General features: G+C 39.4%; 6 protein-coding genes and 1 long non-coding RNA gene across 14 annotated transcripts; 3 read left to right on the top strand and 4 right to left on the bottom strand.

Annotated features, from left to right (window-relative positions):
• The first annotated feature begins 3,890 nt into the window (after window positions 1–3,890).
• Window positions 3,891–11,415, top strand: LOC101158171 (translation machinery-associated protein 16). Its single transcript, XM_023957750.2, has 7 exons — window positions 3,891–4,032; window positions 4,125–4,228; window positions 5,670–5,707; window positions 5,794–5,878; window positions 6,143–6,291; window positions 7,570–7,612; window positions 10,997–11,415. The coding sequence occupies exons 1-7, from the start codon at window positions 4,030–4,032 to the stop codon at window positions 11,190–11,192; spliced, it is 618 nt and encodes a 205-aa protein (XP_023813518.2). The 5' UTR covers window positions 3,891–4,029; the 3' UTR covers window positions 11,193–11,415.
• LOC101155329 (uncharacterized) lies at window positions 11,313–28,495 on the bottom strand. 3 transcript variants are annotated; one of them, XM_011476768.4, is made up of 8 exons: window positions 27,869–28,495; window positions 21,286–21,336; window positions 19,639–19,709; window positions 17,889–18,698; window positions 16,786–16,966; window positions 16,560–16,704; window positions 13,196–13,240; window positions 11,313–13,118 (listed from the first exon to the last, which is right to left on the bottom strand). In XM_011476768.4, exons 1-8 carry the CDS (start codon window positions 27,953–27,955, stop codon window positions 12,796–12,798), a joined length of 1,713 nt encoding a protein of 570 aa, XP_011475070.3. In that variant the 5' UTR covers window positions 27,956–28,495; the 3' UTR covers window positions 11,313–12,795. The 3 variants fall into 3 exon arrangements, with proteins under 3 accessions (XP_011475070.3, XP_020559604.3, XP_004066053.3); XM_020703945.3 differs by lacking the exon at window positions 27,869–28,495 and adding an exon at window positions 25,181–25,315; XM_004066005.5 differs by lacking the exon at window positions 13,196–13,240 and having other exon boundaries at window positions 27,869–28,493.
• Window positions 28,496–42,865: 14,370 nt separating this feature from the next.
• LOC101158581 (transmembrane protein 192) lies at window positions 42,866–54,076 on the bottom strand. Of its 2 annotated transcripts, none has more exons than XM_004065940.5 (6): window positions 53,902–54,076; window positions 53,413–53,568; window positions 52,720–52,981; window positions 52,493–52,615; window positions 44,385–44,490; window positions 42,866–43,493 (listed from the first exon to the last, which is right to left on the bottom strand). In XM_004065940.5, exons 1-6 carry the CDS (start codon window positions 53,929–53,931, stop codon window positions 43,379–43,381), a joined length of 792 nt encoding a protein of 263 aa, XP_004065988.1. In that variant the 5' UTR covers window positions 53,932–54,076; the 3' UTR covers window positions 42,866–43,378. The 2 variants fall into 2 exon arrangements, with proteins under 2 accessions (XP_004065988.1, XP_011475092.1); XM_011476790.4 differs by having other exon boundaries at window positions 53,413–53,565.
• A 69-nt stretch (window positions 54,077–54,145) lies between these two features.
• LOC144990235 (uncharacterized) lies at window positions 54,146–54,918 on the top strand. The gene is made up of 2 exons (XR_013654234.1): window positions 54,146–54,466; window positions 54,566–54,918. It is a non-coding gene; the product is annotated as an uncharacterized LOC144990235 (long non-coding RNA).
• A 1,634-nt stretch (window positions 54,919–56,552) lies between these two features.
• Window positions 56,553–86,176, bottom strand: LOC101155575 (uncharacterized). Of its 3 annotated transcripts, XM_023957776.2 has the most exons (31): window positions 85,701–86,176; window positions 77,226–77,296; window positions 77,052–77,121; window positions 76,873–76,979; window positions 76,745–76,775; window positions 76,536–76,646; window positions 76,262–76,389; window positions 76,036–76,106; window positions 73,931–74,132; window positions 73,554–73,760; window positions 72,799–73,107; window positions 72,416–72,661; window positions 70,191–70,448; window positions 69,164–69,523; window positions 68,772–69,065; window positions 66,912–67,241; window positions 66,708–66,743; window positions 66,166–66,295; window positions 65,928–66,082; window positions 64,780–65,824; window positions 64,262–64,603; window positions 63,603–63,675; window positions 63,484–63,509; window positions 63,166–63,279; window positions 62,892–62,984; window positions 62,604–62,805; window positions 62,400–62,499; window positions 61,498–61,572; window positions 61,307–61,415; window positions 59,487–59,589; window positions 56,553–57,790 (listed from the first exon to the last, which is right to left on the bottom strand). In XM_023957776.2, exons 1-31 carry the CDS (start codon window positions 85,809–85,811, stop codon window positions 57,765–57,767), a joined length of 5,535 nt encoding a protein of 1,844 aa, XP_023813544.2. In that variant the 5' UTR covers window positions 85,812–86,176; the 3' UTR covers window positions 56,553–57,764. The 3 variants fall into 3 exon arrangements, with proteins under 3 accessions (XP_023813544.2, XP_023813557.2, XP_078799453.1); XM_023957789.2 differs by lacking the exon at window positions 63,166–63,279; XM_078943327.1 differs by lacking the exon at window positions 70,191–70,448.
• Window positions 86,177–86,884: 708 nt separating this feature from the next.
• Window positions 86,885–90,438, bottom strand: LOC144990259 (ubiquitin carboxyl-terminal hydrolase isozyme L1-like). Of its 3 annotated transcripts, none has more exons than XM_078943328.1 (9): window positions 90,311–90,438; window positions 90,202–90,213; window positions 89,678–89,806; window positions 89,270–89,411; window positions 88,635–88,720; window positions 88,333–88,380; window positions 87,984–88,053; window positions 87,825–87,883; window positions 86,885–87,586 (listed from the first exon to the last, which is right to left on the bottom strand). In XM_078943328.1, exons 1-9 carry the CDS (start codon window positions 90,341–90,343, stop codon window positions 87,503–87,505), a joined length of 663 nt encoding a protein of 220 aa, XP_078799454.1. In that variant the 5' UTR covers window positions 90,344–90,438; the 3' UTR covers window positions 86,885–87,502. The 3 variants fall into 3 exon arrangements, with proteins under 3 accessions (XP_078799454.1, XP_078799456.1, XP_078799455.1); XM_078943330.1 differs by having other exon boundaries at window positions 90,143–90,213; window positions 90,311–90,411; XM_078943329.1 differs by lacking the exon at window positions 90,202–90,213.
• A 4,102-nt stretch (window positions 90,439–94,540) lies between these two features.
• Window positions 94,541–102,157, top strand: anxa5b (annexin A5b; the record flags this gene model as incomplete). Its single annotated transcript, NM_001104875.1, is given in 13 exon segments — window positions 94,541–94,565; window positions 94,735–94,779; window positions 97,648–97,732; window positions 97,982–98,076; window positions 98,842–98,955; window positions 99,081–99,171; window positions 99,364–99,443; window positions 99,529–99,579; window positions 100,517–100,610; window positions 100,698–100,793; window positions 100,895–100,953; window positions 101,536–101,658; window positions 101,754–102,157. Coding segments are annotated over 12 exon segments (954 nt in total). The 3' UTR covers window positions 101,817–102,157.
• Between the last annotated feature and the right edge of the window lie 16,400 nt (window positions 102,158–118,557).

Genomic DNA, 118,557 nt, shown 5'->3' with positions numbered 1-118,557 from the left:
AAAGTGTTTTTTCTTTAGTTTTTTTTTCTTATTTTATTTTCAGTTTTGTGAGTCAGTAGGCCATGTTTTCCTTCTGAAGGCTGGTGCTAATAATCAGAGTACCGGTAATTGGAGCCAAATCGGTTCACAGGGTCACCACCGGGTGACTTGTTATTCAAGTGAGTCAGACCCCATTCACAACAGAAACTTTGTCCATTTCCATTTTCAGTGCTAATGCAAAATTTAGCTGAGACTGATGGGAGGACCTCTGCTTCTCAGGACATTTTATAATAAGAAAAGTTTTGAAATACAGTAACTTACAAATGAAGACATTTAAGTAAAATAAAAAAAGAAGCAAACTGAAATGAATGTGCCACTGTGGTAACACTAACAAATGTTAAAAGAAAAAAATGTCTTAGTTTTATCTACTGATCACCACAAATTTTGTAGCACGGCATCTGATCTGAACAGATATAGCACATAAAACAACCATTAACCACAGAACTGCAGTGTTGCTTGCAGTAATAAACCCTCTGAGCATCAAAGAAGAGACTGTTTGTACATTACCATTGAACCAGCAGTAAAGGTATACCATGTATCTGCACTAAACATATTCCAAATCACAGACAGATTGAGTTGGGCAGAAAAACACAATGTACGTGCTAAAATACATCTCTAATTCATAGCTCTTTCTGCTATTTATTTGTCACAAAACAGACTTTTGTCTAAAGGATTGTTGTTTAAGTAGTCCAGCATTCATAAAAACAGATCAATAACAACCAAGCAACTTCAGTGTACTTGTTTTTTTGAACATCAGATGAAGATATAAAGGCCATGTCACTCAGCAACTATGTACCTTTTGCACATTTTCCACAGATAAAATTTGGGTCTTTTTGTAATACAGGCATGACATATGTAACTCATAAAGAGTTTCTTGCGTAAAAGGCCCGTACACACCGGGACGAATATTCGCCAGGCGTTATTCGCCAGCGTTTTTCGCCACGTTTTTTGTGTTCACACCCAGGCGATTTTCGCTGACGATTAGCCGAGCGAACATGCAATTTCATTCCCTGACATTAGATGGCGCTTAATGTAAACAGAAATACTCCTGTACACAAGGTGGCGCTGCGCAACTTTACGATTCTTAAAGTCGCTTTTCACTCAGAAGAAGAGAGCAAGTATTTACGCGCTTGTCAGAATAATACAAAGAAAACATGAATATTTCAAGCATCAGTAGCTCCAACTGGTACTTGGTAAGGGGATATTTAAGAATGTCCGTCATTATTTCTTCGCGGCAGTGTACTGTAGACGCTACTTGGCGTCTATCTTCTTCGCTGGTATGTGTGCTCAGCAAGGCAGTTTTGTGTTTGAGCGCCCCCAAGTTGTGTTTTACTGTAACTTCAGAAGCTCCAGACACGTGTGCAAAAGCGCAATTCTCATTGGTCGAATAGATTTCGACGCGACGCGTCGAAAAAAAAAAAAAAACGAACCCGAGGCGTTTTTTTTTTTTTGACGCTTTGGCGCGTGGCGTTTTTTCGCGTCGGTGTGCACACTCACATTGGTGCCCTTTGTTTAGTCACGAGGCGTTAAACGTCGGCGAAAATCGCCGGCGAAATTCGTCCCGGTGTGAACAGGCCTTTTGTCATTTTTTTAATGTGTGCAGATGTCCGTCGAGGGTTTTTACGTACGTTCGGTTTTGAGATGTTCAAAATTTTTGGTCGGCTGAATATTGTGCAGCTTGCGCATATCTTACGTTGTTTTGCGGCAATTATTACGTAAATCGTACCCAATTAAATCTTTGCTAGATGCATGTGCAAATTTGAGGCTTCTACGATCATTCCACGTTTATGTCTAACAGACATTTCATGCATTTCCCACCCATGTATAACTTTTATATTTGTACGGCAATAGACACACCTATTTGTATTTGTATCACATTGAATTTACGTAATAGACACACAAATCAGTGCGTTCTTTGCATTGTTTATTTATACCGCTACCGTGGTTTTGACGTGGTCATTCGTGATACATCTGCGAAGATTTCACGTAAAGACCACAACTTTTCTCCCTTTTTCCATGTATATTCACGTATGACCAATTTTCATCTGTGCAATATGCGCAAAAAGTACATAGTGGCTGCGTGACATTGCTATTAAGCGATATAAGTATCTTTGTTTTTTGTTAAAACTATATAAAAGTTAAATTGTGCATTTATTTAAGCTACCGGTAAGTGTTTTTTTTTTTTAACAACGGCAAAACATCTATTTCAAACATTTGATGTTATTTAGAAAAATCAACAATAGCTTTGAGAATCTGAAGTCCTGGTTAAAGGAATAGACCAGAGACAAATGAATATAAATATGTTGAACAATCTGAAGTGTTTTGCTTGGAAGCAACAGTCTCTCTGAGGAGCTTCTGTTCAAAATGCAAAAGAGAAATCTGATGTCTAAAACCGCTAGCCCTGCTTCAAAAAGCTGTATTTGTCTCAGTGGGTCATGTGAACTCAGCTTGTTAAGGCTGTAACTCAATTTGGGAGACACAAAACGTGTTTTGTTTTAACCATTTTTTTTGATCTCTCGCTTGAAAAATTTTATGCTGTTTTTTTGTTGCATGGAAGAGGATTTTTTCCTCTCCATCATTTTACTTTCAGGTAATGAAAAGGGGTAATGGGACTGGGCTGACTTTAATTGAAGGAGACATCTATGAGCTGAGTTCATGTAAAGGTATGTCGTATGTTTTAAACTTTCCTTTAACATCCTCTTTATGCAAGAGTTATACTTGCACAACAAAATATTAATGAATATAAGAGGAATGTGTTGGCAAGAAAGATTGCATCTACAAATAGTCATGTCTGCAAGACAAGAATGCAGGACACCATAAACATGGAACACTATGTTATACATTTTAGATATTCAAGCAAAATAATAATATAAAAAAAATTATGTTTTGACCAAACAAGTTGTGTTATCTGTGTGGTCCATCCTACTACTACCTCTACTATCTTTACCTTTATTTATCCTTAAAATGCTTTTTGTTCTTATTATTGTCAGTGGAATTGTCAAGTGTTTTGCTTTGAAAACAGAATGGTGCCAAGGCTGAGAAGGGTTTTTTATCTGATCAGTTTCCAAAAAAGATAAATAAAAATAAGCTATGAGATCACTGACTCAGATTTACAACAAATATATTAAACATTTTGTAGGGGGAAAAAAAGGAGTAAAAGAGTACAGAAGCATCCTCCAGTTTAAGTTGGGTGCTAACATTTTAAAAGATAAAGTTTAAATAATTAATTTCTCTTCTTGCAAGTGTCACTTAAAGCTCATATTGTACAGCCAGCAGCTGACTCCCCTTAGCAAAAAGTTGGTATGGTTGGTATACTTCCTACACCACATGTACATTTGGGTTGTCACAATTCTCAGTTTAAAACCAAATTGTGTGTTACCCCATTAAACCGCATTGGGGGAAAATTAATCGTTACATCCTTATTGCATACATTGGGATATTTTTACATCGTCAAACATTTGTGTTGTGCAAAAGATTTATTTGTTGTTAGTTTTATTATACTACTCTGGGCTTAATATTAGCCAACTAAAAGGTTTTTCTTAATTTTTAATGGCATATTTTAAAAAATACATTTATGATTTTTTTTTTGTCTATTTGTTTTGCATTACGCAAATCAAATATCAAAACAAAAGTGTGACCCAAAACTTGAGATCTCTTTTATAGTGGACTTGCTGTTCTTATACTCAAGTATACTTCAAGTGTACTACTTTTTGCTAAGGGTAACTGAATATTAGCACAGCTCTTTTTAATGGATTAAGCTACCAATATATGTGAAAGTACTCTCCGTCTAAGACACTAACTAAAAACAAAGTTTCAAATTCAAGAATTGTTTAATTAGTCTAAAAGCCCTCTTTGTAGCTCCCGGAACTTTGTTACCTGTCCCTTCGATGCACACGAACAGTGGACAGTGAAGGACAACTTCCGCTTCCGGTCCAGCTGTCAAAACAGAACCACGCGTTTTTGTTTTGTTTTTTAAATAGAACTTTAAAGATGGTGAGTCTGCTGCAAGTTATGTCTTTAAACAAAACCAAAATGTTATTTTAAGCACCCTACAGAGTAATGTTATGCTTTGCACGTGTTTTTAGCCGAAAATCCAGAAGAATAAAGCAGCGGAGAAGGTTGTTCATCCGTATAGCAGGAAAGCGGGATATCTAGCCCGAGAGGAGAGCAAGCTGAAGAAGAAAGAACGGTGAGCAGATACAGAAAAACAACAAACAACTTAAAAACCAAGCACTCAAAAGTAGGTACGACGGCACGACGATTATCTTAGAGAGCGATCAGACTAAAATTGTTGTTGAGGCTGGGGGGGGGGGGGGGGGGGGGGCGAAAAGTCAGGAAATATCATTTGTCTTTTTACACGTGACCTGCAAGTGTTCAGTCCGTCATGTTAATCTGTTGAAAAAAAAATTGAAAAAAATGTGATTACATCATTTGTATTTATTCGTTTAATCCATGTATATATACACTAATACCCTTGAAGTTAAAAATTAACACAATAAAAGTCAAAATTAACCTTACATTAAAATAGTGCAGGCAGGGCATGAGTTGTTGGTCATATAAATAGACATCTAACTGTAGCCCCCCTTCTAACTTGTCCTGTCTAACAGCTTAGCAAACATAAGAGATAAAGGCTTCTTGTGTTTGACAGATTTTACTGTTACAATAGGAGGTTATTCTTCTGACACATGAGGTATATATTTGTATAAACCCCTTTTGTTTTTTGAGGCTTACCTTTATGTTAATTAAGTTTGTATGCATTGCTTGTTGGACAGGACAGAAAAAAAGGAGGAAAGAAAGTGGGATATTAGAGATGGAGGATAAAGTTACAAAAGGAATTAAATGTTGTTACACCCTTTTTGTGTCTAGGGGTACCAGGAGGAGCATAACATAAAGGCAAAGTGTTTTGCCCTGACTTAAAATTATTAAAACACCAAACAATCATCTCCATACAAATTACAATTTAATAAATACCAAAACCAACAATAACTTAAAGGTGAAGCAAAAAGGCTTCAGGTTGAACCAAGGCCAAAACAACAAACAAAACCCCACCTAACTGAAATCTGAAATCTTACCCGTGAATGAAAGAAAAAGGAATTCAATGACAAAACTCTAACCTCCCTAGACCAACATGAACTGGAGAAAACATATGTGAAAGAAAATGGCAGTTCACCCCTACAGCTTCACTTAAACATAACTAAAAACAAAAGACTTACACAGAGTGGGCCTGAACAAAAAACCACAAAGAAAGTGCAACACAAACTACAGAAAAGTTGGTGAGGAGCACACAGCTGCAGTGGAGACAGGTTGGAGCAAAGCCACCTTCTCACTGACTGGAAGTCCACATGATGCTTTTAAGGCTGCTACCATCAGTTTGGGAGCCACACCCTTTCAATACCACAGCTGAAAATAATCAGACAGAGAGACACACAAAGATCCACAAACACAACAAAGTCCCACTTTGATAGAAATAAAATACACAGAACACCGAACAAAAAGAAAGAGCAACGCTAAATACGGCCACAGCGTAGGTGTTCCATTTTAAAAATTCTTAACGCACTTTGTGGTTTTATTCTGTTAAAAAGTTTTACTAAAGTGTATTTTTCTCTATGATGGTTTCTGCTGTGCTTCAGGTTAAAGAATGAAAAAGCTACACGTCTGAACAACATTGGTAAGCAAGTCCATGCATCAAATCAATTCATATGCATCAAGCCCAATGTAGATCTAATTGCTTGTTTCTGGGTGTTATAATGACAGGTGAGAAGCTGCTGTGGTTTCAGAGTCAGTTGGATTCAACAAAATCAAACTACACACGGAAAGATGCTTGTGAGATAATAGAAAGGTATGAAACAGATTTCCTGTTTCGTTCTGTTTGAATTTCATGCAGCATATCTTTGCATCGAAGGGAACAACAACGAAAAATGGGTTTAACACTTGTGTTTGTGGATGTTTGGCAAATTGCTTCATTTTTAATGCAGACATTTTTTTAGTATTTGTTACTATAGATTAGAAGCTTAATGGTTTTATATTGCGCCTTCTTATTAAAATATAGTCTTGATATGTTCTCTCTAAATCGCATGTGGGTCATGAGTTTGTGTCTGTTCAGATACCTGCACAGGTTCGATGCAGAACTTGAACAGATCGACTTAATGAATGGGATTAAGGGTCGACAAGGTCGTCTCCATGGTGCCAGAGAGGCTGCCATCAAACAGACTGTGGAGCGTGAGCGGGCGCAGTATGAGGGCATCGGGTTTGGTAAGTCGAAGGGGAGGATACCTTTGTTTTTAACTTACAGTATCATCAGATGAAAAAATAAAAACATCCTGAACATGTGCTGAAATATAATACCGTATTTTCCGGACTATAAGTCGCACCGGAGTATAAGTCGCACCAGCCCAAAAATGCATTATGAAGTAGAAAAAAACACAGATAAGTCGCACTGGACTATAAGTCGCATTTTAACTTTCACAACCTTATATGACACAATCATAGCAGACTGTTTATCTAATAATTTCACAGTAATTTTTTCTCAAACGTATTTATTTATTCTTTTCATGAAGCATCATTGGCTAACTAATAATCTGTTTTCATCCTATATTTGTAGAAACAGTTTTCACTTTTATTGCATTTCTGAATCTATGAAATCATTGGAAAATAGAATATTATGTTGTTAGCCTTCAAGATCTTACTGTAAAAAAAGTTTGCTGATTCTCTGAGTCACTTAACATACTCTTAACACTTAACATACCTCATACAACAAATTGACCCAGGAACATCATCTTTGTTCCTCACAAATGAACATAACAGGAGGGTTAACAATGTATTTATTTCAATTTATTTCTAATCTAAGTCGCTGCGGAGTATAAGTCGCACCCCTTGCCAAACTATGAAAAAAAGTGCGACTTATAGTCCGGAAAATACGGTAAAATGAATCGGATTTGAGATAAGCTACACACTTTTCTGTTGCCAATTTGGCAGCGATGGCTGAAATTGTTCTGTTAAAGTAGCTAAACTCCAACATTATCAACCAATTCCAAAATAAACCAGCTCAAATCATTGTTAAATAAAATCTAAAATTGTGAAATAAAAGTTTAACTGTTGTATTAACTTATTCACTCCTTTTCCCTGTTAGGCTACCACCCCCATTTTTTAAATAAGATTTCATTCTAATTAAGAGTCTGTACTTGATATTTGCTTTAATTTTAAGAAACAAAGATGCTTGCTCGTCTACTTAAAAAAAATCTCTTTGACTCGTGTTAATGTGTTGTTAAAACTTAGGGGTGAGAAACATTTTTAACTCTTGTAATTTTTTAATTTTCCAGATTTGTTTTTTGCATTTTCTGAGCTTGCGCCAACATTAACTCTTTAGAAAACTTGCTATAGTTTTCTATTTGTGAATTATCATTTCAGTTTTAAATGTTGACTAGTTTAAAACGTCTTTTTCCCTAGTCCCAGATTAACGAGCAGCAATAACTCTTCTTTTCTCACACCTGTAATCAACAATAATCACATTTAACATTGTTGTACTTGCAGAGATCCCAGACATCATGAATGGGAAGCATCTTAAAACATTTAGGTGAGTTTTTAAAATATGTATATTGATTTTCTTTTGCCTATATGTTGACTGAATTTAACTGAGCAGTTAGCAAAAATGGTATCTTTTTATTTCACTATTTTAATGTAAAAGATTTCACACAAAAATGAGATAATAAAAAGGATTATAAATTTGGATTTATTAAGGTAAAAATCCAACAATGTGAATTCCTAGATTTCTTTTTTTAAACATTCTGTCTCTCACAGTTGAAGTGTACCTGTAAATGAACATTACAGACCCCTCATCATTTAAGTGGGACAACTTGCAGAGTGGTGACTGAGAAATACTTGTTTCCCCCCACTATATGTACAACAAAAATAAATCTTCTGGTTTTATTCACTCATCTCTGGAGGGTACAGGTCGTTGCAAACATTTTTTATGCTGCCTTCATTCTCAGGTTAGTTGCCTACATAAAGGCCAGCTGATGTCCTCCAGCTCTTCTGTTAGTGCAGCAGACTCATATTGTGTAAAACACACAGCAGAATCAGAACAGGGATCCTTAAACACCAGGACAGTCAGAAAATGTCAGTATCCTGGAAGGGTTTTATGATCTGTAATTTGAGGTTTTTGGAGGAAGAAGAGGAGAAACCTGAAGCGTGTCCATTTGCCCTTCGTCCCCGCTTTTTAGTCAGTCTTATTCATTTTTATTTCAGTTTATTTCTTAAGCCCTGATTCACATAAATACTGTCCAGCTGCATAAGTTGCTGGCTTATCTTTGTTCATCTGTGAATCTCCTTCACTGAACTCATTGTCTTTACTTTAATGCCGTGCGGCTCCAGTATCTCAAGCGCTCCTTTTCTTGTGAGCTCAGCCTCCTCACAGTTGTTTAGATCCGGGTTGACCTCTGAATGGTGGGCGTGGAGGTGTGAAGCGGCACATTCGCTTCATCCAGCGGAGGAGGATGAACTGTTCACTTCAAAGAGCTGGAGGCAGAAATCAGTTATTTTTGCATTTCTGTGCTCTTAGAGAACGTTTCTAAATGAAGAGTGGAAAACTCCAGACTCTAAAAGTTGACAGAATTTGAAGACAGGAAAAAAATAGAGGAAGACGATGATATCTGATTGACCTGCATGTGTGTTGTCTTATTGAGTAGATTTGTAATGAGTCAGCATACAACTTGGGAATACACCTGTCTGTCCCTTTAGAGTTACAAATCTCAAGAAAGTAAATGGAATACAAGTGCTGTTATTTTTAAGTAAACCAGCACTTTCTTTACAAGTGTTGTAGAAGAAATCTTTTTAAATCAATCATATTTGAAGACATCTCTTTTAAAAAAACAAAACATTTTTATATGTGTTTTTAAGTATTTGGAAGTATTTGTGTTGAGATTGGCTGCTGTTTTCCATGATGGAAAATCACTTTTTACCTATTAAAAATATTGCTGTACAGCCTCAAACAGGTTTAACTGTTGCTTATAGGCGTCTTATTTTAGAATAAGACATTTCCTGTCACAAAAAGCCCCCGTGTTCAAAGTTATTTTTAACCCTTGTGCTATCCTATGGGGTCAAGATGACCATTGACGTGTTCTCCCTACCATGACAAAGGTGGATAGAGGTGGAGAGGATTTCATGTAATCCATGGACACCAGTGAAGATCATAAATCATTGAAGAAAAAAGGTTCAGCGCACTGTCTAGTGGGTCTAGATGACCCAACTCCCAATGTTAAAGTGCCTAGGATAGCACAAGGGTTAAAACATGTTTGCTTACCACAACAAGAAAAATTATGACAGAGGTAAAGATGAATGTTTGATAGACTAGATTCAGCGAGAGAAACTTCAGATCTACCAATTTAACCTTGTGGTTTTCTGTGGAAGAAATTAACCCAATATAACCAATCTATATAATCTTTCATACACACATTTCTGAGATTTGCATCTCATTAGTGGGATCTAAACTGTCCAACTTCCATCATCTTTTTATCTAATGTAAAAGGATTCCCAGTGGTCTTTTAACCATGATTACCTCAAACAAGGCCCTTCGTCCCCCCAAGTGCAGACGAGGTATGGTTGATATCCCACCATGCCTTTATTTACACTCTCTCACGCTAGCTTACACCCCCTCACAACCCCAACCGTATATTACCGGCGCTACAAAAATGGCGAGCAACATTGGAGCTATCCAGCTGTAGAGTTTTGAGCCAGATGCCAGCTCAGACGAGGAAAATGAAGACGTTAATGGATCTATTTGTCTGAAAGTGGATGCATCAGAACGAAACTGAGCAGGGAGACTTTGGCCCATCCATTTCAGTTGTTGTGTCACAAAAGAAAGCCTTTTCAAACTGGATTTTATAGTCTGCTCCTGGGTCATTTTGATTTGAATAAGTACTCAGAAATCTTAAATTCTTTTATAAATGTCCTCCTCGTGAAAAGAATTCTACAAGAACATGTTAAAATCCCCCAAAACACTATTTTCATTGGAGTGGGTCTTTAAAACCTATTGTATGCAACTTCAAAAATGTTTTCTGCCCTGAAGTTCAACAACATTCCACTAGGGGCAGTAGTGGAATTTCAAAATGGCTGCTTCCATGAAATCTCAAAAACCTTGTTGGTTGGAAAAGTTTAGCTAATTTTTCTATACTTCATGGTCAGAATAGCTCCTTTATTGTTATTCATTTCTAAAATGACTACTCGCTGAATTAAATAAATGCAAATTTTGTTGACAGTAAATTCTTTCTAACAATGTCAATACCATGTCAATAATATGTGGATCAAATTAAATAAGGTGCTTTTTTGTCCTGAACATTTATGTCAGAGTTTGCACATCTTAAACTAACATTGTTGCGAGCAAAAATTTACCAAATGACCCCACCCTTACATGTTATTCCTTGTTATTCCTAACATGACAAAGGTGGATAGAGGTGGAAAGATTTCATATAATTCATGGACACCAGTGAAGATCACAAATCAGTGAAGAAAAAAGGTTCAGAGCACTGTCTAGTGGGTCTAGATGACCCAACTCCCAATCTTAAAGAAGTACCATAAAAATCTTCTATTTTGTAAATTTTTCCCCTTTAAAATCCATTCATAAAGTAGAATCATGTATTTATTAGTGATGCTTTGAACATTGATATAAATAAACAGGTTGCTCTTTGGTTGGTCTAAAGGAACATTCTTAGAATCGTTAGACCTCTTAAAATAAGGGGATTACATTTGCTTAAATGAGATTTCTGGACACTGTGCTTAAGAAATGTCTTACTGCAAGAAAGGATGTCATGTTGTGTAAAAATCTGCTTGTGGTTACATAAAGTTCTCCCTCATTTGAAACTTTTGCAACTCTAAAGTCTGCGTTTCTGATGTGTTTTGTTTTGTATGTTCTGCAGCTTAAAATGAGATATTTTTGTTGATTTCTGTTTTTCTTTCATGGCAGAGAATGGACCGGGGATCTGAGAAAACTTCCAAACATTAAACTGCGAAAGGTGTCGAATAAAGGGCTGGGCACAAAGAATGATGGAAAGGAGGATGTAGAAGAGGAACATAAAGAAGATAAGGATGATTGCAGTGAGGAGGAGGAGGAGGAGGAGGAGTATGAAGATGAGTCAGCGCAAATGTCCGACTCCCACTGAGACTGCAATGAGGCTTTTGTGGAACTGCCACCAAACTGGCCTTAAAATAAAGGACTCCTGTGAAGCACCTGACCATGCTGAGCTGTGTTCGACTGAACGACGTCACCACAGCAGCCTCACTCGGGGTTCTACATTCAGTCTTTATTGCACAGACAAAAATGGGCGTTACACCCAGAGAATCATGTGAAACGTCAAAGTGAATAAATAAAGCTGTAGAAAAGTGGATGAACTGTGGTCTATTTCAGTGCAGTGTGACCAAACAGCTTTAATCCAAGTTACAAACTGATGGCAACAATAACATTTCTAGTGACACAAATGCATGAAGAACTGATCTCCAGTGAACGAGAACACACAGCTCCAATCAAAACAGCTACTTGAGGTTCGATTTTAACATTTAACACATTCCTATGGCAATAATATATATGTATATATATATATTTGAAACATTAGATTTTTATACTTCAGACGGAATTACAATTTATTTTTGAATACCTGTTTCTGTACTTGTGAACTCTGACTCTTTGGTGTCTGGTGTCCTGATTGTCCAGAGCTAATGTTAAGGCCCCAGTATGCTTCAAAGTGCAATTCAGATTTCAGCAGAGGCTCTGGAACGAGGGTCACAACAAACTCTGATCCTCTTTTTTTTTTCTGCATCAACAGAAAGCTTTAGTGGGACTGATGACTCATCCAAATGCATTTTACGTGTTTCAGCTGTTATTCTTCTTTGAACATTCAGTATCTGCTGGTTATAAGATAAAATAATAGTGGTCAAAAAGAAAAGAGGGTTTGGATTAACCCTTGTGCTATCTTAGATGACCCCACCCTTATATTGACGTGTTCTCCCTACTAAGACAGGTGGATGAAGGTGGAAAGATTTCATGTAATCCATGGACACCAGTAAGGATCACAAATCATTGAAAAAAAAAAGGTTCAGCGCACTGTCTAGTGGGTCTAGATGACCCAACTCCCAACGTTATAGTGCCTAGGATAGCACAAGGGTTATAACTGGGATTTGTCAGTCTGAACATGGCTTGTGTGAAGTGAAAAAAATCGGCAGAAAGGAAACCCTTCAGAAATGCTCTGGAGTGAATTTAAAGTGCAGTAAATTGTGCAGCATCCACAGGGCGTTGACCTTTGTGCAGCAGCAGAGGAGCATTAACTCCCACTTCATTCCGGATTTCTGTCTTCCACTCCTGCTGATGTATAGTTTATTTTATCTCACATTAGCTGGTCTTGAGTGTACTATTTGAAGCATAGTGAGGCCTTTCATTGTTAGCATTCACATGCTTTTGAGTTTTTCAAGCTAAGTCAGTGCAGGTTTACAAAGTGCATACAAATAAGATGGCATCAGTAATACCATTTCACAAGTGTCCGCATTAATTTCTGCATCTTTGCTTCTGACCTTTTTCTCTTTCTCGGATAGGCTTATATTTTGCTGCAGACGATCTGCTCAGTTTCCCAGTTTCACTGCAGGACTGGGTCAGTTCTGCTTCAACCAGCCGTCCCATGAGCTGGGGAGAAACTGCTGCAAGAGTCCACATCACACACAACAGCTGGTCTCGCAGGCTGAGCAGGGTGTGATTGACCTTTCAGGAGAATCAAGTCAAACAGGGTTTTGCGCTGGCGCCACTGCAGCCTCTACAGACACGTCCGAGTCCACTTGGGCCTCAGGTGTCGGGATGGGAGCCGGGGTGACCGGCACCTCCACGGTTTCGTGCTTGCCGTTCGTGAGGGCGCTGCACTGCGTCTGAGACTTGTGCAGGTTTTTCTCGGGGCAGTTCTGCACGGTAATGATGCGGTTGAAGGCCTTTAGGCGGCGCCACAGCTGCAGGTAGACCTTACACTGGATGTACATGAAGATGAGGCCGCCGGTAAAGCCAATGGCCACTACAATGAGTTTGGTCCAGAAGGGCCACTCTAGCACACCTGAGGACACACAGTTACTGTCAGGTAACCTGCACAATGCGTGAGGCGGCCGCGATGGTGGTGTGTGACGAGCTTACCCTGCTGCTCATAGGACTTCAGTAGAGAAACTCTCCAAAACTCATCTGCAATCAAGAGTCAGCGCAGTTTCTCTTTATTTTTATTACAGTAAGAAGCCTAAAGTAAGTCAATCTGTTTTGATGCATTTCATTTTTGTACCTGAAGGTTATCACAACACACCACAATGAGCACATCTAGAGTGGAACACAAGCACAAGGGGTCTGTTTTTACTACACTTAAGAGCAAACTGATGTTTCAGAGATGCTCCAGTCTATGGCAGGAATGTTAGAATCCAGGCCTCGATGGGCGGTGTCCAACATGTTTTCCAACCAACCTGCCCTTGAATCTCTTTATAGGCCCAACAGACCTGATCCAAGTAATCAGCAGCAGATAAGGCGGGATTTCTGGAAAACCAGCAGGAGGCCGGCCCTCGAGGCATGGAGTTTGACACTCCTGGTACTGTGGTGTTAGTCAGACTCCACTGCATGGCTGCTTAAGGGGTTTGGGAACCCGTCAATTTCTACATGTCTTTAGATAATTGTCAAACAAAACACAAAAACTGTAAGAACAGTATTTTTATAGCTTTGCTATGTTCTGCATGGTTTCTCATTGTGCTAGACTGTCATGGTGTGCCATTGAGATTCCACTTATTTTCTGGCTTTACTTTTGCGTCTTTGCACTTTGTCAGATTTTTGCATCCATTTACTGTTACCTGGCTTCCTTCACTTCGGTTTTCTCATCTAAAAGTAGAATCTTTGAATGTGTTTGCTGGCTCACCTGTTCTGGTTGATTTTCACTGTAAGAAGTTGGTGTCTTTCCAGCTCATTTCTGATTTTTAAAAGAGCTGTGTTTTTGGAATCCTACACTTAACCTTCTAATACTCCTGAATTAAAATCAGCTATCGGCCTGCTGCATTATTGGAAGTGAATGAAGAAATCACCCTGTACTCATATATGACATTTCTTTAGGCTTTGCTATGAAGGGATTAGGTTTTATCTTTTGTTTTTTCTTCTTCCTTTTTTTTTGGGGGGGGAGGGGTATTGTAGTATTTTGCGAGAAAAAAGTTACAACTGTTAAATTCTGAGAATATAGTTGTACATTTACAACTTTAAATCTCGTAATATTACGGTACTTTTTTTCTTTTAGTGGCCCTAAAACTCCATCGCATTAAAGTGATTTGGATTATCTTACAATTCTTCGACTCAGAATCAATCAGTTTGCCTAATATTATTTAAGATGCGTAATAAGAATGTAATCATTGTCTTACACTAGGAAAAAAGCATAGTTAGTTTTCAAACATGTTTTAAATTCTAATAGAAAGTTGTAAACTGTATGTAAGGCCTGTTGTTACTGGTTTTCAAGGAGTTGTGAAAATGTCCTTGTAGTAAAGACTTTACAGGCTGTAAAGTTTGATCTTGTGTTTGCCATTTACTAGATGCGTTATTACTTTAAATTTCTTTTTTTTTCATTTGTTTTTTATCTTGAAAGATCACAATTGTTCATAAATTTCAGCATTTTTAAAACCACAAAGAAGAACTCATCAAATTAGGCATACATTTTTTTTAAATGCTTTTAAAATGTAAAATGTCACATTAATTAAATCAAATAATGCGCTGACACTGTTTATACAGTAAGTAAAATAAAATATGTATAACTTAATTTCAGTGGATTTTATAGATTTAAATGATCTTAGCCTGTCAGTACCTGTACCTGACAATGGATTTGTATGTTACATTTTTAAATCAGCAGTTATTTACACTTTACATGTTAACCTTTAAATTCTGTCTAAATACACGCACCTAATTAAACATAGCTAAAGTCATGTTGATAATGAAATATTTTGTATATGACTGATCATTTTCTACACTAAGCTGAGAGTGTGATAAAGGATGTCTAAGGAGCAGAAGGAAACTTTACTGGTGTTGTGTTTGTTACCTTTTCACAATGTTTATATTTATCTTTACTGCTTTTAGGTTTATTTTGCATTTTTATCCTCTTACATCGTTTATCAATAACTGCTGTTTTATATATTTACATTTTGATTTCACCCATCAAAAAGGTCATACATTCCCTCCCAGCCATCTATTTTCTTAACCTGCTGTATCCATTTTGGAGTCCCGGGGTTGCTGGGGCCTATCCTAGCTGCTGTTGGGGAGGATGGGGTACACCCCAGACAGGTTGCTTGTCTGTCGTAGGCCACACAACCACACCCAGGGACATTGAGAGAAACCAATTAACCTATTAAGCATGTTTTTGGACTGTGGGAGGAAGCCAGAGTGGCTGGAGAAAACCCATCCATGCACAGGGAAAACATGCAAACTCCACACAGAGGGGTCCCAGCTGGGCATTGAACCAGTAACTTCTCACTGTGAGGCAAGAGTGCTAACAACTTTGCCCATTATGTACATTGTATTATTTTTCCCTTTTATGCTGAGATGTATTTGTTGTTGTTTCTCTTTCGGCTTTTCCCATCTGGGGTCGCCACAGCGAACGAGTCGCATGGGAAACTTGGCAATGTTTTACGCTGGATGCCCTTCCTGACGCAACCCTCTCAAAGCAACCGGGCTTGGGACCGGCATAGAAGTAGAGAAGGGAACAGGGAGCAGCCTGGAGTTGAACCTGGGTTTCATGGATGGAAGGCACCGCAAACCAGCACGAGCTAAACTGGCTCCCCTGAGATGTATTTGTGATTCTTTAAAAAATTGCCTTTTGGCTTTCACTCTTTGCAGAGATGATTTTTAATGCACAATGCAAACTAATAAATAGATACAAATAAAGATTATTTCCTATACCTGTGAGCTGAATTGAATGAATGTGGAAAAGGATGTCTAATGAGCAGAAGGAAACTCTACACACCACCACCACCGCACTTGACCACCAAGGGACAACAACAGTTCCAGTCAAACGTTCATTTTGCTATTTCACACCAAATTTCTTTGTCAAACCTTTGACTGGTGCTGCATACTGACCAAAACTAGATTTTAAGGAAACATGTAACAGCATTTGAACAACAAGCTCCAAGTCCCACAGCCAGAGTCATGCAGGTGTGAAGATTGACAGGTGGGAAACCACTGCAGCTACTCTGTGCAGTTTGAACCGCTATGAGCTGCTTATTCAATGTAATTAACCGATTAACAATGGTGTTTCTGATCCCAGTGGAAATAACGGAATACACCAATGAGAAATGTCAATAGTTGTCACTGGTTCATAGACTCTGATTGCATTTAGTGAGTAAACGTCAGTGTTCTAGGGTGACTGTGGAGGAAACCACATCACCACCGAGCAGTCCTTTTGCTGCATAGCCAGTGCAAAGAATTTTATGAAGTTGTGTCAGTCTGCATGCCTCTGCTCTGTGAGTGGGTAGAGGTTTGGTCGAGGGCTCACCGTTCTTCCCAAGTTTGATCTCCTCCGTGGTTCTTTTTACCAGAATGTAGACAGACCACAACATGCACAGTATTGCTATCAGGTGAAACAAGACTGAACAAAAGATTTTTCTCCTCTCGCTCTTCGACATGTGCAGCTTCTCCCACTGAAACAGAGGTGAGACGAGACGGTTGAAGTGCAGCAGGAACTAGTCCTCTAAAAAACCGCAGCTGGTGTGTGCGCGCACCTTGTTTAAAGGCTTGAGCTTGGTCTCCATGATGAAGTCAAACTTGCAGAGTTCACAGCAGCGGGTGTCTGAAGACTTGATCCACTGGTTGAGACAGGCCTGATGGACAAAGCTCAGGCTCCCCGTGCAGCGGCAAGGCATTATCAGCGGGAACTCGTCATCCCCCTCACAGTGGCAAATCCTGAACACAAACAAAATTAACAAAATCTGCCAATGGGGTAAGGAAATGGTCTGACCAAAAGCTGCCATTTTTAAGAAAAAAAAGATGAAACTAAGATTATTTTGTTATTGAAAAACTTTTTTGGTAAGATTATTTTTCTTACGAGGCAGAAGAGTTAATTTTTTAATTTTTTAAAAAGGGTCTTTGTACAGTTTTTATTCAGTTTTTGCAGTGTAGCAGCTCCGTGTTTTATTTGGTTGGTTCAGGGGTCACATGTGACTCCTTTATTTCTCCACCGTGGCTCTTGAAAAAATGCGAACAATTTACATAAATAATGAGTTTGTGGTTTTGATCAATATGTTTTTAGGATGTTATTTATGTTTAGATTTTTCAAATGTCACATAACTGATCAAAATGATGCACATAAAGCCCATATTTTGGTCCTCAGCTGCACAGCAGTGTCTGATTGCTGTTTAGAGGCAAAGTTCTAAAAATATGGATTTGCATTAACAAGCATAGATTTAAAAATTTTACACCAATTTTGTCATGTTTATTCGATAGTAAAAGGAGAAAAGGGTGAAGACGGACAAAAGTCATCACAATAGAAAATGTCATGTTTGAATTTCTTGCTTGCTTGCAGTTTTAATTCTGCAAACTGTGAAGCTTTATTTTCTTTTTGCAAAGAACTTGTCCTGCTGTCAAAAGTAAAAGTTAAAATTGTTGTATGTAGAAGAATGCATCACTTTTACGGTACATATTTAACAATTTTTGTGAATATTTAAAAGCTACATTTTTAAAGGATGGCATCCGGGTCTCAAAAACATAAAGTGGGACTTGGTGGCTCTCACTGGGTTTTGGTTGTTAAAAGACTGTCCCAAATGATTCTTTTAGCTTTAAAGGCTGCAGACTCCTGGGCTGATTGGAGGTTTTATTGCACACTGACCTGCAGACCTCCAGCTCAGAGTCTTCTGAGCAGGGTCGAGGCAGGCCCCCATTCACCCCACAGTGTTTCTGAGGGGTGGGCACAGACATGTCCCCGTCTCCTGACCCTCGTTCCTGGTATTTTTTGGTGATGAGTTCCTCTCCGCCCTCTCCCAAAGAGGAGCTGCCTCTCGGGCTCCGTGACTTGCAACTTTTCTCGTTTTCTTTGCTCCTGGACCTCTCTCTCTGTGACACATGACCGTCTCTCTTTGTTGACCCTACGATGCTGTGGCGCTTCTTAAGGCCGCCACTCTCCACCAGAGGCTGATTCTCCTTTCCTTCATTGGAGTCTACCGACTGCAGCTCCATCGTCTCTGCTTTGTCTCCCTGCTGCCCGTTGGCTGCTTCCCTCTCGCGGCTGCTCACACTGCGGCGGCGCGCTCTCCTGGCTTTCTCCTGACTCCAGCTGCGGGTTTCACGCCGTGTCTCATCCTCGGAGGAGGAGTGAGACTCCTGAGCACCTGAGCAGCGGAGGCGGGGAGGGAGCTCCCTGCGGTTCCTGAAGGAACGCTCCCTTTTCTCGCTCAGCTCACTGCGGTCAGAGCTGAGGCTGCGGTCGCTCTGCTCCTGTTTGCAGTTGGCCTCCACACAATCTAGGGTGGTGCAGCTGCTTCTCTTGCGGCGGTGGCGCCTCTTGGTTTGTTTTTTCTGACCCTGAGCTGCCGAGCTCAAAGCTGTGCTGGTGACTGTCATGGCAGAAGTGTTTTTTCTGGTCTTGTTGAGTTTGTTGCACTCAGGAGCATCCTCCTGTAAGTTGGTCAGCTGGCCAGAGCTGGATGTACACACAAACACATGCAGATGACAATGAGTGACAAAAAGTGAGGAGATGGAAAAGCAAATGTTTCTCATGCAGTTACTCTGGCATTTTTGTGCATCAACTGCCTAAAAAGACAGCACAAGGACAAAACGTTGACCATAAAAAATGAAGGAAATGAAAAGATGTGAAAAAAAGTATGGAATGAGCTGAATGTAATAAATGATGGTTTGACCACAGACATTTTAGCATCATCTGAACATCTCCATGATGCAGTCATGAAGATTTAGGGTTATAGGTCACATATTGGGGTAAAAGACAGTTTTTTTTTTACTTTATATAACCATCTGTATCACATTTGATGCACGCATTTCTCAGAGCCCTGTCATTATGGCATGATCTAAACGTCCCTTAAAAAAACACTGTTTATAACTTGGTCCATGTTTTCTGCCCTGTAGTTCATCATCATTCCACTAGGGGCAGTAGAAGGGCTTTTCCTGCTCATTTAAAAATGGCTGCTTCCATGAAATCTCAAAAACACTTTTGTTTTGCTAATTTTTAAAACTTAATAGTGAGATTACCTCATCTGTTTTTTCATCGACTTCTTGCTGTACTAAGAGTTTAAAATTTGTTGATAATACATTCTTTATATACATTCTTTATATGTCAAAAAGTGTGGATAACCAGAGGTTCATGAACTGCAAAGGTCTATTTCTGTGTGTTTTCTGTCTGCTCTGTGGGTAGATCATATAATTTTTACTGTATGTTTTATGATGCCCCAAGAAGGTCATACCAATTCACCCTGCACCTCACCAGAAACCAGCTTTAAGTTGTAGTTTACAACGGCTGAGAAAAGCTGGCCTGCATGGTTTCATTTCCCTTTTTGATTTTTGCAGGTGTTCTATAAATACAAAAGTGTCTCCTACAGCGGCACGAAATGAACAAAGAGCTTTTTTACCTGCATATGTCCTGAGCAGATGTTGTTGAGGTTCTCGAAACGGAAGTGACTCCCGCCGTAGAGTTGCTCCCCTGAAACAACCAACATCTGCAGTTTAGCTCCAGCCTTGCTCTGTGACAACATTTGTGTCCCGAGTTATCACCCTGGTCCAGCAACTTGCAGACTAACAAAGCATGAAACCCATTAAGAGATCAGAACTCTAACTGACAGTTGTCTTGAAGACTGATGAAGCCATTTGGATGAGGGGGTGAAACATTTCAACAAAGAAGATTTGAAGTCCTGATGCCACATGTTCTTTTCTGTCTTCCAAGGAAAAATAGTTTCACCAAGAAAGTTTGTCAGTTGCAAAAAAGTTTTAGTTTGAGAAAACCTGTTTAGTGACTTGAATTTTTTTGTAAATTAAAAATTCTTGGTAAGACCATTTTTCTTATCCCGCTGGGGGATTATTTTGCTTATTTAAAGAAAATCTTCCAATGGGGTTAGAATTTATGCCTTCTTTCTAAGGGGGTTGTTTTTCACATTGCATGGATATGAGGGTGTTTGGTGTGAGTGAGGAGGAGGAGGCAGAGGTTAGTGTTAGATGGAGGCAGATCATTTGCTGTTCCCTAAAGTGAAGAACTGAAATGCAAAGAAGAGCTAGATTTAATGTGAGAAACATTTTATCCATTACAGTCCTTAGGTTGTGATCACAGACAGCTTTGCTATTTTTATCTTTTTTTTCTTTGCGCTGGGCATTTTGGGAGTTCTGTGTTCAACAATCTCCTTTAACACAGACAAATCTTTGCATTTATCTCACTCCTGCTGCTGTCCATGTTGTAATCTACAGCAACAAACGTCTGTATGTTTCCAACAATTACAAAAATCCAAAAGAACATCTTTCGAACCGTTTCTCAATTATAGAAAAGAAACGTTTGTGTTTAATATTTTTGTAACACCGTACATTCAAAAGTCGGATTAAACGAGTAATAATTTTATCTGTTGGTTACTTTTGACAAAGTTACTCTCGAATGATCTGATGTGTTCACGTTTTTTGCCAATAAGGGGCAAAATAACTGTAAGAAATTGACCATGGAGAGGCTGCTAACACCTGCTCCTGTTCATATTTGACAGCTTAAGTCAAACATGTTTGGTCTTTATCCCTGACCTAATTACAAAAAATGTTATAAGGTAGATCCTCCTACATTTTAATTTATTTTCTCTAGCCCTTAGGACACTTTACAAGTAAAAAATAGTATTGAATTATTTTTTTTAATCTATTTTTGTGAAGATTTAAATGATTGAAACATTCAGAAATACACTTTTTTGTTTTTAATAAAGAAAAATATATTTTACCTCGAGTGTCTCTGCTTAAGTTTTGATTTTTATGGTAACATTGTGCAAAAAAATTTGTCTTTAATTAATTTGTGAAAATATGGTTTGGAAAAGCATTAGTATAAACCAAAAAAACAACAACCCGTGATCCACTGAATCTATAGTCCTGGCAAAAAAGTGTGAATATACATTTACATATTTTTAATTTCCATGTTGTTTATTCATGCTTCACTACCATATAACCTCATTTTATATCCAGTGTATGGTTTTTCTGAGTTGTTTCACATGAAAAGGTAATGGGGCCACAGATTCTAAGCTTTGACACATGACCGTCACCTTGGAGATGTTGCTGTGTCGACTCCCTGAGCGCCCAGGCACCTTCTTCCCCTACAAGAAGACAAAAAGGCACAAAAGCGTTAATGAATAGAAAACAGAGAATGATGCTTTTCCAGAAGCTACCTTCACGGGGCTTTTAACAAGAAACAGCTACCTTGGTGAAAACATTGACATAAATGAATCAAAGTGAGCAAATTACATAAACTAACAAGCTTTAATGGGTCTCTTGTGTGGTTTAGTCGTGCTGTATTTACTGTTCAAAATGCAGCATCAAAGGTCACATGTTCCTTCTATTTCACTGTGACCTGAGCTGGGGCCAGCAATCCAATTACCTGGTTATCCTGCCACACGGACACAATGCTTCTCTGCAATGTGTTGCTATTTAAAGTCAACCTAAGTTACTTTGTCAAGAACTTCCCAGACTGCTGATCACCTCCACTGCTGGACTTTGAACTTGACTCTGTGGGTGCAAAAATTTCACCCGGTGATGATTGAATGTAGACCAAACGTTTTATTGTTTTTTAAATCACATTTTGTGACAGTTATTCTGATAAAACTATAGCAAGCAAATGCAAAAAAATTTTTTTTTTTTTAAACAAAGAAACTCTTCTTCCAGAAAATGAACTTCTTAGTAGGATCGCAACAATTAAAAGAAGTATTACATTTTTAACACCAAAAAAGTTTTTTTCATTTTTGTAATTAAAGTTGAATAAAATATTGGAATTCTTTTATTAAATAATATGATGAACTCAAAAAACGGGAAGAAGACTTCTTTTTGACATGATTTTTTTCTGACCCCTAAACTCATAAGCATTTTATCTCATGTAATAGTTCAGATGATACTAAGGCAAAGCTGGGAAATCTTCTTTGTAACAACAGAAGGATTTTGGTCTTCCACATCACCAATTCACTCCCACGTCATCAGCTAGACAACAGATTATTTACTGTCTGGACTGCGTGTTCGTTAGGTCCTTCGTGTCGCCATAGTTCGCATTTACTCAGTAACGCCACATTAATTTGGCACACTTGATGTCACAATTATGTCATTGCATGCTTTCTTGCTTTACATGTGTTAATATTCCTGTAAAAGTGGTTCAAACTAAGCATAAATAACTGACTATTAAATTTTATATTACTGATACAAGTTAAATTACTAAAGATAAACAACAAAATCAATTCTAGTTTTTTTGCAAATATTGTCTTTCCGTCTTTTTATTTTCTTCATCAAAAATGTCTCTTCTTTACTGTTAAGAAGAGAAGTTTTTGGTGCTTCCATTAAGAGGCTGTGACTTAAAATTGTCCTTTTCTAGGAAGCATTGAGGCCAAAGCAGATCAGCTGGCCTATGGTTAACCCATAGAGTGTTCCATCTTCCAGCTACTTGATTTTTACTTTGGCAGGTTTGTTTCACACACCAAATTGTTTTTACAGCAACTGAAGGACAACAAGTTTATGTAATTTTCTAATGTGGGTAGTGTTTTAAAGCTACTTTCACACCGCCCTCAAGCAGCTACTTCGAATAAAAAGCCTATGTGAATACACGTAAATGCGCAATTTTGGGCTTCAAAACTCTTGCATTCATGCGTGACTGCGTAAGTCTTTACAATCATTTTTGGGCGGCCCTGATTGCGACCAATCAGGGACTTGAATTTGGTAGTGACGTATGGAGGTCGTCCCTTTTACTTCCCAAAAGTGCCAACTGTTTGAAAATTGATCAGTTGCACCGCTTTGACACCAACTGTGGGTGGTGGACATGCGCTGGAAAACAGCAGCAAAAGAAAAATAAGCCCCTCCTTGCTTGTTTAGTGTGAACACCATGGGCTAAACACACTTTCAAGAACCTGGATTTAGTACATTCTTGAACGCATGTCACATACCTTGAGTGTTCTCTTCTACACAGAAGTACCACCTAAAAGTACATGTTTTCCTTTTTGGGATGGACAGCTTCAGAGGTCAGACAAGGTGAGCTTTTTTAGTCGAACAGAAAATCATACACTGATTAAATGTTTACTCATGCTTTGTTTCCCCTTTACGGACTGAAGGGTGGGAAACAATCAGGTAATGGCATGCTTTGGAATCGTAGGCACAATTTTCTGGTTCTTATAGTAAATTAATGAATTTACTCCTACCAACTTAGAGAGCAAAAAGCTTCTTTGGGGCAAATTATTATATATTAGTTCATGACACTTCTAAACTATGACAGTAAAAATTTTGAAAATGCAAATGATTTGGAGACACAAGTGATAAATGCACAATTGAAAACTAGCTCTGTGTTGAAAGTTAAAAAAAGAAAAACAGATTTTAACTTTCATGTCATCAAGGTTTGATGAATTGCATGTAATACTACATTGCCCTGGCTAGTATACGAACCCTCTTGCAACCCTGGAGAGGACACTCCAGCCTCGCTGGCATTACTAGCGCGGCCGACATGAACCAAGACGAGAGCTAGGATACGTCACCCATGCTCAACATGACCGATGGAGGCCAAAAAAACACTCAGAAAGATTTGACTCTTCTTTACTTTTTTAGGTTTTTAAACACCAACTTCTTAAGAAACATCATCCCATCTACACAAACTCATCCTGGGCATAACAAAAAAGGTTAAATTACAAGAAGAAAATACAAAAGCTTTGTTTATGATTTATAATTTACCCCAACTTGAAATGATAAAGCATTTTTTGTTACTTCTATCCATGATATAGTTGCTGGAACACACCATGCAACCCATTAAAAATAAACAAGAACAAACTGACAAGTAGGAGACAGCATCACATAAGCTGATCAAGGGATTTTCTAATTGCCAAGTTTAAATCAGTGGTTGTGCTCGGAGTCAAAGCAAATGCACGTCCGCGTGCTTAAGCGGTTGGACACATGTACTGAGTTTTAAGGCACACGTTTATTCCGATACGCTGGTTTCTACGGTCTGACAGGAGAGATCCATCACTTTAGAGTCTTGACTCTGGCTGTAAATCAAATATTCCTTCTGAAACATCATGCAGAGTCACAGTTTCAGCTGTGATATAGTGTTGCTCCTACATAGAAGCTGTCAACAGATTTACTCAAATATATGTCTTTCATCAAAATCAAAACACTTACTTTCCAGTTGTCCCAAAAAGATTAAATAAAGCCAGAAGACTCATTGTGAATTTCTGCTGGAACCTGAAGCCATAAAGAACATTGCTCAAGACTCATTGCATCAGTAAAAGCATGCAGATGCTGGAGACACAGTTCAAACACAGACAGAGTAAAGTGTTGCCAGGTTTGATATTGTTGATATTACACTTATCAGAGTTGGGTCACGTGATATTTACTGCATCTGCTTGCTGACCTTGTGCTCCACCAGACTTAATGCAACTGCTAATGTAACAAAGATCTGTCCGATTTTATCCTGATCTGTGTAGTTATCATGCCTAGTCTTGTGCTCTGTTTGTTTTTGCAGTTTTTATCTGCAGAAATCTTGATTCTTTATGCAGACAGTGTCCCACACAGTTTTTGAGAAATGAAGACAGGAAGGAACATCTCAGAACAGTTATGTGATTCATGCCACTGAGCTTGGAAGAATGTGTGAGTGATAAAACAAAGAGTACAAAAATACTGTTTGCAACACCAGGCTCAAACTCAAAATACATTTAAGCTATGATGCTTTTTACTTTTACAAGAAGTACATCATCTTAAGTTTATATAAAGTCACATGTTGAGTCCTTTTGTCTTTTTTTAAGTCTTTCTTTTTTTAAATTCAACATGATTGAAATAAAAATGTAAAATCAGGTTTAAATAATCCAGCTCTGCAAGCTTCCCAGTCCCAGATTTTACAGACTGGATCCGATCTAACACCACAGACCTATGCAAGAACATAGATTACAAATAAAACATCTGCAAACGAGAAGACCTACTTACTGCCTCCTGCTTAGGCCTTCAGTCACTTCGGAGGAACAAAGTAATGTTTCACAGCGAAGACATTACTGGGACAAACCTGAGCCTCCGCTCCTCAGCTGATACTGAGACACATCGCGGATTGCAGCGGCTCTGTGCGAGCACATGTGCATGTTTTCTGCAGAGGGGATTTAGTGATGCTGCGTGGACTGAGGAATGTATTTTGGTTCCGTTCTTTGGCACACAACCAAAAACGCACAACTGTGAAACTGCAGCTGCATGCTATCCTTTAGCTCCAAGTAAGCTGACCTTCATTCCACCACATTGTGTTCATATTTTCCGCTCATAAGGATGCAAGACATTTATTTAACTTTGTTCTGAGAATCATCAAAAGATATAAGTATATAATTTATCAAAGCTGCTTGTAACTCTTGTGCTATCCTAGGCTCTTTAACATTGGGAGTTGGGTCATCTAGACCCACTAGACAGTGCTCTGAACCTTTTTTCTTCAATGATTTGTGATCTTCACTGGTGTCCATGGATTACATGAAATTTTTCCACCTTTATCCACCTTTGTCATGGTAGGGAGAACACGTCAATGTAAGGGTGGGGTCATCTAAGATAGCATAAGGGTTAATGGTTATGTCTTCATGACAACACAGCCAAACAAACTGAAATTCATGTATTTTTATTATAAACATCTTCACTAAAATGTTGCAAAGGACATTTTAAAACACATGTAACAGAGAAATCTGTCATTCCAAAAATGTAAATAATCTTTTCCCATTAATCATGTAAATTGAAGTTTTTAAAGACAGTGAAAGACGTTTAGATGTCAAAAGTGATTTGAGCACAAATTAAAAAACAATAAAACTGAAGCACTAAAACCCGTTGTTCAGATAAAAAAACAGCCCCTGATTCAATTTCTGGCTGTAAATTAACAAAGTTTCAACAACCAAAACTGAATTATGACCGAGAGGCAATTGGAGAGACCGTTTGCAGAATGTGTAGCTCATTTAAAGTACTTTTTCTATTTTCTTCACCAATAACACTAACTTAACCTAGTTAATTATTCCCAGTGACACTCTTGCTTTGAAGGACTTCATGTTGAATCATTGATTTCAGCTTTAATTTTTCCATCTCAGACTTGACAAAAATATGTAATATGCAAAATAATTAATCTAAATGAGATATCAGGTTACACACATCTAAGTTGAGTAAGTCAAAAACTTATTCACATCAATATGTTTGGTTATGCCTGTGACTTTTAAACACAATTCCCCTGGATGGATAAGATAACTCCTAGACCAGCGTCAACCCTTGTGCTATCCGAGGCACTTTAACATTGGGAGTGGGGTCATCTAGACCCACTAGACAGTGCGCTGAACCTTTTTTCTTCAATGATTTGTGATCTTCTCTGGTGTCCATGGATTACATGAAATCCTCTTCACCAAGGGTTAAAGGAATAACTTAGGCTATAGATAAATAATTAGAGGCAAATGGTTGTTTTGGGCACGAAAGTGGATATTTGCAAGAGACAAAAAGAAATAAAACTGTTACACTGGTGGAATGATGATCCATGCAAACAAACAAAAAAAATTATAATTTTGTATTTGCACATAAATACATACAGTCTGTCACATTAATGCTTTTAAGGGCAAAAAGATTTGAGCAAAAAAACTTTTTTGTACAACACAATGGCAATACAGCTGACAAGAATAATATCAAGATCTGACCATATCCATTGTGGTGTACTCAGCCAGCTTTAGAGCTCATTTCTAATAGAATGACCTCATTAGACAGTTACAAGTGGAGCCAAAATTAGACATTTTTTATTTCTGAATATTTAATTAGAGAGTGAAAAAAACAGACCATCAGGAAAATGTACCAAAGTTTTGTTTGCATTAAAATACTGAACACCGGTGAGGAGACAAATAAGTAGAGAAAGTCGGGAGAAGGACGCAAATATTTATACCCTGTTTGTATAAGAGGCCTTGTTTATAACTACATTTATGCCATTAGTTTGATATAACAGAAATATACACACTTGAACGACAGTGGGACAAGGGATTGAGCAGGTAAAGTTGTTAAGTACAAAAACAACAAGAAGAAGAACAACAATAATAAATAATTAATAAAATTAAATAAATTATTTCCTTACATTAATATATTTTTCTTTTGAGATGCTTTTAAACAGCAACAAAAATTCTACTGTGATTTTATAACCAAAATCTTTAGCAAAATCAGCTTTGTAGTCTTACTAAACCAAAAGAAGGGTCAATATTTTTAAGGATTTCATTATTCACTAATTGGAATTTACTAATTGGAAGAGTCAAGATCACGCAGCACGAGACAACGTATCGAGATTCTCATTTGATGATTTTTTTTTCTATTGCAAAAACGTCTTCGAAGAAAGGAAAAAAGATGTTTCTATGATATAAATGTGGAGTAAAGTGGATTAATGGTTAGAGTTTGTAACCAGGAAAGCATGGTTACAAAAATCTAGCCTGTCCTCAAGTCAAAGAGCAGGGTCAAAAAATAAATACGAATACTTTTCAAACTATTTAAAAAAAGAGCAATTTCCTTAAAAAAGAAAATTCTAAATTTGACTTTCTTTTTATTAAAAAAACAACAGAAACACAACAACACTGGGGTACTTAGTGAATAAAACTGCTGACGTTTGAAAGCAGAATGAGGAGGTCAGAAACTCACCTCATTCTTGTCTTTGGATCGAGGAATGCTCTTGCCGTTGGTGGCGGTTTCTCTTGCTGGAACCACAGTTATCTGTTGTACTGGCATGCTGCTGTTTCCAAGCAACCTTCTTGTGCTACTCCCGCAGCATTCTCAGTGTTCCGTACCCTCCTGTCCTCCAATCTGTGCCCCTGCGTGGGATCCGCCGTCCCATCCACAGACAAATGAACCACTGCTGCCAGATTCCACTTGTTTATTGGCTCAATCCGGATCACCAACAGCAAGGGAATGGGATCAGGTCACCGTAGAAACAGGATGACAGCTCACAAGATGGTTGGGTGTGAGGTTGTCATGGAGACAAGGCGGAAGCTACTCAATAGTGCGCGCTGCTTCCTTCTCTTCCTCCTCCCTCCTCCACACAGACAAGAAGAGGAGTTGAGGTGTGTGAGCAGTAAACAAGGAAGCAAAGGGGAAAAAAAGCAATGATAAGTGCCATGCGTGCCTCACAGGGGGCGGGGCAATAATCTGGTTGTATTTGCTGTACAACAAACATAAGGTTCCCAAGGATTAGGGCTTAGACTAACCCCAATCTCCTCCTCTGACCAATGGTGTAGATAATAGGCTTACACAACTTGTGCACATGTAAGGCACTCATCCAATCACGCATTCTCCGTTTAAACAGTCTGTCTCATATTATAACAGTGGACTGAGATCAATAAAAGTTACTCTTTTCCTGTGTTATGTTGAAGTGATGAAAATGCATCAATACAGCTAGACTGGACATAAAATGAGATTTGTAAATAATGTGTAAACAGTTCCACGAGCATGTGTGGGCGGTGAGGTGGTAATCCTATTTTAAAGTTTCTCGGGTCAGGAGGATTATGTTTGATAAAAGTGGAAAATGTAGGAGTTAAAGTTGTTACTAAAGGTAAATCTGGAGATGTTCTTTTTTTTGCATTTAGATTTGATCATTCAATAACAAATATTGTTTATTGACAAAAAATGTTTTACCGTTCAACAGGGGAGAATTTTTGCCCATCATTTCCAAATACATTTGTTGTGAGTGAGCTGGAAAGGTTTTTAACAGTGACCTTTTAAAGACAAGTTTATTTCACTTATTCCATGGAAGATTTTTGTAGGATGCTACTGAGCCCTGGACATGACATTAAAAGAAACCAACAACAACAAACTGTTCCCTCATATCAACAACTTGACCATACATTTTTTTGTGTGCACTAAAAGTAGAATTTTTTAGCACAATTTGGTTTTGCTGCCACAAATTAGAATTATTTAGCATATGGTGCACACAAATGAACATTTTGTGCAAACAAATGAGCATTTTGTGCACACAAACTAGCATTTTGTGGCCACAAATGAATTTTTGTCTGCAAAACTTTGCTTTTTGTGAGCGCACATGACATTCCAAAAACAAACAAGTAGGTAAATTTTTCCTTCAAATTAATAATTTGTGGCCCCAAGTTAATATATTGTGTGCCCCAGTTAGTATTTTTGTGGCTGCAATTGAGTATTTCATGGTCACAAATAGGTATTTTATTAGCAGTTTTTTGGGCACAAATTTTCATTTTGAGGGCACAAATGAACATTTTGTGCCCACAAAATACAATTAAATTGGTACACGTGAGCACAAATTAGTTATTTGAGGGCAAAATTTATTATTATTTCTTTTTTAATATGTTCAGTGCTCTATACAAATTAGTGTTTTGTGATAACAAATTAGTAGGAATTGAAAATACTGTAATACTAATATGTGCCCACAAGATGTTAGTGAAATGCTTATTTGTGGCCATGAAATAGGACCTGCTAATTTGTACGCACAAAATAATAATTCAAGGGCACAAATAATTAATTTCAAAGCATAATTTATAAATATTTATGTTTAAATGTCATGTGTGTATTTGCAGAATTACCTCCAGAGCACCCTGCAGCAAACTGGCGACCTGTTTAGGGCATACCCCACCTTTGCCCAACAGTAGCTGGGTTGGAACCAGCAGCCCCAGCGATTCAGCAGATGCTGAAGAAGAAAGATGGAGCATCTGTCTTGTTGAGAGCAGCAGTAGCTTTGATTTTGAGAGAAATACATTTAATGTCCTGTCCACATTGTTTTCCCACAAACCTTTGTGGCTTTGCTGTAGTTCAATGTTTTTTTTAAATGACCACACAAGGGAGACGCACTAATTAACTTTTCATTTTAAAAAATCACACGACAGATCTTTATGAAAAAAATACAAACAAACAAAAATTTAGTTTGATCTTTTTTTACGATTTCAGTTTAGAACAAACTAAAGACAAACTTATTTAAAAACTCTGAGAATATTCTTATACAACATGCCAAAGAGGTCAGAAATCTTACATCGTAAGCATCCGCTTACATCCACACAGCCCATCAATAATTAGGTTAAATGTGATCTCACTTGAACTTGAGAGGGGATGTATAAGTTAGCACATCTTCTTTTCTTCTCTGCAAGTGTGAGACACAGAAAGACAAGAGTCACTGAACATGTTTTTGTGATGAAGCGTTAAAATTTGTACCTAACTGCTTTCACACAACACCCGGTGAGTCTTAAACTGTAATTTTCCTTTTTAAATTTCCAGCTGGCTATTGAGCTGACGTCTTGGCTTTGTTCATTTTTGCAGCTGCTGCTTTGGGTTACAAGTAGATGGCCTCTCTTTCAACTGAGCTTGAGGTGTTAACTATCATGTTTTCCCTTTTGGTTTTTGCCCTCTTCACACTGGTTGGGATGATCAATGAGGACTATATGCACCCTAACAGTATGTTTTCAAATTACACATGAGAGCGGAGGCTTCTTTTTGCTTTTTCATAATTTTTCCCATCGCATTTGTTTTTTTTTTGCCAATGCCAGACGCTTACACAACTTTCAAAAATATGTCAGTTGGCTTTTAAACTCATTAGGACAGGGGTTCTCAAAGTGCGGCCCGGGGGCCAATGGCGGCCCGCGGGAACATGTTTTGTGGCCCTCATTAAAAAAGAGCCAGATCAAGTTCTTCTGAGGAAAAATGTTGTTTTGGCGAGAAGAAAATGCGCTTTTTCTTGCCAAGTGAACAAATGCTTACTTTGTCGTCCCTTAAGGGCTGAATGTGCCTGATTTGCAAGCAAGTAAATGCAATGCTCAAAGTATTCACTATAAATCGTCACTATGTTACAAATCATAAAAACTATGACAAATTTACCGGCGCAACAATAAGCTTCAACAACAACAACGAGGCTATGCTGCACAGCAGATGTTTACAAAAATGGCTAAATCCAGTGAAGCTGTGACAGAAGCTAGCTACGCTGTGGCTTTGGAAATGGCCCGGCGTAGCTAGCCCTTAAGTCACAGGGAGTTTGTAAAAAAAATGGATGCTGAAAGTAGCTGACATTATTGGTCCAGAGCAAAAGAAAACGTTTGAAGAAATAAGTCTGTCAAATGATACAATTACAAGACGAGTAGAAGATCTGGACAGCAACCACCGACTGCAACTGGGAAAACGTCTGGAGGGCCTGGTTAACTGTACAAATGACACTTGGTCATTATTGTTATTAAAAACAACTTTTCTCTTATTTCCATTTTTTTTTTACCATAATTGGCCCCCAGTCTAATGTCGAGTTCCTAATTTGGCCCTCCGCTACAAAAACTTTGAGAACCCCTGTATTAGGAGATCTGTGAAACTGAATGACGTAGTTTGTAATTCATTTGCTAATGTTTTATAATAATTTTTAAAGCACATGACATAACAAAACTGGAAAACTTTAGAACTTTATGAGTTTGATGTTACCGCCTAATTTCAAAAGTTTTCTGAAAACATAAAAAGAAAAAAATGCAGAGTCCCAACTAAGTTACAAGAAATTAATTTTCTTCCACTTCCACCTAACTGTTATTTGAAAACATGAGGGAAGTTCTTCTGAAAAAGGGTTTTATTTTTGTTTTTTTAGAAAGGCAGTAAAAACTTAAACATATCCTTATGCCTCATGCTTTTCTTTGATCATAAAATAACAGATAATAAAAAAGGCATATTTGTGGTAGTCATGCAAACAAAACATATTCCTAAATCTGCAAACTTTGTCTTCTTTTAATCATGTAAAATACAGTTATTTTAAAGGAAGGCCAATGACAGTGTGTTTATTTTATACCCTGCAGAAACCAGCATGATACCCCACAGAGAGGAGCTGCTGGTGTGATGGAACTGATGACGCATCTAAGAAGGCAAAAGAGAAGTTTTTTCTCCAAGTAAACTCTAATGACACGTAGGTGTCAAAAAGGTGTTGCTGTTTTTTTGAGCCAAGTTGCAGCCCTTTCATTTTTGTTTTGTAATGTTAGACCCTCTGAGAAGGAGGGTCTAAGGGCAGAAATGCCCAGTTTAGTTTAGTTTAGTTTAGTTTAGTTTAGTTTAGTTTAGTTTAGTTTAGTTTAGTTTAGTTTAGTTTAGTTTAGTTTAGTTTAGTTTAGTTTAGTGTAGTTTAGTTTAGTTTAGCAATCAGCTTTTGTATTTTCAAAGAGATTTTATGTTTTGTACAACTAGCGAAGCCCGTTGAGACAACTGTGTTGTAATATTGGGCTACATTAACTGAGCTTTTATTAGTATAGTCTTCCTTCATGAACTTTGAACCTGTGTTTGCACTGTAGTTGAGGATATACTTGTAATTTGCTTCCTGGATGAAACAATGTGATATACTAGATAGAGTCTCTCACTTGCTGTCCTTCTTTTTTCTTTTTCTCTTTTTTATTTTTTTCCCAGTATTTTGAACTTTTATTTTGAAGTTCGCATTTGGGACCAATCAAAGTAAGTCTAAGACGACACACGTCTTTTGATTTTTTTGTCTGCCCAGTTTGTAGAGTAGAAAAAAATGTGTAATAGGTATCATTATATTGATGTCTGTTGTCATTTGCAAATTTGATGATTATATTATGATGTAAAAATTAATGGAGACCAGAGAAAGAATCAAGAAAAAAGAATTTGTTCTTCAACTTGTTTTGGTTGAAAGAATAACACACACACCCTGGAACAGACTAGCAACCTGTCCAGGGTGAACCCCAACAGTGGTCAGGACAGGCCCCGGTGACCCTGTGACCCCGAAAGGGATAAAGCAGGTAAAGAAAATGGATGGAAAGACAAACACATCACAAAGTAGTCCTATTACTAAACTGTACATGTTGCTGTAATGAAGAAGTTTCCCATGTGGTACTTTTCGTTAACCTCAATGTAACTGTGAATTGTTAACTTAGACATTAATAGATGTCCATTACTGAGCCATTTTATTTATTTACTTTTCATCTTAATTTAAACCAGAGTTAATATTCATAGTTTTGTATTTGCAGAAACAAATCAGTGTTGTAAATTAGCTTGTGGTCAAATTTTGAAAGTTTTTTTTTTTTAGATGATTTTGATAAAATGTTAAAAGCCACGTATTGAAACTAAATAATATCTGTTTTAATAATTCTCATAATGATATTAATTCACATTTCTGAACTACGTTCTTCTCGTGTTATTTAGGTATATAGCTGAATGTATTCACAAATAAAAGACTATTATTCTCTCTATGTGTCGGTGATGATTACAGTTATTGTTCAATTAGAGAACAATGCACCCTAGTGGACACACCTAGGTATTTTTTCCCCACTTGTTCCTTCTTTAAATTGAGTAGAAATGATGCAAACAAATAAATGACATTATTTAATATGTGATAGTTGGTCAGTTTGTGTTTTATTAAGTCCTTTCTGTGTTCTTTGTGTTAAGTTTTGTGTAGATGGAACTACCATTCACAAGCTTTGAGTTGACCTTTATCATCATCGCCTTCCTGGTTTTTTCCCTTTTTGGCCTGGCTTCAGTTTGCATCGAGCCAAGATATGGTCGTCCAGGTAAACAAATGTCTTCTGCTGTAAGAAATAAAACAACAAACATGGTCTTTAGTGATGATGCTTACTCTTAGTTCCACTCTTAGTTTTTTGGACAGTTTAAAAAGAAATCTCCAAACAAGTCAGACAGAGGGAATCCGTTAAAAGCCCCAAACACTGTTTCTTATCTGTCTTGAATGGATGCATCAGTATTTCTTCATAGAGGTCAATTTTAGTCCATTTTGGGAAAAAAACACTCTTTCAACAATAAGCATATTGTATATTTTGTATAGCTGGCTGCATAAAAAGAGAACACACACAAAAAAAATTGTAAAATCCAATATGGCATCACACAACACATTGAAACAGCAGCTCAATAAAAAAAGGTTTCTAAAGTAAATATATCTAGCTTTAGGTGACAATAATCCACATATGATCTAATATATTCTTTAATTAGTTTTCTGTCTTGTGACCAGAGAGCACTACAACTACCTGTACACTGTATATGTCCAAGAATACAATTCCCCATTTGTTATAAACCCAAACTTGACCTTATTTCTTATTTTCTGCTCCTATAGGGACTGAGGCATATGACCAACCATAACCCAGAGGATGTCTTCTGCTCAAGTCAAGCCGATCCTGCCAAAGGATATGCAGAAAAATTGAGCATCACTTTCTGCTTCCTCAGAGACTGTCAAACCAATTCCCAGCTCTATTCCCTGCTTCTCATATGTTCTTGCAAGTTTCCAAAGACGTTCACACTTTAAAATGAAGTTTTAAAGTCTTATCTGAAAAGATCAAAACTTCTTTTGATATTTGCAACGAAAAAACTTGAGCTTTAGATGAACTAATAACGTATTCTGTAATCAGACAATGTCTATGCATTGAAGCTGAATCAGTCAACACAGAGATGTCAGGAGGTTGGTGCTGTTTCTTTGTATTTTAGATAAACTCATATTTCAAGATAGAAGATAAATGCATTTTTATTAGCTTATTAATGTTTAAAATCCCATTTTGCCTGAGGGTATTTAAGTTCTTTTTGAGATGATAATAATTGTCCACTTCAAATGATTTTTTTTAACCACACAATTGTTATTTTAAAATGTAATCACTGACTTGAATCACATCTTTAATTGATGAACTACAACCACACATACTTTTTAGCCCCATGTTTGACCAATCAGGGACTTGGATTTTGTAGTGACGTAAGGATGGCATTTATTTGAATTGACCAAAGTGCCAATCATTAAAAAAATTATCATGGAGGAGAAATTAATAATTGCAGTTTGTTCTGAATTATATGACACCAAGTCCTTCATAGATTGGAATAGAGCTGTGAAAGAAGAAGCCTGGAGAAAGATTTGCGAGATTTGTACCTCTTTGAGATTTTACAACAAGCCTCTTCCAACTGCAGGGGGCAGACATGCAGTAGTAAACAGTAGAAAAAGAAAAAGGCCCTTTCTGCATGTCCAGTGTGAACACTATGGGCCAAGAATCCGCGTTGAGGGCATTCTTGAACATTTGTCACATGACTAGTGTGTATGTAGCTTCACACAGATGTTAAGGCTGTGTCACACAGCCACAATGTACATTTTGCGCATTTTCCACCTATGAAATTTCGGTCTTTCAATTCATAAGTGATTCTTGCGTTCATTTTCGATGTGCGCAGATGTCCGTCGAAGGTTTCAGCCAACGGCTCTTTACATTTTTAGGTCGTTTGAGAATTACAGAGAACACGTCCAGTGGACTCTAGCTCTGGTCCTCATGAGCATCCGTCCTGCTTGATTCCAGCTATCCCTCCTCTGATTGATGAGGGTTTTCTGGACCAACTGCAACTAGAACCGCTAAAAAAAACAACTACGACAATTTCCAAAGACCGTGATAAAAGACAATAGATGTATAGAATGGACAGGACTCCAGACTATCAAAGTGGCTGTCATTAGTCTGTTTGAAATGCTACTTTTGTTTCTATTGACTCCTAAAGCGGTTTATTTCTCAAGAGCCTGAGAGGTCCAAACGATACTCACAGAAGTAATCAAACTCCACCCTGTGTGGCAGACTACTGACTTGTGGCTCGTGAGGCTCCTGACTGGTGGCATCCCGGGGGTTAGAGGCCGCTCCCTATTGAGTTTGACCCTCGACCTTTAAGCTTTCCATCACTCCTCTGTAGTCAGCCCTCAAACTGTTGTCAAAGCAAGAAGGAAAACCCCAGAAATACAGACTTTTTAGGCTAAGTCTGTCATAGGAATTGCGCTTTTTTTTTTTACACCTCACTCTTCCTGGGACTCAGATTGTGTGATGCGGGGTCATTTGTTGTGTATTGGCAGGGCGTTTCTCTTCATGTGTATAAAAGTACATTAGGTTTTGCATTTGCCAGTTAGAGATAAAGAGTCTTAAGAGTAATTAAGCTTTGGCTGGCTGCAGCGCTCATTAACACTGATGACCTTCAACAGGTCAGCTATCAGTGTAACGATGGACAATGAACTGACCCATCAGATCACAATCAGCACTGCAAACACACACAGGCGTCCACCCAAAACCCTTCAGACATCACGGCACTTTTATCTCTCAATGCCTACTCTGCTGCGTTTACTTCATGGAACTCTGGGCAGAATTAGATAATAAACTAAACATATGTTTCAATTCCTAAAAATGCACAAATTTACAATACTTTCATGACCTTCTGAATGTAAAAAAAGGTCTGGATAGAAACCCATTTGAAAGATTTGTTGGAACAGTCAATAACTGGAACTGAAATTTACTTTCCAAAAACAACAAACGCATTAGTGTCTTTCTCAAAACACTAAAAGTAGACCAGTTTATTTAAATTTTTTATGTACATATTTGTTTTGTCAGTAAAAAACAAACAAACAAGATATTAAAGTTATGGTGACTCTTCGGGGAATTTTAGACATACCAAAGGCCGACACAGTTCTCTCAATAAAATATGATGCTTCTACATCCTTCTTCTAAAGATCACTTCATTTAAATTTGAGTAGGAAAAAATTGCAAAACCACAAAACATGAAGACAAAATGGTTATTCAGAGGTGTGCAATCCCACTAGCCCTCTTTTACAACACATTAGCTGTGGTCACATGTGCGAAATATCTTTGATCAGATCAAAGATTGGATTAGAATTGAACCTTGTACTACATGGGCCCAGAAATACCTTATCCGATTATAACAAACGTTTACATACGCTACACCTTCGGTCGGAATAAATCATTTGGACACACGCAGAACTCTCTAAAATACCGGAAACGACCGTAGAAGAAGAAATGTTGAGTTCCGTTGTATACAAAAAAACCTGCAGCATAGAGCGAGATGATCTTCTAAAGGTTCTTTTATTATTGTTATGATTATTATAAAGTGCCTGTTCGCTCAAAATCTTTTTTAATCCATGCTTTTTGGCTGAACGGAGCTGGAAGTAGGGTTAGGGTTGGGCTAATATGTGCCAACAACAACATCTAGCCATGGATGCACCTAAAATCTATGCGGGCAATGCCGCAATGTGCACCTTGACTGAGTGTAAATATGTGGGAATAACATCAGCCCCTTATTTCTGTCTGGACAGGACTGGAAACATAAATTCACATGATTGTTTACATGGTTTCTCAGGACTGGGCATCGTTTCTCCCTTCAAAAGCCACCGCCGTTAGCTCACATAACAGTCTTAAAGCCGCTCGTCTGCTTGGCTGCTCGCTTAAGCTGAGCGGCCGGATAAACTGCGGTCCGAAGCCTCCTCTGGTGCGAACACTGTAACAAAGCAGCCTCCCCTGCCCGCAAAGACGAAGCTACGAGTCCTGCTGCTCTGGAGCGGCACAACGTCTCTGCATTATGCAAAGCCAGCGCAGTAGTGACCCACGATCAGAATAAACTGTTCATATGAACACGATCGGATCAACAATCGGCCTTATTTCGATCCGACAGAAATTTTGATCCGATTGAGTCTGATTGGGGCAGAGTATTCAGAACGGCGTGTTTACATGACGCATTTTTATTCTGATCAGGTGTTCATTCCGATTACTTTTGGCCATGTAACCGCATTTGTTTAAACTTCAGCTATTTGATATGTATTCTTACTGCCCATCAAAAAAGTGACTATTTTATTCCAGTAAACTTCTCCGTGTTTTGAAAATAATTTTTTTTTTAAAAGAGACTTAACTTTCCATAGTAAAAATTGAAAGTTAAGTTTTGAACTAGAAGCAAATTTGCCCTCAGAAGATCTTCCAGTCAAAGTCTTTTCCTACGCATGACTTACATTAATGCAATTAGCAAAAACAGAAAACAAAATATAGAATCCAACATTTCTGGGTCTTACTTTCATTTCAATATACTTTAAAATACTCTCATACTTTGAATATATAATAGAATCTTAATGTTATTTTATTTTTCAAAATCTTGTAGAAAATGCTCAATATTATTGAATTTTCACAAAATATGTTAATTCTCTGAACATTTTTTTAAACTATTTTAAAAGTCAAATAGGGGAGCCGGTTTAGCTTGTGCTGGTTTGTGGCGCCTTACGTCCGTGAAACCAGGGTTCAAATCCAGGCTGCTCCCTGTTCCCTTCTCTACCTCTGTGCCGGTCCCAAGCCCGGTTGCTTTGAGAGGGTTGCGGCAGGAAGGGCATCCGGCGTAAAACATTGCCAAGTTTACCATGCGACTGATGGGAAAAGCCGAAAGAGGAACAATTTTAAAAGTCAAATATGGAAAACTTGTCAAAGTCCCATGCAGAAAGCTTAGAAATTTTTAGTAAATTTAATAAAAATATTTGAAATCCAAATATCATATAAGCCCTGCAACAGACTGTTGACCAGGGTGTACCCCACCTTTCCCCAACAGTAGCTGGGATAGGCCCCAGCAACTTCATGACCTCAAAAGGGATTATGCATGTTTAAAAAAATGGTTAGATAAAATATCATATTAATTGAATAGCATTATACCCCATTTTGCCATGAAAAAACTGTATTCTAAAAGTTGTAAAAATCTTGAAAGTTTGAAATGTTTGAGCCCTTATGTATTGTTTAATCAGGCTGAAATGTTACTAAGAAATCAAATAAATGAAATCTGGTTTCGAACATTTAAGATGATTTTACTTTTTTTTGTCATTTCAAGAGACCATAAATATATTTCAAAGTTTTTAATTTAAATTTTAATTGACAGAGAGAAGTTTGTCAAGGGCTTCCCCATGTGGGTCAGAGTGTGTATGTGCCTCTCACATAGGGGAGTGTTTGAGCAGCCTGGGTAATCCTCGTAAAGACGTATAATCTCCCAGGGAGAGCAAATATTACAACCTGCTCTATTGAGTCACACAGAAAACCTGTGGAGAGAGTTTGGTATAATTCTGTTGTCTGCTTTCCGAAGAGCACGGCAAAAAAAAAAAAAAACTGAGGTCCACCAGCAGCAGTCAGCAAGCAGAGGACTACCAGGTGGTTCTGAATGACAATTAAACCAGAATTAACATATTCAAATGGAGAAAAAAAAAGTTTTTAAAAAGACAATGGCAGCTGAAATGCAAAAAAACTGGTCACCAAAGGAGAAAAATAAAAGAATGTTTGCCATAGGATGAGTGCAACAGTGCACACACTGAATCCGTCTGGAATCTTGGTTATTTTAAGCAACATTTTTGCAAACATCATAAAGCAATAAAAGCATATTTACAAAAGACACCCGGATGCAGATGTATAAACACTGCGATAGCAGTGGCAATGAAAGAAAAAAAATGCATCTGGAGAAATGCAGGTCCATGTGACTGTTCAAAGTGACTACCAGTCCTGCCGTCCATTAGTGTCCTGCTGCTTCTCTAATCCTCATTCAAATGTAATAGCTGGCATTTCATCTGTATATGTTAATTCATTAGCTGGTTGCTGAATGGAGTCTCAGTCCACAGAGACAGTCGTGGGCAGACACACTAATGAGTCTCCACTGCAGAAGACTGCAGAGATAATGCTTGCAAGTCTGCTGGAAAAAGGATAAAAACAAACCAGGTATTAGTTCAGCCAACAGCATTAATGACATGCAAAGAAACTCTTTGTTTATTACTAAATAAAAAAATACATTTCGTCATCAATATTAGAATATGAGTTACTCTGGGTGCATCATGAGAACTTTTTCTCACCATAATCTGCTTTTAGGATGAAGCAAGGAACACTTGTCTTGTTTATGAGATGTTTACAGAAGTGTCAGAAAAGCTGGCATCCTACTCCACCGAATCTCAGAAGCACAAGCAAAACTTTCAATTTTGCTGCAACAATCACTTCCAAAATAACCTGAGATTCTGCTCACAGCACACCTGGGAGAAGGCAAACAGGCACAGCGCTTCAGGCCTCTTTACAAGTCAACCCGCAAGATCACTTCAAAGCACTTTTAAAACTACAATTTCACCAAAGCAGATGTCCGGAAGGTCAAACAGACGGCTCTGCCAGATATGACACATTTCTGGATTTGATTTAGTCAAAGCTCCTGTCCTATAAAGAGCCCCCCACCCCCACCCCAGATGTTTGCCAGAGTGGGGGCTGGGGGTCTACCGAATGGACCTGGTGTCTTTTTTTAAAATTCAATTTCTAAAATCTGTGTTCTGAAGAAAATGATGATTTAACTCTGTCATGACTTCAATGCAAGTATAAAATAAAGCTAAATGTGGGTTTTTGACGCATTCGGATCCACTGAAAGGGGGATGTCCCTCAACATGTGGGGTCAATGTGCAGGGAGAGGGAGAGAGAATGAGGGGGGGGGGCATGGGGGGCAACCCTCCCCATCCCTCCCTCCAAACAGGCAACATATAGGAGACACCCCGGTTAGATTGCTCTCAGAGGTGGAAAAAGTCTCAGTGCGCAGGACTCACCAGCCCTCAGGACACGCACTCTCCTCCAGGAACAGTTTTTGGTATTTTCACCTGTTTCTAAGAGACTTTCTAAGAGGTGATTCAGGAGATCCAGAGCACGCCGAGCATCGTTTACTCCGTCCAGCAGCACCTTTCTGTAGATATCCTTAAACCTTTGGAGCCAGCTGGTAACCCCACCATGAGGGTTTGGAACCTGCTATACCTGCTGCTGCTGCTCGCAGCTGCGCTCGCGCCGGTCTTCTCTGCCAGGCCAGGTAAGATTCTGAACAAACCTCAAGTCTGCCCTAATTTAATTATTTATTTACCTGTAGTGCCAAGAAATAGTGTCATTTTCACCTCAGTCTCAGACTGAGTCTTCGCTCATGCCCATACATGCGGGCACACTACTGCGCCATGCCCTTGTAACAATTTGTAACCATAGCAACAAGAGAACACTTTTTTTCTCCCAAGTGGAAAAAAATAACTGTGTATTTTAAATCTACACCAGCTTTTCTAGTTTTGCGCTTTTTATCCAAATTATTAAGAAGTAATGGCACATTTGCGCATGCGCATTTACGTGCAAATCCAAGTTCTGCAGTCATTCGGAGAAGCAGCAGATGTAATTTCTAGGGGGAAGGGGGGCAGTGTTGTGCTCAGGTTCATGTGATGATGGAGTGAAAAGAAGACGAAGGTGGATGTAGGGGAAAAGGATGGGGGGGGGGGGGGGGGCAGCTCGACCCCCACTGCCCCCGGTTGGAAGCCACTCCGGTGGGCTTTTGTTAACCACGGTGTTAAGGAGCAATGCAAATCGCCGCGGTTATTAACATGATGTGGAATCGCTGAGCCAGGCGTAAGGAAAACTGCAGCTAGTTGGTCTCCAGGCTCGGAGCGGAGGGGCAGGTTCTGGTGGAGGAACTCGGGTGGGCTGAGACTGAGGAGGTGGTGCTGCGGGGGATGGGGGTCATAAAGTCATCTAGTTTATCTCTTCCTGGGCTTTGCTGGCTGGCAGACTGTGAACCGCTGAAGCTGAAGTGGATTTTTATTAGGGATCTTAAAAAATAATCACGTGTTAGGTCTGCGTCCCTCCCTGTGCGGCCAGCTGTTACTTTCCAGGTGTTTGACCTGAAACAAGCAGCAGGTGTGTCATCAAAGCACAGAAAAAAGTACAACTTATTTCATTCGAATGTTTGTAGATCTGATGAAACATTTTAATGCTCGCTTGTGTATGAACAAAATTATAATGTACTATTCCTATTTCAGACTTTTTGAACCTGAGGAGGAAATACCACAGACACCACTGCCTCCACAGACGCTGCATGCCCCTGCACTCCAGAGTCCCTTTTCCCTAAGGTGAGACACTGTTCAGCAGAGGTTAAGCACAAGGTTACATCGCAGTAGAAAGGGTGGATGTGATTAGCAGCAGAGGTGTTCATTTGAAACAGGGCAAAGGAAAAAAGGTCAGACACAAATCTCATTAACAATGACAGTTTTAGTACCTTTGGTTTGGAGGAAAAAGTGTGTGAAGGAGACTTCAGGTGTTTCTTAGGTTATTAGAAACTTTTAAGTACAATAAAGGTTTTATTTATTACAGACAAGTACAACAATGGGCGTCTCCTCCGGAGGAAAACTTTGACGTGAACAGCGGCGTACGTGGATGGAACCAAGTATACAAGACCTAAATGGATGTAGAAGTGGGGACATGGTATCTGCACGCGTCCTGTGGACAAGACACACAGGGGAGGGGCGTTCAAAGCCAACCTCAGAAAAGGATTATGGGTAAATGAATTGAATCTGCCGTGATGTTGCAGCAGCTGCTTGGCAGGTACAGGCCGACAGAAATGCAGCCCAAAGACTGTAAATCCCATGATCCTTCAGGAAAGTCCAATGTACCCCAGACCCAAAGAGTTGTAAATGTCTTCTTATAAAGTGTTTTCTAATGTATGTATGCACTTCAAATGTTTATTAAATTACATTTTAAGCTTTCCTAACACATGTGCATAGTTTTTGTTCCCCTTGGCCAGATCGAGAATGTAAAAAGACGGCAGCTTTGAAGGGTCAAAGGTGACACTAAAGGTGTTTTTAGGTAATTTTCAGTAGAGAAGCACAAACCAATGGCCTGCAGCAGCTTTTGCTACCTCCAGGCCCTCAGCAGAAGCCTCATGGGAAAAAAAAAGTCATAAATGCCTGAACTACAATGGGGGATGAAACAAAAGGTTTAGAAAGAAACGTCAGTGATTTCTAGACCCGGAGTTATGGTTTTTAATTAACGTTTAACAAACGTGAACTTCATCTAAATTCCTATCAATTATGAAAACAAAACTAAGTAAATTAAAACATGGGAATATTGACAGATTTTATTGGGATTAAAGTACACATAATAATTCACAGATTTACTGTAAAAAAAACAACAGAAATAGACAGATAAAATCAGCAGGATAGAACATTTTCTTAAATCCAGACGTGATGAATTCTCTTTCCTTTGTGCAACTGATCTCTCCGCTCCGTTTCTCCTTTAGAAACAAAAACCGGGTCGCTGCGGGTCAAGGGAATGATAAAAAGAAAAACCTTCACCTCTGATCTGTGACCCGTGACTCCTCACCTCGGTCCCATTTCTCCCTCTTCCCTCCACTTGTTTTTTTTTTTTTTATCTGTGAATCTCCGGTGAGGACGCCTCACAGAGCATGCGGGCTCAGTCTGAGTGTACAGGTGCTTTTGTTTGCTTTCGTATTTATCCAGCTCTTTTGAACTCACAGTTTGTCTCTGGGTGCAGTATAATCTCAAGGCTCACTCAGAGGGTTTGTGGCTGCTGTGGGGTGGACAGCACAAACAAAAAACAGGGGGCCAGAGTGCAGTTAGTGCTGGGCAGTGAGGTTGAGCAGCCTCTTGCTCAGCAAACTGTTGTGGTGTTTCAGGTACTCTATCAGGTCGGCCTGCTTCTCAACCACCTCCTCCAGAGTGGATGCTCCTCTGTGAGAAAATGATGAAAGCAGATGAAATGAAATTCATTTGTCTTGTTAGTTACTACTTAATTACACAAACAAGTTTGTTAACCAATGCTCATATTTTCCTCTACTTGCAATTGTGCAGCAATTTTACATCACCAAACTCTAAGACAGCCACCAGATTCAAGGAGATTGAGGGTTGAGATGATTTTTAACCCTCAGCATAAAGTCCAACTCCAATCATCAAAAGCATTCCCAGTGGTCTCTTTATTTACGATTATGCCGTTTCAAAAATCGTCATTTTCAAGGACATAGTTTCTGCAGAGTGCCAGGAGTTCAAAGTGGTGGTCGGGAGCATTGCCGTGGACTTTGACCCACTTCCCATCATCCATCTGTTAATGTGCTTCCCCGCTACAACCCCAACCTAAAATTAGCGGTGCAACGAAACACCCAAGAGTTTTGAGTCAGATGGCACCTCAGACGAGGAAAATGAAGACGAATGTGGATCTATTTGTCTGCAGGGGGATACAGCAGCTTGTGGGCCACCCAGGATTTTCTCACAAATTTGTACATTCTTTTTCAAATAACATTCTTGCACTTTTCCCCTGATTCACATCGATTTGAATAAAGAAATACTCAGAAATGCAATTTTGAGCTCAATTTTCTTGCTAAATGAACACATTAAAAACTCCAAAAGCACAATTTCATTGGAGTGTCTTTAAAGTCATTGAATTGAACTGTTTTCTTTATTTCCTGTTTGAAATGCTCTCTTTTGCAAATGTGAATCACTTTGTGATTATGACTGATATAGGTGCTTAAGAAATACTTGTTTACTGACTTTCTTACTTTAAAGACAAATAAAACATCAACATTATAAAACATTCACGTCTTAAACCACAAAGCTGAATGTGAGTACCTGAAGCCGGTCTCAATGGGTTGGCCCGTCACACTGTATGAGTGTGAAAGCTCCTCCTGGTTTACATCTGGCGCAGCACGCTCACCGTTGAACTGCATTACTTTGACTGCAAACACAGATCAAAAACACGCTGTGTAAGTCGTTTGTGACAGTAGAGACATTAGAAATCGGAAGAACGTTCTGATTTTGTAAGTAAGTAACCAAAGCTTTAGATTGTAATGAGTATTTCTCTTTCCCTTAAACACACAGTGACTGTTATATCCTGCACTTAGTACTTATGAGGTGCCACATCCTGCACTCCAGCCGCTAATTCTGACACCCCAAACATAAAGGTTGGCTGTGGGTGGGGCTGCCGGCAAAGTGTTGGTGTGGATGAATGAAGTATTAATAAGAGGAGCAGTATAAGAGCTGGCAGTGGCTGAACTTCTGTGGATGCTGCAGATGAAGAGGAGTTGTTGGCCGAGTCTCGATAAGGTTTGGGCGTCATTAGCCAAAGGGAATTGTCAGGGAGGCTCTAAAGAGCGCTGTCTTTACCTTCTTTATCCAAAGAAATGCAGCACATTCCTGCATAATGAGACCCTAAAGGCCCGTTCACACCGGGACGAATTTCGTCGGCGAAAATCGCCGACGTTTAACGCCTCGTGACTAAACAAAGGGCCCCAATGAGAGTGTGCACACCGACGCGAAAAAACGCCACGCGACAAAGCGTCAGAAAAAAAAAACGCCTCGGGTTCGTTTTTTTTTTTCGACGCGTCGCGTCGAAATCTACTCGACCAATGAGAATGGTGCTTTTGCTCACGTGTCTGGAGCTTCTGAAGTTACAGTAAAACACAACTTGGGGGCGCTCAAACACAAAACTGCCTTGCTGAGCACACATACCAGCGAAGAAGATAGACGCCAAGTAGCGTCTACACAGCCGCGAAGCAATAATGACGGACATTCTAAAATATCCCCGAACCAAGCACCAGTTGGAGCTACTGGTGCTTGAAATATTCATGTTTTCTTTGTTTGATTCTGACAAGCGTGTAAGTACTTGCTCTCTTCTTCTGAGTGAAAAGCGACTTTAAGAAGCGTAAAGTTGCGCAGCGCCACCTTGTGTACAGGAGTATTTCTGTTTTACATTAAGCGCCATCTAATGTCAGGGAATGAAATTGCATGTTCACTCCACTCATCGTCAGCGAAAATCGCCTGGGTGTGAACACAAAAAACGTGGCGAAAAACGCTGGCGAATAACGCCTGGCGAATATTCGTCCCGGTGTGTACGGGCCTTCAGTCTGTGTGTTTGTGAGGTTGCCTGTAAACCAGGAAACAGGCAAGGATAAAAAAAATATTTTTACATGTATTTATTTAAAACAATAACCTAATGTTTAAATGTTATTCATCTTTTTCATTAGGACTCTGAAAAGACTAGATTTTCTTTAAAGTTTATGGAATATCTTAAAGATACTTGACTGTTTTTCTTTTTAGTTCAAAGGTAACTTACAAGAAGGATTTTAATTGTTGGTTTGATTTAGGGTTAGTCTGTGGGAGGAGAAAGCAACCACTAAAAAACCTCAAAACCTTTTGTTGTGTGTAGTTTAAAATTCTGAAAGAAACTACTATATTTTTTTTACATTTTTGCTTTAGTAAAAAAAATGATACATTCAAATTTACATCTTATATTATTTTACTGTTTTTTCAAAGTATTTATAAAAAATTGCTATATAAATTACCTGCACATTGACAAAGACCATTAAAAATTGCATTAGAATTTATATGATTATTTATTACATTTTTCGAAAGCTACTTTTGATTTATTTAAATTTGATTTGGAGTTGTAGATATAGACAAGGCCTTTTTACACACTGTTGGAAAAGCATCACTTGTTTATTGAATCGTGTGTGAATATTATCAGCAACTCTGCTGTTGCTTTAAGACGTTCCTGAACACCACTGACTCAGCTGATCCTCCAAAGATGGTTTGATGCAAGAACGTCTGGATGACACGAGTTGGTGAAAAAATGTACTATTTAGGAATCAAGGAAACAGAGTAAACGTTGTGTGGATGCACCGGGAGGAAGAGATGAAGGGCTGGACAGATGGAGGAAGCAGTGTAAAGCTTGCGACACATTTCACACCTTCCTGTCAGACACTCCTAGCTGGACAGTCCTGCTTAAAGCCATCTTATCCACATCTGAAAAACCTCAATCATCCGCCAAGAAATGCAGATTTCCAAGTGATGAAGCAAAGCAGCCAAGGTGACAATGGCTACTATAGCTGAATGGGACAATTCAAATGTGCTATCTGATAGCTCAATCAACGGTGTTGGGAAGAGGGTGCGGGGATGCACTGCGCCAACAGTCCCGCCCACAACTCAGAAGTGAATTCCTCTGCCACTTTGCAGAAACTGTCCTAGAAAACGACACAGACTTTTTGATTTTGGCTCAAAACGGCATAATCATAAATAAAAGACCACTGGAAACGTTTTTACATTAGATGAAAAGATGATCGGAGTGGGTCATTAAAGAAGTAGTAACAGGCCTGTGAGGAGGAACAATGTTAGAACTCTTCCATTTGTTTTTGTAGAAACTGAATATTCATGTTTTCACATCATTATACAAATAAATTCTTTAAAAAAATTGTGATTTTTCTGAATTCAAATTTCCCCCCATTCTGTCTGTCATAAAGGGTACCAACAGTGAACATTACAGACCTTTCTGGCAGACAACTTGCAGAACTGGTCACCGTCCAAAACCTTTTTTGCTAAAACACGTTTTTTTTTTGTTTTTTAGACCAAAGGTCAGTTGTACTTTAGCGTGTCATCACTATGGTTGCACTAGCACGTCATCTTCGGGCTCCGCGATCGGTTTGGGGAAAAGATGGCCGTGCAAACGTATGTGTATGGGGATGGTGCTAGGGTTGTGTGTGACGACCACATGCCCTGCAGTGCTTACACTAAGTTCTGACCAAGCAATGTGTAAGAAAGAGATGTATTATATGTGGAGCCTTTGAAGGCCTCGACAGGCCTTTGATGTGTATGGAGCTCTATAGAAGGGGGGCATTCATGTTCAAATGAGAGGCAGAAACATACAGAAAAACCTCAAACACACAGGCACATGCACACACACAGTTACAATCAGTATGCACTTCAAAGAGGGCTTTAATGAGGCCTTCCTGTGTGGACTTCATAGCTGCAGGCACTGCATCTCCTTCTATGCTTCCTGTAAATAAATTAAAAAAAGCATCTTCTTTATGGCCTCTCTGACGTCACCTTTACTCGGCTTCTGCCAGCATTGGGCTGGGTGTAAGTAGGCCTGGTGTGCAGAGGCGATGCTCGGTCTGCATCATGCCTGACTGCACTGATCTGAGCAGGAATGCAGCGGAGGAACAGATGTACCCCACCACACACCGGATCACCGGCACTGTAAACACAGAGACAATGCATGCGGAGGGGGCCGAAGGCTTCCCCTTGGCTAAGTTAAATCTTTGTGTTTCTTATCTTCTCTGCCTGGATTTCTGATATCTTTCCCTGCAATCTGTGCCCTTCAGCTGACAAACAACCCTTTAAAATGGATTTCCTCTGAATACAGATTCTTCCATTTCAATATCCTCTGTTCCAACATCTTTTCCCCTTTACGCACTTGGATTGATTCAAATGATAGCAAGATGCATCAGATTAACAAAAGCTTTAACAAGTTATTTTATATAAAAGTAAACATTGTTTAATGCTCACTGTAGAAAACGACATGCTTGACCTTTTAGAGATTCTGTGTTGAATGACAGTTCTTAGACAGTAGTACCGATATTCCAAACATGCTTGTAATTTGTCAATAAAACTCTTTATGTGAGGTAAAACCTTGTATTAATGATTTCTAAAAGTTTTTGTAAGTATTAATACATTTATATCAAAGTAAGTCCTTCAACTTTTGGCCAATGTCAACACTTTTGTAATGCTAAACTCGAACCACAAAACAAAAGTGGATTTATCATTCTTTATTTGATCACAATGAATCAAATCCTTCTCCCATTTCACATCACTGCCTCAAAGCACAACAAAACACCTTTATCTTGTTTTTTCATTGCTATCAAGTACAGTCTGAACGGCTGTAAGGATTTCTGTAAAGACAAGGCTTTACTTTCAAGATATATATATACATAAAACATGAAATGCATGTTTTTTAACAGACTAAATTCTTGAATAAATGAAAAGCTTTCCTGGATTTGTCCACATAATATACCTTACAGTCTCATAACTTCAGCTGATATTGACTCCATTACTCTGATCAGGTTGATAAAGTAGCTGATCATAGGTACTATGACATAGCTGAAGGTAAAGCTGTACTGACAGCTTTTTTTAATAGCATATGACAACAAACATGTTGCTCATTTATTATGAATGGCATGTGTTGCTTTGTAATTTTTGGTTGTCATGTCTTCCATCAGACTTCCAGCGCATGCATGAACCACTTAAGCCCTATCAGGATCCTCAAAGTTCATTTTGCCTTAGCTTTTTCAGACAGACTCAAGCTAAAATGACTAGAAACCAAGCATAGATTTTTTCTGAATTTTGTGAGAAGCAGCTAAAACAAAGAACTCTTCCCATCTGGATCTGCAAACGGTTTTTCTCCCGTTTGTCAGTGAACTCCCTTTTCTGACGTACTGCAGACTCAGACAAAACCTTCAGAAACAGAGACTGAATACAGTTACTGTGAAAGCTTCAGTGTTTTCTAATGGTCCACCTGATCAGCAGAAATGGTTCATTATGAGTTTTTTTTTTTTTTAATATAGCTGAAAAAAAATCAACCTGATTGTCAGTCTATTCTGTCAAACATTTCACAGACACGCGTGTTGCAGTCAGCCATGAAGGATAATTTCCATGCCACTCCACCAGTCTTTCATCTCTTAATGTCTTTTTCTGTGCAAATGTGACGCAAATGGGTATTTTTTGTATTTCATTATGATTTAACTAAATTGTGATGTTCACAGCTTCTTGCACTAATTGTGTTGAGGTGGGACATAATCTTACCTTGTTCACATTTATCATTGAAGTGCTTAACATTTTTATTAATTTTATACCAATGCTTGAGAGGTAAAATACCAACTAAAGAACCTTTTAGGGGAAACAAGTTTAAAGAAAACCGTAGACTTGTTAATAGATGCAGAAGTCTCTCTACAGTTTTCCTCATGGAAGGACTTCCGATGTAAAATGGCCTCCACTTGAACATTTCATTGAACATTACGAGACGTTTTAATGACTTAACATTCAATACTTATTGTCAGTTTCTACAGGAAATATGAACTTTAGGAAAATACTGGATGGGGTTGTTTTCGAACACACATTTGCATCCAGCAAAGTTTGCTCGGTGCTTGTGTCAGGAGAAAAACATCAGCAGATCAGCCAGGAGCAGGAGGATGGACAAGAAGCTGAATGGCCGATTGTTATGCTGTCGAGTTTGAAAAGGGCAGGGCGGGTTTTGTGATGCAAATGCACTTGGATGGAGAGTGGGGGAAGAGTGTGTGTGTAATGTAATCTACAGGGTGTGTCTCTGAGCTACAGCTGGAACCGCAGTCAACATACAACAGCATCAACTTGTTAGCTTGGTGTTTAGGGTCATGAAAAAATGGAGTTATGGAGACTGGGGATTTTCCATGTGGGTCAGCTGATTTTTGGGATTCTGACACGAGTATAAAAACTGTACCTTTTTCTTTTGAGCTGGAGTTGCATGAATGGACCATTTCCAAAGTGTTATTAGGAAATCAACAACTTTACAACATTGTTCCACAAATATAAATGTCTAAATTTCAGACGAGCACCTGCATCATCAGGGTCCTCAATTAAATAATAAGCCTGTTCTTTCAAAATCTGAAGGTCCGTTCAGCCTTTATTATTAATATTCTTGCTGTTGGAAGCGTTAGACTAAGAGATGAGCGGTTTAAAAACGGGGTGCACAAATTGTGTGTGGATTGTGTATTTCTGCATCCTTGGACATGGGTTTTGTGATACGAAGTCTTCCTCTTGCCTCAAAAACATTTAACTCCATTCAAAACTCTAATAAAACTTCCATTACTTTGTAATAGAACAGTTTCTACTCCAGCTGTGAGGATTTAATTGCCCAATAGATTAAAAATAATAATGTTTTGTGCCGTTTTTTTTTCTTTTTTTTAACATTACCAGTGTGTTCTTATGAGCAGGGCAATATTAAGTCTTTTGATTTATTTTTTTGATAAAAAAATGTACAAACACCTGGATCATGGATGCTGTGTGTATTTTGCCTACAAAAGGCTACACACTCTTGTTTGGCCTGCAAACCTAACAATATGACTTCAAATCAAATCTAAAGCAGAAATGTAAAAGGTTCCACATTTGTGTGAACCTAAAACTGACTTTATTCCCGTACGCATCAAGGTTTTCTACTGTATTCTAAAAAAGCAACAGATAAAAAAACAAATTACTTAACAAAAGGGGCTCTTTACATCAGCAGGTAATGTGCCTTCACACATGTAAAAAAAACTGGAGGATTGACAATTTTGCAGAACATATGAAAACTTATTGCTCTTTGTACACCGTCTCTGTGCTTTCCCTTTGATTATCATTCTCCAAGTGACCTTAAGCATTAATAATCATTGTGCTGCTGCAGGCTTACATTGATGGGGATTTAATTTGGTAACCCACCCAAGTTTGTTTACCCCACCTCAGTTACATTAATATAATTTTGTAACAATTAATAAAAGTTCCTCTTTGTCTTAACAGATGCTCCAGCGATGCTGTGTTTGTCTGCTTCCTCTCTTCTCACTTAAATGTTTTTTGTTTTGTCAGATAACCAGTGTTCCAGTAATTTTGCTCTGGACTGCTTCATCATCTAACTCAGTGTTTTTCAACCTTTTATGAGCCACGGCACACTTTAACCTTGACAAAAATCCCGTGGCACACCAGCATCCAAAAAAAAAAAAAAAAAAAAGGACAAACTCATAGTCTGTATTGATCTACAGCCTCTCTGCAATCTCACATGCATTTTTGTGATAATTGTGGCAGAAAAAGCTGGAAGCTGCAGCTGTTTTTTCTAAAAGATGTAATAAAAGTTAAGTTAGAAGATTTAAAAACTGTTTGATGTGCGTTCGTTGTGGTTTCAAGACGTTAAGAGGAGCGCCGAGACGCTGTCACTTTAACCCAATGCATCATGGGACATGTAGTGCAAAAATCAGCCGAACTCAGAAAGACTAGCGTCTCTGAGCTTCATTGTTTTGTTCAATTGTTCCACCGTCTGACACCGGATTCTGTGGAAGGCTACACCGCTAAAGACGAGCTTTAGCTGGTATTTTTGTTAGAACTGAGAAACTTTATGAGCAGAATCGGAACAAGGAAGTGAAGACTTTAACCACTTCTGATTGGTCAGAGTGATGACATGTGATTAAGCCTCCAAGAATGATTGGTGGAGACAGTTAAAGGGGCGGGACTTTTCCTGATACAGACTTTTCCTGATAAATCGTGGTACCGTCATTCTTATCAAAATGTCTTTAATAATAATAAAATAAACACAAAGAAAAAATTATTTTACGATTTTTCATATTTCTAATTTCTCAGTGTTTTATCAGGACCTGTTTGGATGAACAAAGAGCTGATATCCTAAAGATGGTAAATGTTTTTGGATCAGTTTATGAGGGCAATTTCCCACAGCACACCTGACCATCTCCCACGACACACTAGTGTGCCGCGGCACACTGGTTGAAAAACACTAATCTAACTGTAGCTTTTTCTAATGCATCTCTTTTGCCTAACAAGTCATTCAGTGATCCCAATAAGTCACATCAGATGGTCACCTTGGTCTGGTTATGCCAAAGCTTTCTTCCTATAGTTTCATTTCAATAGAATGTGCTATATAATGGAGTTCATGTTACATAATCATTGGCCTTGCAAGGCTCTCATTACCCACAAGAATAAAATTAGATATCCTCCCCCCGTGAACCACGTGTTAAATCCCAGACACACTTCAGTATGAACAGATGTGCAGCATAACACCAACAAAAAACAGCATTACAATATGTTCTAAAGATGGAAACAAACTCCTGTGTGTGTGCACTTAATCAGTGGCCATCTTAAACAAATTACAATAACAAGAGATGTGTCTTTACCTGCGTAGTACAGAAGACATGGAAAAGTCAACAAAAGCTCCAGCCCCAGAATGCTGAGAAGCATGTAGGTACGCACCGTCTGGGACAATCTGACAGTCAGAAATATCAACATCAAGACATTTCCTATTTAGACAAAAACAAAACAAAACAAAACAAAAATCACTCTTTACTGCCACCTGTTGGATATCCATGAACTTTACGTCAGAAGTAAGTGAATGTACATCTACCTGAAGAGTGTATTGTGAACGGCAGATGTTTCAGCTGCTGTGTTTGTCTGTAAAATTGCAGGTATCCTCTGCCCCGAACTTTATTGTGATGATGCTGCACACAGCAGGAGAACGCCAGGACCAGCAGCCACAAACACGCCTTTGCGTAAACTATGATGCTGTTGCCAGGTTCATTTCCCAGAAAGTGCATACACCTCTCCTCTTGGCCAAACTTCAGCACACACAGAACGGCCACACATATTGACAACACAACGAAGACAATCTAGGAATAAAAAGCAAAGAGACAAAGTCATTAAAGAACAATTTAGTGCGAAAAGCCTTGTGACAGTCTTATGACAACAAACAGGAAACAAATTGCTTACTGGGCCTAGATGGAAAAAGATCATTTGCAGCTAAAAGTCGATGCAGAAACTTAGAGAATAAAAAATATATCATGTAGTTTTTACATAAACTTTAGCTTAACGCTGAGTATAAAATAAACAATTAAAAAAGGCTGAGTTCTTTATAAACACCCACAAATGGCCCATCCAGGTTGAAGGAACTTTGCGAGTCCCTCCGACAAAACTAACATTAGCAACAGTTTATAATAAATACAGTCACAAACAATGAAAATATTCTTTAGAATCAAATTAGCATCAGAAAGAGAATATAAAATGATTTATAAAAGGTACAAGCTACATGTGGGCGTCATACATGCAGAAGAGACAGCAAGGCAGCATGAAGATGTGTTGGCAATGTTTGAAACTCTCTTCTGATGGCAGAATGAAGTGCATCAGCAGAGATCAGTGGTCCGTCTACCAAAGTGTCCTCCTCTGTACTCTGGGTCATATCTACTGAAGGACCTGCCTGCTGGAAAGAGAGAGAAAAAGTTTACATGTAAAGAAAAAAGGAAAAAGATAAGTGTACATTTTTTAATGGAAAAAAATAAAATTATCACTTATTTAGCAGCTACTTGGCAGCTAAATTGTTAAGTGAACAGTAATTCAACTCTAGACAAACGTTTTAAAAAATTAGATGGCTCCTGTTTAGGCAAATGGTTGAGTCATGAAGTCGCTAACAAATAAAACAATGCAGCTCCTAGTTATTGTTTTTAGCAAACCGTGCTAGCTAGCAACTATTTTGGGCAGTCAGGTGAGTTGGTGGTAATTAATTGCTAGTTAATGTAAAGCAGTAAGTACTTACTACATGAGCAGAAGGTCTTTGGAAGTCCATCTATGTGGTCGTCCTAAACAGCCAAAGAAACAATAAGATATAACATGGCTTTATTGCTTATTGGTTTATTTCCGGTCGAGTGACAACTGTGAAATATCAGCGGCAAAGTCTAGTTCCGTCTTTATCTGGTCCGACTCCTGTTGAACATTTGTTCCTGGCTAAACAGTTCCGCTTCACAAGCGAGAGTTAGCGCAACTCAGAAAAGGTTAATAAATGTGTATATATGGGAAATTATTACGACGGAGTTTTAGGGCCACGGTGAGGAAAAAAAATTCTGGCCAACGTGGCGAGATTAAAGTCGTCATGTCGACTTTAATCTCGTCATGACGAAAAAAAACTCGACACAAAGTTTCGAGAAAAAACTATTCTTGTCGAGATTAAAGTCGAAATAAAGTTTCGAGATTAAAGTCGCAATGTTGCGCGCGAGCAAAAAAACTCATAAATTTACGAGATTATTGTGGAAGTGAGCAGCACGCAGAGCAGCAGGTGAACACCGCGCAGCAGCAGAGCAGACCGACTAAACTCAGTTGAACAGGTGAGCTGAATGTTTATTGATAACGTTCCAAATGTCTGGAAGCTCATTAGTTTGATTTACAAGTTATTAAAGTTTTATTTATTGATGGTTGGTTTGCAGGATCACTGCAGCCCGATGAAGCCGTCATCGGGTGTCCCTGCAGCTGTTTGCTTGAATCCTTTCTTCCTCCACCAAAGACAAGACTCTATGTTTGTGTGATGCTTCCGTCTGAGGAGGAGAAGCCCTTTTTGCCTTTTTCAACGTTGTAATGCTAATATAACAGACTATTTTCATTCATCTTTGTTTTTTAATGATCAAACGGGTCGCTTCATCTGCAGGAGGGGGCGTATGTAACACTGTTTACTTCCTCATTGGTGATCGGATGACAGATTCATGACGTAATGTGACAGATGAACTTCAGGTTATGTGAATGATAAGGAGAATAAAGGCTGCAGCGATCTTCTACACCCAAACGTGTCTCTGAGCTTCTTATTTTACATATGAAAGTCCGCTTTACCGACACCGAACCCCGGAAAGACTGCTACACTGAAAATAATCTGATTTTGAGTCGCCAAAATACTCAGAATCTCTGTTTTAAACCTATAATCCGGAAATAAAGCTTCACAAAAGGCTCCACATATTTCATCTTCAAGCGATGCTCCGATAAACAGACAACTTCGGGGTTTTCTCCTTGTTAATCTATGACTTTTTTCCCGTAAATTTACGAGTTTTTATCTCCTTATAAAATTTCTTTTTTTTGGTGGCCATAAAACTCTGTCGTAAACTCTTAAATACAAAGCCACTAGCTCACTAACATTAGCCATAACACTGAATATTCCTGAAAGACTCAGCTTCACTGCTGTCGCGCAACATTGCGACTTTAATCTCGAAACTTTATATCGACTTTTATCTCGACACGACGAGTTTTTTCTCGAAACTTTGTGTCGAGTTTTTTCTCGTCATGACGAGATTAAAGTCGACATGACAACTTTAATCTCGTCATGTTGGCCAGAATTTTTTTTCCTCCCCGTGGCCCTAAAACTCCGTCGTAAATTATTTACCCCAAATTTTGGTAGACAAAAAAACAAAAGACACCCCCCACACACGCACGTGTTATTTTATCAAGGAGGGTATGACACAGCTCTTAGCAAAAACTTGAGTATATTTATTGCAAGTAAATTACAGACCATGTTCCTGTAGTGGTTGAAGTATACTAGATAATACATAAAAAGTAAACTTCAAGTAATCTGCTTTACTTTTAGTATAGACTGCTTGTTGTACACTGAGACTGCTTTGTGTTAAGGGAAACCACAAAACCTGATCATAATGAGAAAGTCATTTAGGCATTTTTCTTTTTCTCTATTGTACAAAATATTTTCACTTCAGCGAAAAAAGAAAAAAAAACAATACATTTTTTTCACACAGGTTCAACCGGGATTCTGTTCTTTAAGGGCAGGTGTGTCAAACCCATTTTCACCAAGGGCCACATCAGCATAGTTGCTGTCCTCAAAAGAATATAACTTATACATGTAACAAAATGTAATGACAAATAAACGTAACTACTCCTTAATGTTAAATAACTCATTATTTATTTACTATAACTTTTTCTAGTGACAATTACAATTGCGTAGAAAACACGTTTGCTTGTTACTCTAGCATAAATCCTTTTACATTTTATTCTGTCAGGTTAGGTTATATGGACAGTGTTTAAGTCCTAATGTATAGTTGCCCAATCCGATATTTCAAGTCTGATTCCCCCAAGATATGAATAAATACACACCAATTTTAATTTTTTTATTCTAAGAAATTAAAAACTTTTATGCTCTCGCGGGCCACATACGATGGCATGGCGGGCCACCTTGAGTTTGACACGTGTTTTAGGGCAACTGAATATATAAGGTTGATCTTGTAGAAGTTTCAAAGCTCATCCGAGTAGCTTCTTCAGTTTGTCTCAACTTTTATTGTTCAGCTCAGTAACAGAATCCTGTGATAAGATGACTAGGAAGTCTAAGAACCTTCACAGAAATTTAAGTTAAACATTTTTTAGATGTTTTAAAACACCGGTTCCTTAAATCTCATTTGGACTCATTATCAGAGAGCAAATAAATTATGACAATTTCAAATGTTTTTATTGTTAAACATAATACAGCTGTTATAAAAGACAACAAATTGAACTGTGTCCAGGAGAAAAAGACACTTGTCCAAATGTAGGTGGGACAGAGGAAAGAGTGAGACGGCTCATTCTCTGGGGAGGCAACAGTTGTGATAGAGGCAGACAGCAGATGAAATCATTAAGAAGGAAGCAGCAAAAGCACAAGGTGTCATTGGTTTACATCATTGGTGGAGTGGTAAAGGGAAGCTGGTAAATAGGAAATATTTATTCGTACATTTTTTTTGCTGGTATGGAACTGTGCTTGAAGTCTAATCTCACAATTCATTCACATTTACACATGCTTACACACACACACACACACACACACACACATACATAATGTGCCGAGACCCAAAGGTCAGTGTGGGGGTAAAACCCTCACCTTTGCATTCATTACATAAGGCACTGATTCATATGGAGATAATCTATGAGAGTAAAGAATAACTAGAACCTAAAAAGGGAAATAATGTAAAAGACAAACAGTATTATCACACAAGAACATGCAGTCTTACTTTTAAAAAACTCATCTAGCAATAACAGACTTGTGTAAATAGGCCGGATTCTTAAATCTATCAAAGTATCATAAAGATGAGAGACACAAAAGAAAAGAGATCAAGCTCAAGTGTTCACTGAGAAATACTCATAACTTATATATGTTCATGCAAAACTGTAAACACAAAACTTTAAATGAAGGAGAGAGGGTACAAGTAAGGCATAACAATGGTCAAGCAAGCTACTGCAACCTGAATCACTTTGTAGTCACATGACCAGTGCAAAAGCAGGAGTTAACAAGCCCAGAGTTCAGGAACAAGCGATGTTCAGCTCAAAGTGTTTAACATGTTTAGCAGAGAACATATGGAGCGGCATGTGCAAGAACCTAAACATACAGCTTTCTTGAGTTCGTCCATGCTGTGCATTTTAAAATAGGAGAGTAGATGCGCATCTAGTCAGGAAGTACATTATTTAATGCTAGTGTTGTGAAGCCCAAATGTGGATCCAGTTTCTCTGTCATAAACGCTAAACTCCAAGCTGCATTACAGGCAAAGGATGATGCAGGAACTGTTGATTTCAAGACTCTTCCAGGATGTCCAGAATGGGACTTAAAGTTCCAGGATTGTTCTCGTTCCAATCACCGCCTGCAGAAATCCCAGTTCCAAGGAAGGGCTATCAAAGAGTTGTGGGCTGACCTCTGCCTGCATGACACACAAACAAACAAACAATCAAACAAAGTGTGTTTCCACAAAACCACAACCCAGTTTAGAGACTGATTAAGTTACTGTTGAAATTTAAGAGAGCTATATATTAAGACATGTATTTAATAGGTCAACAAATCAGCTTAAAATGTTTTTTTTTATGTTATTACATCAACAAATAAGTAAAATTATATTTATTTAAAAAACACCAATCTTATTGCGCCAACCTTTTATTAAAACGGTTTACATGCTAGCTGCCTTTATAGTTCTATGGAGCTAAAACAAAGGGAACCACACTAAAAACATAAAAGGTTTTTGTCTTCTTAAATAATAATTGTAATTATACACCAATTAGGAATCTTTCTGATCTAAAATTTAACTTCTAAAAACACTTCTGTAAAATTTATTTCACACTCAGGATCACATTTTTTAAATAGGATTAGCTGCTACATAATAATTAATTTTACTTTCGATTGGAATTGTCTTTATCCAAAAATTATATTAAATTTACAATTGTCTTTGTATGTAGTTCCAAGGATTAACGCTTTTACACCATATGTCCCCAATCATCATCATCATCATCATTATAAAGCACCTTCCAACACCAGCCAAGGAGGCCCAAAATGCTGTACATATCGAGAACAAAACATAAAAGAATCAAAAGCAGAAAACCAAATTAAAACATTGTAGAGACATAAATAGAAAAGAATAAAAAGCATAACACCAATTTAAAAGAGATTAAAACCAACATAATAACAGGGCTAGGCTGATGATAAAACACTGAAATGGAGGGACAATTATTTTTTAAAACTCTCCAAAAGCGTGACCTCTCTAACTGCAGGTGGCAACTGATTCCATAATTTAGGAGCCAACACAAAAAAACACACAGCTGCTCTATATGAGACTGCACTAGCTGCAGCTGCTCTGACTGAGTTTGGTTCCTACCTTTGGTTCTGGGAACCATTAACACAAACTGGCCAGTGAAGCGTAAGGACTTTATGGGGGGCATATTTTAAAAGCAGACTGGAGAGGTAAGAAGGTGCTGCACCTGCCAGGAAGTACCTGCAAGTACTGCACTGGCAGCCAGTTCAAAGAGACCAAGATCGGTGGTCAAACTTCTTTGCCCACAAATAAATCTGGCTGCTGCTTTTTGTAACAGCTGCAGCCTGGCTAATAATGCCTTTGGGAAAGCCAGCATACAAAGATGTAATGTATCATTAAATCCAGGCCTCCACTTAATTTAGAATAATCTTGAATAGGAAAAAAGAAACAAACACATAGGAACATTTTCTTGAAATATAAATGAAGTTATTTTCAGGCATAAAAGGGTTCAATTCTACATTTTATTACCCTAAACCTTAGGTAGACTTGATTTTCTCTGTGTTCAGGAAATAATCTGTTGTAATGAACATCCAGGTTAGGCCATGTCCCACAGTTAGTATAGACAAATAAACAAAGTTTATTTGAATCCTGAAAAAACAAAACAAAAGCATACTTTTGCATGTGCCTTACATTTGACATTTTTCCCCACTGAAAGATTGGTGCTTGATCAATTTTTGACTGCAGAGAAAGAAGATGTATTCTCCTCCTCTTATAAAAATGCTTTCTAAATATAAAAACGTAACTCTTAAAGACATTTGAAGCTCTGTTATTGAAATGAAAATAAAGAAAAGTTTGGGCGAAGAGATGTTCTTACCCCGTGATGCAATGTAGCATTCGTGACAGCTTAGCTGTCCATTACGAATCCTTACATCCGTCCCTGCACTGGCATCTCCCAGCTGTCCTTTGCACACTCCACACTGTTTACAAGTTAACATGAAACACAAGAATGTTGTATTTTGGTACTCCTTTATGTTCATCACTTCTAGAGCAGGGCACCTCAGGTTCCACCACCCTGTCTGCTTTCTCCCTTCCCTAGTTGCTGCTGATTGGCTGACTCAGGTGTTTCCACGTTCTGATTGACTGAGCACATCTGATCCAGGTAATCAGCAACAAGCTAGGCAGGGAGAGCAGGAAAACATGCAGGATTGGAAAATCTCAGGAACAGGGGGGTGTTCCAAAAAGCAGGTTATGTGAGTTACCGCGGTAAGTTTGAGGCTAAGGAAGCGGATAACCTCAGCTTTTGGTTCCAAAAATGGAGGTATGTTTCAGGGTATGTCAAGTTGCCATAGTAACTCATGCTCTGAACATAACCTGGTCTGGAGCAGGTTTAGTTGAGGGTCAGTTTCTTTTCAGAGAGGTGAAGCAGCATGACGTGTCCATTTGAAGATGATTTAGTGGATGAAGAAACTCAGATAATACTTTTTCCACCATGAGAGGGTGATAAGACCACGCATGGATGTTGGAAAGATAAACTTTTTTAAACTACCGTAATCTAACTTCATTATTTGCTACAGTTCAGATAAATCATTTTTTTGAGTTCAGTCAACTTAAAAATAAAACGTAGTTATCAGACAGTTATTTTATTTTCATTCAAATTTATTCAATTAAGTAGGTGTAACTTTGCTGCTGCTGTTAGATTGGCAGCGCAAGGAATTGTGGGATACCATTCCCTTTGCCTGTCTTGACGGATTGGTGTTTAAGTGTGGGTTTTTGACCAAATGTGTTTAGTTGTTTAGCTGTTTTACGTGTAGTTATTTGTCTTGTTATGTTTAATTCTTACAGCACCATGAGTTAGAGGGAGGGAGAGGATGAAGAGGTTATTTAGCACCACTAGTGCTATATGTAGTCACAAGAATTGAAGTTAAAGTCAGAGTCTTGATAAATGAATGCATGTTTCACATTCCAAATCCACACTGTATCCTTCATTTTAATGTTTTAAAAATGAGAATATCTGCGGCCTCAAACTTAGACATATGAGAGTTCAAGAAGTACAATAAAGTAAGATTGAAAAACATTTAACTGAATTAGAGTAAAATGACATTTAGTTAGATAAATATGTAAATTTGAGTTGTAAAAAAATATTATTTTAAATTACGTGTTACCAATTAAAGTAATTCATTTAAGTTGTGTATATATATATATGCGTCACAATGAAAATGGAAATGAGATAGAAACTCATGTGTTTACTTTGTCCGTCATTTTTCTCCAAGCAGAAACTCTTTCTTTTGCTGATGCAGCCGCATTACATTTTTGATGGGCGTACGCTCTTCTGACTCCGTCTCACTGGAGTATAGCGCTCTCTTTTTCTCTCCACGCGTTTCCATGGTGACTCCGGAAATAGGCGATCCGTTGAGAATGTCTTTATGTACTGGCTGTGCATGCACATTAACCCAGGGTTACCAAGTGGAGTGTAATTATGCTAACTCATATCCGTTCTTTTGAAACCGACATACCCAGAGTAACCAAGTTCAGGCGGATTTCAGCCAGAGTTCAAGATTAAAGTCAGGGTAGCTTAAACGTGCCTTCTGGAATACCCTCCAGCAGTTGGGCAACCCTTCTTCGATTAACATGGCTTAACTGAGTCTGACATTTGTGTCTATGTAAAACAATTATACATGTGTTTTAAATATGTACCTTAAAACATCCCATGTGGAAATACAAGCCTAAAGTATCAATGATCATTGCAGCTCCTTTCCCCAAAGGTTTCGAACAACCAGAGCACAGCCGCTTTCCGCTGACACACCTGAACCAAGATGGAAGGAAAAGAGTTAATTTGTGTATGAAATCTTAGCTGGTGCAAACTGAAAGTGTGCTTGTTTCATTACCTGCTGGGTGAGGGAGGCTGAGGAGTGGTCGGGGAGGACTGCTGCTCCCCTGTTACAGCATCATGTGATCCTGATCTAGAAAAAGTGAGCAGCACATCTGTTAACTTAAACATTTTCCTACAAGCAACATTTTTTTCTCAATTATTGTTAATTACTCAATTATTGTTAATTCTCATGACCATAAATCATTTTTAGTCTCTTATCTGGCTATTATGATCTAATTATTTCAAAAGTAGCAAATCTCCCCTTTAAAACATACAAAATTCCTACATAATGTGAGCCGTAATAATTATTTTGATTGAGCAAATATGCTTTAAAGTCCCACTGCAATCATATTTTGATCTATTGCAGAAGCGTTCCAAGTGGCTTTTTAATTATGTCATTTTAAGGCAAAAATGTAAAAAGCCTGTTGTTTTCTAGGACTTAGTTTCTGCAGAGCGGCAGTAGTTCATTAGAAATTCGCTTTTGCAACCCTTCCCCTCCCCAATGCTGAGAGCTTGAAGCAGGTAGCTTGTGGCCTGCCCAGCGTATTTTCTACGTCACAAATATGCTCTTTTTCAAACAACATTTTTGTCTGCTCTAGATTCACAACAATTTGATTAAATAAATACAGAGAAGTGAAATTTTGAGCCTCCTTTTCCTAATGTATGTCTTTTTGCATCAGAAAAATGCCACATGAACATGTTAAAAACACCACTTTTATCAAAGTGGGTCTTTAAGTTTTCCGTAAGCATAAGTATTAAATTAAAGGTAAATCACAACTGAAAATATTGCAAAAGAAGAAGGAGGATGATGTTTAAGTATTTGTGTGTCCACCCCTCATAATATACTGATTATTCCCAGCTCCCCCTTGAGTGTCCACAAGGACATGAACCCTTTTTTTCTGTTAACATGCCACAAACCTTTTGACATTCTGGGTCTGGCTCAATTGTGGGTTGCGGTCCAAGGAGGCAGTTTTCCACGGTTCTGGTCTCTTTGAAGGCTGACCGTCACATGCAGAATCTTCAAAAATATGCAACAATGTTATAAACTCTGATCAAACACCCTGGTCACAAATGCAAAAACATCCTCCTAAGTATCACAGAGGAGATCCGTTTCATGCTTACCCTGGAAAAAATGCAGCTTTGATGCATGCTGATCTTCCCTGCCTGTGGGGACTTTTTTCCCGTTCTGCTCCAGGGACACATTTCCTTCCCCTTTGTTATTGTTTTCTGGTGCAGGCGCAGAAACTGCTGTGTGTCCTGAGCCCTGCTGTAACAAGCCCGTGGGACTGAGGGGTGTGACAGTCTCCTCCAAGATGCGTCTCTCCTGGAAATGCCAAGGTAAGAAAGAAAGAGAAAATCAAAAGGCCAAAAAGAGAAGTAATATTTATTTTCTGTGTTTGACTCCTGTACCTCTTCGTTATGCTTTCTCTCCTCCTCCTCCACTTCTATCTGTGCTTTCTCCCACTCCTTTTTCAGCTTCTCCTGCTCCCTCAGGTATTGTTCCTGATTAAAAAAAAACCATGTTGTTGACTGAAAGATGAATAAAAAGCATATACGGGTACACACACACACCTAAAGCACACACTGATATGATACATGTATACATACACAGACAGTAACAGTCTCCTGTTCTCTTCAAAGCAGGAGTGCAGCCACGTGCATACATGTCATTACACTCCAGTACCTGTAGAAGGCGCTCCTGTTCCTGCTGCCACCTTTCCAAACGTTTACGCTCCTCATTGGGGTCCCAGACCCAGTGATTAACACGTTTAGCCAAGTTCAACATGGGGGTCTCAATCTACCCAGACCCGAACAATAACCACACACACACACACAGAAACACACAGGTATAGAGACCAGAGGGACAGAAAGAAAGGAAAGGTGAGGCTACAAGTACGACTACAGCAACTCCACTGACTGCTCCAGACAGAGGATCAGGACAGGATCCAATTTAGGGATGAATAAGAAACACAAAGAAGGAGAGTTGCTCTGAGATACTCACGGTCACACAGCTCTCCTCAAGTCCGTCTGTGGAACAGGAACAATGCACATTGAAATAACTCTGAGTTTTATAGACAGATACAGGAAAAAGTGATTATGCTTCAAAGGAAAAGGTTTTACCTGTAACAGTGGGAGAATATTTCTGCTTATTGCTGGGTGATGCAGGAGGCTGAGTCTTCTCCTCTATGGGAGTCTGAAACAACAAAGTGGATCCAGCCTGAGGGTTGGATTTTTTACTGAGTCAAAACAAGATGTGGGTTTCTAAATGCACCCTGTGATAGACTGGGATCCTTGAGAATATACCCTGCCTTTGCACTAAAAGTAGCAAGGATGGGTTCCAGGAACCCCCATGGCCCTTTGCAGGAGGCCAATCAGACAGGACTCTAATCATCTTCCAAAGGTAGATATACTTTGGTCACAGACGTTAGATCTTCCAATCATAAAAATTGAATTTGATCAATTTGAATTGATAAAAATGCTTCTTTTGCTTTTATATGATCTGATTAAAAATATGTAGGACTTGACTTCTTATTTGTTACCATAACATTTTAATGAACCGCAATGAAATATTTGCGTACACATTGGGTTATTTTATCTGTATATTCAGGTGATGATGATAAAAAAAATACACTCAGGATAAATATTGTTGCAAAAAAATGTATTTCAAGGTATTAATTCACGACTATGAATTAAATCTATCTTGATTTAGTATAAAACACCAAAAACAACAAAAAAACAAAAAAGCAGTTTTTGAAAAGAAAAAAAAATCAGCATTTTACCTTCTTATTGCTTTGGATCTCTGGATAAAGCGGCTCCACCAGAGTCTGAGTGAGTTCTGTCACAATCGTGGTGGTGATGGTGCAGCTGCGTCCTCCAATCAGGGAACTGATGGCAGAGGTTGCCGCCGCCGCAGTTTTTTCATTTTGTGGGGGAGGCGTCAGCTGCTCTGCGGTCTTTGGATTTTCCACAGCTTCCTCAGGAGGGTTGTCTTCTTCCGCCTGTTTGGAGGAAACATCTTTGTTTTCCTGTTTTTCCTGCAGTGAGTCCAGTAGGGCCGAAGGTGAAGGGGAAACGACGGAGTCCTCCATCATCTCTCCATTGACTCGCACCAACCCGTCCATCTGGGGTAGGATCCAGGCAGAGTGACATGTTACTTTAACCAGAATTTCCCATTTAATGATCGTATTAATCAAATAAAACATTTCAAATAAGTAACTCCAATAATCCTAAAAAGAAATGAGCCAGAATAAAAACATTCTAAAATAATTGGAGAGATTGACTGAGTTGAAGGCTTTACCTTCACGGGTTTGAGTGTGGTCCTGGGCTGGCAGTAGGGCTTGGCTACCAGCATGGGGACAGGTCTGGCAGGTGCAGGTGATGGGAGGGTGTGTATAGGCTGTGTGTATATAACTGGCTGCAGATGCTCTGAATGAGGCTGCGCTGGCTGCAGCTGCTCTATATGAGACTGCACTGGCTGCAGCTGCTCTGACTGAGACTGCGCTGGCTGCATCTGCTCTAACTGAGACTGTGCTGGCTGCAGCTGCTCTGACTGCGCTGGCTGCAGCTGCTCTGACTGAGACTGCGCTGGCTGCATCTGCTCTAACTGAGACTGTGCTGGCTGCAGCTGCTCTGACTGCGCTGGCTGCAGCTGCTCTGACCGTGACTGCGCTGGCTGCGGTTGCTCTAACTGAGACTGTGTTGGCTGCTCTGACTGTGGCTGCGTTGGCTGCAGCTGCTCTGACTGAGGCTGCGCTAGCTGCAGCTGCACTGGCTTAGACTGCGTTGGTTGAGACTGTGGAAACTGAGGTTGCATCGTCTGCGACTGTTCTTGTGCATCCTGAAACGATATGTGTTTGCTTCGGAGCAGTGTATCTCCTGAATTCAGGTCTTTCTGATTTGTAGCAGCAGACTCTGTAAACTGGGTTGTTGGTTTACAAAACTGTGGGGACTGAGGTGGCACAATCTGTGAGTTTGTGTCTGCAGAAACTGGACTGTTAGATGTTGTAGAGCTGCTGGAGGTGGCACCCGATTTTTCCAGCTCCTGAATAACATCTGTCTCCATGTTTTCTGGGTTTGTGTGTTTCTGGTTTAGAGAAGCTGGCTTTGGTTTAGGCAGGTGCTCCAACATCTCTGAGCCATTTACAGGTGATGCTGGCTTGTCTTCTTGAGTTGTGCCATTTAGATCGTGTTTGGGTTTTGAGGTTGATCTGGGCAATTTGAGGCTGTCGAGTGTTGCGTCGCTGATAGTGAAGCGAAGAGCATAACGCTGTAAAACCAAGGCCGCCTCCTCTGGAGTAGCTGCATTTCTGTAGGCCTCACAAAGCTCGGCTTCTCTGCGCTCTCTGGAAAAAAGGACAAGCAGAAAGACACTGAAACACTGAGCTTTTTAAAAATACCCAATTTTGCCTTTGCTAGGTTCAAGACAACACAAGATATCATCCTTACTTTTCCTCTACAATCTCTTTGTATGTCTTGATACTTTTCCTCTTATGTCCATCTCTTCTTTCCTCTTTCATCTTCTCCATCCTCTTCCTCTCCTCCTCTTTCCTGATCAGTTCTTGTGAAGCACTGCGACGGCGACTTTTCCAGCGAGCCAAGTCCTGACACATCGACAACATTACTCTGCATCCATGTCTGAGGATCTTAACCACTGATTTAGTTTGCAACAAACCCAAATCCTTACATCTTGCCAGTGGTCCTCTTCCTCCTGGAAGTTGTTGTACTGCTCGTGCATGCGCTCATGTCGAGATTGGCTCAGTAAGGGTAAGTGTCCCGCCTCTTCCTCGTTCACCATGTCAGTCATACTCACACTCCTGGAAAAAAAAAGAAAAAGAAATGTTTCTATTTGTGACAAGACTTTCAAACTTTTTCTAAACCAAAAGAAAAACAAAAGACACGTATATATTAGCTTCGGCACTTAATTCTTAATTGACATATGCACAAACTGAAAGACATAGTCCATCCATCCTACTGTACATTACCTTTATGTGTGTAGTGGAGATATAATGTTTACCCTGTTTACAAAAATGTTTGAACGAAAAATTTGCAAATGCAACAAACTGAAGACATTCAGTGATTTTGGTGACAAAGTGGTGCACAGATGCGCATGAACATGTGACTGCGGCATGACTTTGACGCCACACGTGGACTGAACTCTTGAAACGCAACGTGCACAGCGGTTAGGTATCAACATGCAGGGTGTTCGCTCAGTTGGTCAACACTTACTCGTTGTTTAACAGAAAAGCAACTCGTCGGCTCACCCTAAAACAACAGCAGAGGGAGGTGAGTGAAGGTGCCAGCGAGGCCCAAACAGGACAATTTTTCACTCATTTATTAAAAAAAAAAAAAAAAATGGAAAGCTATTTCCTGTTTGTTGGATCAAAAATATGAATAAACATGCGAAAAAACAAAACAAAACAGTCATCTCACATTATTGGAGGTAGCTCATCTTCCAGCCAAAAGGGTTTCTTTTGTGTTTTTTCATTTACACCCTTCTTTCCCTCCTCCGCATCAGTTCTTTCCGTCTCCATCTGCTGCTCTGCCTCCACCACCCGGCTACAGGCGTGAGCGGGAAGTGCAAGTGCTGGAGAAGGGGGGGACTCAGTCACTTTGCTGACGATAGTGTCAGTAGCCCTCATTGTGTCTCCCTTCTCTTGATCTTCCCCCTCTTGTCGCCCCCTCGCCCCGGCATGTGTGGGGCCGGTCGGGTCTTTAAATGGGATCTGGTGTTCTGCTGCTACAGAGACGCTGCTGCCAAAACTATGATCCAGGGACAGAACCAGGATTAAGGGAATTAAGGAAAAGCCAAAACAAATGCAGCTGATCTGTTCTACTTTGAGAATTGTTTAACAATCACAAATGGCTCTAATTTTCTGATACATATTTGATATTGTTCAAATGGTGCCAAAATCTATCTTTTATCTCAATTTGTGTGTTTTCTAAACTCAAATCTCTCTCCATTAAACTGGATAATCCAGACGCAAACCAAAAGCAAATCTAAGCACTCATTAACTAGCATAACTATAACTTTTGACTGAAATTCCATTTCAAGGGCATCCCGCTGTTTTTGCAACCCCAGTTTATTTTGAATAGATAAATAGCTTTATTGTCATTGTTTGCAATCCACAATGAAACTCTCACCAGAGCTTCACTAGGTGAAGGTTGCATAAAAAATCAATTAAATGCTTTGTAAATGGGAGCTTGTCATTATGCAAACTGCATATACTTTTAAATCTAAAAAAAAATAAAGATCTAATATATTTTTTAAACGCACTTGGCCCTAAATATTTTGTTAGTCTAACTTTTTTACAGATTAGTGAGGCTTTCTAAAAATTGGCTCACAGGTGCATTATTGCCTCCAAGTATTTCCAAATCAATGGCAAAAATGAAGCAATAAAGTGAAAAAAAGGACTAAGAATAAAGATTTCAGAATAGATGACTGAATAGACCCAAAAATATGTCTGCTTGTATCTGCAGCTTATTTGATAATGTTTGGTAGTTAGGCAGAAGCACATTTAAATGTCATAATGTTGACATCCTTTGGAACAAATATAGAGGGAATTTATCAAAAAATGAAAACAGAAAGTGTCCAGCTTGTAAATGTTTATCCTGTCTTTTCTTTATATCTTATATTATTTTTAGACAGATTTATAAAACTAAAACAAAAGTAAAGTTTGTCGTCACAGATCACAATATTTTAAAACTGTACACTGACATACATTCAACCTTAACGTATGCTTCACTTGTTTAAAAATGTTAGCTTCTACAAATACTAAATTTACAAAATTATTCCTCAACGTGAAATGCACTGGCCACAAATCCGCTTTTACAGATAGACTGTGAAAACTTGTAAATCTCAAAGAAGAACAGAGTATTTTCTCCTCCTCCTCCAGACCTGATATCCGAGAAAAACACACGAATCCACTCCAGGCAGTTAACACTTAACCAAATTTCAACAACCAGAACATTTCCAATCCAAACTATTGCTAGACGTCACACACCATAAAAAAAACTGAGTTAGTTTAGACAATGCACAAACTGAGATACACCATGTGAGAAACCAAGCTTATATATAGATTATATATGTCCAATATGATAAATAGTTTTGCTCAGACTTTTGCCGACAAAGAACCAAAACAACAAATGTCAGTCAGGTCAGTCACTCAAAATAACCTTTAAAACCTCACGTTAGTAATTCAACCATTAAAAAAAACAGAACCAAGACTTCCTTTTTTATAAGATCAGCCGACTGACACCACACCCCAGGGTTTTATCCAACACAGTAAATACCTTTCTGCGAGCACCGGCCTGCTTTGTGGCAGCTTCACTGCAGATACAGGACTGGCGTTATATTTGGCTGATCCAGGTACGGGCAGGAACTGATTAAAAGACTGATTTGTTTTCAATGCACTTCCTTTTTGGAACAATCTGGCCTTTCGAGCCATCATGTCATCCTTCTCCAGGTCTGGCACTGCCGGGTCCTGCTCTTTCTCAGAGAGAGAAAGAGATGCGGTCCTGGTCACTGTAAACTCTTGATGCTGCTGAGCTGTTTCAGCAGGAACTTTGGGATTTTGATGTTTCGGTCTAAAGTAGAATTCATTACAATTGAATTAACTTAATACTAGGAATAAAAGTAGCTTTAGTGGCATATTTAACAATAGAAACTTTAAACCTCAGCCCACCTCACATTCAAATCCAGGTGTTTGACTTCATTCGCATCATTTTTGAACTTTAGAAGTTTATTCGTGTTGACCTCCTCTTGCATGCAGCGTTTGGAGCCGGGCAGCGGCAAGAAACGACTGAAAGCTGCTGAAGCAGCACTTTGCTTCTGGAAAACTCCTGTCCTCCTCGCCATCATGTCATCTTTCTGAAGATCTGGGATTCTTTCCTCCTCCTCTTCCTCCTCCTCCTCCTCTGCTCTTTGCTCATACAGAGCAAGACGAGCATCTAGCTCAGCAACAGTAGGAGTGGCTTCAGGAGTCCAGGGCTGGACGTCCGCAGAAGGAAGGGTAGCTTGATCGGGTTCCACTCCGTCTATGTGGCTGGTAAAACATTCCATTAAGCCAAAAACTGGAGTAATAAAGACTGATTATTGTCACATTGTGAGGCTAAAATCCAGATTTAAACATGCAGTGGTTGCAGACTGTAAGCGACAACCCTCCAACCTTGCTCCTCAAGATCTACCACCTGCTTGTTTCCCACATCTGTTAAACTTGCTGCTGCTGGATCAGTGATTCCAGAGTCTAAGAAACACAGATAATTAGCAGCAAGTATGGCCGCGTTAGCTGGAAAACAACCATGGAAGTAGATCTTAGGGAAAAATCCTGCTAAAGGTTTACGTTACCTTGTCTTTGAACAAAATACAGTTGGTCCAAATTTATTCCAAGCCTAAGGTTCTCTTCTCCGTGCTTTCAGGACAGTAGAAGAAAATATGCGTCCGGATCTGCATGGAGCACTGTGTTCATGCATGAATTTGTGCATTCTTTACTCCTAATTGAATCAAGAAAACCAGTGCAATGCAGTGCATCTGATTACCTTCCAACGTATTATTGCTTCAAATAAAAGCAACGTGTGTTTCAAAGGACAAAAATCACAAGCATTTGAACAGAATGCAACAGACAAGGCCGACTGGCCGTTAGCTCAGGCCAGACCGATGCAGGCGACTTCGGGTTCGTGCGACTACTAAGTTGCACTCGGCCTCGTCCATACCTGTGTTCCCGCTCTGAAAGCTGGGAGCCCAGGTCAATGGCAGGCACGGCTACTGTTGCCACGGAGAGCAGTCGTCTAAGCAACTTGTTCTCCTCCCATTCACTTCCCATGACTGTGTCTACGGGCTGCTTGATCTCAGTCACGCCCCCAAAGGTAACAACTTTGCTGTGACCGCGTCCAGCCTTGGCTGGCCTGCCGTGTGGCCTTCCGTCATTTTTCTCCAGACAAGCCTGACACACAGGGGCTGGCCTATCCTCGCTGCAGATGCAGTCTCACAAAGGAAGACAGGCCAACGCAGATGCAGTCAGTCACACCAACCAGCAGAAGAAAGAGAGGGTGGAGAGCACATCATGAGTAAGATCAGACTGTGAAGACAAAAGGATGGGTGTGAAATGTTCAGTAGGACAGAGTGTGTGGATGGGCCGAGCACAGTGGATGTGCAATTTGCTCACGCACACCAGAAGGTACGCTCACAAGAACACTTCACATTCAATCTGGTCTACTGCAGGTCGCCACATTTCCCCCGTCTTTCCTCTGGGTAGACAAAACACCCTTTATCCTCTCCCTCACGTCCCTTCGACATCGGCTCGCAGAGAGGAAGAAAAAAAAAGCAGACGCAGCGCTCACAGCCAACAGTTGCCTCCTTTTTTTAGCCTCTCTCACACACAGGGTCTCATACACACCGGCCAACTCCCTGTTCCGTCTTCAATGCCAGTCAGCGCAGAACAGAGAGCACTGAACTGCACAATCATGAGCGGAATAATCGAGCACATCAAACAATAGGAAACCACACGGAAAGGAAAAGCTGAGGCCGACTGTCGAAAGGAGAACAGGAAAAGTTAACAGATGAGCCTCATGCTGAAGTTTAGTGGTTAGAATGGTTGAGGATGTTCGAGAAATTCTCATAAAAAATAGATTTGAAGGTTTGTTAGTAACTCTGCTCAGATCTAGCTGAAAAGATTCTTTCCTCTATCATTTTCATGAAGTTTAAAGGTTTGCACAGATAGGTTAAATGTCTATAGGTCAAAAGGAAATAAGAGAATATTTCACTGACATTGATTAATGTAAATGTCCTAATTATTATTATTTTTGTGATCATAGTATAAATTATTTAAACAATTGTTTTCTTCTACTTTTAAACCAGAATAAATTTGCTCTCAAACGGAAAAAGCAATAAAAATACAGTCAGATTTTTTGTATTGATTAAAAACAAGAATGTATCCTGATGAATCTGCAGCTCTTCATTTTTCCTCTTTGTCTTGCATTGTTGCATTATCTAACAAAATCCAGTCAAGTAACAATCAGCTCTTAATTAGTTAATACACAAATATCTGTTTGATTTACGTGTCACTAATTTGTAAAGCATCATTAAATCCTGGATTCCACTCAATTCAGCGTCACCCTGAACGGGCGTGAAGGGGGTAAGAATGTCTTTTTTTTTTTTTGTTTCAGTGAATCTTTCCTTTCAAGATATACTATTAATCCATTTAATTCACACATTTTCTTTATTCAGTTCTTCCTTCTATTTACTGCATCTGTGCTGACAAATGATCTTGCTGTTAATTTATAGTCTACATTCTACCTTTTGTTCTGATCACAGTGCTACTATCGTGTAAAAAGAACTAAATTGGATCTGCAATGGAAATGTGATTTTTGATTCAAACAAATCTTACTGAATCTAGTTCTTGTGAATCTGGATGAAATCAGAAATGATAGGCATTTTAAGATCCCAATGTTCAACACTTTAGTAGAGACATGGCTGCTTTTCTACTTTACTGAACTGATGCTATACTTAGCTCCTTCATGTAAAAAGCAAGAACGGATTTGTTCAAACTACGCTAGCTAACTAAATGGGATTTAGACTGTAGAAACAGCTCTAAAGTGATGTTGAAGTCTGTTGGCAAAAATGTAGACTAAAAATGTGCAATTTCTACAAGTTCCAAAATTATCAATGAAAAAAAGCATTATTGATTTCAATTTGAACAAAATAGGTAAAAGAGCAAGATTTCCAGTCAGACAGATTTCTCAGTTTGGTTGATGTGCTCTTTGAAAAAAAACAACCCACTAGCTTTACATAACTGCAAAGAATCCTGCACAGATTTGCTCAGAACCAAACTAATAATAGAAGCCACTGCACACTCAAGCGCAGACAAACGCACTCTCTCTCTCCAGCTTTAAAACCCACTGCACTGCATGTGCTCAGGCTGAGAGCGTGTGTTGGGCACCTTGGTTCCGTCATCTTCAGCCTCTCCCACCTCTGCACATCTGCTTGGCTCATGGAAGACGTAACAAAGCTCATCTGTGCGTCCCTTTGAGGAAGCGGCCTACTCTGAGCCCGCCTGCGAGCCAGGTCGTCCCTCTGCTTATTCGGCACGGCCTCGACCTCCTTTCCCTCATCCGACACCTCTTCCTTTTCTTTGAGGAAAGGATTGTCCCTGCGAGTTATGATGTCGGGGACTGCTTCCTTCCCGCTGTCCAACCACAAGTCCAGAACAGAGGCATCGAGTGGCACAGTAACCGTCCGAAGGACGCACATGGACAGTAGGGGAGACATTTTAAATCAAAAAGGTAGAGCTTTCAGAATGAAGTTAGATCGTGCATTGCTGACCTGATATCTTTATCCTGTAGGGTTTGCTGGGAGGCTCGTCTGATGCCCTCCCAGCGCTCCATGTCTTTGTTTGTACATTCAGGGGAAGGGACAAACTGATGCACCTTGGCCGTCGTGGGGCCACGACGGCCTCGTCTGGAGGCCAAATCATCTTTACGAACATCTGGAACTTTCCGTTTCTCTCCTTCCTCCTCCCCATCAGAGGAGGAATCCCATGCAGTTTTACAAAAGTTCATAAAGTCATTTTCACACCGAAGGATGATGCTTGGAGGTTCTGAACTTGTTTCCTTTTCCTTGATCGTGGCAGGGCTGGAGTTGGACACGATGCAGGAGTCAACTCAGAAAGGATTATAGGGTCATGGGGGCATTTTTTTGGGAGGAAGTAGCATGTGCAGGTTTGACTTATCAATAAATGAGTACTAGCACTGTTTGTTAGTTAAACTTTGCAGTCAAATGAGCAATAAGATTTTTAGTCAGTCCAAGGTTGTGTTTGCACTCCAGTTCACCTTTATCTTTGTCACAACGGAACTCAGCAACTTCTTCAAAAAATCGGCAATAAGACATGAGTAAGTCGCCTAATTCTCAGCAAAGTCAGTAACTTACGATACAAACATCACTAGAAAAACCAAAGACAACTTCCCACAGCAACAGTTTTTATGAAATAGCGCTCAAGTCGGACAAACACGCCTTGTGTTAGTGAATGCAACTACAACGGCCGAAGCGCAGCAGCAGCTCTCATGCTCGTCATCCCTGACCTGATGTGGTGAACGGCAGCAGGAAGAACTTTAATCCCCGCCTTCTCCAACTTCTGCAACTTCCTCTGCTCCAGAGTTTCCTGGGTAACCATCTGCTCTTCCTGTTTTGGTTTTTCACCATTGTTCTCGGGTGCCCAAGTGACAGTCTTGGGAGCTTTGTTGTGCTGCCCAGTTCTTTTGGTTTGCTCCGGAATGGCTTGAGAGTGACTGAGAAATGACGTATGATGGCAGGGGGAAGTTGATGCGTGAGTAGCGTGGTGTGTTTGTTCATATTTGTGTATATATTTTTACCTCTTCCATTGGTAAAAGTTTACTTTTCCGCACCTTGAAAAATGTAAAATAATTTCATTGTAATAGATTGGTTTACAGTGCGTTACCTTCGCTGTTCTCCCTCCTCTGTGCTCATCTTCCGCCGTGGCGTCGGGATGTAAGCGGTGGCGTTGTTTCGATTGGGAAGGAACTGGTTGAAGGGAATGGAGCTTCTGGACTCACTGCTGGCAGTCCGTCTCGCCAACATGTCATCCTTTCGAACATCTGGCTTCCTGCCTGGACCATCTGCTTCAGAGTCGCTGCCTCGCCCTGGAAAAAGATGATGAGAATGAAAGTTTTATGCACCCGAAACAAAAACCACTTTTATCAAAGTGCTTGGTGTAAAAAGAATCTTTTCGATTTCACTTGTTACCTTGGTAACTAACAGTTCCCAACACAGAATAAGGGACTCACTTTAGGATCTTTACCGTTGTCCAAGCAAGCGCTGACTCTGCACCCCCCATGTGGGGATAGTCTCAGGTTTCCGCCACAAACTAGACAATGATTGACTTTCAAAACTGTGACCTTTCAACTCACTTCACTTCAGTGGTGTATTATTATCTGCTTTTAGGAAAGGGCAAAAGCATCCTCCATATCAGGATATAGACAGAAAACACCTTTCCTCATCTCTTTCACCACCTAATGTAGCCCAAGAAGGACAATCTTGCAAACACCAACAGAAGAAACACATTTGATGTCAAAGGCATCTTAAAACCAAAGTGAGTAAATCTAAGCAAAGATTTTTTTAAAAAAAAAGGCTAACTTCTCCTAAACTAAACTAAACTAAACTGCTCTCTTGTTTATGTTCATAAATAAAAACATTTTGTGCTTTCTTTAACTAATTTTTTAAAAATGTAATATTTTGTTATTTCATCATTTGAACATCTGTTTGTATATTTAGTAGGGATGCAATGATCCACTTTTCCCCACAATGTGGTTAAACCTCAATTTAAAATCACGGTTTTTGTTTTGGTTTGATACTTGATTTTTGTATTACAAAACAACAACAAAAAACTAAATCCTTTTTAAACTTAGGAATAAGCAAGTAATAATAAAGAAGAAAACTTCCAGCTGGCGTATGCTGAGCCTGCACTGCATAAACTGACTCTTCAGAAAGTTAAAAGACACTTGTTTCAGGAAAAATTGTCATATTTTCTGTCCCGCAAGAAAAATAATTAGATCAAATAAAAAACATTTTAATAGCAAAAAAATATTAGTTTAAGAAAAAATGTCTTAAAATTCTTCTTAAAATAAGAGTTGTCGGTTAGACAATTCTTCTTACCCTATTGGCAGATTATTTTGCCTGATTAATAACACTCTTTTACATTTTAAGAATTTTTATACTTATTTCTAGCAGTATGATATAATGTATTAAAACAACACATAGTAAATCCTTCTTAAATGTATGCCAACACGTGTGTTTGACACTTTCAACGTAAACATATGAAGGAAGGTTGCAGCAATTCATGTTCTTTACAATACGGTTCAATGCTGCAACATACGGTTTGGCTTTAAACTGAGAATTGTGGCATCTGTAATATTTAGATATACTTTATCTATATTGCCTTAAAAGATTCAAAGTGTCCCTGAACAATAAAACGTTTCCCTCAGAGACAAATGAAGGTGAGGTTATGGCTTCTGTTCAGACTTAGCTGACCTTAGCCTTGTGACCTGCAGGGAACGTAGAGAATGAGACTATTTCCTGATTGTTTCTTCGCCGTCTGGGACATTTATTCTACCTTCAACATATGTGGCCCAAACAGTAACGATTATATGAAACACACACTGACAGATAACTAGCAGGAGGTTTCATTCAGTCTGCATTTGCTCGATTTAAACCTCCAATGATTGATGTGTGAATCAAAGGCTGCTGCGTATGGAACATGCCCACACACAGGCATGCTGGCATTTTCAGCTGTTGTCCCCCAGCCCATCCGAGGCGTCATCGTATGCCAAGGTTAAAAGCTCGGCATGCTAAAGAAAAAGTAGCCTATTTATGGGAGCGCATGTATTTTAAGGGACGGCGTGACACTTTTCGGAGCGCTTGTGAGAAATATCAGCATTTCCATGCTTGATTGCTAAAGAGGTTTATGAGAAACTGTGTGAGGAGTCCCGTAGAGAGGAAAGCATATAAAGTCTTTTTTTTATTTAAAGAGAAGTGAACAGAACCAACCGTCACTGGCGCCTCGATTCCCCACATCTGGAGAGGGGCTGTGCTGTGAGCGCGAGCCAAAAGAATCCAGGCTGAAAAAAAACAACAACATATGAATTCAAAACAAAAAAAAAAGTTATTTAAAAGCTGATTTTTCACTTGTGCAATTTCTTAACCCATTTAGAACAAGTTCTAAAGAGCTGTCCATCAAAGTACTTGGGTGTGCGTGTTCAGACAGGTATCTCACCTGTCCAGGGAGTTGTCCCTTGTGTGTCTGGGGGGAGAAAGAGACTCACTCCTCTCTGAGTCCCAGCAGTCATATCCACTGTCTCTGACACTGCGGTTCTGAGGACTGGTCGCTCCATCATCACTTTCCTGACAAAACAGGTGTGGAGCTCAGATCGGCGGCCGGTCCAGTCTGCCTGACTTCACATCATCTGCATCCTTTCCTGCTGCTTCTTTTTGTAATGTCTGCATAACTACTGTCCATTTTGATGAACTGCTTCAGGGTGTTCACTCACCACCCGCATCTGAGCGAGGAGTCCTTCGAACTCTTTGAGGTTTAGAGTGGGTCCACTGTAGAATGCACAGCCACTTGCAGCTTTCCCGAGCCAGAAAACTGTATTTAGCACCTGTCACGCAGAAAGTTACATACAAATCTGTAAGAAGATATTACTAAAGTTTGTAAAAAAAAATTTAAAAAAGGAACAAAAGGGGGAAAAAAACGTACATTTTTAAGCTTGCGGTTGCAGTCAGAGTCCCTAAAAAAAGTATGTGATCTTAGTAAAACAGCTCACTAAAGACACAAAAGAAAACAGATATACATGTTCACATATGGATAAATTGAGGTTTATTTACTTGAGGTTAGCTCGTATTGATGTGTCTTGCAGATCTCCAGGGTCAAATAGTTGGGAACCCTTCAGGCCCAACTCCTCACAGCCTCGCAGGAACACGGTCAGGTTGTCCTGAAGAAAAACAGCAGGCAGTCATTTGAAAGTTTACTGCAGCGCAGGTCAAACTGCTGAGTGTCTCCTTACTAGACCAGCAATGGGGGTGGGAAGTCTGTTGATCTTTCTGACTAGGCCTGGTTTGATGGCACTCAGCAGCCTGCACATGAGAGGGAAGCAGAGGCAGAGATTTATTGGGCTCCAGTGGAGTTTAAGCGTGGTGCTGCCATGCGGTGCAGCCATCGGAGAGCGGAGCACGCTTACTCGCATAACAGGATGCCGTTCTCCAATGCACTGCGGAAGTCCTTGTCTCCAAAGCTTTTCCCTGTTACCGCCTGAGGAAGGAGGACAGGAAGAGACAGATGTGAAGGCGGTCAGCTAGATGTAGGCCAGGCTGCTAACAAACATTACACTCAGTACAGCTCCTAAATGCCAGACTAAAAGGTTACACTCATCTCTGCAGCAAGAAATGCTCGGACCATTGCTTAGTTTCATTTATTAATAAATTATATGCAACATTGGTGAAAGAAAATTATTTTAGGAGGATTTTTTTCAAGCATGAGCAGAATCCATTTTCCTAAATTGTTCAAGACTAGGGCTGGGATTTAAAAATTAATAGTGATTCATCTAATAAATAAATGGATTTTTTGTGGGGTTTTTTCAGTGTTCAGTTTTTATCTCTAGTCTAGATATATGAAAAGTGTTTTTATAAATTTGAAAACAAATTGAAATTAAAATGAATTGAGAATTTGTAAATTGAATGGGTTCAGTGATTTGGAAGTAATTGCAGGTCCAGTTAATTGTGAGCCAAACAGCCATGCATGGTGACAAATTCAGTTGTGGTACAAATAAAACCACAAGCCTTGTGTAAAAAGTTCCCAGTGGTCTTTTAAAATTATGATTCTGCTGTTTTTGGCCTAAATCTAAAAGCCTTTCATGGATGTAGTTTCTGCAGAGCGACAGGAGGTCATCAGAAATTCACATCTGAGTTGTGGGCTGTTAGTGTGGATCAGCGTGTTTTCCCTGTGTATTTTCTACGTCACAAATATGTTCTTTTTCTATATATTCTTCTTTATATTCTTTATATTCTTTATATATGTTCTCCATTGTCAGAAAAATGCCACAAGAACACGTTAAAAACACCCAAAATATGATTTTCATCAGAGTGGGTCTTTATCAGCTTATTTAGACCAAAAAAAATCAAACATTTGCGTTGTTTGCCTGAGTTTTAAAGTTCCTATAATATATTGTAAAGCATTCTTTAAGTTGGAGCCTTATAATTTCAATTTCGATTTTATAAATATAGCCCAAAATCACAACAACAGTCATTTCAATGGGCTATGTATCGGTAATTGTAAAGTAAATATAGCGGCTGAATGGCTCAGTAAGCTGCGTGCAGGAGTGGCATATAGGAAACCAGGGTTCATTCCCAGAGGGCACAGTATAGCCAGCGAGGCCAAGTTTGCCCCATATGGTTTAAAAGTGGTTCTGCACACTTTTAAACCATTTGGGGCCCACTTGCCTTGCTGGCTGTTCATGCGGTGTGGGTCCTTGGGCAAAACCCTTCATGCTACTGCCTAAGGGTAACTATGTAGCTACAAGGGGGCCCAAGTCTGGGTCTCCCTGTGCCTGTCCACAGCCAGGATAAAATGCAGGAAGGGTTGTGTCAGGAAGGGCATCCGGCGTAAAAGAAATCTCTGCTAAACCACAAGTGCAAATCAGTGAAAGCTGATCCGCTGTGGCGACCCCTGAAGGGATATGCCTGAAGGTGACCAACAACATCTTTAAGTCGGAGCCTCAGTTTAAATTAGTCTCTTTTAAAGCAGGAAAGAAGGACAGAAACCAGGAAACAGAAACAATCCCAAACAATCACAGACAGGATTTCAGGAGCTGTTGTGTAATCGGCAGACAAAGATTAAGGGGAAAAGAAACGAGGGTTGTCTGATGCTATTAGGATTTCTAATCCAGATTAGAACAGAAACCTTTTCTAGCACCCACACACAGGCCAAGCCTTCAGACCTTTCACCTCTAAGTTATATGGATACAGATCAATATCAATAATACTTAGGGCCAGTTAATTTGTTCAAATTATTTAAACATTTCTTAAAAAATTAAAAAGAGTGAAACTAAGCAAAAATTTGATAAAAAGCAAAGATATTTGATCAAGCTGGCATTAATTGAAGATGATACGAATATCACCAGTCTATGGGGTTTATTTTAACAAAAGTAAAAGCATATATTTCCCATCATCCCATGCTGTTTGTCTTTCATCCGACACACAAATGCCACGTTTCTTTGCTTGTAAACCCTAAAACGTCCTTGCTTGTTTTAACTCAAATGCATCCAGCCTGAACATCTTATGAACTTTGAGTCTTTGAAACATTTACAGCGTGATCATACATAATTGACAAAGATGAGGATGGTATTGAGAGGAGAGCAGGACTTTGTGTGTGTGTGTAGTGTGAGTGCAGCCTGCTGGACAAAGACATTGAGTAGGTGGGGGGGTGTAGGTGGCTAAATACTAGCTATGTGAGCTCTAAATGAAAGGCACCATGCAAATGTAATAACTGTGAGAGCGTGCATGTTCGAAGTCACAAACATTTAGTTGCAACAGTGAGAAATGTTGCTGTGAACGTGTGCGCACAAAGAAGCAAAAAGAGGCCGTAGAGAAACGGCCACAGCAAAAACGATCGCACAGGCCCTGGGGGGAAATGCCAGTTGCAGTAATTTGAACCACCATGGGTCATTCTCAGTTCTCGTGGTAAATGCTTTGCTGAGTTTGAGCCAATAGTCGCAGCTACCTTTAAAATAAAGAGGATTATTGTGTATGTGTCCATATTATTTGTGTTTGTTTTAAATTTAAAGAAAAAAAGGTTCTTGTTGGCATTATTTCTGTTACAGGCGGAAATGGACATTCCTATCTGGTTTTATATGTTTGCGAATGTGTGCAGCACCAGGAGCTACTACTAGTACAACTAGTAATATGTTGGTATATAACAAATATAGGTCACCTTTATCCCTTGAAGACCCACTCCGACCCACTTTTTCTGATGATGGAGGACATTCAGTAAGAAAATGAAGCTTAAAATGAAATTTCTTTATTCAAATTGATTTGAATCAGGAAAGGACCAAAAAGTCTTTTTGAAAAAGCTTGTTGACAGGCCACAAGCTCCCTGCTCTGCTCCATTCTGATGCATCCACTTGCAGACAAATAGATCCATTAACGTCTTTGTTTTCCTCGTCTGAGCTGGCATTTGGCTCCAAGTTGTACAGCAGGATACTCTAATATTCCTTGCCATTTTTGTTGCACCGCTAATGTTAGGCTGGGAGCTGTGAGGGGCTGTGAGCTAGCGGGAAAACAGGTAAACAGAAGGATGACGGGAAGTGAAGGAGGCTTACTACGCCCCAACAGTCCCGCCCACAACTCAAAGGCAAATTTCTAATGAACTACTGCCGCTCTGTCGAGACTGTCCAAGAAAAAAACATAAATAATTTGATTTTGCCTAAAAACGCCATAATCATAATTAAAAGACCACCAGGTACACTTTGAAAATAGATCCAAATGATCAGAGAGGAACTGATTTTACATGTGGAAGTACTATTATGTATTTTCTGCTATTTGGGAATTAAGCTTTATGAGTTATATTTGATCCCTAAGGGCTGTGCAGAGCTTTGCACTTTTGCTTCACAACAAGAAAGCCCTGGTTCAAATCCCAGCTGGGCCCTTTCTATGTGGAGTTTGCATGTCCCCACTGCATGCGCGGGTTTTCTCGGGGCACTACGACTTCCTCCTCCCACATTCCAAAAACATGCTTCATAGGTTAATTGATTGTCCCTTGATGTGACTGTGAGTGTGTGGCCATACGACAGGCTGGTGACCTGTCTAGGATATACTCCGCCTCTTCCCAACAGCAGCCAGGTTAGGCTCCAGCAACCCCTTGACCCCGAAACCCGGAAAGGGATAAAGCAGGTTGAGAAAACGGATGGATGGATTTGATGAATATAATATGGCTGCATTGAAGTCACAAAATGTAAAATAAAAGGCCCACCCTGCTGAAGAGTGGGTGGAGTGGAGGCGAGCACAGCAAGACCAGAGAGACGCATGAGATTCTGCCAGGTTTCATAAGCAAAAACAAGAAATATGGCATCTGTGAATAAAATACATGAGATGCTTTATAGAGGATAATACTATTTGAATTTTAGGAGTAAATTAGGTTGAAAACTAAATCTGTAAAATAAGTGTAGTGTGTAAATCATGTATATATATGTGCACTGAATGAATTTAAAAAATCTGTTTGCTATCTTAGTTGAGTTTAAACAAAGATGTTTAACCTCAGCCAATCATAACCAATATTACCAACCTTTTTTAATCGACATATAATAAATATTGTATGGGTCTTTTCACTCAACCTTTCAGTTACTGTGGCAAGGATTCGTCTACCAACAAGCAGAAGTGTCATCCTTGTTTCAGCACGTCATGTTTGAAACATCCCAGAGCCTCTGTTCTCAGTCTCTTTTTCTTGCAGACACAGCTGGCTGGCTGAGAGTTAATCTTCCCATGCGGGACAGCTGTGACGTCTGGCACCCACACACAATCCTGCCTTCATTCCCCGTGTGTGACTTTAGCTCCTGAACATGTGTTGTACGTCAGTTAAAGCAGACATGATCTGCTGTCGTGGGACAAAAAAAAAACTGCTTTATTAAAATCCAGAAAAACGTTTAATCTGCAAAACGCCACCTCTGACAATTCTCCTCAAACTTTCAGGCCACTGAACGGATCTCATGTAGTGACAGCTCTGGTCCATCTGCTCTCATTTCATTTACTTCTCCAGGATTTTATGACATCCAACCTGTCCCCTTGAAAACAGAGATACCTGAGAGTCAGGCTGTGTTGTGTTGCCATAGTGACCAGAGTCACCCAACCGGGGCGTGTCTGAGGTGTGTCCGAGTCACGCATTGCTGACTGGTTAGTGTGAGCGTGCATGGAGTTTGCATGCCTTACAGGCTGCGTTGCTCGCTCATACTGGAGCGAGCACGGAGGACAGGGCAGTTTGGTTAACCCCTGAGCTTTCCCCACCTGTGACAGCACAAAAATAAACCACCCGAAATAGAGGCAGCCTGACTGAGCTGGAAATAACCAGACAATTAGGAAGCAGGAAGGCAAAAGGGACGAGACACAGAAAGAAAAGACTGTAGATTTGAACAGACTTCACTTCTCCCTACAGAAACACTGGTAAATGTGGTTTCTGCACACACAGATCTGTCTTATTGTATGTCTCCAATGTGAAAAGTTCTTCTGAAAACACATATTATGGATCTAGGATCATCATTTGGATTAAAGTGGATTCTTTGAAATAAACTGTGGAAGAATCAAACAACAATTAAAGTTAATAGACTTTTAATAGAAGACACTGGTCTGTAAAAGTGAGAAACGTCAAGATTATGTAATAATGGAAATTAAGAAGAAAGTAGATTTATAATATTCCTAATATTTTAAGTCCACTGTTTGTTCTGACGGTGTAAATTTGGGAAATACTGCATGATGTATTTGATTGTTAAAAAATAAATAAATAAGTAAAAGTGCTGTGTAATGCATAGAACGAACTGTTCATGGAATAAAATAAAAATAAAAAAGTTCTGTAGTTTCGTTTCATAATTCTTTTCATTCAGTCCATAAAAACACTTTGGGACTTGGAAGCTGCTACTGAAAGCTTCATAAATGTAGTGATTTAAGAGGCAATTTTATGAAAGGAGCAAATAAATGTATCTTCTGTTTTATGCTTTGTTTACAAAAACTCTAATATAATGCAGACATCAGGCACGAGTATGGTAGAGTCAGAACTAGATCCACTATGATTTAACTATGACAACCGTTGAAGTTTCTTAAAGATGAAGCAGATTTGCCATCATTTTGAGAGGCTTCTGATGTCCAAAGCCACAGGATTGATTTAGTTTCCAATCCAACATGATTTGATTAATTACTGATTTTTTTTCCCCCATATGCTAAAACACATTATGTACAATTACTCAAAAAGTTTGTTCATAACTTGGGATGTAAACTTGACTAAAAGTGAAACAGGTATGAATTGTTCCACCCATCCAGCTTGAAAACCTGCTGAATTCCTTTTGGGGTCTCGGGGCAGCTGAACGCAGACCTACAAAACCAATTTATTGATCCATGATAATAACTACATTGCTTTGTAACCAGTCAAAAGCCTTCACAGAAAGCAGTATTATGAAATGACCATGGCTGTGTATTAAAAACCTTGCAATTCAATACACCTACTTTATTACATTTGTTGGATTCATGAAGGAGATCCCCGGTACAGGTGATTAACCAACAAACACAGCACATGTGTGCTTGGAGGGTAAACAAAAAGTATATTAAAATGATGCAAGCTCTACAAATGTCTGCATGATTAAAGTAATTTTATCATAAAATACTATTCTTCAGAGCAACTGGACTTTAAAGGTTCACCTAACAGATGCTTTGCTGCTCACTGGAATAGCCTCATTTCTAATTCTGCAGCGAAAATTGCCAGACTTTTAATTTTTTTGTTGATAATACTTGGATTTACATCCACAATCATCCATCCATTGTCTAAAGCAACTTGATTCCTGTTTAGTGACACAGGGATGCTGGAGTCGACCTAGTTACTGTAAAGCAGAGGGAGGGTATAGTCTATAAAACGACCACACAGAAAACATCTTAGGGACAATGTAGAGTCACCAATTAACCTATGAGGGAGGAAAAAAACACGCAAACATGCATGAGGAGAACATGCAAACTCCTCACAGTAAGGACCCAGCAGGGATTCAAACCATGACTCACTAACTAACCATGATAACACAGTGCAGTCATCCACATCAGGTTTGTCATTACACAGCCTCACTCCCTATAACTTACAAAAATTATAGCAGGACCTGAATCCAGATTACAAACCAAGAACAGAAAAAAAGGCTGGAACAACCTAATGAATGGAATGGATAGAGTCCTGTGCATTTGTGCAGATCTGTTGTTTTGTTTATTTTTTATTTTTTTGTTTGTTTTTATTCTCCTTTCAGGCGGCACACTTCTTGCAACAATCTTATTTTTCAACTAGGGGGGTAACTATTAATTTTAACAATGATCTGATTCATTTCATGATTTATGGTTGACCATATGATTCATAGTTTTTTTTATTTCATTTTGAATGATTCAAATAATTGACCTAAAATTGATCCAGTTCATCTTTAGCCAAAACTTCAACTCGTGTGACTCCTTCACCTGGTACTGAACAGTACAGGTGACGTTTTCCAGATTCCTTGTATTTCTTGCAAGATAATCAACTGTAAATTAAATACGTGTATCAACAAAAAAGTAAACAAGAATGAATGGAAAATCCATTCACATTTTTCCTAAAGCTCAGCCCACTGTTGTTTTTCCACATCCAAAGGGAACATTATTAGCACATTCTACCTCACTGTATGGTCACATGTCTTTGCTAAATTCAGTGTTTCCATTTACTGGACTGAAGTGATGGCCTGATCACTTGTTGTTGACATCACGTGTTTGTCTGCTGTGATGTACTTGGTCGTTTTTACGTTATAGTAAAATAAACGTACCGTGCCTCAATCCAAAGTCTGCAATATTGATTATATTAGATTTATTTCATTTTGAAACACTTTCCTAATGGTATAGGTCGATTTTGAATAACAATTTACGTCACACAGCTCGGTCTAGTTTGATTGCAGGAATATAAAGCAATTTATTGATTGTGATGAATTGATTGTTACACCCCAAATTTCAACTTTTTCATTGCTAGTTTGTCTCAGGGGTCTAAACATAAAAAGAAGAGACGTTCTTCCACAAAGAAATTAGGTCTGATGATACAGTCAAGGTGACCTATTATAGTTTGATTGTGGAACTGTTCTACATTCAATCAGATTATTTTTACGAGTCGTGTGACCTGCCGTTGTGGTGTTCCTTAACTTCACAACATTAGAAGATAGTGTTCTTTTTTTGTATTCCTTTTGGCGTTTTGATGGAACATTTTGAGTGTTACTGATCTATTCTCAGTTTTTGTGGAGAAAGGACAGAACACAAAAACGTACATAGATAACAAAACATGGTTTTTGATGCACTCAAAGGCATCTTCTGATTGTGGTTGGAAGGTAGCTGGGCAAGAGGGAAAAAAATAGGTCATAACATAACTCCACGAGCAAATCATGATTCACCACTGAGGCTTATGGGGGAGGCAGAGGGTGGGGGGGGGGATGCGGAGCGGATGATGGAGGAGGCGATGCAGCAAACCACGCAAGATAATCCCATCCGATGTGATCAAATGTTGTTACAGTCAGTGCAGCATGTCCACGCCGCCATGGTAACCGGAATCCCCTGCGCTCTAAAGAGCGGGCGTTCCTCCAAAATAAAAGAAAAAAAGGAGGGGGGGGGGGGTATTTAAGCGGGTGAACGCAACTGCTAACTATTGGTTCATCTTCTTCCTCCAGCTGACTTTAAATGTCGGACAGGAGCAACTGAAAACTTTTTTCAATTTGCCGAACGTCCCGTTGCGGGTTGTCCCGCGCGGTAACCTTACCCCGCACCCTCCCCAACAGGTGACGACTCACCGGCGGTGAAAGGCTGTTTATTTATATCCCCCCCCCCCCCGGCGACGGTGCGTGGAAGCGTGGCCCGTGTCTGCCTGCCCACACGGTGTCCAAGCAGCAGGCCCCTGTAGTGTTTGCCCCCCCACTTACCTCTATCCATTTCTGCGCCTCCAGGCAGGCTGGTTCGGGATGGTGGTTCGCCTCCAGCAGCGCTCGCGGCGGGGCACTTGAAAGGGTTTTGCACGCGGCGGGGCTAGCCATTTGCGAGGGACGCTGGTTCGGTCAAGACCGACGCCGGTCAGTTAGTGATAGATGAAGGGAAAGTCAAGCGTCCTTCCTTCAGATGTCTCTCGTCTTCGGTCCGTTATCCTCTTCTTGCTGCAGCTCTCCTCCTTTCACGAGCCCGCGCGCGGACCGGGTTTGCCTCGCAGCCCTCGTGCGCGGCTCGAGCCCTGCTCAGGCTTGTGACGCAGACTCCGAGAAGGAGCTTCTCGCGATCGCGGCGGTGAAACACAAACCAGGCGCTAAAAATATCGATCCCTGCCCGACGAGCTGTGGGAGGCTGAAGCTCCGCTCCAGCCTCGAGACAGCGACGTTGCCGCGCATTTCAGGACGCGTGAACGCGCAGAGAGGAATCCGAGGGGGAGGTTGGACGATGGACGAGGTGAGGGGCTGCAGATGTCCCCAAATGTCACTGTTACCTTTGCTTAATCAACTTTAAGGCCAGGACTGGACATGTTCAATAAACTTTGATAATCTGAACTCATTTAGTGAAACTAACAAGGTGCTTCTCAAAATTATTATAAATAATGCTATTAATTCACCCATTTATTAAATTAGAATTCCAAAATCAGTCACCATTACTCTGAAATTTTCTGTAAGTAAACATCACTTATTTGTTGGATTACCTCATAACCTTCCAAAACTGCCACCCCTCACCCAAGTCTTTCAAATACAGTGGGACTATTTATGAAAACGCGGACTTTAGAAATAACTTCAAAGGTATTTAGCCAAATATCTTCCAATAATACCAGGCATTAGCTGGAGTTCAACTGTAATAGTGTGAAAGGTTAAACATTCCTCCAGAATGTGAAAATATCTGTTGTTCCAAAAGCTGTTCAAAATCCTTCACAGATAAATCTTTCAAACTGTGAGAGTGGTCTAATTCAGCCGTATTAGAAGTATACAAATGCAGCGTTTATTCCTGTACCTGTGACTTTCTATATCCTTTAACAAACCTAATGTTAGACAAAGCTTCATTGGTGCTTCCCTCCACATCCAAGGTGATCTTGCATTATAACCTCAATTAGGACATGAAAATGTACATAAATGCATTATATGGAGTTTACATTTTCCACCCATTTTATTGAATTGTCTTGCAGCCATGGGACGCAACAGCAACACACAATAAAGTTGTTAAAGTGCACTGAAGCAAACAGTTTGAACACAGCCTATATGTGGAAAAAAATCCTCAGTAAAAGGAGGGACAAAGCTCAAATTGTGGCATTATGGCAACCAAAGTTAATTTACAGTTAATAGAAGAAAAAGAAAAAAAACACAAGCAGATCATTAACCTTCTGACAAAGTGCTATGTTTCCATGTAAAGCTAAAATATTTCAGAAACTAATTGTTAACATTTGGAAATAAGTTCAACTCTTAATTTAAGATAATTCATTCCACAAAAGTCACTTTGGTAACAAATAGGAAAGGTTTGTAATCAGAGTAGCCTTAGACTTTTTCAGATCCCATCTCAAGTCAAACAGGGATTGTATTGATATCTAGATTAAATGGAACAAGAAAAACGTGTAAGGGCGACAGTGTTTTGAGCTCAGAAAATGGCCTTTATAGTGAACTTTAGTCATATGCATGTCATACATAGATTAATTGGGCACTTTTAACTGTGCAGCCATAAGAAGCCTGAAGAACGTTTCTTTTTTTATGTTTGTCTAGATTTAACTCCGACAGAGCGCCACAGCAGAAAAGCGAACTTCGTCTTTTTCCCTTTCCGTGAAGCCACGGCACACTTTGGCTGCATCCTATGGAGAGAGAAAGAGGAAAAAAAAAAAAAGTTATTCTAAAAAGTTCACTACTTGCCAATCACAATAGTCCATCAGTCTAGATTCTACAGATATTCAACTTTATACTCAAGATTTAGAAAGTCCTTTTTAAACATTGTACGTGTTCTTATTGAATTCTGCCAAATCATAAATCGTAAATGAATAAACTAGAATACAAGTAGTGTTCTCAGTAGATAGGTGAGCACGTTTTGCCTACCGCGAGAAAAGATTCCTCGGTTGTCTCTCCGTGATTTACTGGTCCGTCCATTTTCCCATCTTAAACAAGTAGTTGATGCATCAGTAAGCGGAAAAAATATGAAGCTTTTATTGGGGAATTTGTTTTTTGTTTTTTTTTTAAAGTTGAACACATGCTTACCACATTCATAAAGATTTCCTTTGGCGTTTATGAAAGCAATAAAGTGGAAGTTGATCTTGTCGGCCTCTGGCTGCAGATACATGGAGTTGGTGATTTACATGATTTAAAAAAAAAACAATGCATAACAACGGAACTGCTTTGTTTTCTAAGCCGTTTATGCAACACAAAATTACAGTTCTCATTATGTTAAAGTGTTGCAAATGTCCTCAAAACCAAGACATTCATAGTCTATCATTCAAAAGCAAATGCAGTCAAGGGGTCAACCTAGATGGGTTGACATACTTTTAAATTAAGGTCTTGCCCGTCACTATGCAAAATTCTATCCATAAATGCCGATAATTCAACTTACCCGGCATTGACCCTGCATAGCAACTTCATTGTGAGCATCATAGATGGCCTAAAGGATAAAATATAGTGGATTGTCAGCAAATCAATAAAAAATATAAACAGATCTCATAAAGTGATGTTTCCAGGATGTCATTTCTACATTCTTAAAAGTGTTTGGCGCCCCCATGTGGCCAAATAACACCGTATCACTAGAAAAGTAAAGAAAATCTTTAGATTCAATGGCTTTCAAATTGTATTTTGCTTCTCATTTTGTTTTATACATTATCTTACTATGTCTGTGAACATATTAAACCCCAGTCTTACCTTGTTCTGTTCCAGATGTTTGGCTCGATCATCAGGAGACATGTTTGCAGTCTCTTCTAGAAATTTCTTCAAGGCAGATCCAGCATCTGAAAAGCCACCAACCCCAAACTGAAAAATCGGTCGTTTCAACACCAGGACAAATGCAGCTGAAGGGTGTAGACAATAGGACAGATTGCCAAAACAACATGATTGCTTCACACTTATTGCAGTTTTAAGTTATTTTAATACGCCTTGACAAAAAAAGAAAACAGTTTTGGAAGAAAAAAACGTAAGTGTGCCAGCTAAATCTCAGGAGAAAATATTACCTAATGTTAGAATTTCATGGTCTGACAAAGTAGGGACATTTGGCCCCTTAGAAATAATTTATTGAAAAATTCAGACACACGTGTCCCCTGGACTTGTGGATCATGTCTTTTGAAACTGCTTAGTCACTGCTCTGATATACATTACATTTAAATCTAAAGCTTTCAATTTTTTGCTAGTATGAATGAGTGATCTTACAATTAATATAACTGAGAGGATGAACTGTCTGGTTCATGATAAAGGCATTTAACTTGACAATGTGGAAGCAGGATAAAAAAAAACAGATTTCTAATGTAGCATCATAATGTCACACCCATTTCAGCAGCACTCACCGAAAGCCATTTTGTCTTTATTGTTGGCCACAGCGTGCAGCAGAGCGATGGTGCCACAGGAGTTGCCCGCTTTCTGCTTTAAGAAATAAACCTCAGATCCATCGTCGACCTTGTCTGCCTGCTGGGCTCTGAAAGATTCATGCTGCCGTGCACAAACATGGAATCTTCATTTGTCAGGAGAAGATATTAAGGGTACCTTTCTAAAGATCAGATTACAGCACATTTGTACAATTCCAAAATAAGGTGGGAAGAATTATAGAATTTTAGAACTGCAGGTGTCTAGGGAGGAATGCTGTTGATGTACAAGAAAGGGATGACGAGTCACAATAAGTACACGGATAGAGCAGTGACTTTTTTTGACCACCATCTTTGTCAATCAAATGCACCATCCACTTGTCTCACTATTACCTGTTGTGTGAGTGGGAAGAGCAGCATCAAGGCACAGCATGGTTTTGGCACAGCAGAAAGTTGCTCACCCTCCAATCCAAGCACATCAACAAAGCACCAGCTGTCACCAACACCAAGTTTGCTCATAATCTGAAAAAATAATAATAATAAAAAAGTAATTAAAGAGAGGATTTGACCAAGTTGACAAAAGCATCCCGTTCAATAAAGACCAGACGCCATTAAAGATGGACCAAGGAGGCCGAGCTGTGCTGGTCCAGGCAGACCACACCCTGTAACCCAGACAGGGAGGTCAGCAGTGGGGAGGATGCTGCCTGCAGTCAGGGTTCACACGGAGACTGCGACCTAACTGATCACCTCTCAAACCACAGGTGACGTTTAACATAACTTTGTAAACAGCTTCCCAACTCGCGACAGCTCATGATGTTTACCACATTCTGTTTAAACACCAGCCGCTCTAAAACTTACCTGGCAGTTAATTAACAACATTACCAACCCATCGCCATTACTGTCCCCCCGATACCAACCTTGTTCAGCATCTGAAATAAACACAGAATTCATGATAGGGAGCTCGCACTAAGCTAACCCTCTGAAATATTAAATAAATAAATTTTAAAAAAGGCATTGCTTGCTTACCTCAGGGTTGATTTCCATCGGGGTCCACTCCATTTTTGCAAATTTTAGTAACTAATGGGCACAATGTTGTCGCAAATTCTTGTCCGCTTTGATAAAACGTCTGTTAGCTTCTGTCAGCCACGCCGCGCCCACTTTTTATACTGCCGACCATACCACTTACTGGCAGAAACGGGGGAGTGTCCAGATTTAAAATATATTTCTTTCACGATTTAAAAGATTTTCTTGAATTTAATGTATAAATTGAATGATACATTTCATTTAGGATTTATTTAATCACGTCTGAACCTTGAAATAGACTCGATTTCATGTTTACAAAATTGCAAATAAAAAAATCTAACCACTATGTACCAGACCACTGTGGGTAAATCACGTTCTTTCTAGAAACTGAGGTGTGAACTTTTGCTCCATCATTCCTTTTAAATGCATTTAAACCTTTAACCTTAATTACAAAAAAAGAAAAAAATCCTCTCTGTCAAAATTATAAGGTACTCCATTTTAATCTGATCTTATTATCTTGAAGTTGTGAGATAGTTTCAAACGATTAGAGCTCTTAATTTTGATATAACGAGCTCATCATTTTTAAGAATGTGAAAAATAAAACTATTTTACATAAGGAAATTATATTGTGTCTAGTTTACGTTGCAAAGCATTTACTCAACTGATATTCTGTTTCTCTTTATTATTGTTGTTTGAATGCTGACTTAATTCAGATGAACGCATATCCAATGATAAGGTTCTTTTCTTGATAATTCTTTTTTCTTTTGTAGTATTTTCAAAGGAAATTTGATGACGCAACTTCTGTGCATATCTTAGGAAAATCTTTCTGGTGTTCAATTGAAAAAGTGTTTTAAAGAAATCTCCCTGGCATATCTGTTGAAAGACTTGTGCAGCACATGTGACGATTTTTACAATCTTCTCAGACAAGTTATGGCTTCAAAGTTTTAGTTTAAACCAGTCATAAGATATTGAGATAATACAACAACCATGTTTTTCTTGTTTTACGAAAAGCCTCCTTTTTATATTCCGATCCTCTTTGCACTAACTTTTAAAAAAAATTCATGAGTTTTCCTGGAAATAGAAAATTGTAAAACAATGGGAAGCAAACCTTTTAAACAAATATTTTTACAACTCCGATGTTCACACATACACACACGTGCACGCACACAAACACACGCACACAAATAAAACAAAGAATAAAACAAACAAACTACAGAACACTGGGTAAATGCTGATTTCTTAATCAAAGTCCCTGTTTTTTTTTTTTTTGTTTTTTTTTGTAAAAGTTGCCATTTATTCTGCTCTCCAGTTGGTGGCACTATAACTCATTGGTGGATGAATCATGAGCTTAGAAAATGGTCCAAGTAGATTTTGTAGATTCGTGTGTTTTCCATCAACATATTTTTCAATATAACAAGTTGATACATTTTTGCTGCACTTCCTGAGGGATTTTTTCAAACTAAATATATGATGATGTTATGAAAACAATGTGTGAAGCTAAATCATTCTTTTTTGAATGCAAAGTTTTTCATATATTTTTACTCCCATTTGTTTTTAATAAACTCCTTGACACATTTTTAACTATACCAGCCATGTCAGTTACAAATCTTTAGATTTTCCTTTATAAAATCTTGAGTGAGGGTTGATTTTTTAAAAGTTCACATATTCTAGGTCAGTATTGAAGAAACTAGTAAGGAATAAAGACTGACCCAAAACAGGAGGAGTGGCAAAAAAGGAAAAAAGGATTGAGCATGGATGCAGGTAAAATGTCATTCTAACAAGTTTTGTTAGTTTACAGCCTGTTTTTGACAATCTTACGGCTGTTCTGTTTAATCTCTGAAGGTGTAAGACTATTGTCATAAAAAAATTGGAGGATGGAGGTTTCTAGTATAAAGGTCTTAATCTTGTGGGGAGTGTGTGAGTTTAATCACCGTTTGCCATTTTTATTGGAATAAAAATTCCCAACATGCCTAGCCAGAGTCTAACAAAATGAACACTGTTCATGGTGAAAACACTGCAAATTGAATTCAGCTCGTCTCTGCAGTGTGGAGTTGGTCTCCTGATACCAGTGCATACTAATCTGTTTTTTCCGATATAACAACATTTCTTTACTTTACTACAGTTTTTGGAATGACTAATTAAGCAATAAAACAATGGTGATCGAAAGTGTCTCAGCTAGGATCTATGGGATTTCTGCAAAGATCCAAAAACAGACACAATCAGAAAAATGACGGATTGCAAGTTGAACCCAATTCTCTGTGATGACCTTTTCTCTCTGATGCATCAAATTCAATGAAAGATTAACCTTGTCACAAAGATGTTTGTGGATGACCTTGTTTGCTGACGTTTTTTAGTATTTTTTTAAGCAAGATGTTGCCCACAATGAAATGTAACACACAATGATGTGAGATGGTAAGAAAAACCTCTTTAGGCTGATCTGAATGTTGATCCAAATCTGCCACTTTTCTTGCTCCTCTAAATGCAACAACAGAGTGGTGACAATTAAAGTCCCACTCCAATCTTCTGATCTGTTTTAAGAGTTCCCAGTGGTCTTTTATTTATGATTACGCTGTTTTTTTTAGGGCAAAATCAAAACATTTTCTAGAACATAATTTCTGTAGAGCGGTAGTAGTTGATCAGAAATTTGTTTCAAAGTTGTGGGCGGGACTATTGGCACAGAGTAAGCCTGTCTTGACTTCCCATCATTAAATTGTTCACACACTCTACTGCAAGCTAACAGCACCTCACAGCACCAACCTAACATTTCTTGAGCAACAAAAACAGTGAACAATATTTCTCACAAGAACAGGCAGACGGCTGGTTCCAATTGCAGCAGGTTTATTAGCTCAGTTGAAAGTCCACAAAGCTAAATCAGGGTCAGGCAGGAGTCGATAGCGAGCATCAGAACATGAGAGAATCAGGCGAGAGTCAGGAAACAGAAGGTAAGATCCTGAAATAACACTCTGTCGTGAAGGCAGGGTGGTACAAACAATACATCACACTGAGGTTGTGTCCAAAATTCTATCACTACGCACCATATAGTGCGTTGGCCATTTTGTAGTGCTATCCGAATATTCAATTCCAAAATCAAGTGCTCTAGAAATTCCCAGAAGTCTCAGCGAAAAACCAGTATGCTTCGATGCACATTAGATTGGAGAATACAGACCACAATGCATTGCGTCTGAAATTTTTTTGCAGAAAAAATGTATTTAAATTTATTTTTTTAATAAACCATCAACATTTTTATCTTCAGAAGACAGTGGATTCATAAATGACCATTGCAAAACACCCACATCAATTAGATTTTGACTTTGTGAAAAAAGGTCATGTTCGCCATTTAAATAAAAAATATAAAGAAGTATTGGGCATGGTGTCAAAATAGGTAAGGTGGAAATTCAGACAGAGTTCACACTGAGTGAGGCTCAGTACAGTGTTTAAGTATACTGTGATTGATTGAGTGAATGAGTGTCAGGTGTGCAACATCCAGGAAGTGTATGCTGGGGTTGCTGGGAGGTGTTGTATGGTTAGAGCTCTGGAGATGGTTCCCGCTGGTGACCAGAGGGGGAGACAGGGCTCTGACGTCTGACAATATTGGAGCTATCCAGTCTCGTCCAAGAGCCAGCACAAAATGAAGCTCATCACGCCGTCTGGGAAACAAACCCTAGTTTTCTATGCACCAGCCAAGTGAGCCATCCAGCCATACTCAGGTAATACATCACTGCTTTACTTTATGCTTTTTACCAACAACAGTATTTGGTCTGCTCCTGATTCACAATTTTAATAAAGAAAAACTTAGAAATGCAATTTTAAGCTTTATTTTCTTTATATCTGTCCTCCATCATGAGAAAAATGCCACAAGAACATGTTAAAAACACCAAAAACACAATTTGTTTCTTAGAGTGAGACTTTAAATAAGCAAGAAACGTTCGTCAGTTTACAATAAACTAGGTTTTGTCAGTCCTCATAACTACATTTGCAATAACTACTTGGTAGATGACTATTTTCTGATTAACCTTGAAACATAAAAATAAAGAATCTTCATTAACAGTTACTCCGTGTTTGGGTCCACAATAAACAACATTTCCCATAAAGCTTTGCGCAGCTGTGTGTGCCCGTTGCGAGCTGTGGGATGCACAAAGGTGCGGTCCAGATGCGCGCGCAGAGTTTATTCCACTGGGCTTGCTGCCTCTCCTTTTCTTTCCCTTCTCGCTTCTCGCCGCGCCGGTTCTCTCCGCTCTCTGACGGCTGCAGCTCCGCGGTAAGTTCCTCAAAGTTCACCATTTTGTAAGAGAAGAGCGCATACGTCGAGTGACGGACGCGCAAAGTGAACTTCCTGAGAGAAGTTCTCTGGAGATGTTCTGAAGTGGAAAAAAAAAAAAAAAAAAACGTTTGATCTAAACTTTGGACTACTTTTTTGTCTCCAATAGAGCTCTTTCTCTCAGCTGATCAAAAGCCTTAAAGACTGTTAAATGGTAAGTCATATCTCATCAATGATAGATTTTTGTTTTTGTTTTGGATAAAGTTGCGTTTAATGTCCCTTATTTAAAGAATGTTTACTTTAAATGGTCTCAAAAACAGTCTTACTGCATGACAGGAATGTTATGTTCAGGATAGGGTGGAGTACAGACTTGTTTTTGATTTAATCAAAATCTGGAAATCTTGATTACATCAAAACAATTTTGCCAAAACATAAAAAAAAGTTTTTTTTCTTTTCCCCCTCCATACTTTATACACTCATTTTAAACTTATTTTCATGTGTTCCCTGATGTCCATGGGGCTACAAAGAGCTTTAATTTGGGGAAGTTTAGTGTATGACTCATGTCAGTTGTGTTCCATTGGGGTGGGCCTGTGGGTGTCTCCATCCCTCCAAACTTTATACACTCATTTCCACATCCAAGTCTGCAGTTTTTCAAGCTCCCCTCCCTCTCTTAAAGGGGAACCTCTTCTATTTCTCATAACATTTCTACTACTACTACACACACACAAAGATTCTAAAACAATGACTTTTCTTTGAACTGAACATAGATTTAGTCTACGGTTTAGTCTTCAACAAGACTAGGGATTTCACTCATGTACTCAAAAGCTGAAGTGGGGTTTTGTTTCTTGAAGACTTCCACTGTTGACAATAAAACACATGAGCAGATCACATGACTGGAAGAAATCCTCACTGGCTTTGAAGAGGACGAGCGAATCAGTTCGTTTTTGCTAATTATACTGTATTGCTCTAACCTCTGCTGCAGGATGAAGTCTGACTGGAACTATCCCACAACGTAATCATTGTTTGCTCTTGTTTGAGCAGTGTTTTGCACACACACATACTCACGCTCACAAAGTTAAATTACTGAGGTGTGTGTTTGAATCTTACCTTTTTTTAAATATTTTTACACTTGTTAGAGGTCTATATTGTACACAGATGCACGCATGTGTAGAGGACAAAGCTGTACTTCCTTGTTTACAACTCATTAAATAATCATATCAAGCCTTGTTTCCTCTGAGCGGTACGGTACAGTACGGTACGGCTTAGAATGGTCCAGGCAATTCAGGTGAGCGTTTCCACTCAAACTGGTCCAGGGGTGTAGACCGATTGCGTAGCTTTGCGTCACAGTAGTGCGACCACAGTACATGATCCATCCAGCTCACTCTAAATCATGCAAGAACAGCAAGGGCTGTTTATAGTTCCAGTTCTGACCAGGTCAAATTGAATGTTGGTGCTGGTTTGACGCTTTCTTTTGTTGTAATGACCTTCCACCAACCAACAGGTTTCATGGTGTGATGACAGTAGCTCCACCCTAACCGTTCCATTACATCTTTCTATTGACCTACGGTTCGGTATGGTTTAATGGGTCCATTTTATACTGGACACCCTCAAAATACCAGACTGCATCAAACCATAACGCACCGCTCGGTGGAAACAAGGTTTTAGTTCAACACTAAGGTTAGTGCCACATTAGAGGAAAGAAACTTCAGACTGAACTCCATTTATTTCTATTAATTCAATTCTTTACAGATATTCTAGTTCATTGTAATCCAATTCAGTCCAGTTGTTATAAACCTTTATTAAGTGGGCAACAGAAAAACAATAGTCATATGGTATTCCAGTAGAACTAGATTTTTTTAAAATAGATATTTTATTTTTTGTAAAAAAAAAACAAATCTCAATATTGGTCTAAACAATGGACGCCAAATAGTGCACACAGACTGCTGAATGAAAGTTATGTAAATATTGATTTATTTTTAGAGAAAACTCAACTAATTTGAATATAATCTCAATACAATGAGTTTTTCCACTGCTAGCTAACTCATGCAGATGACAAAATGCTGAACTTCCTTCCTTAATAGCAAGTCCACATTTTGCAGAATCAATATAAAAACTGTGCGTTCACTGAGCCTCGTGCCCACACTCGCACAAATTTTTCCAAATTCCATAAATATTTTTGTCAAACATTTTCAGAAAAAAAATAAACAGGATTGTTGTCGAATCATTTTATCATTGACTTTCTGTCTGAGCATTCAGCTAACCTGATTGGATAATGACCAGCTTGTAGTGTGGAGAAACTCATGAGCAACAACAGAGACAGTCCAGTTCTTCACACTTTTTTCCAGAGATTTTCAGGATTCCACAGACATTTTAGTGGCTTGTCTCTGTAAGTGTCTTTCCCTATAGTCTGGAGCAGGAACTTCAATCATTTATTGATAATTTGTAGACATTTGAATGACTTAGGAATTATTTTACTATTGTTGATGACTTGGAAATTAGTTTTTTTCTGTTGTCACATGCTCTTTAATGTTTTTTATAGTTAAAATAAGATGGCATGTTTGCATGCAGAAACATATAGTTGATGAGTTAAATAATGAATAATTAAATATTTCATGAATCCGGGGTCATTTATAAGCAGCTTCTTTTCGAAAATGTTCACAAAATTATGCTTTTAGGTTTCTAGGGTTCTTGAAAATGTAAAGAAAACCTTTAGAACATTTCTAAATGATAGTGCCTGGGAGCGTCGTGTTTATTTTTCATGTGCCTTAACTGCACCCACACTGCAAATATTTATTTAAATGAACAAACAAGCATTCAGTGCAGGACAGTTGGGTTTGTAACGATAAAATCATGCATTCTGTTTATTAAGTAGTGATTAAATCATATTATCATATTATTAATAATATTATCATATTATTAACTTTTCGGTGAAACATGCACAAAAACAAAGCAGGTTCTCTTTATAAAGCTTAGGTTTTTGATAGTTTACGAAGAAATTCTTTGGAAGTAGATGTGTAATGTAAAAGAAAAAAAGTCCAAATAAAGGTCAAAAATGTTTGTGTTGATATCTTTTATGTTTCAGGCTAGCAAAGGAACCGTGAAAGCTGCTGCTAACTTCAAGGCCAGTGCAGATGCAGAGGTCCTGCACAAGGCCATGAAAGGGATAGGTAAGAGGCCTGCATGCATCTGCTGTCACAAAGAAGCCTCTTTTTGGTGTGTATGACTCATAAGTAAATGATGTTAGAGCTGAAACCTGAGACGCGTGGCTATGAGCAAACAGATCTGCTGATGTTGACTCAGCTGCAGTGATGTGGCGTAAACCGACCAAGTCAAGAACCCACTTCCACAGTGCACACTCATTGTTACTGAAAACAGTTGAGACAGCTTGACTGAGTAACCATGGTGTGTTGCCATAGGGACCGATGAGGATGCCATCTTACAGCTGGTATGCGCTCGGAGCAACGCCCAGAGACAGGAGATCAAGGCCACCTACAAGACTCTGTTTGGAAAGGTCAGGTTTCATCAGCAGTAGGTGTTGAAACACAAGCTTCTCTAGCTCTTCACCTAGAAGACTAGAGCAGACTTCAAATGTTGACTGAATGATAATTAGGATCCCAATGCCCAGTGGGGATGAAAACATGAAAAACCTGCTCCACAGTAAGCGTTCTTTACCGAGGTGTGCCATGGGATATAAACAGTTTCCTCGAAGGTAAAATACTCAGCTCATCTGGGTGTTCTCATCTGTTTTATTAAGAATTAATTATCAAACTGTTAAAGGTTTAGTGCTAACACCAGTTTATTTTCGTAGCAGCAGAATTCAGCGACACGAAACAAATGCAAACCTAAAATTTCAAATTTTTAGCTCGTAGAACAACTTTAAAAGTAATGAATCAGTTGTAAAAGTGTAGTACAGCTTGATTTATTGAATGCTGAAGGGCAATTTTTGGTCATGCAAAGAAAAAAAGGGGAATGTAGTTTTATTTTCTCTTTTTAGGTGAATATAAAGATGTTGAAGCTCGATTTATTGCAGATTGAATTCTGCAATAAATCCACCTTTAAAAAATGAAGGAAACCGTCTTTTCTTTATGCTGTGCACTTTTATATTGTGTAGACTTTAAACATATCTCTCTTTCAACTGATTTTTATCCCTATTCTGCTGGTAGCGTCTGAAACAGAAATGTATGCATTTGAAGATTGAAAATGACTATTTGTTGCTATTTTTATGTATTTATGTTTTTAATACCCTCTCTGAGTGTTTGGATTCCTTATTTATTAGGATCTGATAAACGACCTGAAGGGTGAACTTGGTGGCAAATTCGAGACCCTGATCGTGGCTCTGATGACCCCTCCCACTGCTTATGATGTGGTTTCCCTTCGAAATGCCATTAAGGTAGCTGTTGCATTTTATAATAGGTCACATGACGTAGCTTTTAAAGGGGTGAGCATAGAGGGGAGTTTCCAGAAATGTGATATTTTTTTTTTGGTTTTGTTTTTGTTTCTGTCCTTAAACCGTAGGGGGCAGGGACAGACGAGAAGGTACTGGTGGAGATACTGGCTTCCAGAACACCTCAGCAGGTGAAGGACATCATTGCTGCCTACCGAAAGGGTAAGTTATCCACAAACACACTCTAACATGTTAAAAAAATTGTCATCAATGTATGCTTTTGGACTCTTTTTTTTCAGAGAATATTGTTTTGCAAAATCAGTTCAATAAATCTATACTTTGAAATTCCTGACCTTTTACCTTTAAATATCTGCACATTCCAAGCATAATATGGTGCCTCTGTGTTTATCTCAGAGTATGATGCTGACTTGGAGGAGGATATATGTGGGGACACTTCAGGTCACTTCAAGAGACTTTTGGTTATTCTGCTGCAGGTAAACTTGATCCTCTCCTTTCTTGTTCTATTGTCTTTTCTTTTGTTGTTCTGAGAGGAAGTGTTGTTTTGTTTGTTTTTTCCAGGCAAACCGGCAGACAGGGGTTCAGGAGGGAGACATTGAGAATGATGCTCAGGTGAGTCAGCAAAAAATTCGCCATCAATGGCGTCTTTGTTTTTGTTTGACCAGGTGACTATCACATGTTCTTGGTTGATTTTTTATTGCAAATCTATTTTAATGAGGTTCCACTGCCCTCTGCTGGAAGTTAAAGACTTTTGAATATTTGATGTCCTGACTATACTGTAAAGTGTGCCAGGGTGTTTTACTTTCTTTTTTTTTACTTTCAGTTTTACTTTTCAAGAATGTAGTTTCCACCAAAAAATGTGTACTACAGCAAGTGTAAATAAAAATAAATGACTCATTTCTGAAATATTTCTGTCCATGAGAGAGGCTATTACCATCCCTGAAAGCTGTCATTTATTTATTAATTATTGTGACTTGGTTTCTTTGGGCGAAAATAACCAAAATTTGTCATCTTTGGGGGAGCCACTCAGCAGTTCTACCAGCAGAGATTTTATTTGCTTCTTACAAAGCTGTGGTTAAGGATTTTTGCATGCTTAGTGAAGACAACAACCGAATTTGCATATGTTTTAGTTGCAATCTGATGCCGTCAGAATAGAAGATGTCTAAATATGTAGTTTAATACACTTTATTCTTCTTACAGAGGTGTGGATTTTTCCAAACATTTTTGTTTGGGGACATAAATGTTAACTGTTTCAATCTGATGGATTAAAGAATGTTTTTTTTTACACTCCCAAAATGAAGTATTAATGTTATTTTACTTATTTTTTTGTGTTGTTAAAACCTAAGTAAACCACAAATTTGATACATGAACTTAGACTTTACCAAACCAACAGAAAATGTTACTCTAAAGATTCTACCTCATTAGTAGGATGCTCTATTTGTTTTTCATTGGAGGTGATCGGGCTCTTAATTCATCAGCATCTCCTCTGTGCTCTGTGTGTTCTTTGAGGTGTAGGCCTTCTGTGAGTTGTCTTCTTTTGTTCTTTCAGGTTCTCTTCAAGGCAGGAGAACAGAAGTTTGGGACCGACGAACAAACCTTTGTTACCCTCCTGGGCAACCGCAGTGCACAACACCTGAGGAAAGGTTTGTGTCCGAAAAGCATTGTTCATGTTGACCCGTCATCAATATTTTTCAATGTAATCACAAAGGGATTTTGAATCTGTGTCTCAGTGTTTGATGCATACATGAAGCTGTCTGGATATGAAATAGAGGAGAGCATCAAGAGAGAAACATCTGGAAGCCTAAAAGATCTGCTTTTAGCTGTTGGTAAGAAAACGACACTGTCTTCTATGTGGATTTGTTCTGTTCTTAACTGTTTTTGAATATTTATTAACTATTTCATCCTGTTTTCTTTTTCTCTTGTAAAGTGAAGTGTGCCAGGAGCGTACCAGCCTATTTTGCTGAGACCCTCTACAATGCCATGAAAGTAAGCATGTTTGTAAAGATTTCTTGCAGTCAGAGATAACTTCTGTCCTTGCACCAGTGATCTATTGAAATGTAAATTCTAATTTTTAGTCCACTTTTATAGTGTTCTCTATTGCTTTTGTCTTCTGTCAGTCCTGGCTCATAAGCCTTTCTTAGACATGCACACAGTTGGTATGGTTCCAGTTAAAAGTAGAGAACACATGCAAAAGTAATTAAACTTTAGATCGCATCATCTGTTTATGTTTTATTCGGGAAACTCTGCACAGTTTGGTTTAGTCTTACATGTTATTAAGTCTAATAAAACTCCAGTTTGAGTGTTTTTAATCATGTTTTTGCCTGAAAACATTAACGTACAATGCAGGGTTGTAGTTTTTTTTTTTTTTTACAGCAATCATATGTACTAAAAGAAAAACCTTTAAGAAATCTAAAGAAAATGTAAATTGAATCTTAGATTTGCTTTGATTTAACTCCTTTAGAAAATTGTCATGAAGAAAGACATTTTGAAGCATTTAATAAAGCTGCAAATTGTAATTTCTGCCTTTGCAAACGGGATAAAAACTGCATGTGTCATGGTTTTTTTCAGGGTGCAGGCACTGACGATGACACCCTGATTCGAGTGATGGTGACTCGTGGTGAGGTGGACATGCTGGACATCAGAGCTGAGTTCAGAAAGCTGTTTGCTCGCTCCCTGTTTTCCATGATCAAGGTAGAAATACACGTTTTCAAGACCTGCAACACAGAACATCATAGATCAGAAGAATATTTTAATTCTATAAGTATTCTTACATCTTTCTGTCACAGGGAGACACTGGTGGAGACTACCGCAAGGCCTTACTATTGCTCTGTGGGGGTGATGACGCGTAACCATAGCAGCAGTTGTTGGTTGGAACACATCTAAAGTGCCTCCCCTTTCTGTGTCATTATCTCACACAAAACAGAAAAAATATGCTAAAAAAGGTTTTCATAAGAAAATTAAAGATAGGCAAAGATAGACAACCAGGTCAGTTACTCCAAACTATGTTTTTGAAGGTTACTAACATGTTTATTTTCACATTAATGCAGCTTATGGTGCTTTAATAACTTTGTTATAACTTTTGTTATGCCATTCATTTTTATTGTATCAGACGTATCAGAAGGCAGTTGCTTTGTTTGCACTTTGTACGGTCGAAGCAATTTATTCAAATAAACATTCACTAAGGTGAAAATCATTGTTCGGTGTGTTTAATTTATAAGAATTAAACAAATCAAATCAAATAGAAGACTAATGTTTTGGCCGCCAGAGGGAGACAAAGAGATGTAGAGAATAAGAAATCAGAAATTCTTTTAATTTCACTGTTGCAAAAGAATCTTGTGACACAACGAAAATCCTGGTGATTTCCAGCTCTTAAACAAGATAATATAAAATAAAATAAAAAGAAAAATTGGAATAAGAGCTTAAAGAAGAAAATCTTTATGGTAAGAAAAGTAAAATATATATACATGTATTGCACATAAACATTATTGCACTTCCACACATTTGGGCTATGTAGTATTTATCTGGTACACTTACAGTTACAGGCGTGTTTTCTTTTTTTGGGTTCCTTTTTGTTTTAACCCTTGTGCTATCCTATGACCCCCCCCCCCCCCCCTTACTTTGACGTGTTCTCCCTACCATGACAAAGGTGGAAAAATTTCATGTAATCCATGGACACCAGTGAAGATCACAAATCATTGAAGAAAAAAGGTTCAGCGCACTGTCTAGTGGGTCTAGATGACCCAACTCCCAATGTTAAAGTGCCTAGGATAGCACAACGGTTAAGGATGTTGACTGATCTGTGGAAGAAACTGTTCATGAGTCTGTTGGTGCGAGCCTTGTGAGACCACTTCAGGAGTAAAATCAATGCCATTAGATCTAGTCTCTTAACTCAAACAGGTGTTGTTTTGAATGAAACTAAAGCATTGCATTTATCAGAGGAAACACTGGAAAGTTTTGTCCTGGTTGATGCTGTGGCACTTGGTCAAGTTTTCTCCCAGTTATGGCCAACCACCTGCCTTCTAGACCCAATCCCCACATCACTGTTAAAAACATTTTACAATTTTTTTCAGTTGGAGCTTTTAAATTTTGTAAATTACTCTCTTCAGACATGGGTGTCTTCCCTGCTGTCTTTAAAACTGCAGTGGTGAGGCCTCTTCTGAAGAAGAGTAATTTGATCCAAACAATCATAACAATTATCGTCCAGTATCCAACTTACCATTTTAAGTAAAATGATTGAAAAAAACGTTTTAATCCAATTTAATTAGTTTTTACATAGAAAAACCCGTTAAAAATATCAGTCTGCTTTAAGAACAAACCACAGCACAGAGACGGCCCTTGTTAAAATAGTAAATGACATTAGATGCAACCTGGACTGTCAGAAACTCTAAGTCCTGTTACTACTGGATCTCAGTGCTGCATTTGACACAGTAGATCACAGTATTTTACTCAACAGGCTGAGAGGTTTGGGAATCTCTGGTACCGTACTAAAGTAGTTTTACTCCTATCTCCCAGATTGAAGTTTTTACGTAAAATTCATGCATTTTTGTGTAAAATGGTTAAATAAAACACAAAATGATGTTGTCAAATTGTGTGTGTGTGTTACTTGCCTAGGGAGTAAGTTAGTGTACCATTGGTTGACATAAGTGCTTTGGCAGAGATTTTCACACCAGATGCCTTTCCTGATATTACCCTGGCTTTTATCTGGGCTGGGGACAGGCACAGGGGAGCCCCTGACTTGGGCCCACTTGTGGCTATATGGGCAGTAGAGCAAATGATCAGAAGAAAAAAATAACATACTAAAATCACTAAGCTGTAAAATTAATGCGCTTTTCCTGGAAGGATGAATTAAAGTCCCAATACGCTGATCTTTTGAGCTATTATTGAAGAGTTCCCATGTATGTTAATTATGATTATAATACTATTTTAGCCACAAAAAAGTGTTTTTTTTTCTATGACCTTCTTTTTGCATTTTCTTAATATATTTCCACCATCATCATTAAAACATAATACAAGAACATGTTAAAAACAACAAAACCACTATTTTCATCTGAATGGGTCTTTGAAAATAAAATGTAGTTTATTCTTTTATATCTTATAATCCATTGTTTTTAGACAAAGATTGTAGGCTGGACTGATACACCTGCACACCTTCTGGAGTGTGAACAACCAAAAGAGATCTCACCACAGATCAGATACCAGGTCTGACCGCAGCCGGGCTTATCAAAACTGTTTTTCTCTGGGATAAGCGCGCAGACGCGCTGACGCATCATCAGCTTTTTGGTTTATGGATTAACTCGCTGCTGAAGGATTCCGATCTGGACACGTCGCTTCCGCCCGAACAAAAGCATTCCCGTGAAGCTACTGCCAAGATTTTCCTGAATTGATTTGCATGCACGCCTGTGCGTAACACAGCCCGTGTTGGAGAAGGGTGGGCGTGCCGCACACGAGGATATCAAAGCCTGTGCCAGCCACAAAAACGCGCTTTTTTACTTGTAGCTCCTCAGTTTGGTGAGTTTGGAGTAAATGTTTTTGTGTAAAACAGATTAAGGACATATGTGCTTATTTCATGCTTTTCTGTGTTATCAGGTAAAAGTCTATGCGCTCAAAGACAACATGCTTGTGCTGCGGGGGTTTGCGCTTCTTTTTCTGTTTTTAGAGCCACACTTACCCCTGGCCTCTGCTGCGCCAGGCAGAGCGCACAGGGACGGAGCTGCTATCGCCGGCTCTGGAAAGTTCTCCTCTGCTGATAAGATGCAGTGCAAATGGAACACGCGAAACGCAGGACCTGCGGTGATCCTGCGGGTCACGTGCGAACCTGCGGGAACCAAGATCCCCAGCCGCAGCTGTGAATACACCGCCAAACCACAGAGCTGCCCGGGATACCAGTCCGACCCCAAAGGCTTCTGGAAACAAGTTGGCCGAGCGCTCAAACGTCTGAAAGGCAAACTGTGCGAAGACGAGCGCGCGCTGGTAAAAGCCGGCATGTGCAAAAGTGAGCCACGGGATGCGCACTTTAAGCTGGACACCCGCGGCTCTCCCACTGCCGCTCAGCCCAGAGAACCGGATAATTCCACGGCACCTCCGGGACTGCGCACCACCCCTGTCGGACCGACCGCGTGCGCAAAACGCGCGGATCACCGCAAAACAGCCGAGGAGTACTGCGGCAGCTCGTGGAGCAGTTTTTGCGCTTTTTTCTTTTCCATGCTGCAGAGTGAGGACTGCTAGATGAAAATAGATGAGTCTGCAGGAACAGATGTTACATTTGACAGAATAGTCTTGGTGACCTTCCATAAAGTCAATTACTAGTTTGCCTCTTGTCAGAGCTGTTGTACAACTTTTCTTTGAAGTGTAGTAATTTATTAGCAGCATGAAGATGCTTTAGAAGTAACACTGTTTTTCTCACAACAACTTTCCTGCGTAGAATTACCTTTTTTTTGTTGGTAATACAATGTATGAGCCTCAGTTTGGTGATGTCTTACTTTGCTGTCTGGTGTATTTAACTTTGCTCCAGATTTGAAGATCGTCCTCTCTTAATGTTTTATTTTATTTTATTATAAACTCTTCACAGTCTAAACTGTATGCAAAAAGTGCTCTTTTATAATTAAAATGCTGTTACCCCTTTCAACATTTTCAAAACATGGTGCTTTATTTTTATATTCTCCAAATAAAAAGTTTTTCTTAATGGACCATTGAAACTTTTACTGTCAGCATGTGTTTTTATTTCAGTATGTTTTCAAACTTTGCATTTTTGGACAAAACAATAAACTTTGACTCATTAAAGCTTTTTTAAAATTAAACTGATTGTAATTTTTATCTATTAGACAGAATTTTTTTCATCTAAGGCTTTCCTCTGCTTTAAGATCAGACAAAACATGTAGTTCTGCAACATTATTTAATACCTTTAAGTTCTGTTTTATTACTTTAGTAGGATATTTAGTAGGATATTTTTTTGTTACAGAACTGCTTCATGATCATATAAGATCTGAAAGACATGAAGAATATAGTGCGACAATCATTTGAAACTGTATCTTCTTCATGATATTTGTAATTTTCTATTTAAAAGGTCTTGTAGTTCCTGTCTTGTGGTGATTCGGTGCAAAGCAAACATTTTATTTGTGGAGATTTTGAGCCCATACCACACTGTACTGTCCCTTAGGAGTAATAATGTAACAATACCGACACAATAACATCAAAAAAATTCAAAAATTGAAGTGGTGTGACAGGTCCTTACACCCAAAGATCTTTTATAATACACACAATTTAAAAAGAAAAAGTAATCTGTAATTAAATTATTTTATAAATCATTATTTAGAGGTGGGAATTAACATAATACAACTTTTTGATATCCCTTTCTTTGACCATTTAGTCATTCCTGAACAAGTGCAACTCCTTATTAAAAAGCCTTCCTGTCTCCGCCTGACCTTTCTCACCTCTGACCTGCTCGTTGTCTCCTCAAAGAGTCAACTAAAGAATTATTTCCACCTTTTAACATTTCTGACAGCACAAAAGAAGCGTCTGAGGACATATCATTCAGGCGATTCCTCTGTGTCACATTCCTGTGCCAGCTAGCAGACAGGGCGGAAGTAGTTTAAGGTTAGAGGTCAAAAAGAAGAATACCACCCAAATGCATGTGTCTTCTTCTCCTGTTCTTTAATCTGTGGGCTGCTGTGGATCAAAGAGAGATCATCTTTTTCCCCCACCAAAAATATTTAAGACAATCTGTTGGGAAGTTAAAGCAAATTTATACCTGTTACAACTCACAAAAAAAAACTTTTTTTAAACCTGTTATGAGGCATGTGAGGTAATCTGTTCTGGACATCGTCATTGTTAGATTTCTCTTAGAAAACTGTTGTCAGTGTTTGTTGAGAAAGAACCCCTCATTTCTTTGCAGTCATACATTTGGATTTTTTTTTTGTTACTGCTGCAGGCAGTTCAGATTGTGCATGTCTGTCATTGCAGCACATAGAGGCCTCACAGGGTTTGCAGCATTGCCGTACCCCTAAGCAATGGCATTCCTTTGATTTTTCACACTTTTTCCTGTATCATAAGACACATTTTGTCATTATTCATTTTTCTACTTATACTTGATTATTTAAATATTCTTTTTTCTTCTGTCAACTCTATGACCTACACAGGAATCTAGACGGTAAATAGAGCTGAGGCTGTTTTCTTTCGAAATTGATGCAAACTTTGTTTTACAAATTCTTGCTAAAGGAAGCCAACATTTCAAAGACTACAAAACTCAATAATCATTCTACCTTATTAAATATTGCCTGATTATCTAAACCATTCATCTGTGACTGACTGTCTATAAATTTTATATTGACATATATATATATATATATATATATATATCTTCTGACAAACCAGAGGTATGTCTGAATAAACCCCTTTTATCGAGGCCAAACGTTTTTCGTTTTACTCATATTTGAAAATCTTTTGTGTTGGGCCGGACGGAATAGGAAAGCAGGGAAGAAGAGAGAGGGATGTGGGGGGGGGGGGGGGGGGGGGGGGGGGGGGGGGTAGGAAGGTGATTATAGAAGGGGGGGGGCATGAAGCAGCACAAAGCAACAAGTTTCTGGATGTTTATCATTACAGTCAGGTTCAGATGTAATACGAATCTAGAAGGGGCGGGGCCTGTCCAGACACACACAATGTTAGAAACATACCTGTTGGCACCAAAAATGTCTACATGTCAACATGTCCATCCATCCATCCATCTTCCTCCGCTTATCCGGGACCGGGTCGCGGGGGCAGCAGACTGAGCAGAGATGCCCAGACTTCCCTCACCCCAGCCACTTCCTCCAGCTCCTCTGGGGGGACCCCGAGACGTTCCCAGGCCAGCCGAGAGACGTAGTCTCTCCAGCGTGTCCTGGGTCTTCCCCGGGGCCTCCGCCCAGTGGGACATGCCCGGAACACCTCTCCAGGGAGGCGTCCAGGAGGCATCCGTACTAGATGCCTGAGCCACCTCAACTGGCTCCTTTCGATGTGGAGGAGAAGCGGTTCTACTCCGAGCTCTCCGCGGGTGACCGAGCTTCTCACCCTATCTCTAAGGGAGCGCCCAGCCACCCTGCGGAGGAAGCTCATTTCAGCCGCTTGTATTCGGGACCTCGTTCTTTCGGTCATGACCCATAGCTCATGACCATAGGTGAGTACTGGAACGTAGATCGACCGGTAAATTGAGAGCTTTGCTTTTCGGCTCAGCTCTCTCTTCACCACGACGGACCGATAGAGCGACCGCATAACTACGGACGCTGCTCCGATCCGCCTGTCAATCTCACGCTCCGATTTTCCCTCACTCGTGAACAAGACCCCAAGATATTTAAACTCCTCCACCTGGGGCAAGGACACTCCACCGACCGAGAGATGGCAAACTACCTTTCTCCGGTCAAGGACCATGGCCTCAGATTTAGCGGTGCTGACCCTCATCCCAGCCGCTTCACACTCGGCCGCAAACCGCCCCAATGCACGCTGGAGGTCCCGGTTCGATGAAGCCAACAGGACAACATCATCTGCAAAAAGCAGAGAGGAAATCCTGCTTTAGTGTGAAGTATTTCATTCAATCACGCAAACTATTTGTGCAAAGGTGAGCTAACACCTGTGCTCAAGTGTGTGTTTATGTTCTTCTAAAATGTATAATGGAATGTAAAAAGAAGGAGGGAGTGTGCCCAGCCATCCCCACACCAAGACCCCCGCCGCAGCAGCTGCGGCAGCCAGAACCCCCCAACGCCACACGGCAGCAGGTAGAGAACAACCGCCCCCCGGGCGATCACATTCGCCACCCAGGCCAGGGCCAGCAGGACCGCCGTGGGGCCCCCAGAGCCAGAGAGCAGGGAGGCATGGGGGGACAGAGAGACCAGCTCCAGCCAAACCAGGAGAGCAGCCCCCCCACTGCACTGGGAGGGCCCAACGCAGGGTCCCGCCCCAGAAAAGCACCTCATCACCACCCAGGAGTTCTGGGCAGCCCCCCGCCCCAACCCCAGGTACGAGCCAGGACCCTCCAAGGGAGACCCACCCCACTCTCCAGGCAGCCACCCACCCAGCCCACGGTTGGTCTAGGAGGAGCAAGTCAGGAGGAGGCCCAGGAGGAGGGCACCCAGTGGAAGAGGGGGTCCACAAGAGGTGTTGTAAACATGGCCCGACCAGGCTCGCCCACAGTTGGAAATTTGGCGAGGCCCAGCGCTCAGGGCCAGGGACCAGAACCCACACCACAGGGACACGGACACCCCCAGGCTCAGATGTAATGTGATCCCCGGCTCTTAGTCTTGCCAGAAAGCTCAGGGATCCCTCTCCCTGCGTGGAGAAGGACTGCTGGGCCCAGGAAGCCAGCACCCAGGGAACGTGGCAGCCGTTACCAAGGGCCCAGTACCCCCTACCAGGGATGGGGTAGGGGACAGATGGTCCGAGGTCCCACCTTCCTTGTGAATTGCGTGTGTGTGTTTGTGTTTGTGAGGGTGTGTGTGTTTATGTTTTAATGTATATTTTGAGGAGTGAAGGGTGTGTATACTAAGGGGGTGCAGTTAAAATTGGCAGGTAGGGCACTGAGGGGACATCTCCCGATTACTCGCAGTGATGTCCCATCACCCTCCCCACCAAAGGGCACTAAATGTCTACTGTGCAGTTTGCAACAATATCTTGTTGTGATGCTGCAGTGCTGACACATGACTGCAGACAAAGCTGCTCTCCTCTACATTTCTCACCTGATTAACCTGTTTGCGAAATCGTATTCACTTCCAGACCATTCTGTAGGATCTGTCAAATGTTCAAAGATGGAAGAACCAAAAAATTTGAGGTCTTTTATGTAAAAATAAACAGAAAATAAGCAATATGATGGGTAAAATGTTGAGAAAACACACCAAAAAAATACAGCTGAAATGCAGCAGTTTATGTGTCTATATATATTACTCCAGAAATGTAGCTTTAGCCCTGTTAGCGCTACAAATCTGACTCGAGTAGCAAAGTTATTTGCACCTTTAGGCTCTCTGTCAAGTAATGAACACTTCAAGGGAAGTTTTCACCTTCCTCTAAATGCATAAAACACCAGTCAGACAGAAAAGTCCTTGTGCAAACTGTGTGCTCTCTCCACCATTCATGAGTTGATCTGACAAGTATAATGGGCAGAGTGACCCTTTAATCAGGTGTAGTACAGTTTTCGATGAAGTGTAAACACCAAGTGTGCAGCACAAAGGCGTCCTGTCACACCAAGTCTACTCAAAAGGTTACCAACTGCATGATGTCTGCACGGAGACATGAAGAGTTTCCAGGAAACTAATTATTATCAATAATCATCAAGCCATTAACGTCATTTTTGGGTATATGTGCGTCTTTTCCCTCTCACAGCAGTAGCAACAAGTGCATGTCTCATCCTGTCCTTGCTGGAACATAATGTCCATGTTAAGCAAGCTACACAAACACCTCTGAAAGCACGAAAAATAAGAGATAACTTTGAGGCTTGAAGATGTTTTCCATTCTCTTCAGTTAATCTCCGTTTATATACAGACAAAATAGTCTTTCCTGTTCTCACTCACAGGCCCCCCCAAATAGTGCCACACTAACTACGTTCATAAGAATGAATGGCATGCACAAAAAGCTTCCTGGCAAATGAAACAGGTGCAAACATGCTTCTGGGATTTGTTCAGGCTTTCTGTAAATTCTACTTCAAGCAATTCAAGCCGTTTAATAGATAAACTAGGCTGTGCAGGACTGAGGATACAAAAAGAAACAGCCATACGCACACCTGGATGGTGTCAGATTTAGTTATGAAACAAAAACAAGTTTTATACTTTCATTTTGATCACAACTTTTGAATTCGTGATTTTAGACAATTCTAGGTGAACTTCACTTAAATCTCTTGTAATTTTTTAGCCATCTTGCCAGTCACATGACTAGCATGGTATCCATGACTGGATACCAATTTTGTATTTTCAGGTTTAGAATGAACAACTTACTTATTTCCCTTTTTTTTTTAAATCAATGATGGCATAAAATAAGCCAAATGAACAAAGATTGATAAGAAGATGCACCTTTTGTTTAAATTGAGGACTTTTTATGCCAGGAAGCACTTACAGAAAAACCATAAACATTTTTTTAATGGGGCACTTTTCAAAGGGGGACCACAGGGGTACTCATAAAAAGGATTTTTTTTTTTATGTACAATATGAATTGCTTTAATAAAATGCGAGAAAACTACCATTTTCTTTTAGTAAACTTTGCAAAGTCTCTGACTTCTGAGTATTTAGATTTTCCATACTAACAGGAATTTAAATCTATGGAAGTTTTTTTTTTTTAATCTTTTTACCTTTAAATAATAGAAGTTTTTTTCCACCCATAATTTAAAGTGAGTTTCAATTCTCGATGGAAAAATACATTTGATAGTGCAAATCAAAATTGCATTTTTTTGGGTTGTGGTGACATGCAGAAGTAGAGTGGTCGACCTCTGATCGTAAGATCACAGGTTTGGTTCCCAAGCCTTTGCGCGCCCACGTGTTGAAGTGTCCTCGGGCAAGACTCTGAACCCCACATTGCTCCTGGTGTTACAGCTTGTATACAAAAAGGAATCCTGGAGCAGGAATGAATCGAATCCAAGATGTTTGGAGAATGAAAATATCTAATAACAAAAATTTACCACAAGCGTGGGCCAAGAGGGATTCAAACATTGACAGAACTTCAGGGCAAAACAAGGTACTGCTACACTGAAAAACCAACTTATACTCAAACACCAACGGAAAATGGTAAGCAGCTGTCACAACCAGGTGAGAACACAGGAGGAGGAGCGGGCAACACTGCTAACCTGCGCTGAACAAAACACCCACTGGCCATATGTTGGCACCAGTGTTCAGCAGCAGTCGGAATGTGTGTGTACATGGGCGAATGGGACTATGAATGTAAAGTGCTTTGGACCTTCTAAGAAGGTAATTAAGGGCTATATAAGTAAACGCTAGGGACCATTTTTTTGCAATTGACTATTCAATACGCAATTCAGGATTGAGATTTGAAAATACATTGTACAATATGGAAAGTTACAATTGAATCCTATTTTCAAATTGCATGATCAAATTGCAAATTGAATAATCAATTGAGAATTGAGTATAGCATTGATAAAAAGAAAAGTTGTGAATTTCTACTTGTGAAAACAAATTTGTCATTGTTGTGCTCCTTTTTATGTCTAGGAGTACCTAGAGGAGGATAACATAAAAGTAATGTTTGTTTCCTGACTTAAATTAATAAAAAAAACACAAAAAGATTCACTCCCTACATAAATACCAAACTTACAAATTAATAAATACCAAACAAACAATAACTTAAAAAGATGAAGCAAGAAGGCTTCAGGGTGAACAAAGGCCAAAACAACAAACAAAACCCCACCAAACTGAAGTCTGAAATCTTACCTGTATGAAAGAATTGAGAAATCAACCAAACACTAACCTCCCTAGACTAACATGAACATGAACATGTAAAAGAAAATGGCAGTTCACCCCTACAGCTTCACTTAAACATAACTAAAAACAAAAGACTGAACAAAAAACCACAAAGTGCAACACAAACTACAGAAAATGTGGTGAGGAGCACAAAGCTGCAGTGGAGACAGGTTGCAGCAAAGCCACCTTCTCACTGACTGGAGGTCCACATGATGCTTTTAAGGCTGCTACCATCAGTTTGGGTCAAATGGGAGCCACACCCATTCAAGCACCACACCTGAAAGTAATCAGACAGACACACAAAGATCCACAAAAATACAAAGGTACCACTCTGATACATAAATATAATACACAAAACCCAGAACAAAAAGAAAGAACAAACCCAAATACGGCCAAAGCCGTAACAGTCATGCACAATAAGGATAATTTGGCTTTCAGAGGACATATCTTTTTTAACAAGGTCAGTAAATAGTGACAAGGGTAAGTCTTATTTGATCAACAAAATCGATTTATCAGCCAATAGACAAGAAGTTTATTTAATGATGTAATGCGTTACATTTTTTTGGGGGATTAATTCAGTGGCTCAGGCAGTAGAGCAGGTCATCCAAGGATCGAAGGGTCGGCGGTTCGATCCCTGCTCCCCCTTGGCACACTGTTGTTGTGTCCTTGGGCAAGACACTTCACCCTCCTTGCCTCCCAGAGGCAGTCTGCCCCAGGGCAGCTGTGGCAACAACAGTAGTTTACTATCATCAAGTATATAATGAGGAGTGAATGAATAATGGACACACTGTAAGCGCTTTGAGCATCTGGAAAAGCGCAGATAAATCTAATCCATTATTATTATCATGGTCTGTAATGAATTAATCTATTTAACACATTTTTAATCAAACCTAATAATTGCTTTGAAAATACAAATTTTAATATATTTTCAGTAAAAGATCAAAATAAAACTAAAAATGTTTTCCTACTATCACAGACTTCTAACCTTTACTTTTACACCACCAATGGGAATTTTTTACAATCTTGAACAATCTAAAAAGTTAATAACAAGAACAAAACATCAGGTCCAGAGGCCAAGATATGCACTGAAAACTATTAAAGAAGTGCATAAAACTTGTATAAAAATTTCATGCAAGTAAACATTTGGACCCTTGTTTTTTATATTTGAGAAAACGACAATAGTTACAGATTTGAAAAAAAAAATTTACGCAATTAAAAAATAGTGCGCTAATTTGAGGGATCATTTGAAGCTCGTAGTTTGAAGACAATGCCTGAAATAAATAAATAAATCCTTTTAATAACTATGCTGATTTAATGCTACCCTTTACATGGTGGTATGTCGGGCTTCTTGTTATGCTGCCAAAACAGCCTAATTTTCCATTCTTTATGTAGAAAAGTCCTATTTTATTTAGTATTCTAAATTTCTCTATTACTAATACTTAATCATATCTACTATTCTAACTAAATTTGTGTCTGAAACCAAAGTACCCAGAGAAAAACCCACTTGTCAATGGAAGAGCTAATAAACTAGAAACTATGATGTGTTTTCAATTTTCTACATCAATATTGTTTTGTTTGAGTTATAATGTTCATTTAGTACAGACAATATATTTTACAAATATTAAATGACATTGCACCATGTCTGGCTTCTTCTTATGCTGTTGGAACAGCCTCTTTTCCCTCAAAGGTATAGATTTTCTTGTCAATCTTATCCAATCATATCTGTCTTTATAGTAGCTGGAACACAAGTGGCTGGCCCTTGGCTGAAATGTTCACTGTAAGATTTAGTTGAGCCAAGGGTGAAGGTGAATCTGTTCCAGAGTAGGACGATCCTTTGGGTCTCTGGTAAAACACTGCTTCAAAAAATCTTTGCAGTCTTTAGAAAGTCTGTTGTTGATTTTGATCGTTCTTCTTATAAAACTAGATGAATTGAAGTGTTTTTTGTGGAGGCATTCAAAGAGGACAATTCCCAGCTGCCACACTGTTGTGGGTCCAGCGCTGTATCTATACGGAAATAGCCATTCTGGAGGGATGTGACATTCAGTGCCATAGAAGGTGTTATGATTTGAATTTGTCTCTGTGAAGCAGCTAAGTCCAAAGTCAATGATACGAACTCGTGGGGCGCCTGAACACATCTCTATCAAAATATTTTCTAGTTTGATGTCTCTGTGGAAAATCTTTTCATCCTGAAGGTGAATGGCTGCCTCTACCAGTTGTTTGAGGATAATCTTGGCTTCACTTTCTTTTAATGAACCTCCACGCCTTTCAATGTAGGACTGAAGATCTGATGCTGGCATTGGTCTCTCTAACACCAAAATCAGTTCATGTGGCAGCACATACCAGTCTAGCAAGGTGATAGGTGCTTTGCTGCCGGCTGAATTTGATGTTCCAGACTGAAGTTTTAACATCACAGCAACTTCTACAGATCACTCTCGTCCACTTTCATCAAAATGTGTGCAGTAAATATTCTCATTTGGGATGTGCTTGATGGCCACCACTAACTTGTCTGATTTACGATAGCCATTAAACACAGATCCACAACCACCTTCACCAAGTGGATTCAGCTCCACATATTTGGCCTCAAATTCAAGCTTTGGGTCTTCTTCTTCATCTGTGCTTTCTTTTATCCTTTTGGTTGGTAGTTGTTCCGTATCAGATGGCTTTCTCTTTCTGCTACTAACAGGTTTTGAGCATGCAGATTCATCTTTTTGAGAAGGAAACTCAAGTTCCCTTTTTTTCTTTGCTGGTGTTACAGATTCTTGGCTGTCCTCAGAGATTCTCCTTTTGGTCCCTTTTTGTTTGACTTTGGCACCATCTTGAGATTTCACACTGTCCTTTTCCAAGTCAGAGGAAAAACGAGAAGTTGGAGTTTCGGCCTCAAGAAAAAAGATTTTCCTTAGAATTCTTCCTAGCAGTTGAAACATGGCTTTCAAAAATGCTTTAAAACTCAAATGTGAGTGAAACAAGTGTCTCTAAACAAGTTTCCAATTGCAAAAAGTACCTCTATATATCAGTTTTTACAATGACATCATAAAGCCATCATATGGTGTCAAACGATGTCACCACTACATCAAGAGAAAGGCTTTGTTGCTTGGCAACATCATTTGGTGTCAAATGATGTCACCATTGTATCAAGAGAAAGGCTTTGTTGCTAGGAAACATGATGTGATGGTTTAACCCAGATCATCAATGCCCAACTATGTCACCAATGGCAGTCTGCACCAGCGGTCAGGTTCACTATTTTGCTGGTTGCCGCCAGCGAACCCGGCTCACCACCAGGTAGTGATCAGTGGACAGCTATACCCCTCTCTTTACCCGAGTGTCAAAGGTCGCTTGAAATTACTTCAAAGTGATCATCAATCTACTGGTCCTACAACACATCACAGCTCAGGTTCACTTCAGGGAGTCCATTTGTAACAATCACGCCGCTCCAGGTGTTGTTGACAATGTGGGCACTGAAGTCTCCCAGGTGGACTATGAAGTCCCTCAGTTAGACATGCAGGGGAAGTTATTTAAAGTTCAAATTTTTTAATTTCACAGCTGTTTGTGCACATATACATGATGAGATCAGTAACAGAGGCACATCATCAGCGCACCCCCCCCGCTGCCGCTCCTCCCTCACTCGGGTCTTGTACAGACAGCGCGCCCCAGCACATTTCTGCGAGAACGTGCCGGAGCGCGCTCTAAAGTAGACGGGCGCGGGAGCGCGCTGTTGATTATTTTTATTTGAATCATGTAGTCATCTGATGACAGCGGCGCTAAAGACGGAAAGGCAAAAGAAAAGTAATCGAGGACTCAAAACAGAAAATGCCAGAGATGTAGAAGGAATGAAGAAAAGTTCCTCTAAATGGTTGAGAGACAGCAGGTACGTCATAGCAGTGATAAAGACAGCCGTGTAAACATTCAGGCTAAAGCTACAAGTAAAATGGTCACAAGTTGTTGTTAAACAACAACTTGTGACCATTTTGCAACTGTACTGAGCAGGATTTATAGTATCACTGTCACTCTTGAAGAAAATAAAGGAGCTTGTTTGTGTTGATTTTGTTTTAGACAGACATAAATAATTTCTAAGATGTACCAAAACACTGAAATTGTTTTTATGCTATAACTGTAACAGCACTCAATAATGATAAAAGCTGCAACCCATGCTAGGGCCAGAAGGACCGCCACAGGGGACCCCAGAGCCAGAGAGCAGGGAAGAATGGGGGGACAGAGAGTGCAGCTCCGCCCAACCAGGAGAGCAGCCCCCCCGCTGCGCCAGGAGGGCCCAACGTGGGGCTCGCCCCAGGAGAGCGCCCAAAGCCCCAGACGAGCACCTCATCACCACCCCAGGTACAAGCCAGGACCCCCCTAGGGAGATCCACCCTGCGCTCCAGGCAGCCACCACCCGGCCCACGGTTGGTCCAGGAGAGAGCAAGGCAGGGGCCAGCCATCCACGTCCATGAGGAGGACAACCAGGGGAAGAGGGGGTCCACAAGAAGTGTTGTGAACATGGCCCGACCAGGCTTGCCCACAGTTGGAAATTTGGCGAGGCCCAGCGCTCAGGGTCAAGGACGAGAACCTACACCACAGGGACTCGGACACCCCCCAGCTCAGATGTGATGTGATCCCTGGCTCTTGGCCTTGCCAGAAATCTCAGGAATCCCTCTCCCTGCATGGAGGGATGAATGCCGGGCACAGGAAGCCAGCACTGAGGGAACACGGCCGCCGTTGCCAAGGGCCCAGTCCCCCTACCAGGGATGGGGTATGGGGTACTGGCAGTGGAGGATGTTCAAATTTCTTAACACATGAAATAATCCTTGCTTGGCCATATGATGGAGAGGAGAGGAACACATGCAAGAGGTGAAGGAGACAGAGATGAGGTTGGTGATGCACCTAAGAGAAAAGGGAGCAGTGATGACTTTAGGTATGAATAATTAAACTATTAAAGCCACGAAAACCTAGATGCTCCTTCTGGTTTGAAGTTCTGCTGACCACCTGTTCACTGGGGCCTTCTGGGAAAATACAGTACAGACCAAAAGTTTGGACACACCTCGTCATTCAAAGAGTTTCTTTATTTTAATGACTCTGAAAATTGTAGATTCACACTGAAGGCACCAAAACTGTGAATTAATATGGACATATATACATAACCATGAAGTGTGAAACAACTCAAAATATGTCATATTGTTGGTTCTTCAAAGTAGCCACCTTTTCATTTAATTACTGCTTTGCACACTCTTGGCATTCTCTTGATAAGATTCAAGAGGTAGTCCCCTTAAATGTTTTCATTTCACAAATATAGGTGGTTTTCTTGCCTCATAAATGGCGTTGGGACCATCAGTTGTGTTGTGCAGAAGTCAGGTGCAGGGCCGGCCCTGGTCTTCCGGGGGCCCTAAGCAAAATTTAATTTGTTGGCCCTCTAACTGATCAGCAGCACCAACAAAGCACAACTGTTGTAATATAAATGAGATCTCTCTATTAGTACATTTTGTGAATGTAATATTGTTGCTACCGAAGAATTTAATAGTTTATTGCCTGCATGTTGGATGCACATTTAGTGGTGCCCAACCAATTTTAAAAGTGCAAAGAAAAACATGTGAATGACAATCGTATATAAATATTTTTTAATGTAACACTGGACACTCAACAAATGACATTCACAAAACTCTAACTTATGAAAAACAGCAACTTAATAGCAAATCAAACAACAACAACAACAACAATCCAAAATAAAGAACACAACAGCTCAATGAGGGGGATTTTGAGGGGGATTTTGGAAAGTCAAAGTCTTTATCAGTATTAAAAGGACCTCTTTGCACCAAATCCATTCTTACTGGATCAGAGAGTGTGGTTGGCCATTCAGCTGGACTAATTGGATTTGAGGTTGGTGGAATTTTGGATCCAGTAGGCTCCTCTTCCATACACACCTCTCTTGGAGCCTTTGGGACATAAGATACATAACTTTGACAAAAGCAAACAGTGAAAAATCAAACAGTATAATCAAATCTACATAACAGTTGCTGTGACGCTGGAAGCAGAATGTTGGAAAGAAGTGGGTTCACTTTGTGTGTGTGTGTGTGCAAACGTATGACTATTTTTTAAGTAATAATGAAACAATAAGTTTGATATAGGTTCCAAATTGGCTAGATTTGAACTAACCAGCAGCAACATCAGTGTTTTCCCTTTAAAA

Source organism: Oryzias latipes (genome assembly GCF_053564925.1).
Source record: "Oryzias latipes strain Hd-rR chromosome 1 unlocalized genomic scaffold, Olatipes_Hd-rR_3.1 chr1_Y".
In the NCBI taxonomy this organism is placed as follows: domain Eukaryota; kingdom Metazoa; phylum Chordata; class Actinopteri; order Beloniformes; family Adrianichthyidae; genus Oryzias; species Oryzias latipes.
The sequence above is the reverse complement of the archived record's forward strand: the minus strand, read 5'-3'. Positions and strand labels throughout refer to the sequence as shown.

Bases quoted from the DNA above. Each gene is read 5' to 3' on its own strand.
- LOC101158581 (XM_004065940.5), bottom strand. From the start codon at position 53,931: ATGGACTTCCAAAGACCTTCTGCTCATGTA. The intron at 53,569-53,901 runs GTAAGTACTTAC...CTCTCTTTCCAG, and splicing joins AAAGACCTTCTGCTCATGTA to CAGGCAGGTCCTTCAGTAGA. The intron at 52,616-52,719 runs GTAGATGTACAT...TTGTCTAAATAG, and splicing joins GTTCACAATACACTCTTCAG to GAAATGTCTTGATGTTGATA.
- LOC101158171 (XM_023957750.2), top strand. The intron at 5,879-6,142 runs GTATGAAACAGA...GTGTCTGTTCAG, and splicing joins GCTTGTGAGATAATAGAAAG to ATACCTGCACAGGTTCGATG. The intron at 7,613-10,996 runs GTGAGTTTTTAA...CTTTCATGGCAG, and splicing joins AAGCATCTTAAAACATTTAG to AGAATGGACCGGGGATCTGA.
- LOC101155329 (XM_011476768.4), bottom strand. From the start codon at position 27,955: ATGCCAGTACAACAGATAACTGTGGTTCCAGCAAGAGAAACCGCCACC. The intron at 18,699-19,638 runs GTAAAAAAGCTC...GTGTACATCCAG, and splicing joins TCTGCTCAGGACATATGCAG to CTCTGGCCAGCTGACCAACT. The intron at 13,119-13,195 runs GTAAGCTCGTCA...GTGTGTCCTCAG, and splicing joins GAAGTCCTATGAGCAGCAGG to GTGTGCTAGAGTGGCCCTTC.
- LOC101155575 (XM_023957776.2), bottom strand. From the start codon at position 85,811: ATGGCTAGCCCCGCCGCGTGCAAAACCCTTTCAAGTGCCCCGCCGCGA. The intron at 76,107-76,261 runs GTGAGATACCTG...GTTTTTTTTCAG, and splicing joins AGGGACAACTCCCTGGACAG to CCTGGATTCTTTTGGCTCGC. The intron at 62,500-62,603 runs GTAAGCATGAAA...ATATTTTTGAAG, and splicing joins AAAGCTGCATTTTTTCCAGG to ATTCTGCATGTGACGGTCAG.
- LOC144990259 (XM_078943328.1), bottom strand. From the start codon at position 90,343: ATGGAGTGGACCCCGATGGAAATCAACCCTGAG. The intron at 88,721-89,269 runs GTGAGTGCTGCT...GTGGCTTTTCAG, and splicing joins TAAAGACAAAATGGCTTTCG to ATGCTGGATCTGCCTTGAAG. The intron at 88,381-88,634 runs GTAAGACTGGGG...TTTATCCTTTAG, and splicing joins AACATCTGGAACAGAACAAG to GCCATCTATGATGCTCACAA.